Source organism: Lynx canadensis, chromosome C1 (genome assembly GCF_007474595.2).
Source record: "Lynx canadensis isolate LIC74 chromosome C1, mLynCan4.pri.v2, whole genome shotgun sequence".
NCBI classification, from domain to species: Eukaryota; Metazoa; Chordata; class Mammalia; order Carnivora; family Felidae; genus Lynx; species Lynx canadensis.
Window position 1 is genome coordinate 139,994,631 of NC_044310.1, and position 144,179 is coordinate 140,138,809.

Genomic DNA, 144,179 nt, shown 5'->3' on the forward strand with positions numbered 1-144,179 from the left:
CCTGTGACTGTGCTATATGATTTCATTATCAGCACAAGAAAGGCTATCCATTAGGCCCCTTGAACACACAAGTTTAGGAGTGTCCTAGTGATTCAAGTATCTGGTACTTTTTGTAGGCACATATATATGAGAAGGCATCCTTCTGGAATTATGTCATAAGGGAAAGGTTGCCATTTCTCATAAACTCTGGCTCCCCAGAGCTGAGGAGATTGAGGGTGAGGGTGCAGGCAGCTGTAATCTTGCACTCAAAATTAATCCAAGGGCTATAAGGTCTCATTTGATGCTGCTTTATCTCCCTAGAGGTCCCAGCAGCCGTGGGGAGCAAAATTGAAATCTATGGAGATTGCTAGAGAGTCTTCTCTCCAGGACCAAATGAAAATCTAAATTTATAGTAATCCTTTAAGATGAAATATAATCCGAAGGGACTTTGATCTCTCACTTACAATTGTAACCACCTTGAAATGTAAAAATCTCAAATATTTCTTGAGTATTAAGAATTTAGTAACCACAAATTTAGCTGATGTTCACAGCTAACACTGAGTTTAGTCAAGATAACCAAACCTTAGGGGGAAAAAAGGCCTCTGCACAAATGCCCTCAAAAAAGGTGCTGATCCCACTTTTTTTTTTTCCCAGAAAAGAAGCCAGAAGTGATTGAAACTATCATCTAACTATTAACATTTCATCATGAGCTTTGTCTTCCTGACATATGGGAAATATCATTTATGAAAAGACACCAGTCTCTAAGGTATAGAATAGACTGTGGAATATTAAAGATGATAAGACTATGTCTGATAGTAATTGAAACATTTTTGAGATATATCTCATCTCAAGAGAAGTAATTTCTTTCTGTCACTTCTAGAGTTGCAGCTCACTTTTATTACACTTATGGATACACACACGTACACTATACTTATTTAAGTGGTGGAAATGGAAAACTCAGTACCTGGGGTGTTTGAAAGATGTTTCCAATGAAAATTTTAAATATCTTAGATATTTCTTGGTATTTGGGGGAAAAATCAATCACATGATAGAGTGTTTCATACTGTAATAATATAATGGTTGTCAACTTGCAACTACTTCTGTCAGAAATTAAATGATAAAACTTTTCCATTGGAATTTTTCTGTTGCCATAAGGGATTCCCCATTTTCTATTTGTGAAGAGCAGCTCTTTTGGAAATCTAAAGTAAAATTCAGAATAAAGCCCTTCTGAGAGTGAACAAGCTAAATGTTATTTAGGATAAATATAGTTGCTGTTCTTGTTCAAACATGAAATATTAAAACATACGTTTGTCCAATATTTCTAGGCTCCTAAATTGTGAGTTTTACTCAGATTATGAGCCCATCATCATCATCATCATCATCATCATCAATTAAGCAATAAAAGAGGAAAAAATAGAGGGGGACACTGAGGGAGCTGGTTATTTTTTGTGTTCTTAACTTTAGCAGAATTGACTCCTCTGGCTTCTTAAAAAATTTTTTTTTAACGTTTATTCATTTTGGAGAAACAGAGAGACAGAGCATGAATGGGGGGAGGGGCAGAGAGAGAGGGAGACACAGAATCTGAAGCAGGTTCCAGGCTCTGAGCTGTCAGCACAGAGCTCAACACATAGCTCGAACTCACGAACCGTGAGATCTTGACCTGAGCCGCAGTTGGCTGCTTAACTGACTGAGCCACCCAGGCTCCCCAACTCCTCTGGCTTCTTGAATGGTTTCCCATTTTTGGAAGTACTCACTTTATTAGTTTAAGCTTATTTATAAAATTTTGTTACTTAGCTTTTAGAAAGTTGTTTGCTATAACTATTCTTCTTATTAGATGAGTATTTTTCGTACCTCTTTAGAAGATAATTCATAGAGAAATAATTCTGATATATTCTATGGTGTATGTGTGTGTGTATATATGTGTGTGTGTGTGTATATATGTGTGTGTGTGTGTGTGTGTATACATATATATGTGTGTATATATACACACACATATATATATATACACACACATATATATATGTATATATATATAGTGTGTGTGTGTGTGTGTATCATATGTATGGGTAGTTCCCAAGGGCTATAACCTAGAAGTGGAAAATTTAACTTTTATTTGTTGATGTTTGATGTCTGCTAGGTGGATAGCCAAATCTTCTGAATTATTAACTTTTCTATGTAAGTTAAAAACACTTACCAAACATTATAGAGCTTTTTCTCAAATGTTCAAATATGCAGGCTTTCTGCTTAGCTGGTTAGTCATTTGAAAATATAGTTGGGAAGGTCATCTGTCATAACCTCTGCTGGTGGGCCTGAATATGAGAATTGTGTCTCTATCTGGCACTGTCTTGCCCTCATATTCAGATGAGATTATCCATTTCCCTCTTGAAGGAGTAGTGGGGCCTGGACATAATGCTGAAGACTTGGTTTTGAGAATTGTATCAATGTTTTTATTATTTGTATATTTTAGAAAAATCATTTGTTATCTTAATTTTTTTGTCACTTAATCTCTTTTTAATCTCATAAATCATAGATAATGATAAACCACTTTTATCAGGAATGAATGAAAATAATGGTGGTAAAACTACTTTCTTATTAAGTACTCAAGAGATGCTAGGTGTCATTTTTTTTGTTTGTTTTGGAATTTAAACTCACATATTCCATCTTTCCTGTTCTTCAGTTCCTATTTATTCACTCAGCAGAGATATGATGAATCTCTACTAAGTGTCAAATCCTGGACAGATATTGGGATGTGGTGGTTACTTTCTACTTGGAGCTATTAGTCCAACAGGAGATATGACTTTAAAGAAATATATTAACAAGTATGTAATCATGCCTGGTCATAGAAGCTGGAGTAGAAGAGTACTTGCTTTTAGGAGAGGGTGTAGTGGAGATTCAATTTGGATTGTAGGCCAGGGAAACACCTGTTCGAAGAATTGATAAACCATCTGATATTAGATTATAAGGAAAAGCTGGGCAGGTGAGGAGCAAGTTAGTATGTCTTCGAGCAGAGGGAATAGCATTTGCTATTACTGTAGGATGGAAAGCAAATCTAGTGTCCTGAAGAAATTGAGTGATGGCCAGTATGGCTGAAGGGTAGTGCATTAGGGGGTGTGGTAGGGGTGAATGATGGAGAATAAGGCTGGAAGGGCAGGCATGGGCTAGACCACAGTAAAGTTTTGGGATTTATTTTAAATTTGGTTGGTAGGTCATTAAATTGTCTGGAGTAGGTGAGTGGTATGAGCTGATTTGATTAAAGAGTATAAACCCAAAACAATAAGCCATATCATCAGCCATACCTGGACTACTTTTTTCCAATGATTCTTGTAATAATGGAGGTACTCATCATAAACATTTAACAATTTACAAAAATACACAAAGGAGGGCAGAATTCTTTGTACATCTCATCATCCAGAGATTACTCTTAACATTTAGGCAAACTTTCTTTCTCATTGTGTGCACATATGCACACATGCTTACAGTTTAATATCCAGATAATCAAAACTATTATTTTTTCCTCTATTGATCTTAATAAACACTCGACATATTGTGGTCATTTTTCCATATCAACAGTAATTACATCAGTATGCTTGATGGATGCTGTCCATTTTGGTGTATTATACTAATTGGTGGAATCAATTCCCTGTTGATGAGTTTCAATTGTTTCTGATATTTTTTGGTAACATACCAATGTGATGGAGTAGTCCTTTTGCATATTTGTACATAGATAAATTTCACATATGTGATAGCCTCATTAAAGTAAATGTTGAAAGGGAAAATGCTAGATTAAATAACTTGTACATTTTATGTTTTCATGCATATTGCCACTCATCTGGAATTTGCTTTAGAGAATCATGTGAAGAAGAATCAGAATGTTTTTCTCTAAATCAATAGCCAGTTGTCTCATTCACTGAAAAAATAGGATGGGCTCTTAAAGCAACACAAATACCAGTTTTACTCTTTGCAGATTTAAGACTGGCTTCTCTCACTCCATTTTATCTGTGTACCTGTCCTTTTCTCTCTGGATAATAAAGTCCTTTTAATGGTAGTAATGTCTGCATTGGGGCACCCCAAGTTCCTGTGCCAGTTTGCCTACTTACCACTGCAGGACCAAAGACAATAAACTGTGGAAGTGACTGTAATTTGTCTTTAAAATACTTTAGCAAGGACAATAAATGAATGTGTGAGAGTGTAAATTAGTTTTAATCCATGCCTGGTTAGCATTTGAAGTTTTCTAATCCCAACTGCATACCTGAAGGGGGCTTAGTTAACATTTGAAAGACTCTAATCAGGACTTCATTTTCTGAAGGCCAGAGGGTACAAGCCATCAACTACCACTATCTCAGTAGTCATCTGAGGGTTTTCAATAAACATAAGAACTGCTGGAAATTATATTTCATTGGTGAAATGTGTAGTGTACCAGATACAGGATTTCTTCGGATCATACAGTAACCTGGAATGAGATTGTGGGGGAGGAGGCCCACAGACTTTCCGATATTTACTAGGGAGAATCTGCTAGTTGTGCAGGCCAGTTCACAACACTAGGAATGTCTTGTAGGTCACTTTTTTCCCCCATTCTTTTTATAAAAATGTTCAGCCAGGGGACTTCTAGTGACGCATAACTGCTGGGCCCCTTTGGGCAGCCTCTGGGCTGCATTGAAGTTAATCACAAACCTTTCCCCATGCCCCCACCCTTCTCAAAATACAAAGCCCACACCAAAAGTAATAGCAGGTAATATAAATATTACTATGGTTTTTTTGCGGGGAGATGCAGAAATTGCCGAATCACAAAGCTTAAGAAAACTTCCCTTTCCGCTTCTTTGTTCTCTCTCTGCAGTCTTCCCTCAGGTTTTCCATTTACTGTTTCTTTTCTTTCAATTCTCCCACTTTTATAAGGCTTTTGAAATCTCATTTATTTATAGTCTACACCCTTGCAGCACAACAAAATTACTGCTCCTATATGCCCCTTGGCACTATAGAGCTTCCCTTGTTATAAAGGAGGAGGTTGGATCCATTCCATTTATAAACTCTCAGGCAAGATGTTTCAGAAGGATGGTGCATTCCTCACCCAGTGTGTGTTTTCCCTAGAATTCTGCTTCCTGGCTGCTTGGCCCACCACATTGCTCTCATGTTGCCTCCACACATCTTTGAGCAACTAAAGCCTTTGAGCAGTGTTGAAACAGAGTAAGGCTGTTTACCCCAGTACTGCAGGGGTGAGTCCCAGGGAGAGGAAGTGTTTCCCAGAGCATATCTGAGTCTGCATTTCATTTCCTTCAGAGTGGTGTCAGCAAAGAATACCAAGTGTGAAAAAGACATTTTGGATTGTGTTTACAGGGCCCTTGGATGCACTTACTGTTTTAGAGGTATGAGTTTAACTATTGTTAAAACCTTTTGATTAGCACACAGAGGCCATGCCGTTACGTCTGCCCTAGTGCAGGTCTATAAAGAGCTGACCGAGAGCTATGAAAGAATGCTCCCTCCGTGACTCCTGTGGTATGCTTCAACATGCCAACTTGCACACTTCACATGCGCACTGTTCCTGGGAAGTTCTTAATGCTTCTTATGCACTGTGTTATGGTTTGCATTTTAATTATGGTCCTTTTTTTTTTTTTTTTTTTTTTTTTTTTGGCCACTTAGGTTATTGCAGGGTGGTAAGTATGTAACATGGAGAGGCAGTATTGTTCAGTGGTAAGCGTATAGGAGATAAGTGATTTTGTCAATAGCCAACACTATACCTTTTAGTAATTATAAACTCCTAGATCTTAGTTGCCTCATTTGTAAAATGAGTACAATAACAATAGTTATAGGATGGTTCTGAAATAAAATTAGGTCATATATATAAATGGTAAGTGATTTAAGTAAATATTAGTTATCCTTCTCATCATCTAAGACTACAGAGTTTGAAAGTGGAACACCTAGGATTCAAACCTAGACTTAACTTTAAAACTTATGAATGATTGTTTTTTTTTAAAGTTTATTTATTTATTTGGAGAGAGAGAGCAAGGGAGGGGCAGAGAGAGTGGGAGAGAGAATCCCAATCAGGCTCCATGCCCAGCATAGAGCCCAATGCAGGGCTCAATCCCACGACCACAAGATCATGACCTGAGCTGAAACCAAGAGTCGGCCACTCAGCCGACCGAGCCACCCGGGCTAAATGATTATGTTTCAAAACACATGATAACAGGTATCAGGTGTTGGGCACTGCTCTAAGCGCTTATACGTATCAACTGCTTTCTTCTTTCACGTACAAGTCATCTTTTATCAGGTGTTAATTTTCAAGTAGGATATGAAAGGGTTCGAGGGTGCCAGGCAAAGGTCATGGTCAGCATGTGCCTCCACTCAGGCTCCTCTTCAGGGTGCTTGTAACTGTGATACTAGCTGAAAAGCACAGAATGTGCCAGCACCACAGAAATCCCAACAACGCCTCCCTTCTCCACATGGACATACTTGTAATACTGGTAGTAACTGCTTTGAAACACTCCAGAAGTGCCTTGAGGGGTGACATCCCACATCAGTATCCAGCTTGGCAGCTCTCCTAGTTTGACATCCAGGAGTTTCTTCTCTTTCACCAGTATAGGTGAAGCCATCTTGGAGTCCTGGGTCTTCGATATTAACTTCTTTTACAGTCATGCCAAGCCTATGGGATTATTACCATTATCCACATTTGAAGATAGAGAAACTGAGGACCAGAGAGGTTAAGTAACTTGCTCAAGATTCCTGGTGACAGTAGTGAACCCACCGTCTGCAGGTTCTTAGCCACTGTGCGGTGCTCTCAATTACTATGTGCATCCCATTCTATGCCCTGACACTGTATTTTTCTGAAGTCTTTCCTAAGTATTTATGGCTTCAATTCAGTGCGGTAAAGGTTCCAGTGTGAGAGCCTAAGCCATATAAGCAAAACTGATAGGGAGGGTGTGCCAGCATCCTCTGTGTAAACAGAAGGACTTCATCCTCCTGTTGAAAGAAGGAATGATGGAAAATTCATGGAACGTGAGTTTGCTCCAAAGCCGATGACCGTCAAGGAAGGACAATTTTGAGTACAGATATTGGGTCAGACAATCAGATTGCTCTTTGACATGGCTTAAGAGCTAATGCCTAACTGGGAAGCAGGGTCCATATAAAACAATGATAATAATTCTCATTTATTATGGCTCTGTATGAACTATTTATTTTATTTGAAGTATTATGTTTATACCCACTTTTCAGATGAGAAGTCTGAAGTACAGAGAAAGTTATGTGCTCATTACCATCACAAAGCTGGTAATGATGGAGTGAGGGTACAAATATCTGGCCACACAGACTCTAGGGCCCACTCCATTTCTGTGGATGTGATCTTGGTCCAGTGAAGCTATGCCAACCGACCATCATGGCAGGAGACATTGAAGTAGCCACGCCTCAAGGGATGATGCTTTTCCAAGCAGCATCCCAGGGAATTTTCTGAAAGAGCCAGGATTTGACCTGGAAGTGGGAAAGTTTTGTACACTCTAAGGTTTTATCAGTAAGAGAAGTAACTAGGTATAAAAAGTGATCTCATTGCTCCTCTTCTTTCCCAAGATGGTGTGGCATGAGGAAACACTCACTGGAGAAGAAATGATGGCGTCAGAGTCTCTGAGTGGAGGATGATATGTTTGTTTCTCTGTATGGCCGAGAAGGCCATGGCATCAGTGAGTGAAGCACTTTGAGGAAGGCATGTTCTGTAATTTGCTCGAATTCGAGTGAGAATAATTTTCCGAGGGCATAAAAGCCATAACAGAAGTTCTGCCATCCTTTGTAAGTGGGAAATAGCAAGAATTCAGTTTTGTGGCTGGAGGATGATGTCCTTTTCTCAGGACTTCATTTTGGCTTAAGTGAGGGTAGTGCTTAATTATTAAGATAATGCCAAACCAACAAGTCAGCTAGCCCTAGCATGGCCATTAATAATTCTATCAGACTTGAAATCATTTGCTTCTTGTGATTTCATGTCAATGAAACCTTTACCCACCAGGTGTTTTAAATAATATAGTTTAGCTCCAAGACCTACATACAATGTTTTCTTTATGCTAAATTAGTTTGCTTTAAAAAGGTCTCCAAGATAGGTAAAGTGAAAAGCATTGCTCCTAAGAATCAAACCAACACAACCATTTAAAACCTAATAAAAGTGTATTTGGCTAAGAGAGTGAATGGGATCTCATTATTCTAGTTAAAATTTAGTTTGGGTTTTTATTTTGCTTAGCTTTGTCTTTCTGTGAGTCATAAATAAGAAGTGCCAGGTAATAAATACACTATACAAAATGCATTTTAATAATCCTGAAGGGTTTCATTACTCTGGCTATAATCTGGAAATTTAAATTGTGGCTGATACAATAGCCTTCATTTATCGACTTCAGAGGTTCAGGTTTTGCTGATGTAAATACTATAGGATTATGCCAACTATTTACAGAATAAATTAACTTGGTGTAGTTTAATGGAACTCCCTTACTTTTGAATATCTAAAAGATAATATCAGAATCTTCAAGGAATATATCATGAAAGATAATGTTGTATGGTTTTGAATTTTTTTTTTTGAAAATGAAAACAATCCATACTTCAAGGTAATAAGTTGGAAAGTTACCCAAGAGAAACCAAACAGCTGTTTTCAATAATGCAGGTAAATTCCAGTCATGGGAAAATCTCTACGACTGCCTGAACTGTTGAAAAGTCTTATGCATGGAATAGGCCTTGGGACTAGCAGGAAAAAAAAAAACAAAAAAAACAAAAAACCTTATATAATCTGTGCCCAATCCATTTTTCTTTTTTTGTTTTGTTTTCTCTTATCCATATTTACCTTCCATTCCAATGAGTCCAGAATTTTGGATAGTTAGTTCTCTGGGGATAAACTGTGTACCCCTGTGTATTTTTACTAATGCCTTACTGTTGATTTGAAATGCTCTTTCTAAAATGCCATATAGCCATATCCTCCTTCAAGTCCTGGACCAGAGGCCACCTTTTCCATGCAGCACTTTACCTGTGATTGGCCCCTTCTCTGAAAGTCCTTCCTAAATGGTTTACTTACATTCACATGGAACAGAGATTATATAAATCTTTTACTTTTACTTCACATAATTCTTACCTTTTGGACTGTAATTTCTGTCAGAACAAGGATCTTGTCTTAAACTTGTATGTCTTTACCAAATTGCTTAGTAAAGTACTTTACATGCATTTGGGATTCAACGAATATTTGAATAATTGAACACTGAATAAGATGAGTGGGTTTCTAACGAATTGGTTTAGTCTAGCAGATCATTTGTTCACATCTGAACAGCTTCTGGTTTTGCTACTGTAAATGTCCTAGGATTATAGCAGCTAGTAATGGGATGAATTAATGTAGGAAATAGGTTGCTGTGCTCTTGAAAGGGGATCATACAGTATTCTTGGAATTGCTTAATAATGATTGTGCCTTATATTTTTAGTATATGTTTCACTCCTATTCTAAAAAGATTATATATGTGTGTGCATGAGTGCTCCCCCCCACCCCCCGCCAGGACAGATCAGTAACTTTTATTATTCCTTATCTCATGCCAGAGTATTCTGCTTCAGCCCAAGAGGACTAGAGCCTAGTTTGCCTCTCCATGGGAAGAGAGTGGAGATTGTTATAAATACAGAGCTACATCCATGTGTCATGGTGGTCACTGCTTTTTACAGTGATGCTATTCTTTTCTTTTAGAACACTGTTCATGAACCACATTGATCTCAGTTCGCCATTTTATTTATGAACCAGCTCAAAAGTTACCTCTGCCTAAATGCCTTGCCTGATCAATTCCAATTCAGCCTGATTACCTGTGTATACAAGGCTCCTTCAGGATTTATGTAGATCATGTATACTATATTATTTCAACATTCATAAATCTGCTTATTCATTTAGCAAATATTTACTACATTTAAGCCCTCTGCTAGGTAACGTGAAGTTGCAAATATGCCTCAGACAAATCATGTCCTCAAGAAATGTTCAATTTTGAAGGAGAAATTACAAAGTAGTAAGCAATGAGTACCACAGGTAGTAGTGATAAGTGCTACAAAAGAGGTAGAGATGAAATAATACAGGAGCTCTGAGGATACAGAACCTACTTTAAATTGAGGTTTCTTGAATTAGGTTGTAATTTGAATGGAGCCTTAGTGGGCTGATAGAATTCAAACACCTGCCAACTTACTGCTTTGTGGTACTTCCATTGTAAACTGGATATCAGATACACATAAGTAGCATTAGTTTTGTTCTCACTCAACTATACCATGAGGAATAAGCATGTCTTTGCAATTCCTCCCAAGAAAATCCACTCCACGATGTCTAGGAAATGAAGATTATAACCAATAGTCACATAGGGAAGAAGATGGGTTTTACATCATGCATTGAAAGAGCATCTTTAAATTTTTTTTGATATTTATTATTTTTAAGAGAGAGAGAGAGAGAGAGAGAGAGAGAGAGAGAGAGAGAGAGAGAAACAGAGTGCAAGTGGGGAAAGGGCAGAGAGAGAGGGAGACATAGAATCTGAAGCAGGTTCCAGGCTCTGAGCTGTCAGCACAGAGCCCAACTCAGGGTTTGAACCCATGAACCACGAGATCGTGACTCAAGATGAAGTTGGATGCTTCAGGGACACCTGAGCCACCCAGCTGTCCCTGGGAGAATATCTTTTAACCCTTCCATTCCACCCCCTCCATTTATCTATTTCCCCTTTCTGTCTCCTCAATCTGGAAGCAGGAGGCTCCTTTCTAGGAAGTACTCCCGTTTCATGATGTGAGAGCCTTGCCTTCGTAGTTCAGGCTTTCTGCCTTCCATCTGCTGGGTGCTTTTTCCTACTGCTTTCCCCCATCTCCCCTTCTCACAAAGCATCACTGATCCCCTTGAATGCTCCCACTCACTGCTTAATGCTGAATTTTTCCAAGGCCATTATTGTGAGTCAGGATTTTACTGTACTCAACTATGACTAGCATCCATCCTCCTTTGAATTCAGTGAGAGATTATAAATAACAAAATTTTGGATCATCTCATAGTTATTTTATGTGTGCGTGTTCTACCTCTCATTTGCATTCTAACTCCCTCAGGGGATGGACCACATTTTCTGATTCTTCAGTTGTCCCATTTTCTTCTTTCCTGGCACCTGGCATGGTGGGCTGTGTGGAAGAAGAAAAGCTAAGCTTCTTACTTCACCTTCAGGGTCACGGTGCTCAGCACCACTCTGCCAGGTGAAGAAGCAGCTGCAACTAAGTGGTATTTCTGCCAATGACTGGATGATTGGGGCTGAGGTTCCCAGGAATAGGGTTTGCTTCTGCTGACCTAGGAGACTCTTCTGGAATCAGAAGCTTCTTCTGGCATCTGAGTGAGAAGTGTGAGTGAGAAGTGTCTCTTTGCATCCCTGGGAATTATTATGAAAGAGTTGGAAACTAAGGAAGGTGAGATAAGGACATGTTCATCTCTGTCCCTAAGATGTCATCCAGTATTAGCCATGGCTAATATTTATTAAGACAATTTGTCCCTTCCAGATCCAAAAAGAAAACCTGTTGTGACAGGACTGTGTGACAAATCCTATTCATTAATTCCAGTGGTGCATGCTGACATGTGACATGCAAATAGTCCCACCATCACTGTCAGAATTTATTGCCATATGTTATATTTTATGGACATAATAAATGTACATATGGCTTGTTTCTCTCTTTACGGTCTAATTGCTATAAATAGCCTAGAGCTCTTTTAACTCTATTGAACCATCATGTATTACAAGATTGTTTATTCTTGTCTTCTGACGAAACACATGGCATTTAAAAAATTCTGAAAATGAGAATTCAGCATTCAATGAAAAGAATATTGTAAATATATCCTCTGCATAACATCAGCAATGTGTAAAGCACATATATCTTGGTCTCTAGCCACATAGGGAAAAGAAAGTGTTTACTAGTTGATATTCATTCCTTGATTAAAATGTATTTGAATGTTAAAGGCAAAATTAAACCATTGAAGCTAGGTCTACCACTCATAATCAGAAGAAACTGTAGGAGATACTCTTCAACAACCATTTATTTTCACATTTGTTGGGATGCAGATATGGGAGAGCTGAGGGCAGCTCTAGGGCCTTAGCTCCCAGAAACAAACCAGCAAACAAAAGTTGAAAAAAATTTTAAGAAGAACAAATGAACAAGGAGACAGTGGCTTAAAGGTAGAATTATTTACAAGGCTAATTAAAAAAAAACACACACACAAATAAAAACATGCCCCATTAGTTAAAAGTCTCTGAGCTGTGTGACAGCCATGTTTCAGATGCACAGCAATACAATACAGAGCCGAAGGGTTCTTGATGGTCAACAAGTACAAGTACCAAAACCCAGAGATACAACATGAAAGCAATTATTGGCAAAGCTGAGTCTAATATTTTTCCATTCTTACTACTAACCCAGTGTTCTATTGGTCTTTGCTTTCCAACATCCATTTTATTATCTCTAAAGGAAGTAATTTTTGGGACAGTGATTTTTGGAAAGTTTTGCCTTGTTTCTAGTAGATTTTATCTGCTTATAAGAACTCCAAATTATCTTTCTGTTAAATCATTATACTCTATTTTCTCCCCCTTTTACACAACTGGCATTCATACATTTGTGTGGAAGGCAATGTCAGGGTTGAGGTATAACTAGCTGGACTGTGGCTTGAGGACTCAGGAGTACTCAAATCCAGCCCTGGACCGGTCAGTTCTCTTCCCTGTGGAATTTCTGAAGAGATATACAGGAAATTAGAACACAGAACAACCTAATTCTTAGCTTGTTTTCTTCCCCAAACACCCTCATAAAGCCCAAATAATATGGTCCAAAAGCAAAAGGAGAACCTTACTCTGTCCCATGTCCCAAATCCAAATCTTACTAGTGACCCGGAGATAGAGGAGATGAGAGTGCCAGAGCATGAGCAGGGAAGAATGGGAGTGGGCATCAGGATAGGGCTGGTGGTTTTTACCACTGATGCTGGGAATACCATCCTAGAATCGAAAGAAAGGAATCCGGACTGGTTTTCTTGCATCTGCTCCTGGGGAATTTACTGCATTGATGGCATGGAGGCATGAAGAGCAAAAAGCCACACATAAGTAGTAACCTTTAAAACCTCAGTGTTACTGCTTTCTAGCAAATAAGCCCCAATCATGGTTGTATCCTGTTACTAGTCAGGCTAGTATTGCCTTTTATGAATAATAAGGACAGAGAGACATGTGGTAGAAGAACTGAGAACTATCTCTGCCTTTACTTTGAAGGTAGCCATTATTGTCTTCCCGGTGTTTTGCTTTCTTGGCTTAAATGCCCACAGTTACCTGATACGATTTCCACATCTTTCCCTATCCTGGCCATCTTCTTCACAGTGTGCTTCCTTTGTCAACGTCCCCAGAACGGTGTGAGAATCAACAGACTGGTGCACATGAAATGAAACTATTCTTACCGTATTCTAGACCTGGTAGGAGAAGAATATATTAAAACTTCTATTTATATTTATTTTATTCTTTATATTTTTATCTCACATTTCTAATTTCTAATTTTTGTACTCTTAATAAGATCCATAAATATATCAGTTTAGTTGTTCATGTACATTTATAAGTGGAAAAATATACATATATGAGGATATATTCAAAACTGTTTTATAGATAGCATGAATGATTAGACAAATATTAAATACCATTCATCTAAATTCTACTTTTTTAATAAATAGTGCACTGTCAAGGGTGGTATTAGATGTGTTAGCAGCTTATATTTATTGGAAGCCCAGAATTAAACTTGATTCTTTCCTCCCCATGATCAACATTCTTTAGGCATAGAAGTTCCTTTGATATTGTTTTGTGTGTTCTCTTCTCAGTCTTGATTCCCATAGTGTTAGTTTAGGCCTCCATCTTAAACTTTCAAGACTATTACCATAGTCTCCTAAACGCTCTCTGTCTCTAGTTTTCTCCCTTTAAATATATCCTCCATGGGCCATTGCCTTGCTCAGAATCCTTCAGTAACTTCCCAGTACTTATCAAGAAAAGTTCAGATTCTTTAGTAAGTTCCTAACCATATTTTCTGCCTCCCCATCATTTCTACCTCAGAAATTCCATGCTCTGGGAAACACTGTGTTACTGGTAGTATGTCTAAGTTGTGTCATTCTCCTTGCCCATTCTGTTCCCTCTGCCTGGAATACAATCCTCATCTTTCTTTACCTGCCCAACATAGGCTTGTCCTTTAAGATCAAGTTCAGGTATCCTCTCCCTCAGGAACTCTTCCTTGAAACCTTAGATTGAAGTAACTGCTATACCTTCATCTCTAGTATTATCTTTTTTTTTTTTTGTACTCAAAGTTAAGAAATTTCTACATGTATAAACTGTATCTACTTATGTATTTTTTAAATAGACCATAATAAAGAAAGAAAGAAAGAAAGAAAGAAAGAAAGAAAGAAAGAAAGAAAGCGTAAGTTCCTTGAAAGTGGGGACCATACCTTATTCATCTGTGTCTGTCTAGCATGGTATTTAGCAGCTAGCCTGGACCTAATTGTGAGATAATAATGAAAATACTCAGCTATGAAAATTTTCATACCTTTTTCACATACCACTGTTAAGTTGGTTCCCATAAATTTATGGGCGCTAAAATGTAGAAATTTATATTTACTCTACTTTCTTTGTATCATTCAAGCTTTTTAAAAAGAATCCTATCATTATTCCTTCAGTTATGAGATAAGCAAGTTGAGAAAGCATAGCTTGATTATATATAAGCTATTATAGAAATATCAATAAGTACAGTGTCAGGAATGGATAGAGGCCAGTTATTTGCTATTGGATCTCTCCTCATATTAGTGTGGATTCATTTATGAACAGCCTTTGGATATACCTAACTGTACCATCTCCTCATTCACATTTACTATTTTGTTTATAAGGATTTTATTCATTCTTTTATTTATTCATTCAACAATCATTTACTAAGCATCTCCGACTCATGTGCCAGGCGCTATTCTAGGCTCTATAGCTATAGCAAGGAACAAAATCAAGTCACTACTTCCAAGGTGTTATATTCTAGGAACAAAAACTAATTAATGCATTTTGTTAAATATGAAAAATTAAGCAAGATAATTGGAATAATGAGGGAGGGAGAGGTGAGTGAGTGCTCTTTTATATAGGGCAGTCAGGGAAAACTTCTCTTATGTAAAGATGTGAATGAGATGAGGAGCCAGCCATCTGAATTTCTCCAGAGAGCATTTTCTGTGTGGTGACTGTGGGAAGATAATGTGTTGGTGTATTCAAGGACTCACAAGAAGGCTTTGAGACTTTGTCAGAATAAGACTTTCTCATATGTAAGGACAATCTATTAATACCCATTTAATTATATATTAGTATATAATTGTTATACAGAATGTTTTCTTAACAGCACAGTGATCTTTTTCCTTCTCAACTTGTGTGTTTCCTTGAACAAAGAACTTCCAACTAATGTGGAAACCTCATTCGTCTGAATCTATGGGGAAGTAATATCCACTTGATTCTTGACGTCATGCTCTACCCCTATTAAAAAAAAACAATATTTGTGTTCACATGTGCATTCCCTTTTTTATGCCTTACACTATGTGCATAGATTTATGAGTATTGTATGTCATGTGCATTATTCTGGATTCTTTTCCCTGTTGTTTCCTCGAGAGAATAACTAGCTTCCTTCTCCATGATCAATTTTTCTTTATGTGACCAACTGATTTTTCTTACACAGTGCTTAGTTTTACTGTTTTTATCTGAACTTTTTCTTCTTTGTTCTCTCGAAATTTCACTGGAAAGCTTTCTTGAACAGTTCCATTGAAATATTTTACTTATTTTCATGGTTGCTTTTGTTGTTATTGTTCAAATATCAGCATTTTAAGGAAAGAAATATAATTTAGGTGAATGTTTTAAAGGATAAGTGTAAAGAGAAGACCATAGACACATTTCATTGTGTCAATACTAATTGGAGTAAGAATATTTAAGAAGATCTACATCACCATAAAAACATTCTTGGGGTTCGTCAGTCAGTTGGGCGTCTGACTTCAGTTCAGGTCGTGATCTCGCGGTCATTGAGTTCAAGCCCTGCATTGGCTGATGGCTGATTGCTCAGAGCCTGGAGCCTGCTTCACATTCTGTGTCTCCCTCTCTCTGCTCCTCCCCTCCTCACGCTCTGTCTCTCTCTGTCTCTCAAAATGAATAAGTGTCAAAAAATAAATAAAAAAAAAAACATTCTTACCAGTGTGCAAATGGAAACATGTCCATTAATAAAGGAAATATCAGAAGAAGAAATGACTCATCATTTGCCACACGCTGAGATATTTATAGCAGTTATATTCATAATTTCTCAAATTCAGAAGCAACCAGGATGTCCTCCAACACGTGAATGGATAAATAAACTGTGGCACATCCAGACAATGGAATGGGCTATCAGGCTATGGAAAGAGATTGCAGAAACTTAAATCATGTTACTAAATGAGAAGCCAATCTGAAAATACTACATTCTGTATGATTCCAACTATATGACATTCTGGAAAAGGCAAAACTATGGAGATAATAAAAGATCAGTGGTTGTTAGGGGTTAGGGGGAGGGGGGATGAAATGTCAGAGCACAGATAATTCTTAGGGCAGTGAAAATACTTTGTATGATATTGTAATGATCGATCTATGTCATTATATGTTTGTCCACACCCATAGAATTTACAACACCAAGCATGAACCTAAGACCAACTTTGGACTTTGGGTAATTATTATGTGTCAATATAAGCTCATCCTTTGTAAAAAAAAAATGCCATTTTGATAAGTGATGTTGATAATGGGGGAGGCCATGTGTGGAGGCAGGGGGTATATGGAAAATCTCTGTATTTCCTCTTAATTTTGTTGTAAACTTAAACCACTCTAAAAAATAAAGTCTCTTAAAAAAGACATTTGAAAGCTCTACATGTATATACTGAGAGTTATATTTTTCATTGGGATTATGTGGCTATCCATGTTGTTTATGGAAATGGTTTACAGCTGGATGGGTGCAGGGTTATTGGTCTAAGAGCCTGGACTCTGTGTCCAGGGTGCTTGGGTCAAGTCTCCATTCCCCCTCTTATTATTAATATGGTATGACCTTGGACAAGTGATTTTACCTGTCCATGTCTCAGTTTTCTCATCAGTAAAGTGCACTTAATAACAGTAACAGATTTCTGATCATTCAATGAGTTACATACAAAAGTGGTTAGAGTAGTGTCTGCCATGAGGAAGCATTATCACTACTGTTAGTATTCTTATTGCTATGTAAGTATGTAATAGGCAATAGGCTGGTCTTTGAAAGTAAGGCCATCTATGACTTGATGAGGAACATGCAAGGTAGAATTTTAATGAATGATGAATCAGTTTAGGAAAAACCAGTAAACTCAACAAACAAACCCAACAGGCGCTATAGAAGGAATTTTGGAATAAAAATGATACTGTTTCTTTAAAGACTTTAGAAACTGAGCTTGTTTTACATTGCTAAATAATAAACTGTAAAATTTTATAACTGGCTGCTTGTCCTAATCAAAGATTTGGAAAAGTGAGGGAAGGACAGCTGGTTGATTGTTACACAAAACTATTTGCAAGTGCCTTTCTTTTTTAATGAACACACATATGTGTGTATTACCTGGCATAAACTCTGAGGTAATCCTCCTTGTTTTGATTCAGTGTAGAAACCAATCCAAAGTGTTAGTAGAGCAGAGAGAGAGAAATAGAATGCCAGTTACCCAAATGATGTCAAAATGTAAAGAGTAATAACGCTATAGAATTTAAAGAATCTGAAGTATTCAGTCAGTTTAGGAGGACCTGGTGAGAGACTAATTTAGGATTTCCTTGCAATGGAACTTTGTGTAGTAGGAGTTGTTTCATTGGCTGGGTTCAAATACATCTGAAGTCTATTCATAATGCAGCCTGGAAACATGGGCAGCCAGGCTGTAAGGGCACTTCCATGGCATGGAAGGGACTCACAGATTGTTCTGTGTGCTCTTGGAAAGGTCTGCGACTCCAGGCTCTTGGCTGGGTTAGGCAACTTGTCCATGGGCCCATAGACAGGACAGGCCCACACTGTGTTCTCCTGAAAGCCAAGAAAATTATGAAAACAGGAAGTTTTTTCATAACTCATTTTTGAGTAGAATCTGACTTGAACTGACATAAGGTTATTCATTATCTTACTTGGTGTGTGTATTAGTTTGATTAGGCTGCCATAACAAAGTACCACAGGCTTTAACAACAGAAATTTTTTTCCTTACAATTCTAGAAGCTGGAGGTCTGAGATCAAAGTGTCAGGTTGGTTTCTTTTAAGACCTCTGTTCTTGTCTTGTCGATGGTCTTCTCTTTCCTGTCTTTGCATGTTCTTCCCTTTATGCCTGTGTCCTAATTTCTTCTTCTTGTAAGGACACCAGTCATATTGGATTAGGCCCACCCTGATGATCTCATTTTAACTGAATTTCCTCTTTAAAGACTGTCTCCAACTACAATTACATTCTGAGTTACTGGGTATTAGGACTTCAACATGTGATGGGGGATATTAGAGACCTGGTTCAGTCCACTACAGTGTGAATATTAGTGTATTTCTTGCAGAAATATTATTGTGTTTGATTGTGAACTGCTACCTTAGATTCCACCAGGAGTGTGATGTGTTATGTGATATGTACTCTGTCACCTTTGTAACATGCCCTGAATTCTGAACCTCAGAACACATCTTGCCACAAGGGTTTCAGAAAAGATGTAGATCTCTAATAGTTGGAACTAAGTTTCCAATCAAGGCCAGACCCCTCCTTGCTCTTACCCACAGTGCTAGACCATAAAATGAGAGAATGAAGTCAATTTTCAAATGTCTATACACTCTTAAAATGTCACTGATTTTGACGATGAGCAAAGATGATTTTTAAATAAATCTTACATCCTCAAAATTACTAGCCTACTTTGATTCTAATGGTGCCTATCTCATGGGAAGATTCTCAAGACAGGGCTGTATCAAATGGCCACAGAAACAGATTTGGACTATCTGGGCAGGGAATTCTGGAATCCTAAGTGCTAGGGACATCTAAAAGTGTGGAGTTGATGGGGGGGATGCTGGCACTTCTCTTGCTCTGTTAGGAGGGATGTGGCTGGAGGAGGGCCAGCATTGGGCCTCCTGGAGCATAGGTCAAAGGTTGTATTTATTGTCTGACAGCTAGGCAAGGCTTTATTTGAGGGGTTAAATGAGGAAGGCCTAAGAAATCCCACTGGCTAAGAAATAGGTTCACTTGTAAAGCCTGTGAGGCATGGAGTGTTGTTTCTCTGTTTTCCATTTTTGCTGAAGGAGCGCTCCCTGCCCTTGAGAAGCAATCCTCAGGAGGTATGAGGAGGGCAAAAATGCTCTGCTGTTTCCAAGTCAACCAAGAGTTCTAAATAGTACATACAAAGCTCTTGAGATTTATTTTAGTAAACTTTGAAGAGCTGGGTAATGCCATGTGAGTCTGAAGCTTTTAGATTTTTGAGGGGAAGAGCTTTGCCTCTTAAAATTGCCAATACATGGTATAACACTTTTTAAGTATGTTTTGATACAAAATGTTTCATTACAAATAAAATCTGAGAAGAAATACCTAAGAGAATGGTGCTTATTTGTGTTTATGTGTTTGATAGGTTTTTTTGTTGTTGTTGTTTCGTTTTTGGCAAGCTGAGATAAAAGAAATGTTTCACCCGGTTTCTAAAAGATTTCTGTTTTACAAGAATTCTGGTGGTTTCATTATGTTAGAATTTTTAAGTACTCTCCAAACACATGGTCAGGTAGCTTAGAGAAGGGTCACATGTGAAAGACTTAGAGTCTTAGAACAAAATGTAGTGCTGTCCAGACCGATGTTTTATCTTCTCTAGGCTTGAGTTTCTGATTATTGGGCAGCACTTAGCAATTGAAAATGAGACCATCAAATTTCCAGGATCAAGGCTGAAAACCATGGAGGGTCAGAACAAATGAACTTACCGGGTCTCAAGAGTGGGCATGTCCCCTTTCAGTGAGTGAAAGCCATGAATCCAGTTTCATAGATTGTAGTAGATGATGACCAGGACTTGATTGAGGTTACTTTTGATTCTGTTTACTGTGGATTAAAGCACATGAGCAGTATGTGTATGAATGAGGACATGAGTGGACAATGCCTTTAGTTGCTCATGAAGAGTTACTCAGGATTCAGCGGTCAATGCAAGAGGAATCTTGCATGGGAGGAAAATCCCAGAACAAAGGGTTGGCTGCAGTTTATACATTAGCTCTCAGGAATCTACCCAGTTTCCTCAGTCGGTTAAATGTCCTACTCTTTATTTCGGCTAAGATTGTTATCTCCCAGTGTTGGGCTTGCACTGACAGTGTGGAGGCTGCTTGAGATTCTGTCTCTCTCTCTCTCTCTCTGTCTCCCCTGCATATGTGTGCTCACCCTCTCTCAAAATAAACAAACAAACATTATAAAAAGAATCTACCCAGTTTCTAGTAAGAAAACCTTTGCTGAACCACACTTTTGTATTCTGTTCCTCACAAAGGCATCAGTCCAGCCACAGGTTTGGGCACATCACCTCTGTGGCCAAGCCCATTCTCCATGCTTCTTTTTTGTCATGGCAGCACCGTGATAGTGCTGCTAAGACAGAGTAGACCTTTGGCAAGTGTGAATTTTATTCACAGATGACCCCAGAGATGCCCAGGTCTCTATGTCTGACTTCATGGAGGCCTCCTTCTAGGTCCTGCTGTGTTCAGAGCTGAGTTTGATTTGTTTATCTAGGACAACCTAATTCAAACATTTAAAAAAGGGCAATACTCTTCTGCTGTCCTTTATTTTCTTTTTAAAAATTTTTTTTTTTCAACGTTTATTTATTTTTGGGACAGAGAGAGACAGAGCATGAACGGGGGAGGGGCAGAGAGAGAGGGAGACACAGAATTGGAAACAGGCTCCAGGCTCTGAGCCGTCAGCCCAGAGCCTGACGCGGGGCTCAAACTCACGGACCGCGAGATTGTGACCTGGCTGAAGTCGGACGCTTAACCGACTGCGCCACCCAGGCGCCCCTACTGTCCTTTATTTTCTATTGCACTGGATTGGAGGCTGGATTGATTCACCCATGTACCAAAGAGGGTACTCTTTGGACTGTGGGAATTTATGTAAGTATGCCTCATAACCCAAAGGAATTTTAGTTCTAAGTGACTTTAAATGTAGCATTTCTGGAGGTGGAGCTAAAGTCTATGATACTGAACAACCACAATGCAATTAAGCAGTCAAGACATACATACAAAAACTGACATTATGGTGCCTTGTGAAATAAATATGGGACATGTGAGTGGCATACACTAGGTGTATGGGGGTGAGTGGAGAGCACTAGGAATGGGGAAGAGCCCCTCAAGAGAACAGCATGGATCAAGGTGGGAAGTTAAACTGAATAGCGCTTATTGGCAACCAATGATTGACCAGTCATACTATGGAAGACTTTATCGTTAGAACTCTGTGATATAGTCAGTTCCCCTTCAGATACAGTGAGGTACTGTTGGTTTAGTTTTTGAAGTATTTTCAAGTAATTTTCCTTCTCCAAAAGTTTTATAAACAGAAAAGTGCCATCAGCAGGTTCTGGGCTAGAGCTACCTCCTCTGACCTCAGGATCAGTCAAAATTCATGCCTGCAGAGCAGAAGGATGGATCCCAGTGACTCTTGTGTTGTTTACACAATTTGTGCTATAGCCTCTGATCCATGCCATGCCCTGAGGGCTGCCTTTGGAAGGCAGCCATCCTCTTGCCCCTTGAGAAAGAACTCAGCCAGCGGCCAGTCCCATATTCCATATGGTAGGGAGGGAGGAAGGAGAGAAGGAAGGGAAGGGGGGCAGAGAGAGAGACTTGTTCTGATTTCATTCTTTCATATAGCATTCTTTACATGAAATAACTTTTTCTATGAAATAGGTTATTTTCCCTAAAAAACATATTTCTTTGGTTATCTAAGTGGGAAATTGGATTTATTTGAAGGCTTTGTAGTTCAGAGTGATAAGTACAGTAACACTTTATCTGATCCCTGATGTCTAATTATGTGGGGGCAGCAATGTCTGCTTGTGGAGAATAACTTTGTAGTTTCCCTTGGGAAGAAATGCATCCCTAAATGGGTTAATTCAGCTCAGCTACATTGTCTTTTTAATGTTAGAGTAAACAGCTTTGGCTTCTGTGTCCTAAAAAGCTTCTTTCAAGTGCACCATGCATCTAAATAGCCTCTTGGATTTATTGTTTATTCAGCTGAAAATCAAAATGTTATTGGCAACTGAATGAACTCCAATCTAATGAAACAAGGTATTTCTTTATTGGTGAAAGCTTTATCTAATTGGTGTATGTGCCCTCATAATTAAAGGAGTATTGTAGAAAATCACATGTGGAGAGAGAACAGGGGAAGGTCCTATGGGGTCAAAAATCCTATTCATGTTGTATATCTAGATGCTTCACAAAGAGTTACTCTCACTAGTGTTTTCTGCTATTCCCAGTGACTATGGAGTTTTGCCTCATAAGTAACCACACAGTTATTGTCTATGTCTGAGCTGTCTTAGTGAGGCAAAGATCAGTGTTTAGTGTGGAAAGTTCTGCCAGGACAACTTAACAGCCAGCCCACCTAGGTATATCCTCCTGAGCTGTATAGGAGGATGGGGCAGTGTTCCTCAGGTTAATTTGGATAACAAGGGCTGGTCTACCTCAGAAGGAATGAGAAATTTCCCCATTCCTGTTACCCATATTTCTAGAAGGATGAAGTGCAGAAACTTGACCTTATGTGCACTTACCTCTCCCATTACCATTCAGATCATTATCTCAGTCTCATTGACCTTCCTATCGAGAATAGACCTCAATGCTAAGAATATCAGCATTCACTTGCCTTCACTCTTGATCTCCTTGACCTCTTGATCTTCTGCTATTCCCACCAGCTACAAAGGACACTGGGAAACAGCAGCACATACAGCTAATAGTTCTGCCTTGTCACTTTGGTGTATTTTTTTTTTTTTCCTTCTTGTTCATGGGCTGCTGGAAACATACAGTGTATGTCACAAAACTCATCCTAGAGCTTTAAGTGAAATGTATTTAGCTACTTCAGTGGAACCTTCCAGGCAGTGCTTTTGCTTTCTCTTTTTAGTTCCCCTCTCACATTGTGCTGAGTCCTGGTTCCCAACTGTCTTGCTTTCCGCATGCTCTGTGAGCCTGGCCATCATCCTCTGACTGTAGAGTTATCTTGAGCCTACTTTACTGTTGTGAGTAAGGGAACCTTCTCTTCCTGAATATTCTTAGCATCTTCAACCATTTTCCACTCTTGTCTTCTAATCCCTAGGAAAGAGGCATCATTCTGCTTTATCACTAGTCTCAATCTCATTGCCTCCTGCTTCTGCTGGGATCTCACTCTGCTGGTTATTCCCTTTGAATTTTACTTTAATATGTACTCCAGAGCTACTGGACATCTCCCTCCATTTGACAAACATTCTCAAGTTGCTATTACCTAAAAGCAAACACACAAACTGAACAAGTGGTCAAAATAACAAACTCCCCTGGACTCTTTGACTCTGAGACCACCTCTTCCCTTTGCTTTTGCTAACAAGCCTCTTAGTCTGCACCTGCCATCTTCACCTCTTTGACACTCACAAATGCCTTGAGATCTGGCTTCCAACCTCAGTATTCTCCTCAAAATGGTCTCTTTTTGATCACAGACGTCTATTAGTCTGTAACTCAAATTATTTCCCCTGAGTTCTTAACCTCCCTACTCTCTCTGCACTCTGAGGCACCTTGGCCATCCACATTGCTATAAGCTAAATGTTTGTGTCTCCCCCCCCCCCACCACACAAATTCAAATGTTGAGGCCCTAATCCCCAGTGTGATGGTATTTGGAAGAGGGGCCTTTGGGAGGTAAATAGATCAAGAGGGTGGAGCCCTCATGAAGAGGATTAGTGCCCTTAAGAGAAGAACCATGAGAGAGGTGATGGCTCCTTCCCCATGTGAGAATATAGCAAGAAGGCAGCCATCTGCAAACTGGAAAGAGTCCTCACCAAGACCACAACCATACAGGCACCTTGATCCTAGACTTCCAGACTCTAGATCTATGAGAAATATATGTTTGTTGCTATGGCATTTGGTGACAGCAGCCCAAACAGACTAAGATACAAATCTTAAAATTTCAGTGATGCTGCATGTTCCTATGCTTCTTTGACTTTTTCATTACTACTATTAAGATCTGCCCTTTGGTCCTCTTCCTTCTTCCTAAATGAGGATGCTCTTTCTTCTTGGTCTTTCTCATTTCTCTCTCTGACTATAATCTTTCTCTAAGTGATCACATTACTCACATGAGAAAAACATACTTCTTAAAAAATGCCTCCACACTTTCTGTCACAGTAGTGACCTTTCTCGGGCCTGCATCTCTAGTTGTTTGCTACATATTTTCACCTGCAAGGTGACCCATTGACTCAGACTCAAAGTCAACGTGATGAAAACTGAGCTCACTAGTTTTCTCCCTATTGCTACTTTAGTTCATACTTTTATCACTGGTTTTCAAGAATATAATACCTTCTTAATTGGTTGCTCTGATTCCCAGGTCCCCAGCTCATAATTCATACATACGTGAATACATTTTTAATGAGATTAGTTTTTGAACTTTGTCCTGTTTAAAAATTTTCTGTAGCAGCTATTACCTACTGAAGTAAACCTAGCCAGAACCTTCTTTTAAGACACTCTGTAATGTGGATATATCATATCTCTTCAAGCTTCTTCTTCTAAAACACTCTACAAATTCCCTACGCTACAGATAAAACTGACAACTAAAGTTTCCATGAGTATGCTTTGTACATTCTCTTCTTCATTTCAATAAACTGATATACAAAAATTATTAATAGTTTATTTTTAAAATGGATACCAGTGGATTCACCCTTATGATTTGAAATCATGAACTCAGAGATGATATCTATCCCTAAACTGTCTCTCAACATAGTTAAGATAAAGGGTGATGTTGTAAGTTATTTGCCTTTGGTCATAACTAGATTTTTTTTCTATATATGTCTTCTCCCCTAAGGATTGCAAGCTCCTTGCAGACAGTATATGACTTAATCTTCCTTATATCTTCCAAAATATGAAGAATCCACAATACATATTCCATATGTATTTGTTGAAAGAATGAGTGGATAGTTAAAGAATAGATATTGTATATACTGTCCTTTGAAACAATGTATCTATTATTTATCATGCAAGCCTGGTTTCCCACTCCCAAATGAAAACTCTGTGGTAAACATTGGGAAACCTAGATAAATGGAAATTAAGCTGCTCCCAAGTATATCTGATGATTACAAGGCACTGTGTGATGCTTTTCCCATTTTACCTTCCAGCTTAATTTTCATCTGGAAAGCAATATCCCATGAATGACTCTAGCAGGTTAGATGCCAGCTGGGGGAATTTTGCCATTTATAGCATGAGCCATTAAGCTTTTTTACAAAAATTTCAGGGTTTTTTTTGAGGCCGGTGATAACCACAAGGATAATGTGCGTTCTGTGTGCCAAAAAAATGTGAATTAATGAGGTAAAGGAAGCGTTTATCTCTTGAAAATGACCAGAGAAGTTTTGCCAAATCTCTTCAAGTTGTCTCTTCTCTCTTGGCATTTTCTTGGAAAGATTAAGGCCTGGTAATGAGAATCGCATGTGATTAAAGAGACCTTTATGAACTGATACAGGCCTTACATGGCCTCAATTAAGGGGTTTGGGGTATACTGGAAGTTGACACAATCTTTGAGACACATCCAGAATATATATTAAAATGCAATCAATGAAAAATATCCAACCCCTAAAGCAGGTCTACACAACCAATGCAAAGTCATGTGGTGTGTATGTGTGTGCAGCCAGGCACCTGGAAATGATAACCCTGAATGGTATCACAATCCTCTGCTTTTCATTCACTAGACCCCCCCCCTTCTCTTTCTGTGTGTGTGTGTGTGTGTGTGTGTGTGTGAGAGAGAGAGAGAGAGAGAGAGAGAGAGGGAGAGAGAGAGAGAGAGAGAGAGAGAGAGAGAGAGAGAGAGAGAGAAAGGGCAATTAAAATGCTGAAAATAAGAAAACATTCTAGAGAAAAGCCTACCCTGGTAAAAACTGACAAAGGCTGATATATTTAAAGTAAAGATCCTGGATGACTGAGGATGTGGTCAGTCCTCTGGGTGATTCTTACTCTTAGAATAAGAAAGAGTTTCAGGGCTTTGTGCTCTCTGCTCTGGATGGTTTATATCCATATAACTAGATAATAGACTCTGTACTTGGGGTCCACATACAATTTTTCTTATGCTCACTGTCTTCAACTTTTAACACATGCATGACAAAATGCAGATACTTTTTGCTCTGATTTCCTAGGCCAAATAGTCCCTCATCCATGTCAACAAATTGACTTCTGCCCAAAAGGACATGGGACAAGTGGAACTCTTTAGGTAGTTTTGTTTGTTTTGTGGTCTTTTGGAAACCATCACTCCCAGGTAGCTAGGACATACTCTTTCATTCTCTTTAGGACTTGATTTTGCTTTATCTCTTTTTTCCCCCTCTGTATCAGACTTTCTCTTATCTCAACTCTTTACCTTTCCTGTTCTTTCTTCTGCTTCCTTTGTTTTCAGCTATATAATTCCAGATGCCTGGAAGTTAATGTGGCTTGTTAAATATTCTCTGCACAGAGCCTGGAGAAAAGTGCTATATATGTCATGAAAATAATGATGAGGAATCAAATTCCTGTCTGTGCTTTTGCTACTTACTGGTAATAAGTTATGTAATAATGTACTAAATGATCAATTGGCAGCCTGGTGGGGTGAATGCACTTCTCTAAGTGCCCTGTGAACACTCTGGGAGAGCCTTAGGTATGAGGAAGAATAAAAACCAATAATACATGTCAGCTGTGATCCACTCGAGAATTCACGTCCTAAGAAATTTCAATGGAAAAATGTAATTTCTCATCCAAGATGGCATTTGATTTGCATTCAAAGAGGGATACTTTTCTGGTCTGGTTGCTCTAGGAGGGAGTTCAAAGCTCAGGAAACCTTTTACATCCTTAATTTTGGTTCATTTCCCATTGCCTGTGAATGCTTACTAAATTGATGGCACTCCCTGAAAGGAGAAATGAGTTAAGAGCAAAACTGATCTGGCTGGTGCCTCTGAGAGCTTCCATAGCCCAGCATCACCCAAAGTGTCCCCTACCTGGAACTCAGCTCAGAGTTCCTTCAAATAGTGAATATCCTGATCTTCCAACCTATGTGTACAAAAAAGAAAAGCCTGTTACCTGTCACACATTGATAATCCCAAGCCCCAGAGAGATACAAAAGCACAACTCCTGCCCACAAGTTGTCTACAATTTTGTTGAAAAAATATGTATTCACACTTAAAAACAATGTCAATCTATAACAAAATTAAGGAAATATGCACCCAAAGACTAGGAAAATTAAGACCCGTACAGGCTGCAACTCTTAGAGGGAAACTTCAGGGGAGTGGTATGACTTTAGGTTGGTTTTGAAATAAAAAAAAAGGGCTGTGGCTACACTGGCCAATATGGTGTAGTGGGGAGAGAAGGGACTTTGGGAACAATTTGTCCTGGTTTGAATTCTGGTGGCCACATCCAGGCCGTGTGACCTCAGACTTGTTGCTAAACCACTCTGCCTCTCAGTTTTCTCCTGCCAAAACTGTGCTGAGATGCATCATCGGTGCTTTTTTAAGTCACAGATTGAATCGATGGGAAGAATGTGGAAGGAAGGCACTTGAGGCAACTGGAGGAGTTGAGCAAAGGTGGGGAGCATAAGGAAACAACACTGAGGGGGGTGGAGAAAAGGCTACTGATTGGCTAGTGCAAAAGTTTATCTGGACAGGAGTTAAAATAAGGTTAGATTACGGAAGAAAATAGAAAACGTGTAGGTCAAATGTTCTTGAGTTATTTTGGTTAACCAGAATGTAGTTAACCAGAGCACTCAGTTCTCTGCCGTGAGGGGCTTTATTGTATGAATTGGCATGCTCTTGATAATGCTCCAGGTCTCAGTGTTCCTGTCACCTCCTGGAAAAGCCTTCTCTGATCTTCCAAGTCTGGGTCGTGTGTGTGCACTCCTGTTATGCTGCATTTCAAGTGCACTTCCTATGCTGCCTCTCACTCAACATGGGTGTGTTTCTTGAAGACGGTTCAGATGTGCCTGTCATTTATTCATATGTGACTTATTAAACACAGCGTAGGTGCTTCGTAAATATTGGTGGATGGAGAAAAGAAAGGAGAAAGAAAGAAAAAGGGAAGGGAGAGGGGGAAGGAAGAGGTAACTAATCCAGAAGGTGGAAGTAAGGCACTTCTGGCATGATGAGGACAAGTGCTTTCAAAGCTGGGTGGTCAGCAGGGAGTGGGAGTTGACCTTTGGCGAATCCCTGACTTTGGCTTTTGTTTAAAACAGGCAAGGAGTTTAACTTTCCAATGCCTAATTGATTCAGAGACACTCTACAAATGCCAGGCAGAAGTGCATTTTCCTTAAAAGCCCTGCTCCTCTCTTTTCTGCAGCTATTTTCAATAGCTTAAGTGCAGCTGCGGAGAGAAGGGAAGTCAACAATTCACATAGTCATTTCTTAAAAAGAGTGAGCAACCAGAGCAGACCACTTTCAGAAATAACTATTTTGCCAAACCTCCACCCCTCAATTATACCATTTATCGCTAATTCTAAAATATTTTTTTTTCATATTTTAACATCTCTGCAATCAGGATGCATTTTTTAATCAATGGCATATTACAGTTATAAATGGTTGTGGTTTTTCTTTCTTGGTCATAAATAAAATACTTTTGCTTCTTTTTTTTTAAATTTTTTTAACGTTTATTCATTTTTTTAATTTTTATTTTTTTAACGTTTATTTATTTTTGAGACAGAGAGAGACAGAGCATGAACGGGGGAGGGTCAGAGAGAGAGGGAGACACAGAATCTGAAACAGGCTCCAGGCTCTGAGCTGTCAGCACAGAGCCCCACGCGGGGCTCGAACTCACGGACCGCGAGAGCATGACCTGAGCCGAAGTCGGACGCCCAACCGACCAAGCCATTCAGGCGCCCCAAACGTTTATTCATTTTTGAGAGACAGAGCATGAGTGGGGGAGGGTCAGAGAGAGAGGGAGACACAGAATCTGAAGCAAGCTCCAGGCTCTGAGCTGTCAGCACAGACCCCAACGCGGGGCTTGAACTCACAGAGTGAGAGATCGTGACCTGAGCCAAAGTCGGGCACTCAACTGACTGAGCCATCCAAGCGCCCGTACTTTTGCTTCTTTAAATCAGTAATATCTTAGATAAGATGAAGAAAGTGAGGGCTCAGCTAATTTAGAATTTTCTGAAGGCGATCCTGTGATTTGGTAATGGAGCGAGGATAAGAACCCTGGTCTTATTCTCCATGTGTGACGCTGCTCCTGATTGTGCTCCCTCCTCTCCCTTAATAATGCCACATGTCAAAAACTGCACAAACCTCCTGGTAAAATTGCTTTTCTCTCTCAGCTACAATAAGCAACTCCATTCCAGGATTGGAAAAAGATCACTTAGGAAACCTGAAGAATAGGAGTTTATGATGATCAGTGTGGGACATTCACTGTTGATCTGGTTCTGTGAAGATGCTTGCCACCAAATTGGTTCAAAGAGACTCAGTTCCACCCCTGTGAACCCAAGGGACGCAGCAGGGACACCATGGCAACGTAGATTTCCATCATTGTTCTCCTGCCTCTTCTCAGCCCTGAGGGCCTGTATAATGAGACCTTGACTGGCCTGGACTGGATCAAATTGTAGTGCGTTTTGTTGTTCAGTGACTGTTTGGATTTTAATGCCATCATGCCCTGGATGGCCTCGTCTGACAATCTGGAAGCCTGAGGGAAATAAGTCTCTTTATATTATGCATGATTTGAGGGTCCCAGAGTCCGTCATCTCTGCTCCAAATAATGAATGGGCAAATACAAGTCTCTGTAAGGAAGGAAGATTTGGAACCCTGAGGTTTTGGTCACTATTCACAGTGAGTATCTTGCTTCAGAACACTCATTTGGTTACATTTAGCTGGTTCCTGCATGTATATATTATCATGGTTTCACAAAAAATAGTTTATTTCTCATTCCAGAATTTTCTACACTCAAAGAACATTGGGTCTTGTGTGCTTGTCATTTTGTTTCCAGGCTACTTTGTGGAATTTGTTCTGTTAAATATGTGGTTGAAGAAAAATTCCTAGAATTTGCCTGGACTTGATCATTAGATTGTTGGGGTATTTTCATGGGGCTCTTGTACAACTTTTAGTTCATGGGGCCTTGAAAATATCACGGTTGTTCTGTTACACCACGATAGCAGTCTATGAACCTTGCTCTGTGGCTGCATCTACACCACTACAATTCTCCAATTCTCTAGAGAATTTAGTAATTCTCTCAGGATTAGACTTTATCTTTATGGTTCTACAAGAGAATTAAATTATCCCTCAAGCAATCAACTAATTTCAAAAGGCAAAAAAGGGAATTGAATTAGAAGTGGGATTTAGAGACAGTTAAATTAATTAAATAAAAATGTTGAGACCTAAAATAAATGAATAAAATGTTGAGACATGAGTCAAAGATAAAAAAACCAAACTTATGATCATTCATATGGTGGTCATCACCTGTACACATTTACTAAGTAGTTACTTCTTCTAAATAATAATATAGCTAACATGGGAGCACATCTATGTGTAAGAGTTAAGTTGTTGGGACTTTATTTTCTGAGTTGGGATTTAGAGAACCTGACTAACTGGTTATATAGACATAGAAATTAGAGTAGATTCCCACTAATTTTTTTTTTTTTCTGACTAGGTCTGATTTTTTTTCTTTTACCTGGGAAATCTCTCTTACCAGCTTCTCTCCTCATTAGAATGGACATAATCAAGATTTTGCATGATCCCATTTTTCTGGTCATAGTCCAGAGATTGACAAAAGATTCAAGTTGGGCCTATCAGGTTCCCTTCCTTAGGAAATTTGGAATTGGGCCAAAAAAACTCATTGGGTATACCTGCGGCATGTAAACTCGGTACCTGCTGGCTGCCTTGATTTCCTTCGTATGGTTATCTGAAAGAGAGAGAGAAATATGGAGCTGGAATTGACTAAATGATATATGTAAAGGGGAGCAGAGATGAAAGACTGGAGGTCTTTCTGATTGATGGTGTCAGAGGCCCTGTCCTAAAGCTCAGTTTATTTCCTGTCCTTGTAGCCTCCTGCTATTTTTCATTTTATTTTTCTTACTTAATCATGAGTGGGTTTCTGTAATTGGCAACCAAAAAGTCCAAAGTAACAGGGAGAGATGTTTAATGTGAATTGACATCCTAGGATGTGAGATAAAACACCTCAAGTCCAAACTCAGTTTTGAATTCTGTTCTAATTAGTTTAGAAAAGCTTTGGGGAATAGGTGGGGTGCTCAACTAAATGAAGAAAAAGGACTTCCAAATGTACTTTCTGACTATTTATTATACTTTTCAATTTTTGGATTGTCTATTCAACAACTTTACTGAGCATCCACTGTATGAAAACCAGTGGAGAGAGTCATAAATACAAAGATACTTCATACTCATACACTCCCTATATTTGAGGATCTTGTAATCTAGTTGAGAGAGAAAATGCATAGAGGAAAAATTCTTAAGTATGCTACCAAAGCGCCAACTGTATAAATACAAATTAAACAGAGCAAACTAATTGCATAAATGCCAAGGGGTGACACAGTTAATGAGCAAGTTCAGGGGAATGATCTCTAAGGTCTGTTTCAGCTGCAAAATGCCACAAGGTTGCATACGGCTGATAATTGGATAAGACAGCATTTAGCAGTACCCCTCACCCTTAGGGAGCTTGAAGAAATCAGGCCAAAGACAAGCAAAGATTTGAATAAAGCTTGAACATGGGGAATGCATGCTTTCCCAGGTTGCAACAGATACTTCCTTCTCTGATGGCAGCAACGGGACTTCTGATGGGGATTTGGAAGATGCCTGAAAGACAGGAAGGCAAGAGAGGAAAAACTCCACGTCCTCTTCCAGGAGGCTTTGGCCAGGAGAGAAAAGGGACGGCTGCTCTTGCCACACTATCTTTATGACTTTATAACTGTTTCCTAGGTTTGCCAAGGCACCGTAGGTGTGCTGGCCTTCTGGGTTATTCCAGTTTGAATTCCAAGCCAGCATATGTACTTTAAATTTCTGATTTTCTGGCATTCATTTAGAATATTTTTTTCTGAAGATCCTTGTTTTAAATAAATACTATAGAGAGGAGAATCGTTGGCTTCGTGAATTAAAGATTTTGATAGGAGCTATAGCAACATAAACAACTACATTTCTGGGATTATCAGACTCAATATTAATGTGATGCTTGTTTATCATTTTCCCTCCCCAAACTGTAAATTCCTTGACTGCAAGGAATATGTATAGCTATGGGATGGGGGGCACCTCATTCTCCCTTGTTCTTAGCACAATAGCTTGATACCTACACTGCACTCACTAGAGGCAGAATAGCTGAAAAGTTAAGAGTATAGGCTCTGAAGTCAGAGATTTGGTTTCAAGTATTGACTATGTAAATTTGGGTATGGACCCTTGGGCAGGTGCACGTCACTTAGTCTTCCTCTCCATTAATGGCGTGATAATAGTATATACCTGATATGGTTGTTATGAAGAGTCAAAGTGGTAAGGTGAAGCACCCATCACAGTACATGATACATAGTAAAATCTTAATAAATGGTTGCTGTTTATTTTATGTATTAATATCTGCTTGTTGAATAGATGAATAAATGAATGGTTTGATAGCATTTTATGAGAGGTCTTACCATAAATATTTTGACCTAGAAAAAGATATTTAAATGATCAGAAATTAAAAAATAAAAAACTCACTATAATTAGAGGCTATAAGACTGGTTTCATTTGCTATTACATTTTCATCAGTAGTATTAGAAAGGATGGGAACAGGGCTCTGTATCTTTAATTCACTTAGATTTGTGTGTAGCTGGGAATGCTGACATGCCTACAGGCACAGGGCTTATAATGTGGAGATGAATTTTACTGCTGCTGGAAGCATCCCTGAAGCCTAGAGATATCCTTAGCCCTCCTCTGGATGTAATGACAAGCAGATCGGCAGATGCAAGATGGTACTGGCAGAGGCTGATTTGTCAAGCAAATAATGATAAGTCTTTTGTCATTTAAACTCTGGTTCATTCGGAGGGTGGGGGAGGGAGAATCACTTTTTTGTGCTAAGGCTACAATACCCAGCAAGGCATTGTAGGAGTCAGACTCTGTGGATCCTATCACTTAACTTCCTTAGGTCCTACAACATGAAGTGAGGATCTCTTTTAATAGTGGAACTCTTTACAGCTTCATTTGCAGCAGCAATGGAATTAAGATTAAATTCTATCTGTGAGGCCAAGAAAAGATAATGTACTAAAAGTGAAAGTCAGAACAGCCCTTCAGCTCCTGCTAGTCAAACTCACAAAATAACAATGGGGAGCAGAAAAGGAAACCGGAAAAAGTTTTGGTTAATGTATTAGTTTCCTAGGGTTGCTGTAACAAAGTAACACAAACTGGGTAACTTAAAAACAACAGAAACTTAATTGTCTCACAGTTCTGGAAGCTAGAATCCTGCAATCAAGGTGTCCCAGGGTCTTGCTGCCTCTGAAACCTGTAGAAGAATCCCTTCTTGCCTCTTCCTAGCCTCCGGTGGTTTGCCAGCAATCTTCATTTGCCATTCTTCACCTTCGTGTGGCTCTCTGTGACTTCACACCATCTTTCCACTGTGTTTGTCTCTATGTCCAAATTTCCTCTTTCTTTGAGGACTCACCCTAATGACCTGGCATTAACTTGGTTACCTCTATAAAGACCCTCTTTCTAAATAAAGTCATATTCTGCAGTACTGTGTGTTAGGACTTCCAACATACTGTTTTGGGGGGGCGGGTACCTAATTCAACGCACAAGAGCTTTGTTAATAAAACAAAGCTAAGTCTTTACATATTTCTAAGGGGTCATGCTTACGGCATTAAGTACACTTTGTTTAAGCTGAGGAATTTTTCTCTCTAATTAAGTGTTGTGGAATGACCAACTGTAAAAGAAATCAACTTGAATGAACTCTGGGATGCTAGGATATGAAGGGAAAAAAAAAAAAACCTGGGCATAGAAACACCAGTGTTTGCCTTACCAGCACGGAGGACAAGAAGGGTAATTGTAGCAAGTAAGTTAGCAGTTACTTAGGGCTTCAGTGCCTGAGCCTGGGGGACCATCTGGGGGGTGTCACAGCTGCTCTGACCACACAGCCTGCTGTGAGGAGCTTCTGGGCATCTCTGTGGGGGCAGCTCCCCCCCACCTCAGGACCACCCACCACTTCACATTGTAGTCCTTGCTTTCCATGGCAATGTGTGGCATGGTGGATGCTGAGGGTCTTCTGGGGGTGCTTCTCAGATGACTCAGTATGCAGATAGACCGATCTCATTGCTTTTACATTTAAGTGAGGACACCATCTAGCAAATATGCTTAAAATCAATTTGAGGTGACTTTTTAAATATAATCAGCTATGAAAATAACCAAACTAGACTGAATTTTAAAAATTGAAGGATTTTTTTTTTTAGTCAACACTTTAAAAATGATAACCATAGTGTTTAAGGAGAACTGTTTAGGGTAGGCCAAGTGGTCTTACATCCCAAGTAGATTCTAATCTTAAAAAATAAGAGATCATTGCACAACATTTCTTAATACCTGTATTTAAATATGAAAACTTGCAAAACGAATGTAGGGAGGTGATTTGAAGAAGCAGTTACTGATTGATATACATTGAATTTTAAAACTGAAAGTGACCATTATTCATTTCATTAACTACATAAATTTAATGAGGAGGAAAATAGTGCTTCCCATTTTATAAAAAAAGTGTGGGAAATGGAAGTTTTTCAGAAAGAAACGTTAATATCAAAATGATTTATTCTTAGGTACAGCAACAAAATTTCTGTCTTGACAGGCTCTCTGAATTTTGGTTAATTACAGCTTTAGGGATTGAGGGTTTTTGTTTTGTTTTGTTTCAGATGGAAAGTTAAATCTGTATCACTATTTACAGACAAATACGACTTTTAAATATTTAAACTAATTTATATGCATATGACTTACCTCCACATGGATTGATTGTTAAAGAATGTCCATAAGATACAGGAAATGAGAAATGAAGAGAGAACAATAAGAATGAGAAAGATAAATATAGGGAGTGGGCTCAGGGAAATTCTCTCTCATTTTAAACTTCCTGGATAAATGCTCTACAATTTCCTGGCCCCAGGGAATGTGCTTTTATCTCTACAGTTCTGTTTTCTGTAATTTGACTTATCATTCGTTCAGCAGATTATAAAGCATTGTTTCCTCTGGTTTACGGCACTGGGGCTGTCACCTTCCTCCACCTGAGGAATCCTGCCCATAAATCAGTGTGTCCTGTCACCCTCTGAGATGGGGGCTAGCTTCATGTGTACAGTTGCCTCACCTTTTATGGGAGCATGAAAACTTTCCAGTAACATTTACTCCTTCTTTCTGAAGAACCAACTTGAGATAAAATTTTAACTTCTTGGGCCATAACTAAAGAAAGTGTCCTTTTCTCTCTCTCTAGCTAATTTCAGTGCTGCATATCAACAAATGAGTGCTTGGCAATGGCAGGACAGAGGTTTGGATTATGCACTGAAGGGTGCTGGAAGGCAATATAAAAGTGGGGACTCTTGGTAGTAGAAGTCTTTAAATTTTTTTTTTTTTAACGTTTATTTATTTTTGAGACAGAGAGAGACACAGCATGAACGGGGGAGGGGCAGAGAGAGAGGGAAACACAGAATCGGAAGCAGGCTCCAGGCTCTGAGCCATCAGCCCAGAGCCCGACGCGGGGCTCGAACTCGGCGGACCGCGAGATCGTGACCTGAGCCGAAGTTGGACGCTTAACCGACTGAGCCACCCAGGCACCCCGGTAGTAGAAGTCTTTAAAGCCAACTGTAAAATCCCTTGTCTTTGCTCCTTCTCCTGGAATCCCTGTCCTAACCCCACTTCCCATAATTCTGCCATCTGTTGCACCTCAAATTGCAGTCAACATAGCAGACCATAATCCCTCTTTCATGCCTTGGCTTACATTTTCATGTAAAAATGAAAATGCAGCATCCTGCTCTTGGAGCCCCCACACAATGCATCTTTCCCATTCCCGTGTCTCTCATAGTGGGCTTCTTAAACAAAAAGCTGTGTTGTGTCAGCTTTGGATTTTAATGTGCACCTGCAGCTTGGGGAATAGCCCAGGACTAGTGTCTCAGTGAGAGGAGAGAAGCCTTGAGGGACCTGGGGCAGCAGAGCAAATGACTGTGCTGGGGTGTAACAGGTCACTGAACCAGTTACACAGTTTTATTCATGCCTCCTATTGATTCAGATTTTTTATTCCGAAACAACCCTGCTCCTGGGTGAAAACATACACAGTCCTTTGATGGTCACTCTTACTGACCAGATATAAAACACATCCTCAGATAAGTAAGTATAATGTCCAGTCTCATAATTATCAAAACTCCCACCTTGATTTTAAGGTGAGGCATCTCTTCTCTCTCCAATTTGGGATTGTTGCATATTGCAGGTGGGAATTCCCTGACTGAGGAAGGTGGTGCCTTCAGCTGCTTTTCTAAATTGGCAGTTCTAATCTTCCCCCTCCATATTCCTATGGAGTCTGGAATGTGGGAGACGGAGAGGAGAAGGAGGGAGCACTGCTTTTACCAGTGCATACTTCCGTGATGGCTGTCAGTGTGCCACAGACTTGGCAGGTGTTTAAAGGGGACTCTGGTTCCTATGGTCCCGTGAAGGCACTTCAGAGACCCTTACCCCTGCCACCAGCCACTGAATATCTCTTGCCTGCAACTCTCTGAAGAAGGGTAAGGGTTAAGTGTATCTTTCCTTAGGCTGGATTCTTGCTCCTTCTCAGGCATTTAGCAGTAGATCCAAACTGTTTTCTGTTACACTCTTTTATTACTTTCTTTTATACCTTTTTTCTTGTTATTTACATATCATAAAATGGAATTCGAAAAAAAAATACTCAACGTTAACTATAGAAAAATAAGTCACATCTTGGGCACAGTCCAGAAAGTTTCTTAGAACATGTCTCGTGTTCTCACAGAAACAGATGGTGTCATTGTCCTGAAGACTCTACACTCAAATATGTGGAGAGTAAACACTGCATCAAAAGTGACTCTTCAGCACTTTTGATTCTATTACAAGTTAATGTGGATCAGAGCACAGTCAGCTCAATGAGTTGTGTCCTTTAAGACAGTTGGAAAGTTTATCATAAAAAAATAGACATAAACCAGTGTCCACGTGAACGTAGTCTTTCGTAACTCTTAATGATAATCGGCCTGTGAGTGAGGTGTCGTCAATTCTGTTTGATAGACAATGAAATCAGGTTCAGAGAGGGTAATGACTTGGGCGAGATCACTGAGCAATATAGTGGGACGGAATCAGAATCCACATTCAGATCTTTCTAACTCCAAATTCTGTAGTATCTACACGACACCTTGTAATGTCCTGGAATATACCAAAATAAGAGAAACTTTTAAGTTAGTGAAATCTGGTCAATGATGTCAAATATTCAGGCAAAGATGCAGAGGGAGGGATACTAAGAAAATGGCTTTGAGTGAGATGCCCATATGAAGGTCGCCAGTTCATTCCACCTGGCTGAGCAGGCAGGTGGCAGCTTCCTCCCTTCACCTTGTCTGATTTTCCTGGGTAGAGGAGGACCATTCTTTGATTAAAGGGCTGGGATCCTTGTTCAAGCATCTAATTAAGCTCCCACTAACATTTTGTAGGGGAATATAGAGATTAGCATATTTGGAATGGCACTGCCACCAGGAATCTTTCAGAGCCGTTTCAATGGTGTGCTAGGTGGAGAAGGAAAGAGGTAAGGGCTTCCTTTTAAAGACTTTCCAAAATAAAATAAAAGGGGAAAGAAATTCAAAGAGAGGTTGGTCTCAAAAAAATTTTTTTTATTTTAGATTTTTCAAGACCTAGATATGTTTATAGGCAGGGAATGAAGGCACTTAAGGAGAGGGAGACATTAATTTTGCAAGGAAGGAAGATCATGACATAAATGTGTCATAGCCAGAATGATCTCACATACAGATGACAGGGCTCCTCATGAAGATAGATAGGTAGACAGAGAGAGAAAGAGAGAGAGAGAGAGAGAGAGAGAGAGAGAGAGAGAGAGGAGGGGGGCGGGGGGAGAGATAGGGAAGTAGATAGATGTTTTAAGTCAGGGGAAGAAAGAAAAAGGGAGAGAGATAGGGTAAGATGGAGAAGTTGAAAAATTTAAACATTTTCTGTATAATTAAGATGATCATAAAGTTTATCATGTAAACCAGATCACTTTGAGGGTGCAAGGGGCTCCTTCTGAAGAGATGCTGAGATAACAAACAGAATCTACAGCTAAAGGTGATGTACGGTTGCCTCCAGTGCCTTCCAACTTCTTTCTAAAATTAAAGCCATCCCCCTTTCTTTTTCTTATTCTATGAAGTATATACTTCATGCCTATTTGGTATTTATTCATTTAAAATTTTTTTCAAGAACTTTTTATATACCACTACACTCTGATGCATGGTGTAGCAACCAGCAAAATGTTTTTGATAATGTATCCTATTTGACTTTTTGAACATGAATCCTCAATAAAAATAAATTCAGGGGTACCTAGGTGCCCCTGTTGGTTAAGCATCTGACATCGGCTCAGGTCATGCTCTCACAGTCTGTGAGTTCGAGCCCCGTGACAGGCTCTGTGCTGATGGCCCAGGCCTGGAGCCTGTACTACTTGATCTGGACTAAAATGGTCCTACTGACAAGCACAGGTCAAAGTGAAATAGAAGTAGGAATTTTAAAGTCTTCTTTCTGCACCCTGGAAGGTTGACTTGGGGGGGTTCAGGCATGGACTTTGATGTCATATAGATCTTGATTCAAAATTTTGCTTTAACATTTAGAAGCTATGTGATCCTGAACAAGTTACTTCATTTTCTGAAATTTAGCTAGCTATTTGCTATAAAGTGGTGATAATAATACTTGACTCAGGTTTTCTTTCTTTTTTCCATTTTCTTCCTTCCTTCCTTCCTGTCTTGTTTTTGTTTTTGTTTTTGTTTTTTTTTGTTTGTTTTGTTTGTTTGTTTGTTTGTTTGTTTGTTTTTTTGTGGCAATGGCCATGAAAGAAATCCTACCAAGAGCCTAATGCATGAATGCATGGCAGGTGCTCACTGACCCATAAATTGCCTCTTTCCCTCCCTACTTCTCTTCTCCCATCTTCCTTTCTGGCCTTCCATGATCCCTTCACCTTTCATGCTTTGCTCCTAAGTTTGAAAAATGAAGGAAAAAGAGAAACTTCATATATTTCACCAGCTACTCTAAGACCTCAGATTTATTCTTCTAGAATGGTGGTTTGCAAACCTCTCTTCTCTAACAGGAAACAGGCAAGGTGACCTCTCCCCAGATTTATATATGCCACATACTTCTCCTAGGACTCATCAACCAGAACATATGAGGTTACATTAATAGTAATAACTCAAAGTCCACTAGCATTGCTGGCTCTCCCCACTTGTTGGCAAAGGACTTTGAGCACCCCTGCCAGCCCACCCGCTGGTATTTCTGGAACTTTCTAAGGGGTGTCTTAAATATGCTTAGAGGCAGTGTCAGCCTATATAAATCCAGCAACACTGGGCAGTTTGGCCCTCCTGTTGCTCTTCTGTGCACAGTATCTCCCTGACCCAGTTCCAAGTACCCTCTTATGGCCTTGGGGTCCTCCTTCTCCATGCTCCTTCCCTGGCCATTTTAGTCCCTCCTGTGGCTCTACTCAGCATAGTTAGTACCTGGACAGACTCACCGAGGAAGACCTGAGCTCCAATCTGCCCAGTCTGCCTGGAGTCTATGTCAGGGGACTGAGGAGGAGTCAGAGGTGAGGGAGGGGACAGAGTACCCTTCTGGCAGGGTAGGATCACAGCAGATATATTATACAATTTGGTAGAAATATTTTAATTGATAATTATAGCTCTATCTCCCTCTCTTGGGGCTTGTACATGTATCTAAGAGGATGGGATAGGGACAGTTCTGGAAGGATATATCCTGCTCCATCCTGCTAACTAAGCCTTTGTCACAGGCTCAGCTCATCATCTTTGGTTCTTCCCTTAGCATAAATTCCCTATGAACACACTTCCAGCCTCCATCCAAAAAACCTTTTGGCCATCAAATTATCAAGCTATACGCAGATATGCCTAAGTCTTAGAAGAAAGTATCACTTGAATTCTGGTTCAAGGGATTTGGCATCAAGCTGAGAATATATGGTGAGTACTGTCTCTTCAGTTCACTAGAAAGGAACAGCATCAACCTCATTCTGATCTTCATCCTTGTCATAATTATAATCATCATCATCATAATAGCTACCATTTAAGTGCTTCTTATCAGCTGGATGCATTTAATTAAATAGTGCATGATGTAATTTTTTTTACGTAAGACTTGCTCAGGCATGACTGAAGTAGGGGAACATAGCCCAAGTCCAAGATGAATTTCTACTATGTCAGGATCTCTTTGTCATCCCAGATATTACCAAAATCTGCCATACTAGTGAGAGGAGGTGTGTGGTCAGGAACTAGAGGCATAGACCAGAGAGGTACAGATTGGAGAAACTATAATATAATTTGTATAGATCTGAGCTACCAAAAGCATTTAAGAAAAAAGGCTGAAAATGTTCTTTGGGCTCCAAAACATGAAGCCTTCAGTTCCATTATAATTTTCACAAGTTTGTTCTACACAATTCATTTAAAGGGCAAAAGTAACTTATTTTTGCTTCATTGTGCATTTTAACGAAATGCCCTGGAAGCATCAGCATCTCCTTATCTTTCTCTCCCTTGGAAAGAGCAATGTATAATGAACACGCTGACATTGAAATGAGTAATTAATATGCAGCTTCTTTAGTCAGTATGAATCAGTGTTTCGATGATGTTTTCCAAGGATAGGATTATACTTGGCAGTATTTCTGCCTTAAGGTTGATAAGTTTAGATTCTAGAAGGAACAAATGCATTAAATAGTACTGTTAATTTGTCCTATAAAGTGTACAGCTTTACAAGAGACAAGTAAAGCTTATAGAAGAGACAAATTAATGAAAACTAATTAAATATGTATTAGTTTTTAAATATTCAGGTCATTAAAATTTTGTGGCAACTCTTGAATTATTTAGAACAATAATTTTAAAAACCAACTTAGGAAAAACAGATCTGTGATATGTTGTCTATAAGATTAGTAGATTCTTCAAGATTTACCAGCTATCCTTTCATTGATGTTATAATAATTATAATTCAAAGTGTTAGTTGACTTTTTCAGTTACCTGATTTGCTAGGGCTTCTATAGTGTTCCTAGAGAAAGCTCACTCAACCAAACCTAGTTTAGAATCCATGTTTCTTCCATGGGACGCCTGGGTGGCTCAGTCGATTGAGCGTCTAGCTTCGGCTCAGGTCATGATCTCACAGTTTGCTGGTTCAGGCTCCGCATCGGGCTGTGTGCTGACAGCTTAAAGCCTGGAGCCTGCTTCGAATTCTGTGTCTCCCTCTCTCTCTGCTCCTTCCCTGCTCATTCTCTGTCTCTGTCTTTCCTTCAAAAATAAATAAAAACATTAAAAAAAATTTAAAAAAATCTATGTTTCTTCCACAAATGCGGATTGTTCTTTCCCTTGGCCAGCAAGTTCAGCCTCTGAGCCATTATTTCAGCCTTCCTATTCCTTCTCCATCAAGTTATTTACCTCTCTAGAAACTCTGCTCCAACTATCACAACGTTATTCCTGATTCATCCTATGTGACCCTAATCTCTACTAGGAAGAATTAAGCAAGTGTATTTTTTGGAGCACAACTCTTCTGTGATGCTTTGGGTAAAAGGGTTTCATAAATAAAGAATGGAGTGACATGTTTCTTTTATTATATCCCTCTGAGAGACTAACATCATGTCTTGAAAGTTTTTCTGTAAGAGCTTATCTTGATTAACTGATTTGATCACATATTTACATCCCTAAGAACTTTTCTGTGGAATGGGCTCTAGGAACCAACTACTACAGTTGTGATATTTGGATTAAGTTTGCTGATGTCATTTTTAGAGTATTTAGTCATTCTTCCTCCATTTGATAGAAAGTTCTTCAGCTTTGTTGTCCCATCTCCCCTAGCATCCACATGTCCTCTGTTCAAAGTGGGTTTTTATTCACAGCTACCAAATGAAAATGGATGGTTATTGTGGCAGACCTGAAAGTTGCCATTCCTATCTAGATTTGAAAATATTCCTCACATTTTTACAATAGGACCTATATAAGTCTGTTTTATATGACCTTGTCTGTCCCTTCTTTAAATTCTCTAGTCACCACCTTAGTCACAAATGCTGCTAATAACCACATTCAACTTCAAAGCCTTGTCATGGGCCTTGTATTTTAGTTCCTATTGCTGAAGTCTGGCCTTTCCTGGGTATACAAGTCACAGCTGGTAATGATGGAGACCAGATGATGCCCCAGCAGCACATTAAAGGTTTTCACCAGGATGTGGTTTGATGGTTTTGCTTGGGTATTTTGTTGTTGTTATTTTTGCCTTTGGAATGCAAGTTGTGGCCAAGAATTATTTCCCTGATTACATTTTTGCTATCCCTCTGCATTTGGAGAGTTGGAAAACATACAGAGACATAAGGAACATGCTTGTAAACTACTTCTCAGGCTAACTAATAAGCTTTTGTAGGGTGATTTTTAGCTGTGATCTTTTATGTATCCAATAAATATGCTTCTATTAAGTCCACAGTACCAGGCTGACATCTTGGTCTTATCACTTTTACGAAAGTATCATTATTCTAAGTTTTTTAAAAACTTAAATATTTATAGGCATCATTCTTTGAATACTGTAGGAGCAGGGTCCAACCTTACAATGTGCTTTCACATCATAATGTGGTGGAATGTGCATAGGTTTAGGATCGCTGGTTGAAATGCACTGTGCACAATATATAGGCTATTACTATTTAAAATATTTATTACATTTTTCTCATTATAGAATTGTCACATGTGCCTTGTAAAGAATTTGAACAATATGGAAAAGGACAAGGAAGAAATTTAAAATGATTATCTTGCCGCCATATACATCTCATGCTTTATTTCATGGTTGGGGGAAAAAAAACAATGGGATAAGTAAAATTGATACTCCAGCCACTAATTTCAGCATTATAACTAGACAGCTTGCCTATTAGTAATATTTCCAGATGCAGAACCTGTTAATGATCTCATATTCAGAGGCACTTAATGTTGGAGTCCTCCAGTCCTGAGATGCCTTTCTTCTCCCCTTCCCCCAGGCCATACTGATTCATTCTTTAGGAAAGTCTCCAGACTTTGAATTGCATATCTCTCCCAAATGTGTATCTCTAACCTTGGCCACTCCCTGGTATCTTAACTCATATACGCAATTGCCATCTTAACATCTCCATTTAGATGTCCAAGAGACCTCTCAACCTGAAAACTAAAGCTGAACCCCTGATGTTCCTTTCTTCAGACTTTTTCACATCTTAATAAGGAACATCACATTCATACAGGTGCTCAGGTCAAAACCTGAGTTGTCCCTGATTGCTCTTTTTTTCTTCCCCTTTTCCCCTCATCTAGCATCTGTGAGGCTGGAAAGAGAAAGATTTATTTCTTCTCGGACTTTTGGCTAAGATCAAGTGTGGAGAGAGAAAAATTTGGGGTAATGCCAGATTTCCCTGGGCCAAGTCATTATTAAAGAATGTAATTTATAGGGGTCAGTTCTCCCCCTGCTAGAAGCAAATGGAATCCTGTCAACTCCCATGCTGGGGGTAGGCATGGCTTTGGCAGAACAAATGTTTTCCATATTGGAAAAAAGGAAGAACCCTTATGGATGACCCAGCAATATGTAGCTGACTTCAACAACTGCTGTTTTTGGCAGCAAAAATGAACCCCAAGGGCTAAAATATTCAAGCAGTGGCCTTGTGAGTAGCTGCCAATAAGGAGTGTTCACCAGGTTGGACAAAAAACAGACTTCCCATCAAACCAAGAAATTAGGGGAACCTGGGTCAGAGAGGTCAGAACCAAGAACAGTAGGTTTTCTTTTTGGGGTAATATGCCAATCCATTTCCCCTCTTCTTCCACAAGGCACTTGGTAGAGTGAGCTGTTGGGTGGGAGTTGGGAGAGGGAATTGGGAAAGGAGCGGAAAGGAAGGCAGGTAAGGAGACTCTGGTACAGTGCTTCTCCATGGGGACTGTTGACCTCTGGGAGGGAAGATTTGTGTTGGTGCAGACTGCCCTGCATGCCGGAAGACATTTAGCATGTCTGATCCTGAATGCCAGAAGTAAATGCTAGCAAAGGCCAGAAGTACCCATCAGTCATTGGGATAAACAAAAGTGTCTACATTTTTATGAATATGAAGCAGTCCCAACTTCCTTGGAGTCTCTTGGAATCTATTAGGAAGGAAAGAACTCTTAAGAGAGATTTGAAAGAATAATGTATGTATGTATGTATGTGCCTGTGTGAGGGAGAGATTGGTTAGAGAATGCTGTTTTACCTCCAGGGGTGGTCAGACTTAGGAGGATGTGGAGACTTATTAGGTCAAGAGCAACGCCTGCTTCAGGATCCTCAAGGATTCCTAAGACAGGGTAGAGTGTCCATTGCCAGGGTCCTATGGGAAAACAACTTCATCCTCAACTGACAGGGAGTTCTGAGGCCCAGCCAAGATTAGATTTGTTTTGCCATATGCATCTAAAATCCTGTTGGAGTAGGATTCTTTTACAAACCCTTAAATAACTAGAGTGTGTGACACATATGAACATCTGTGATGTCATTTTCTTTGTGGTAACATTCCACTGGCCTGAATAATACTACCTAAAAACATATGCTGTAGTTCCCTGCAGCCTGTGCTTGCGACCAAGAATCACTTTGTCGATCACACTTACATAGAAAGATGGGTACAGGAGATAATCTTAGACAGCTTAGACTCAAATCCGCCAACAGCATTTAATTTTATAAATACACCAATATGCAGCATCCCCTTTGGCTGGTTATTTTATTTCTCTGAACCTCAGTTTTCCTGTTAAACGGGGCTATTGACACTTACTTTACAATGCTGTAGCAAAGAATGGATAAAATAATTGTGTAAAGGATCTGATACACATTTCATGACTCAATAAACTCTAATGTCCTAACTGGCCAGATAGTCCAGATAATTACCTGGAGTAAGGAAACTACTTTGGACTAGATGGTCTTCTGTAGTTTTATAGAAGTCTGTGTCCTTCGGGTACTTTCCAGCCTTCCTCTTGACCTGCTCATGATTTTGCACAGCCAGCACTAGACAACGTAGAAGAATGAATCTTACCCTCATCCGGGTTGATTATACATCACACTACAATTGAAGTGGGAACATCAAATGTATGGGGATGTAAGCAGGAGCAGAGCCAGAGAAAGGGTATGGTGTACATGTCTATCTGGGTATCAGATGCCAGTTTTGTCCTAACAAGTTGGTGGAAACAAAGAGGAAGGGAAAAAATTTTCCACTGAACTGATTTGTGCTTCTGGCAGCACCAGCGTTCAGACTCCTCACTGCATGAGTAAACATTTGTTTGCTGTCATGTCAGATGATGTTGTTGCCGAAGACTTCCAAATATCTGTGAAAAACTCAAATAATTGGAGAGATTTCTTAAGAGGCATGCAGAAGTTACAGAAGTCAGGAATGCCGGTCGCCATATAAACATGAAGATGATTAAACTGAAGTTGGGATTCATGTAGTCAAACATGAAAATGGAACAAGCTGTTAAAGGTGTTTTTGCTGTTGCTCTTTCTTTCACACAGCCTTTATCATTTAGACAGCTCCACCTTCTTTCCCCTAACCCCTGTCTCTTCGGTTTCTTTCTCATCTTGTAGCAACACAGCCTCTATACCCTCCCTATTTAGATGGCCCTTACATCACTACAAATATCGCTGTATCACAGAATAGATATTAAGACATGTCTTTATAAGTTGTGTAGAACATGAACCTAAAAAATAATAATTACAAGAGAGGTGCCTGGGTGGCTCAGTGGGTTGGACTCAGTCGGCTCAGGTAGTGATCTCACGGTTTGTGGGTTTGAGCCCTGCGTCGGACTCTGTGCTGATAGCTCAGAGCTTGGAGCTTGCTTTGGGTTCTGCGTCTCCCTCTGTCTCTGCTCCTCCTCCACTCACTCTCTCTCTCTCTCTCTCTCTCTCTCTCTCTCAAAAATAAATAAACATTAAAAAAATTAAAAAAAATAACTACAAGAATTGTTGAAGCAAAAAATGTAGTAAAGTCCTGATGTTCTCACCTACTAATTAACCCAGACTAAGGGACACTTTCCAAAACTGCTTTCACTTCAGGTAAGAGTGCCAAAATGAATGAACTATTTAACTAATTTACCTTAGCTGGAGTCTCAAAAACGTGGTACCTAGTTCTTAGGAGAAGCACTTTTATTTTTTTAATATAAGCAGAAAAACTGGGAAATGAGCCAATGGCTTCTGACTCTCTTGCAATATCTCTCTCTTGTCCCCGAGGTTAAATATACTCATCACAGACACAGGCACAGACATAGGTGACCTCATAGGGGCTGAAAAAGAAATTAGAAACAGCAAGAAAAGCAAAAATAAACACAGGATCATTGCTGAGATTTGTGTCATACTTGAGCAAAGTAATAATAGCTGAGCATGAATTGGACACTTACTATATATGTGTTGAGCCCCGGTGATGAGTGCTTTATAGATGTTATTTATCTGCTCCTCACACAGCTCTAAAAGGTACAAAATGATGATAATAGCAAACATCTAAATGGCATTTATTATGTGTTAGGTGGAGGTATAAGCACTTTGTAAATATTAACTCATTCAATCTTTGCAAAAATCATTTGAGATAAGTACTGTTAGTATTCCTGCTTTACATATAAAGAAATTGAGGCATAGAGGATTTCAGCATTTTGACAAAGATCATAGTTAATACATAGTGGACCTAGAATTTGAACCCAGAGAGAGTAGGTACCAAAAGTGCAGTAAACGCCAAGCAATAGTGATATTAGCCTAAATCTCCCCTGGGTTAAAAGGATCATCGGCATTTTATGCCCAAAATTTTTGACAACTTTGTACCCAAAGTTAATGTCTTCTGGGTTGCTGGGATTAATACTGCTATAAAGAGAGACTAGAGTGACCCCAGCTAGGGAGGGAATGAAGAGTGATATGTGGACAAGATGGGTAAGGATGTGATCTGTGAAGGCAAAAACCATGGAAGGTGAGGGAAACCCCGTAAACAGACACCTCACTGTTGATACATGATGGCGGACTTTAGGTGGGAAAGCATTTCATGCCTTTACAGTTTCTTTAGCCTTGGTCCCTCCAGGATGCATTCCAGAGTTGCTTGGTGTCAGCAACTGTGTGCAAATAGCCATCATCTTTTATCTGGACTGAATTCTAACTGCCACTTATGTCCTTCTATCAACTTTTCCCTACCTAACAGCTAAGAGGGAGCGTTTAAAAGTATAAATCAGATCATGAGGCTCCCTTGTTGGGAATCATCCAAAGCCTTTCATCTTATTTGGAATAAAATGCAGACTCCCCACCCTGCCGTTCAGGGTCCTGTGTGACCTGCCCTTTGCCTAACTAGGTGGAACATTTTAATATCCATTTTGAAAAGGATATTACTCAATGGGTATACATTACTTAGCTGAAAGTTCTTCCTTAGTATAATATTCTGCACTACCACACATGATGGGGAAATTTACATTTGCATGGTCAATATTTTTTGAAGATTTAATTGAAAAATCGCTCCGTTTTTTTTTTCTCAGATAATTATTTAATTCTAATGTTTGCCCCTGTGCCCCACAACTGTAAAGCTCATAGTTATAAAATTACTGCTTGGTTTCAGGGTACTAAGCCAAAAATACATAGCACAATGCACACACTATATTTGAAATGCCTTTTAGAGTAGCCCCTGGACAAATTATACGTTGATTGGGAAGGAGATCAGAATATGCTACCCCGGGGGCGTCTGGGTGGCTCAGTTGGTTGAACGGCCGACTTCAGCTCAGGTCATGATCTCGCGGTTCGTGAGTTCGAGCCCTGCTTCGGGCTCTGTGCTGACAGCTCAGAGCCTGGAGCCTGCTTCGGTTCTGTGTCTCCTTCTCTCTCTGCCCCACCCCTGCTTGTGCTGTGTCTCTCTCTGTCTTTCAAAAATGAATAGACATTAAAAAATAAAAAATAAAAAAAAGAATTTGCTACCCCAAAATATGACTTTGGCAAGAGGGTCTTGAGCTGAAGGCAATTGAAAATCAACAGATGCAGGAAGAGTTCTTGCTCTCCTCTTAGCTGCCTAAAAGCAAGGCATTGATTTCCCTTTGAGAAAGGAATTCCCCTCCACCTCCCCCCACCCCCATATCAAAAGGGAAGAGTGATGTTTTATCATTGAAGTTGAGGAGTCCATATCAAGATGAGTTTGTGCAAACAGACCTTACTAAAATAGACCCTATCTTTTTAGTTTCCTCATATATTTCCTAGTTACTTCCCCATAATTTATCATCCCTTGAAGCCCAAACCTTCTTTCCTTTGTTACAAGGGGATATAAACCCCTGATTCTAACTGCTTGAGTTTCACTTTTTTCTGTGAACTTTCTGCATATGAATATTAATAAAAATTGTGTACGATTTTTCCTGTTAATCTGTCTTTTGTTCGTTTAATTTGCAGGCCACCAACCATAACCTGTAAGGGTAGAGGAAAAGCTTTTCCTCCTTGATAAATACATTTATACTTGTAACAGGGTTTTTAGATGAAACCAAGGGACATTAGATGCCATATGCCAAAGGAAGTGCTAGACTATAGTCAGAATTAACAAAGTGATGTCATCAAAACTTAACCTGCTGCCCACGTGGAAGGCATAACTGGCGGGTTTTTCAGGGAGGTAGAGGTGTTGGTGAGCTTTGGGTCTTTTCCTTTTGCTAAAAGAGGAGAAGGAGTGGGATTACAGGAATATTTGCACCTTTGCCTTCATTCAAGGGAGATTAAAAGTTGTCAAAAACAAATTCAGACTTAAGTAAGTAGAGACTTCATTTAGAAACTTGCAATGGAGAGAACGTTCTGACCTCGGCATTTCCAAGGGTCTGAAAATTAAATAGAAAAAGGATTTTCTTTTAAATGGAAGAGTAAACAGGACTAGCAGAAACTGGGGAGCAGGACAAGTGGGAGGTGTAAGCGTACAGGATGGTCAGGGAAGTTTAACAGGTTCTGTTTCTCTAGGGAATCAACTGATGCATAGAATAAACCATAAAAGGGGGATGTTTCACACGTGAGTGCTTTAGTGCTTGCTCAGACTTGGGGACAAGACTGAGTTCAGGGATCTGTAGAGAGGAGAGAAGTCTGACTAAAGTTTGGTGAAACCAGTTATGAGCAGTTGTAATGAACAATTGTAAGCCCTTCATCAAAGGATGTTACTATAAGAGCTTAATGCATTTTTTGAAGAGACACAGTGGACAGGGGTCTCCTTTCTGTGTGAGAAACACGTAGAGTGAGAGGCTGGCTTAAATTGGCCTGTGGCAGCGAAAGAAAGGGCTACTGTTTATAGAAAATAATTATACTTACAAAGTTGGTTGAGGTAGAGAATGTGGGAGTTTCCCCTAGCCTTCTTGTGAGAGAGGTCTTAGCTAAGAGGACCATCGGGAAGAATGAATGGACTGTGGCAGAGAAGCTGCTGCTGCTGCTGGGTCTTAAGAGGCTGAGTCAGAAGGGTAAAGATATGTTTCTCTTTAGCAGAGGAATAGCAGGCAAGAGATCCTCAGAGATTGGGGTCTACAAAGAACTCCTAACTGAACTTCATAAGAGAATGAATTAGTTTTCAATTCTTTTTTTTAAATTTACTTTAATTTTTAAAAAAAATTTTTGCTTGCAAATATTCTGTTTTATTTTCTAATGTAATTTATTGTCAATTTGGCTTCCATACATCAATTCTTTTTTTTTAAAGAATTAAAAAAATTTGTTTAATGTTTGTTTCTTTTTGAGAGAGAGAGAGAGAGAGAGAGAGAGAGAGACAAAGACAGAGTGTGAGGGAGACACAGAATCCAAAGCAGGCTCCAGTCTGTGAGCTGTCAGCATGGAGCCTGACTCGGGGCTCAATCCCCTGAACCGTGAGATCATGACCTGAGCTGAAGTCAGATGCTTAACCAACTGAGCCACCCAAGCACCCCTTAGTTTTCGATTCTTACCAGGCTCAAAAAGCTCAGATGCTAGGTCCACACAACAGAACCAGTCAGACATGAACTTTCCTGTGCCCCTTTGCTTTCCTTGTATTCCCCTGCTCCTTCCCCAGATGTCATAAATCGATTAACAAAATGTATAAGGAAGAAAAACTTGGCTGTTGAAACCTGGCTGTTGAAAAGTTTTAAATTAAAAGCAATAATGAGGAGCAGTGGGGTGGCTTAGTTGCTTGAGCATCTGACTCTTAATTTCAGCTCAGGTCATGATCCCAGGGTCATTGGATGGAGCCCCGCATCAGGCTCTGTGTTGAGTGTGGAGCCTGCTTGAGATTCTCTCTCTCTCTCTCTCTCTCTCTCTCTCTCTCTCACTCTCTGCCCATCTCCCCCACTCTCATGTTCTCTCTCTCTCTAAAAAAAATAATAAAAAATAAAAATAAATAAAAGCAATAATAATTCCAAATAACCAAACAAGGAAGGCAATAGCTTGGGGCAAGAAAGGTTTGTATGCCCAACTTCGGAAATACTCAAGCCACAAAGTAAAATTACCTAATCTTGTAAATTATTTATCTAAAAGTCGCTATCAAAATAAAAGATAAAGTTTCAACATGTGTGTAACATTTTTATTTATTAAAGGACATTGTCAAAAATATTAAGTGTTCTTTAATCACTGGTAAGCCCTTGCCACTTACTCATTTCTTCATGCCACAATGGGAATAATTATTTTCCTTTTCTTTGGAGAATATTTTTGTGAACATTTGGTTGATAAATCGTTCAGACTATTTAGAAAACTGTAGAGAAGTGTGGAAACCAAAGCAATCAAATGGCTGAGTCATCCATTAGGATCCTCAAACCTTTTTGAATACCTTTGGCTGAGTTCCAATTAACAGAGTATGATGACTAATCTGCCACAACATTACCCCTAGGATTGCATCTCATAGAAGCTTCCTGTAGCTCTCTTCTACAATATTTTGAAGTCTCAATAATGCTTTCTTTCAGAGGGGCTCCCTTGAGATATCTTGCTAACCTCATCCAATGCCAACACCCAGCTCACTTGAGGACAATCGATGATCTATTCTGGACCTGATCAAATTGCTTGGTGTTTCTGTGATTATGCAGCCTCCTGGACTGAGAGCAATCAGGCAGAGAATTATCAGGACATTGACAGATTAGTCTCATCAGTTACCTGCTGTGACCACAAGCTTTCTGTATATTAATAAGGAAAAAATAGCCTGCTGATTGTCATTTAAATTACATGAGGATATATTTGTCTTTTGGAACTCCAAGGCATTTAAATGTGATGTAAGATAAAAATTCATTAAAGAAGGCAAGGAGATGTTCCAGCAAACATTTCCCAGGAGGCTGAAGTATCTTCTCTACTTGCACAGTAGAGAAGATAAGTACATTTTGTGCTTAATCATTTTCAATATGAAACACAGTTTAATCCAAGAAATGTTTATTGAACTCTTGACTATGGGCAAGGTGCTGTGTTGGGCCCTGCAATAAAACGGTGTCCTGTGGACACATACCTTTCAGTGAACACTGGCGGCTTCTCACAGCCAGGTCTGCAACTCTCCTGAGAGCTTTCTTTGGCCATGGGGCATGCTCAGGGAGCATGCAGAGCAGGCTGGAAAAACCCGGGGAGTTGATGCCCTTGGGAACAGCCATAGTCAGTGACAAATAGGGGCTTTTTTGCCCCTCAGGTGGGACAACTCCTGAATGTATTCTCTACTGTCTCCTAGAGATACCCAGCAGGACTGCCCTCAGTTACCCAGAGTGCTTGGTGCTCATTAACTTACCCTACATTGACTTTCTTCCCTTTCCTGCCTCACTTGTCCACTCTCCTGATGGGTGCTTCCTGGAATCACTTTCCAGATTAACTACTTGCACCCAAATGCTTGTAACAGATTGTACTTCTGAGACGTTCACCCAGAGACAGCAGACAAACACAAGGCGAGTGAAATAACTAGCAAACCATCCAGCATGTTTAAAGAGAGCAGAACGTATAAGGTAAGTAATAGTGGAGGCAGTAAAGTTTTCGGCTTTTTACTCTGTGCTGGGAATTACGTAAAGCACTTTTACCCATTCTATTACATTTAGTAATCAGAAAACCCCTCTAAGGTAGGCACCATTGTAACTTAGAAGTACAGAGAGGTTATGTTGCTCAAGATCACACATCTATCTAGTGGGGAAAGAAGAATTCAATCGCAGCACTCAGAGATGCAAAAACTATTTTGAAACAGTGCTCCTTGCCTCCCTGGTGTTGTGTGGTTATTGAATGACAATCTGCAGAGTTTCTACCTACCTGGAGGGGCACTGAGTAGCCAAGGAAGTTCCTGAGACGACTGAGGAAGAGCAGAGGGGCTGCCTCAGGTTGGGTGGTGACTCTGACAAGAAAGAAGAGTGTTAACACTTAGCAAAAGCCAAGGTCTGGAAACATCAGAGGATATCCAGTCATTCAGGGCCCTACCCAGACACCTCCAGGACATCTGTAGTCCATGTGTGGCCACTATTTGGGGAGTAAAAATTGAAATCTATGTTCTGATTCCATAGACAAACCTCAATCAGAGTCCTGGCCCCATCATTACGGTTTCTGAGATTTTGAGTGAGGTGAGTTATCTCCATTCTTTGAATTTCAGGCATATTATTGGTAACAATATAAATTATTCCATGAGGTTGTTGTGAGAATTAGCAAAATCAATGTGTTTCAAGAACTTTGCCTTTTGCTTGGCATGTTCAATTTTTGTTAGCTGTTATTGAAGCATTGTTAAAGCCAGGAACTATGTCTTATGCATGTAGGCTGACCCTTTTCACATCTCACAAAATTTAGCCTCTTCACAAAATTCAAGTACACAAAACATAATATTGCTTTATTGAAGATTTGTGGGACTAACATACAGAATGAATAAATAGTTGAATTCTTGACAAGTTGTCCTAATACGACCTGTTTCTCTGATCCTTTATTACTTAGCTGTCCGGGTCTTGTAAGACTGCCGGGTGGTGAGCGAAGAGATGCAGGTCATACTGGGAATATACCCTGGCCTGGGAGAAGGCCCACTTTCCTCCTACCCTGGAAGAAGCTCTAGTGGGAGTCCTTCTGAAGGCCACGTTAGTGGGTACTGCTGTATATTTTGGCAGGTGCAGGAATATAAAGAAGTCAGAAAGGACATGCTTAGCCACTAAAAGGCGCACAAGTGGAGTAACCCACAAGTTTGGTGCTAACTCCAGATGGCTTGGATTTTAACCTGTTATAAAACGTTCTTCTATAAAACCCTTTATATTCATATAATACCATTTTTTTTTTTGGCCTTAAGTGGAATTTGGAACACAGTTTTTCTGCAAATTGTCGTCCATACACTTGGGGATATTTTACATTGCAGTGCAATTTAGTTAGGTGTAAAGGGTGTTTTGCACTTAATCCCAAATTTGTGCTTGGTCTTATAGAGGAATCCAGAGAAATGCAAGCCACATTTCCTTCCTACAAAGCCTATAATTTCACCAGGGGGAGGAAAAGAGGGAACTAGCATGTGTTTAATGCAAGGGAAGACGGAAATGGCTGTGAGTGGGAATATTCTAAGGAAGAGGGAAATGGAATGTGAGTTTGGGTGTGTAATATGGTTGTGATTTAGGTGAAAGCTTAAGGTGATATTCACAAAGAAAGGAACAGCATGGGCAAAGATAGAAGAAGGAATAGGAAAGATTTGTGTATGTGACAGTGAGCATAGTGTCCTGGCAGGGGTGGGCATCACTGAAGGTAGATTTGGGAAAGAGAAGTGGACTGTTACTGGGTGGGGCTTTTGCTGTCAAAGGGAGGCAGTGTCCTCCAAACATTGTTCCAGACTACCATCTTTTCACTTCTATTTGGTGCAACAGGATCTCAGCTGTCTTCTGGAATCCAATCTGTACTGCTTACATTCGATGAAGTGATATTTTATTTTATTTTATTTTATTATTATTATTTTTTAAAATATTTTATTTTATTTTCAACGTTTTTTATTTATTTTTGGGACAGAGAGAGACAGAGCATGAACGGGGAAGGGGCAGAGAGAGAGGGAGACACAGAATCGGAAACAGGCTCCAGGCTCCGAGCCATCAGCCCAGAGCCTGACGCGGGGCTCGAACTCATGGACCGCGAGATCGTGACCTGGCTGAAGTCAGATGCTTAACCGACTGCGCCACCCAGGCGCCCCAATGAAGTGATATTTTAAAAAAATACCAGACTAACTGTGTCACCCCCCTGCTGAATCCTTTTCCTAGCTTCCCTTTGCTTGTGGGAGAAAGGCAAAACCTTTAACATGACCTACAAAGGCTCTTGTTCTTGCCAACCTCCCAGCTTCATCCACCCCTTTCACACTCTCTTCACTCTCCCTCTTTCACACTCATCCTCAGGCTCTTTGTTCAGCCATTCTGGCCTTGATTCAGTTTCCCAGTGATCCCTTCCACCCCACCGGAAGCCTTTGTCTGTGCTACTTCCTCTAACCAGAAGGCTTTCCCCCTCCACTTATCTCTTTGACTTAGTTAGCCAGCCTCTATCTTACACAGTGCAACTCACATAAAGCTTTCTAGGGGATGCTTTCCCTAACTCCCCAGAATATATCCCGTGTTGTATGTTCATAAAACACCCTGTGCCTCTGTCTCATAAGACAGGATCTCAATTTGTGCTTACCAGTTTATTTACTTACCTGTTTTTATGCCACCTTCTTCTACTGGACTGTAAACACTAAGAGGAAAGAACACTTCAGTTTGGTCTCCGTTGTTTCTCCTGCATGTAGCACAGTGCTTGGCAAAGAGTTAACAATGATCTCCTGGATTAATGGATAGTTGAATGAATGGAATAGTGAGCAAATAATAAATTGACTCACGAGAGTTTGGTTCAAATTTGATATCTATTTTCTCTTTATTATCAAGTTTATTTGAGGAATATTAGTTGCTTGTTTTAAGAGCTTCCTATGTCTGTCTTCAGCCAGTTAGTTATTTCTAGAACTGCTGTTTATGAGTTGTGAAACCAATTCTACCCCCACCCTTATCTTTCATTCCTCTGAGTCTTGCTTGTTTTAAAAATGAACAGAGAAAAGTAAACACTCCAATTTTGTGGTTCAGTTCACATTTCACTTTCTCTCTTATTCTGAACATCTATTGATGTTTGAAAAACCAAACTTTTGCATTTATATTGCTATTTTCATTGACAGATATTTAAGAGCTTTAAAAACATGTATTAATTCTTACAATAGCATTCCAAACTAGAAAAATATATCCACATTAAAGCTCCTTTTAGATACAGAGGCTGTTAACAGGTTCCCAATACAGTAGCAACAATTTCAAATCCAGAACGGATTTTTTTTTTTTATTAAACCCACGATATTGACTGATGTTGAATTCCTCCAAGAGGCACCTGTCATTCTAAACCCAACAACAATGATGTCTGTTCAGAGAATACATGGATTTATGAAATTCTGGCTTGAAAACTAAAGGGTTTGAAACATTTACAAAGAAGAAAGCACAAGATAACATTACTTAATTACTGACTTCTTGAGAAATATAATTGGATCTTTAGCTCTATAGTTTTTTCCTAATGTATACATATAAAACTATATATTTTCCTTAAAGCACAAGCTTTTGCTGCACCCTGTGAGTTTTGATATGCCATATTTTAGTCATTTTCATTTCAAAATATTTTCTAATTTCCATTGGAATTTCTCTCTTTGACCATGTGTTCTTACAAATGTATTGCTTACTTTTCAAGCATGTGACCACTTTCTAATTATGTTTTTAAAAAATTTACTATTGATTTCAGCTTTAATTCCACTGTTGTAAAAAAAACATTGTCTGTATGATTTCAGTCCTTTGCAATTTGTTAAGACTAACTGCATGATCTAAATACAGAAATTTACAATTTTTGTAAATGTTCTGTGGGCATTAAAACACGTATTCTTAAATGTGTGTAGTCTTACACATATGTCAACTAGATCAAGTTTGTTGTGTTATTCAAATCTTTTACCTCCTTCCTGATTTATATTAGGCTGTTTTGTCAATTACTGAGAAATGCTTACTAAAATCCCCAACTGTACTTGTGGATTTGTCAACCTTTTCTATTAATTCTGCCAGTTTTTACTTACTATATTTTGATGTTATGCCATTAGTGCGTACATGTTAAGAATTCTTACATCTTCTGGGAAGGTTGGTACTTTCATCAGGAAATGTCTCTCTTTATCACCTTTCTCTAACCTCTTTTTTTTGTGATTTTAACATAGCTATATTAGGGTTTCTTATTTGGTGGGAAGGTCATTCTGTGTGGTTTTCTACTTCCATCCTTTTATTTTCAACTTGTCTCCTTATGTTAAATGTGTGATTTCTAGACAGCATATAGTTTTTTCTATCTATTATTACAGTGTTTGTCTTTTTATTAGAATTTTTGGATTGTTTACATTTAATGTATTTGTTGATGTACAACAAATTTGTGGAGTTTTCTCATTGTCCCACCTGATATTCATTCCCAGTGTCTCCTTTCTAGTCATCTTTTGGGTTAATGTAGCATTTTCTTTTATTTTCCTTCTCTCTATTGGCTTGTTAACACATATTGTTTCATTATTCATTTAGTGGTTACACTATAGATAATAATATCCATCTTATTCTGTTCGTGTCATCTGTAATTTAGTACTTCTAAATTTACTGACAGTGCAAGGATGTTAAAACACTTGAACTCTATTTAACTTCTTCCATCTTTTTATGCTATTCTTGATGTGCCTTTCAATTCTATCTATATTTTAAATCTAACATGTCATTTTTATTGTATTATAAAGTCAATAGCAACTTAGATTGTCCATATATATATATATATATATATATATATATATACCCTTTTCAGTGTTCTTCATTTCCTACAAGTGCATATCTCCGACTGAAATAATTTTTCTTCTACTTGAAGGAACATCCTTGGTATTTCTTTTAGTGTAGGTCTTCTGGCAGTGGCGATTATTTTTTGATATAAAATATATTTATATTGCCTTTATTTTTTATTCTGTGCATTTTACAAGTTTTTTATTTTGCCATAATTACAAATTCGCAAGAAGTTTCAAAACTGGCATAGAGTTCCCATGTAACCTCTATCCAGTTTCCTCTAATGGTTGCATTATGCATAATTGTGATAGAATTTTAAAGCTATCTCCCCAAGATTCCCATCCTGTAACTATTAAAACACTAATTGAGATAGTGCTGTGAAAGAATTGTGCAGATGTCACAAAATTTATGGATCTTAAAATAGCGACATTATCCTGGATTGTCTAACTGGACATAATCTAATCACTTGAGCCCTTAAAGGCATCTTGAAGTTTCTCCAACTGGAGTCAAGAGAGATGTGGTGGAAGAAGAACATGGGAGAAATGAAGTAAGAGCAGAGGTCAGAAAATTCAGAACGAGAAGGACGTGGTCTGCCACTGCTTCTTTGAAGATGAAGGAAGGAGTCCATTAGCCAGGAAATCCAGGCAGCTTCTGGAAGCTAACAATGACTGCAGCCAATAGCCAGCAGGAAAACAGATCTCCATCCTACCAACACAGAAATTCTGTCAATAACCTGAAGGAGCTTGACAGTGGGTTTAACCCAGAACCTCTAGAAAGGAGTTCAACTTTGCCAACATCTTCATTTTGGCTCCGTGAAACCAAGAGCAGAGAATCAACTAAGTCATACTGTGCCCTGACTTCTGACCTGACAGAAAAACTGTGAGATAATAAATTTACATTATTTAAGGTCACTAAATTTATGGGATTTGTTACTGAAACGATAAAGAAATGAAAACAATATCCATCATACAATATCAAATCTAGGAAATTGATATTGGTACAGTATGTGTGTAGAGTTCTATGTCATTTTAACATATGGAAATTTATGGAACCACCAACGCAAGAAAGATACAGAACTGTCATCATTACAAAGATCTCCCTCACGTTACCCTTTTATAGTCACGCTTCCTTTCCCCCCTCCATTCCTAGTGCCTGGCAACTACTAATCTCTTCTTCAGCTCTATAATTTTTAAAATTTTGAAAATGTTATATAAATGGAATTACAGGGTATGTGACTGAGGATAGTTTTGTTTTGTTTTTTCCCACTCAGCATTTTGCCCTTGAGATCCATGTGAGTTGCTGCATGTGTCAGTATTTTGCTTTTCTTTTTCTTTTTTTCTTGTGGTATAAAACACACAACATAAACATAACCATCATAACTGTTTTTAAGTGTACAGTTCAGTATGTTAAATATATTCTCATTGTTGTGAGACAGATTCATTAGACTTTTTCATCTTGTGATTCCCATTAAGCCTCAATTCCCTTTTCTCCCTCCTCATAGCCCCTGGTAACTACCATTCTACTTTCTGTTTCTATGAATTTGACTACTTTAGGTACCTCATATAAGTGGAATCATGCAGTACTTGCCCTTTTGTGATTGGCTTAGCTCAGCATCATGTCTTCAAGGCCCCTCCATGTTGTAAGTTTTCTTTTTATTGCTGAGCAGTATTCCATGGTATGGATATACCAGTTTGTTTAGCCATTCACCATCAAAGGTCATTTTGGATGTTGTCAGCTTTTGGCTATCACAAATATAACTGATACAAACATTTGTGTACAGGTTTTTGTGTAGACATACGTTTTTATTTCTCTGGGATAAATGCCCAACTGTGCAATTGCTAGGTCAGATGGTAAATTAATGTTTAGTTTTAAAGAAACAATTAAACTTTTTCCAGAGTCGTTTACATCTTACATTCCAATTAGCAATGTGTGAGAGTTCCAGTATCTCCACATAATTTAGTATTGTCACTTAAAAAAAAATCAGCTATTCTCAGATGTGTAGTGATGATTCATTGTGCTCTTATTTGCACTCCCCTAAAGGCTAGTGATATTGGAAATATTTTCATGTGCTTATTTGCCATTTGTACCTCCTCTTTGGTAAAATACTTTATCATATCTTTTCCCATTTTCTAATTTGATTTTGCTTTTTTGTTGTTGTCTGCCATCAAGTTTTTAATAGTTCTTTAAATGTTCTAGATACAGTTCTTTGTGAGATATGTGGTTTGCACAAATTTTTTCCTAGTCTTTAGTTTGCCATTTCATACACTTTTTAAATTAAAAAAATTTTTTTTATTAGTTTATTTTTGAGAGGCAGAGAGAGAGTGCGTGTGGAGTAGGGGCAGAGAGAGGAGGAGACAGAATCAGAAGCAGGCCCCAGTCTCTGAGCTGTCAGCACAGAGCCCGATGCGGGCCGGAACTCACGAACCTCATGATCACAACCTGAGCTGAAGTTGGACACTCAACTGACTGAGTCACCCAGGCGCCCCTTTTTAAAAATTTTTAATGTTTATTTTTGAGAGAGAGAGAGAGAGAGAGGGAGAGAGAGAAAGAGTATGAGTGGGGGAGGATACCTCATTACTGATTGTGGGGGGGGCAGACAGAATTACAGGATCTTCCCTTCCCCCATGATTTCTACTAACACCACAGCTTGAGAAGACTTGTTATCAGTTGGTGGAAATGAAAGTCACGTTTACCACTTGGTCTCCTCAGACACCACCATGCTGGAAGTTGATGGCACACCTAGTTACGGCTACTGAGGTGAAAGTCCTATCTCCCAATTGGCCTGTATTGGTAGAGATAGGGCTGGGATCAGTTTTCTGTGATGTTTGCTTTGAGTAGGGTGATTCTTTTATAAGGTTTTCTGTATTGATAGGCTGTCCTTTTTCTGGTCATTTGGTTAGAAAGCAGTTTCCTTGAGACTTTGTTGCCTATACCTACTGGTGTTCTGTGATGCTTCTTTAGGTTGTTTGATTTTTTTCCCCCTGATTCACATCTTAAATGTTTGCAACATAGATTGCCAGAAATTGAAAATAAAAAGCTTTATACCAGTGTCATTATGTAAGGCTAGGGTGAATTTTTTTTAAAACTGTGAATACTTAGCTACCTCAAAGCCAAAATTTTACTAGAATCAGATGTTTCTATCTTATGTTCACAATGGATAAATATCTTTTCTTTTAAATCCATGAATAATTAGAATGTATTCAAATAAAATATTTGTTTGCTTAACGGTTTTTATCATTAGCATATAATACTATATAAAGTATAATATCAATTTTCTTGATGTGTATTAGAAATCACAAGGGAATTGAAGACAAAAAGCTTCTTGGATTCAGTATTTAGAGCTGAATAAAATATATTCTTTCTTTCATTTAATATTTACAAAGCAGTCTAGTATCCTGTGGGTGATAGTGGAGAGCATATGAGGGTAGAAATATAATGGCATTCACTCCACGTCATCTGCATGAATATCCTTTTGGCAAAATATTCTCAAGTATGGATTGCACATTTTTCAGGCATTTGTTTGTACTTGATTTTCAGATAGGAAAGTTTTTGGAATAAAGTACCTAATCTTAACATTTTCCAAATAACCACCATCCAGAATTTGTTCAAACAAGAGACAGTGCATAATTACCTCAGAGGTTGTTGCTCTTTGAAGTAGGAAGAAAAGGCAGTAGATGCCAGATTCAGCCATCAAGTACCCTTCTCTCTCCCAAGAATCTCCCAGAGATCTCATCCTGTAGGGTCATAGTTGGCTGTAAAGTGAATGACTTTATGTTGTTAAATCTTTACAGATTAGTGATTAGAAGTGTGGGCTTTGGAATCAGACAGAACTTGTTTTAAGTCTGAGTTCTGCCACTTACTAGATGCTTGACTTCAACAACCTATTTAGCATTTCAGAACCCATTTGCTCATCTAAAATGGGCAGTAGATGTTCTAATAATAATTTAATTGGATGTAATAATTAGAGTATGAAAGTGTTCCTCTTAGCATAATATGTGATCTATACACTTTATCTTTTGGTTTATGATTATAAGGAAAGAAAGAGAAACAGCTATATAATTTAGAACATATCTCTTTTTCTGGAACTTCTTAAATATCAGATAAAAGAAAAATGGACCCTTCAGGGTTGTGTCTGGGGATTTTCACTGATACTGGGCCCTCTATCTTAGGAAACTCCTATGTTAGCACTATGCCTCTGGTTAGCACTATGCACATGGGCTTTGAGTTGGGTTAGCACATGACTCTGCAAAGACAAAAAAATAGATAGCAGAAATGTAGACCTTGAATGTCAGGTCAAAGCCTTGCCCATTTGACAAATGATAATGCCGTATATTGTGATGGTTAAAAATGTGGAAACTGGAGACAGATTACCTAAGTTTGAATCCCTCTACCAATAGCCAGCTATAAACTCCAGTTATTTTACTTCACCTCTTTGTTTGCCACTTTATCATATGTAAAATAGTGATAGTAACAAAATCTATTTTCTATGGTTGTTGTGCATATAAAAATATTAGCGAATGTGAAGCACACAGAACATTGCCTGGTATAGAGTAAGCATTTCATTAATATTAATTACTAACTGATTAATTAATTAATATTAATTACTAACTCATTAATATTAATTATTAACTCTGATCCACACAGACTAGCACAATATAGCAAGGCCTAGTCTGTTCCATTCCTACTGGATAATTTATTTAAGTTTTAACTAGGAAAGAGATGAAAGAATGAGGTTTTCTAGTGTTTATATTTTGTACTATGTGAAGATCATTTTTGTATGCTTACTACTTTGTAATATTTTTTAGAGAACTTGAGAAACTTGTTTCCCAGTGTCCCAATTGATAAACAAAAAATTTATAACTAAACATCATTATTATTAATTATTTTGTTTTTGTTAACAAAAGAAGCAATGATTTTATGGGGAGAGTGAGGATGAGTGTCCAGAGTTGACTAGGGATGCATGAGGGTGGTTCACCTTTCTACAATAGGAAGTGGGGCTGGTATTTAGTGCTGCCCAATATTTTCAATAGTTTGAGGAAAGAGGACTCCCCAGCAGAAGGCTGAGAAACTAATGTGTGTAATATCTGATTATCATTTAATAATATCTTTAGTAGAAAATGAAGGACAGTTTCTGACTGATAACTGGGTCTTTCATTCCTTGTTTTACAAAAGAACTATTCATCTACGTAGAGCTTAGCAGAGAGAAAGGAGTTTTTCCTTTACTTTTGGATTAAAAAAATCCACTTAACACAACATTCCACTAGTTTTACACAACTCATAGTTTGAGTACATCTGTATTTTTTACTTATTTTTACTGGTATGTGAATAGACTCTAAAGAGAATACTCAAGTTTTAGGCTTGATTTTTTTTTTTTTCTGAGTCGAATACATTGCATTAAAACAAAACAAAACACTTTATGGAGATATAATTTTCCTACAAATAAATATATATTTTTGAAATGTGAAATCTTCAATGGGTTTTGACAAATATATATACTTTTATAACTACCACTACAATCAATATAAATTACATTTCTATCAGCCCCCCAGATTCCCTCAAGTCCCTTTATAACTAATGACAACCCCATCCCCCTAAACCTTAGTCCCAGGAAGCCACTGATATCTTTCTCTCATTATAAATTTGGTCTTTTTCTTTTTTTTTTAAATTTCATGTAAATGATATCTCATTTGTACTCTTTTGTGTTTGGCTCTTTTCCCTCAGTATATTGATTTTGAGATTCATCCTTATCATTGCATATATCAGTTAACGGTAGTTGGATCTCTCTCTTTTTTGCCATGTAGTATTCCATTACTTGAATGTACTATAATGTGTTTATCCATTTACCTGTTGAAGGACATATGGGTTAGTTTCAGTTTGGGCATATTATGAATAAAGCTGCTATGAACATTTGTTTATAAGTCCTTTTGCTATTGCATTTTCCCCCACTGATTTTATATAAATTTTATATATGTATGAAATACTCCACAGAAATATGAGAGGATATATGCAGGATATAGTTACATATATATCCTGCCTTGCTCTTGTTATTAAAAATTTTTGTTCTCTGTTTCCAAAGATGATGTGATGTTAGCCTTTGGGTATCAGGAATGTGGCAGTGTGCAATTTGTTTGGTGGTTACTATGTTGTTAGTTACCCAGAACACATGGGAGTGACTATTTTTGGTGGTTGTTTCTGCTTTAGTTTTACACTTGTGACACTTGTGACACCACTTGTGACATGGTTGGTAATGTCACACCTGAGAGGAGGTAGTGTGGAGTGTATTGAATACTTCCCTGAAGACCAGACTGTAGTATTTCTTGCTGGGAGATTTTCTCTTCTTCCTCTGTTTTGTATTCAGCTTTAGTTGTTTTTGTTTTTTTTTTTTTTTTTTTTTTTTTTTTTAAGCTCTTATTCACTGACCCCCTCGTGTTTCCCTAGCCATTAGCCTCAGCACTGAAGCTATTGGGAAAAGAGCCAGGAAGAACCAGCTGGAACGGTAGAGTCACATATTTCAAACCTTCCTTGCTTTTACCTTAACCCATGCAATATGTGAGATAAGCCTATAGTCCACATGAGAAATGGCTTAATTCCAAGAATCAGGGTCAATGATGTACTTGTTCTCTAGATTACAGGGAAATTTCAACTTCTCAAATTTGGTGTTTCCTTTCATTTAGTTGCTGCATGTTTTTACACTCACTCAAATTCATATATTTGGGTTCTATCACGAATATCATCTTGAAATGCCTTCATACTCAGGAATCAAACCTCAAATACATCAGCATTCTTGGAAGCTAGTCAAACCCTCAAACCTTCAATAATATAAACCCTGAGAATCAAAGGCAAGTAGATATAGCAGCATCATGACCTTCAGCTCTATTTGGGAAAGATTCGGAGCATTCAAAGGAGAAGTATATCACTCAAGGTAGTAATTACTGAGCTCAACAGCCTATTGTTAGGATATTAAATTAAGGCCAAATAAGATACCTAACCAAACTGCCTCTTAAATATAGTGACTCATAGCCTAATTGATGTGAGAATCAAATAAATATTATAGAACTCCTTTAGGGTGAAGGAATTCCTTTGAATTTAAGTTTCATTTAATGGAATTCATTGAACCTCTTCAAAATTTTCTATAAATTGTCCAATAAAAAGCTTGAAGTCTTGAAAGAGTTTAAATCATCTTTTAAAAAAGGATGGTGAAACTCTTTCCCTTTTCCTCCCACCACATGAGAGGAGGAATGTAGTGCTGTAAATTCCCCTGTAATTTTAACCATGAGACCTAGATCTGGAGAAGAATGTCTAGTTAAAGAGTGCAAGCTGGCACTAAGCTGCCCAAAGCATATAAGAAGGTGGCCTTTAAAGAGTTCTTCCTGGGGTGTAGTTGAATGGAGGGACTTTACATGTTAAAAAAATCAGTCCCAGAGTAAATGTTCATTTAGTCAGCATGTGGTTTGCTTCCCTTATGACAGAGTGTTGGCTTGGTAAGTTTTTCTTCTAATTTGCTCTTCAGGTTTTATTTTACTTATAGGTTGCTTTTTGTTACATATTGGCAGTTTACAAGGATTTTTACCCGTTAGGCAATCCTGATGACTTTTGCCACTACAACTAGATCCCTTCCAGTTATGTTGAGAGAGGATTACAGGAGGTCTGAATGGGAAGCAGAACATACAGAGTATTTGGCATCACAGAACAGAATTTTAATTCCATCTCTGCTGTATCTAGAGGTGTGTTTTTCACAGAATTGTTAGCATTTTGATTCTCTGTTTTCTTACTTTGAAAGAGAGGGTAAGAATAATTCACTTAGAGGGGTGTTGTATAATTAAAAGAAATAATGTATGCAAAGAACCAAAGTTCTCAAAAAAGTTTACTTTGATATTTTATATTTGAGAGAACTATTTTTTAGCCTTCTCTTTGAAAATTGTTGCTTTCAGATTGAATGTGCCTCTAGGCACCTGTTAGAGGCAAGTTTTTGTTTGTTTGAAAAGGTAAATTCATTATAGGTCTATTATGTTTACAACTGTTTATCTGTAATGCATAGCCCTCAATTAAAACTACAAGTCATATGAAGTAATAAGACAATAAGAAAGAAAATTTTTTAAAAATATCAGACAACAGAGACACATTTGGCCTCCAAAAAATGGAGCAATCAGACATAACATTTAAAATAACTATTCTTAATGTATTTAAGAAGTTAGAAGACGAGACTGGGGATTTTAGGAGAACCTAGTAACTCTTTAAATTCCAAAAGAGATTATAAAATTGAGAAATAGGATATCTGATATTGAGAAAACATGTGGAGGGTAATAGTAGATTAGATAAAGCTAAAGAAAAAAAAAAAACAAAAAAACAAAAACAGTAATAGGAGGACAGACCAGAATAAAATATCTGGAATGAAACCCAGAGAACCAAAAGAGTGTGGAAAATATTACAAAACCTGGTAGAAAACATCTCTGTAAATTACATTAGATTTAAACTATTATATTTGTGATTATACTATATGTAAATGGGCTCAATCCTCCAATTAAAACACAAAGATTGTTAGTTGGATAAAACAAAAGCACCTCCAACTATAGCTGTTTGTAAGAAATGCCTCTCAAATACAAACATACAGATAAATTAAAACTATTGAAAAATAGCTACCAAAAAACATTAAACAAATGAAAAATAGTATCATTACATCATCAGACCATATGGATTAAGAATATTTTCACAGAGAAAGAATGCCATGATAAATGGTGATAAAAGATTGACCTCATCAAAAGATGTAACAATTATAGTATACAGTTAATCCTTGAACCATAAGGGGGTTGGTGCATTGACCCCCACCCACCCACCAATCAAAAATCCACGTATATGGGGGCACCTTGGCAACTCAGCCAGTTGAGCATCTGATTCTTGATTTCAGTTCAGGTCATGATCCCAGGGTTGTGGGATCAAGCCCCACGTTGGGCTCCACATTGAGGATGGAGCCTGCTTAAGATTCTCTCTTTTTATCTTTCCCTCTGCCCCACTCCCCTACTTGCACACATGATCTCTCTCTCTCTCTCTCTCTCTCTCTCTCTCTCTCAAATTTAAAAATAAATTCATGTATAATTTTTGACTTCCCCAAAACTTTACTACTAATAGCTTCCTGTGACCCAAAGCCTTACTGACAACATAAACAGTCAATTAATACATATTCTGTATGCTATATGTATGTATTATATACTATATTCTTTAAGTAAGTTAGGGAAAAGAAAATGTTATTAAGAATATCATAAGAAAGAGAAAATACCTTTACAGTACTATATTGTAAAAAAATCTTACATCAGTGGACGTGTACAGTTCAAACTTGTATTGTTCAGAGGTCAACTGTACATTTAAAAAATATCCTCAAATATATAAAATAAATGCTGACAGAATTAAAGAGAGGTTTGTCCAAATGTATAATCATAGTGGTATATTTTAAGATACTGCTCTCAACAATTAACAAATCAAGCAGATAAAAATTAGTATGTTGTTTATAAGTATTTTTTTTTTAATTTTTTAATGTTTATTTTTGACAGAGAGAGAGAGAGAGAGAGAGACAGAGCATGAGCGGGGGAGGGGCAGAGAGAGAGGGAGACACGGAATCCCAAGCAGGCTCCAGGCTCTGAGCTGTCAGCACAGAGCCTGATGCGGGGCTCGAACTCACAGACTGTGAGATCATGACCTGAGCTGAAGTCGGACGCTCAACCGACTGAGCCACCCAGGCGCTCCTAGTATGTTGTTTAAATAACTCATGGATCAAGAAAATATTCCAAATGGGAATTATGAATCTTTTGAATTGTGAACATAAAAGACCTAATCTAAATATTATGAGATGCAGATATAGCATATTTAAAGAGAAATCTATAGCCTCAAGTGGGTATAAAAAATCCTGCAAATCAATGAGCTAAGCATCTATTTCTAAAAGTAAATGACTAACAAATTAAATCTAAAGAAATATGAAGGAAAAAATAATAAAGGGCAGAAATTAGTTAACAGAAACAAACATACATTAGAGAGAATTTACAATGAAAAAAATTAGCTCTTTGAGAAGATTAATAAAATTAATACCCTGATTAAAATAATGTGTATAGAAAAAAGCATAGGAAAAAAGGAGAGAAAAGGTACACAAAATTATAGACAAATAATAGGCACAAATAACCAATACCAGGAATGAAAAATGGACATTACCATATATTCCATATGTATTAAAAATGAAATGAGAAACTTAAGAACAATTAGATGCCAACCCATTGATAAATAAAGATGCAATGCACATATTCCTGGAAAGTCATAACTTACTGAAACTGACAGAAAAGAAAGAGAAAATATGTGTAAGTGTGTGTAAATGCTATAAATATTGAATACATTGGCTCTTTAAATAAAAATCTTTCCACACGTAAAATGCTAGACCAAGAAGTCTGCACTACTTAATTCTACCAAATATTTTAAATAAGAAATTAAGATAGCTAATACAAACATCTTCAAGAATAATGAAAAAGAAACATTTTGAAGCCAGCTTAACTCTGACAACAAGTCTGGCAATGGTACAATGACGAAGAAAATTACAGATCATTCTCACTTCTGAACATAGATAAAAAATCCTGACTAAAACAATAGCAAACCATATATATACAGCAAACTATGAAAAGAGAGAATTTACCAACTTGAGTTTTTTCTTAATGTTTATTTTTGAGAGAGAGAGAGAGGCGAGAGCTGGGGAGGGACAGAGAGAAGTGAGGACAGAGGATCTGAAGTGGGCTCTGAGCTGACAGCAGACAGCCTGATGTGGGGCTCAGATTCAAAAACCACGAGATCATGACCTGAGCCAAAGTTGGAAGCTTAACTGAACCACCCAGGGGCCCCATCAAGCTGGATTTTTTAACTTTTCAAAATTAACCAATATAAATCACCACATTAATATAAGAAAGAAAAATAATGTGAGCACATAAATCATGCTAAAAAGTTTCTGATAAAACTCATGATAAAAAGTTTAGCAAGTTGGGATCAGAAGAACTCATCTTTAATTTAGTAAATGATGTCTACATAAAACCTGCAAGTATGATATTTAACGGTGTAGTTAAAACTTTCCCTCTGTTATCAGGAGTTACAGAAAAATGACTCCTATCACCCTTGATGTTCAAGCATGTTGGAATCCTATTCAATGAATAAGTGAACAAAATGAGTAAAATACGTAAGTATTAGAAAATTAGAAATAAAGCTGTTATTATTTTGAGATCACATGCTTGCATATATAGAAATTAAAAATTCTACAAACAAGTTATTATAATTAATGAGCTTAGTTACATGCCAAATGTAAGTTAAATATGAAAATTTAATTGTATTTCTCAATATCATTAATGGACAATTAGAAAATACATTTTGGGGCACCTGGATGGCTCAGTCGGTTAAGTGTCCGACTTCGGCTCAGGTCATGATCTCGCAGTTCGTGAGTTTCAGTCCCGCGTTGGGCTTCGTACTGGCAACTCAGAGGCTGGGGCCTGTTTCAGATTCTGTTTCCCTCTGTCTCTGCCGCTCCCCGCCCTCTCTCTCTCTCTCTCTCTCTCTCTCTCTCTCAAAAAGACAGATTTAAAAAAATTAAAAAAAAGAAAATACATTTTAAGAAGGATACCATTTACGATAAAAATACTATCTCCTTAGACATAAATTGAATTAAAGATGTGCAGTATCACTTCAAAGAAAACCATAAAACATCATTTATAGAAATGAAAGAAGACCTAAATAAACCTAGTGATATACCATTGTAAGGACTTGGTACTGTAAAAATGCCATTTCTTCTCAAAATTATCTATAGTTTCTATGCATTATTGTGAAATACCTTAAGAAATTGTATATGTTTATATGTAGGTGTGTGTATGGCCCCTGACATGCTGATTCTAAATGTTTTTGGAAACACATAGAACTAAGATTAGCCTACACACTTATAAAGAATAACAGGCTGGAAGTTATTTTCTTGATAGGATATCAAAAATTAATAAACAGGTTTACAAATTAGGTTAATGCGTTAATTCAAATTGACTAATAGAAGAAAATGGAGAGCTTGGAAATGGACTGACCACAACACATAAGGATACTTAATCCATGGTAAATTCTCCAGCACAGTGCACTGCAGGGAAGTTTTTCTATCAGTGGTGCTGAGTAAAGTGAATATGATATAGAAAAGATAAATTTGACCTCTACCATACACCATACACCAACATCAATTCCACAGGGTTAGTAAATTTAAATGTACAAAACAAAATAAATAAGCTTCTAGAAGAGAGTAGAGGAGAAAGTATTTATTCTCTTTGGCAGAAAAAGATAACCACAAAGGAAGGATTTATGCATTTCAAATATTAGAAGTGTTTATCAAAATATAGAATGTAAAGGCAAACTACAGAAGACATTTGCTGCACGTATAACTGATAAGGGGCTTTTGTATCCTGAGTATATAAATAGTACAAATTGGTAAGCAATGTATGGATAATGATGAAAACACTGGAAAGACTTGCACAGGTATTTTACAAAACAAGATGAACAAATGACCAGTAATCCTAAGAAATGTTCATTAAGTCTAAAAAATACATGGAGCGCCTGGGTGGGTCAGTCAGTTAAGCGTTGACTTCAGCTCGGGTCATGATCTCGTAAGTTCAAGCTCCACATCGGGCTCTATGCTGTCAACTCAGAGCCTGGAGCCTGCTTCAGGTTCTGTGTCTCCCTCTGTCTGCCCCTTGCCTGCTTACACTCTGTTTCTCTCTCTCTCTCTCTCTCTCTCTCTCTCAAAAGTAAATAAGCATTAAAATTTTTTTCCTCTTAAAACTGTAAATTAACACCAAATGATATACAACTGCATATCTGTTAGAGTAAATAAAAATCAGGTTCTCAACAATACCAAATGTTGGCAAGGATGTGGAGCTACTGGAACTCTTTGTGAGTGGGAGTTTAAATCGGTACAGCCACTTGGATGACTACTGTTTGATATTATCTACTGTGCCCTATGGCCCATCAGTTTGATTATTAGATCAATACACAACAATAACAGGAATGCAAGAGGGTTTATAGTAGCATACTCTTAAAACCTCCAAATAACTGGAAATAACTCAAATATCAATCAACAGTTGACTAGATCAATAAACTATCAAATCTTAATACAAGAGAATATTATGCAGCAATGAAAATAAGTGAACTATAGCTACATACAGTAACATGCATAAATTTCCTGAACACAATGTTGATGGAAAAATACCAGTTATAAAGGAATATATACTGGATGGTTCCATTTATTTTATTTTTTTTTTCAATGTTTATTTATTTTTGGGACAGAGAGAGACAGAGCATGAACGGGGGAGGGGCAGAGAGAGAGGGAGACACAGAATCGGAAACAGGCTCCAGGCTCTGAGCCATCAGCCCAGAGCCCGACGTGGGGCTCGAACTCACAGACCGCGAGATCGTGACCTGGCTGAAGTCGGACGCTTAACCGACTGCGCCACCCAGGCGCCCCTGGATGGTTCCATTTATAATCAAATACAAGCAAAATTGAATTATAATGTTAGAATTCAGGATATTGATTACTTTTGAGGAAGAAGAAAGAATAAAGATTGATGTGAGGCCATGAAGAAAACTTTTTTGTGGTGCTTAAAATTTCCTGTTTCTTTGGCCAGGTTGGTGTTGACATTAATGTGTATTTTATGAAAATTTACTGAGTGGTACATTTATTTTTGTGTAATTTTCTATATATGTATTATAATTCACAATGAAATACTTAAAGTATTGCACTGAAAAGAGTTTCAGGTGTATTTCATAACATGCAAAGGATAATTTTCATTTCCTTACGGTTTTTATGGTTTTTTTTTTTTTTATTTGTTTTGTTTGTTGCTTGTAGTTTTAATGGAAAGCAAAGGTGACCATAGATATCTTTGTTAGGACTACTGATCCACAACTTACAGACTATTTCTAATTCTCACAATGTGCCTTTGGGTCAGTGTTACCACCATTTCCTACGTGAAGAAAGTGAGGCTCAGAAAAAGTTAAGTGATTTTCTCAGAGCATTCTACAATACAAGGTGGGATCTGAGAAGGTTATGGAAAATTGAAGAGACAAATGTACACTCATCATGAAGCAGAAAGCAATAATACTTTTCCTTCAGTTCACTATTTATGCCCTGTTGCCCAAATGTACAATATTTTTAAAATATGTATATTATTTTATCTCTAGAAGTTCAATTTAGGTCTGTTTTTAAAAATACCTCACAAGTCTGTAATCTCAAGCTTTACTCTGCTTTCTTGAACTTATGGGATACAGTTATAATAAATGTTTTAATGTCCTTAACTACTGGTTTCATCATCTGTGTGGGTGCTTCACCAGTTTCAATTGCTTGGTCTTTCTCTTCATTATGGGTGCTGTTTCTCTGCTTCTTTGCATGCCTGGTCACTTTTTTACTGAACATCAGACATTGTAAATGTTTCCTTTTGGGGAACTAGATATTTTTATACTCTTAAGCTTTGTTCTAGGACGCAGATCAGTTGCTGGGAGGCATTTGGTCCTTTCAAGACTTGCTTTTAAGCTTTGTTAGACAGGACCAAAGTAGCCTGCAACTACTGAGGCAGAATCCTTTGGAGGACTCTTCTTCCATGGATTGTGAGGTTTCCCTACTCTGACTGAGGGGAATACAAACTAGGATACAAATAAGTCCCATCACTGGGAGAGCTTCAGTGATTTCCTCCCTTCTTTTGGGTGGCTCCTTCCCTGGCTGTGATAGGATTTGCTTACATGCATCCACTGATCAACACTCAGTTCAAGACTCAAGGGGGAGCCCTCTCCAGATATCTGGAACTTTCTCTCTATATAGCTTTTCCGTTTCCAATATTCTTCTCTGTACTGTAAATTATAGTTTCTAGGTCTCTGTCGACTCGCAGCCCTGTCATCTCAATGAAGGGAGACTATGTGGGTCTCCCCTGTCTCCACTGCAGCCTGGAAAGTCTTTCCAGGCAATAAGTGAGGGTAATTGTGGGGCTCACTTCTTATGTCTCCCCTCTCAAGGATACTGATTTTGTGCAGCTTGAGGTCCAGTGTCTGAAAACCATTCTTTATATGTTTTGTTGTTTCTTTTGTTGTTTGCTTTTGTTTATTTCAGGCTGGCACTTAAAGCCAGTCCCTGTTACTCCATTTTGGCTGGAAAAAGACATCAAATGTGTTTAATTTGATTGCACCCTGTCTTGTTTTCCACAAGTGAAATGTATCTACCATATGTGTCACATTACACTAATTGGAAATCATCTGTCCACCTATTAATGGCAAGTATTCTGAGTGAATTCATAGTACTTTGTGGGTACCAAGGTCTTCATATAATTGAGCTGTAACACATTTTTTATATTAAGAGCAGATATTCCCCTTCCTTTCTCCTCAAAGCTCCTCCAAAATATTCACCTTTTACTGTTTGGTGACTACACAAAACTTGAGCTTCATTTGATTCTTAGTGAACCACATGATCCATCTAAACTATAACATGGGTCCAGACTCCAGCCATAAAACAAGCAAAACTAACAAAATATGTTTTAGAAAGAAAACTAATGTTTATTCAATACCTACCGTCTGGTAGGGACTATACTGGGAGCTCTTACGTTCATCATCTGTGGGAATCTCATGGCACTCCCATTGATGGGCAGCATTATCCTTATTTTATTTTCATTGATATTCATGCCAAATTTCCAAATAAATCATAAGTGTTCCAAATGCAGCAGTTATTACTTCAATTCTTGGTATCTAACTAATGCTAGATAAACAGGTTAGACTAAGTCTTCCCATACCTTGATTTTCAATATCAGAAAAGTGAGTGTGATGATATCATCATTACCTCAAGGAGAATCTGAAGTGACAAATCATATGGTTAAAATTTAGCATGCATTCATGATGCACTATTTGGGTCCCAACGAACTATTCCCTGCTGCTGCCTTGCAGGAAAGCTAGTCCTAGGAAAGAGTTCCTCTTTCTTCTAAGACATAGCTTATTCCATTCTCAACATTCTTTTTCTTTTCACTTTAGAAACAGGCCTATTAATCATCATTTTGAATCATGGTTATGCAAGGCTAAACAATTCCAACTTACAAACTGATGGAGTTTGGCAAACCTACTCCAATTTCCAGGACAGCATCTAAGCACAGTGCACCTGCCTACAACTTCACCTGAACTCCTACCTTGCCAAGTGCACTTTCTCAAACTTTGCAGGGCCGCGAGCCAGGACCGGGATGCTGTCAAACCCAAAACAGATCTCATTGCTTATAGAATTCCCTACATGCAAACTTATGGGCATTACAATATAGACGTTACAATTACATTATGGGTCCTTGAGTGAGACTGATAAGTGAATCCATATTTTTTTCTTTGTTTCTCCCCCCAGCTTTAGCATGCATTCTACCCCCTCCTTCAGAGTCCAGTTCTTTCTCCTGCCACTTGACTACCACAGTTTTTAGTTCAGTTAGGTTGTAGAAAGTGGGGGTGGATTCATTATGAAGAAAAACCTAGCCCCTATTTGTATATTACCTAATTAATAGATCACCTTTATCAGGGGACACAGTGACTGAACCAGACTAAAGGGAACATTTCTTAAGGAGGCCAGGAGGCAAGATAAAATCTTTCTCACATCCCACTTTACCAAAATAGCTGCTAACTTTACTCTTTCTACATGGAAGACCTGTCAGTCTTCTTTGCAGTCTCTAGAGTATGATTTGTCTCATATGCATTCTTTTTTTTGTAGATCATATTTTAAAATTAATTAGCACTTATTGTGGTCTTATTATTGGTTTGGCATCAGTAAGAAGTTTCACAATTTCTTTATACCTCACCAAGCCTCAAAGACAACTTGTGAAGTAAATATTTTAATCCTTACTTTATAGATAAGAAAACTGACACTCAAAGAGGTTAAGTGACTGTTGAAGTTCTCCCAGTAAGCTGCAAAGCTAAGACTGTAATCTCCATCCAGTTATTTCCACTACACACAGTTTGGGAGCAAAAGTAATTAATATCAAGATTCATAGGCTGTGTGCATTAAGCTGCCCACTTATGCCCAGCGGGTCTATTATAAGATCATTATATTTATAAAGCACAGGATTATATACACAGTTTGCAGTCAGATACATATAAAGATAAAACTACTTAGTTCATAGTGCTTTGATCTAGCAAGGGAAAGATCTTTCCTGAATTTACAGAGCAGATTGTGAGGCATGCTCCCTGGAGGTAAATAAGGAAAGAGAAGTGATATTAGTAAACTTTTTAAAACTAGCTGTGTAAAGAGAATATCTGGTGATGATGCACAAAGCTTTATTACGTTAAAAGTATAGTCTGACTTATGTAAAAATATTACAACAGGATTACTTCCTGGTTGTTCATGAATGCATTCAGCTTCCTTATTGAGCATATACTATTTTTTACTGTATGAAGAAATTTTGGTGCTATTTTAACCAGCTGAAGTTCCACCTGCCTTTTTATATCCATTATTTCAGGAGTTAATGTTTGCTGAAGATAAAATCAGAGGGAAAAATTGTATTTATTTTTATGGTTTTAGTTGTTTAATCTGTATAGAATCTCAAGAAAGTTCCTGTAGCATATATAAGTAAAATGTTGTAGGAAAATGTTAGGTTTATTGAGAAGGCCATGCTATATTTTTCTTAAGTTGAAATAGGAAAGTAGGAAGACTTACAAGTGTTTTCCTCTTCATTATTACTTCCCAAAAATTTACAAAAGAAATATGTTATAAAATAATTCAAATAAATTAGAGGTATATCTCAGAAAGAAGATGCCACCTTATCTTCCTATCCCTTCCACTTCTGTCAGCTTTATTCCCTTCCCCAGAAGCCACCATTATTAACAGTGTGGAGTATAACATTTCAGGAATAATTTTTCCTAGTAACTCATAAACCACACACACACACACACACACACACACACACACACACACTGGACAACATATTTAATCTGACCTCATTATTCATTAATAAGGCATCAGCACAGTGTTGATACATTCCTATCTTTTACTATCAAATCTAATTAACCATCTGTCTCATGGAGAAAACTGGTGAGTTCTGATGACAAAATCTCCTGAGAGATTGTCAGACAGTTCAGGCTGGGATTATTTGGTCCATTTGCTTTTGTGACTCAACAGATGAGTTAATAGGTCACAGTATCTTATTCAATTTTGGCATTTGTTTTGTCCTTATATCTTGGTTTGAGTAATTTTCAGACCTTCTTGTTGCTGATGCCTTTGTTGTAGATTTGGGGAATTAGAAAATATAATTGTATGTGTCATATCTTATTGTGTTTGTTTTTCTAGAGAGATAGATCCAAAAGATAAATCTGTCTTTTGGATATTTTCCAACAGTATGGACCATTTCTAGAGAGTGGCTGTGATGAAACAGTTACCACCTCAGCCTCTGTTGTCAGAGTCTTTAGCCCCTCTACCTTCTGGCTGCAGGATCCAATTCTTTCCCTTGCTTATGCCCAAAACCTTTGATTCATTCCTGACCTCTCTCTTCTCTCACTCCACACCCTATATATCTGGCTATCCCTTTGTCTTTACTTTTCATATATAAACCTACCATTTGACCACTTATCACTACCGCCATTCTTACCATTCTATTCTGAAGCACCATCATCTCTTGGCTGAATTTCTACACCAGCTGTCTAACTAGTCTCCCTGCTTCTCCCTTAACTCCCAGACTGTCTATTCGTAACCTGGTTCTGGAGGGATCCTTTTTTTTTTTTAAGTTTATTTAATTTATTTTGAGAGAGAGAGAATGCGAGCAGGGAAGGGGCAGAGAGAGAAGGCGACATAGAATCCCAACCAGGGTCCACACTATCAGCACAGAGCCTGACACGGGTCTCAATCTCATGAACCATGAGATCATGACCTGAGAGTCTGACACTTAACGGACTGAGCCACTCAGGCACCCCTAGACAGAAGACACTTTATTATCAAAGATAAACAAAAGCAGTTACTAAAGAAAGGACCACTAGGCATGTTAGAAGAATAATGAATGATCCACATTCGTTGAAGTACAGAGTTCATGCAGGGAAATGGTGCTGGAAAAGCCAACAGCAGGCTGGAGCTGGGTTATGGAGGACCTTAAAGATTTATTTAAATGGGAAGCCACAGATTGTTTTTAAATAGGTGAGTGACTTCAAAATGGAGCTTTAAAATGTTAACCTGGAAAAATTTCTTTTTATGTATCTTGAGATCATGACCTGAGCCAAAATCAAGAGTAAGATGCTTAACCACCTGAGCCACCCAGGCACTGGATTGCTTCTTAAACCTGCTACTCCCTGCATTAAAAGCATCAGCAGAACCTGAGAGTTCATTAAGACCCTACCCTAGACCAATCTGCATTTAAAATTTTTTTTGAGTGTTTATTTCTTTTTGAGAGACACAGAGTGTGAGCTGGGGAAGGGACAGAGAAAGAGGGAGAGAGACACAGAATCCGAGGCAGGATCCAGGGTCTGAGCTGTGACCACAGAGCCCGACACGGGGCTCGAACTTACGAACCGCGAGACTGCGACCTGAGCCGAAGTTGGACACTCAACCCACTGAGCCACCCAGGCACCCCCGACCAATCTGCATTTTAACAGGATCTCCATGTACTATAAGACTATCTGTGGTAAAAGGTCATTAGTCTGTTCTCTGTATTTATGGGTCTGTTTCTACTTTTTGTTTGTTTAGTTTGTTTTGTTTTTTAGGTTCTATATATAAGGGAAATTGTATGGTATTTTTCTTTCTCTGTATGACTTATTTCACTCAGCATAATTCTCTCTGGGTATATCCATATTGTTGCAAATGGCATGATCTCATTGTTTATAGTCGAGTAATATTCCATTGTGTGTTTGTGTGTGTGTGTGTGTGTGTGTGTGTATGTATATATGTATACCACATCTTCTTTATCTATTCATCTATGGATGGACACATGGGTTGCTTCTATATTTTGGCTTTTGTAAATAATGCTTCAGTGAACATAGGGGCACTATGTCTTTTTGAACTAGTGTTTTCATTTTCTTTGAATGGAATACCCAGAAGTGGAATTAATGGATCATACTTAATTCTATTTTTAATTTTTTTGAGCAGACTCCATCCTGTTTTCCACAACAGCTGGACCAATTTATATTCCCACCAACAATGTGCAAGAATTCCTTTCTTTCCACATCCTCACCAACATTTGTTGTTTCTTGTCTTTATGATTCTAGCCATTCTTATAGGTGTAAGGTGATATCTCATTTCGGTTTCAATTTGTACTTCCCCAATGATTAGTGATAGTGAGCATCTTTTCAGGTGTCTGTTGGTCATCTGTATGTCTTCTTTGGAAAAAAATGTCTATTCAGGTGATCTGCCCATTTTTAATTGGCTTTGGTTTTCATGGTGTTGAGTTGTAAAAGTTATTTATATATCTTGGGTATTAAGCCCTTACTGGATATACCATTTGCTAATATCTTCTCCCATTTAGTAGGTTGTCTTTTTGATTTGTTGATAATTTCTTTTGCTGTGAAAAAGCTTTTTATTTTGATGTAGTCCCAATAGTTTTTGTTTTTGTTTCCCAATTGCCTTTAGGAGACATGTAGAAAAATGTTGCCATGGCCGATGTCAGAGAAATTACTGCCTACATTTTCTGAAAAAACACCTAACCAACCAACCAACCAACCAACCAACCAACCATTCATCCAGCAAAACAAAAACAACAAACCTTTGCATCCATCATGGACCAAAACTTTTGTAAAATGCAAAAAAAGTAAAAAATTGTTTTACCAAACATATAATTAAAAACTTGAAAAACATATAAAAATGTAAGCCCTACCTCTGTATTATTTGATTTAGCAGACCTAAAGTTCCCCTCTCAAACCGTTATAGAGTTTCTAGCTAGATACTTCCTCCCAGTGTCTGCACTAAGGTTTTTGCAGATGAGTTTATGGACTGGCATCTGCCCAAGGGCCACTCTCTCTGCTCTCAGCTCTAGCTGTGCTCCCCAGACGTCACAGGTGTACTCTCTACTCGGGCCTGTGTTCTCACTGTTCCCTCTGCCTGCAGCACTCTTTCCTAATTACCCACCTGGCCAAACCCATCACTTTCTCAGTTCTTTGCTCAGTTGCCACCTTCTCATGGCCTTTGTACCTGCTCTTCCTGCTGTTTCAAATGTTCTTGTATTTCTCTTTCCTCTTGTCCCTGGGTCTTTCTTTAAATGTTGATGACTCAGTTTCTTTATCTATTAAGTGAGGATAATAATAAAACCAAAAATATAGGGTTGTTTTGAGGATGAAATAAAATTCTATTTGTAAGGAACTTACAGCAGTGCCTAATAACATATTGGTATTATAAAATATTTAATATTATTAATAATTAATATAACTTAAATACAGAGATGAAGGCCTGCTAGCTGTGGTTACTTCTGGGAAGGGGACTGGGATTAATGGTGTGAAAGAAAAGATTTCATGTGTTTCACTGAATACATTTCTACCTAATTTCAAATTTTGACGATGGGTATTGTGACCTTAACAATTAATGAAACAAAATAAAGAAGATGAAAGAAAAGCTTTTTGCTGTTTGTCTACCTTTTCTATCCTAGTCCCCAAAAGGGACATGCATCTGAAATTAAATTGTCATAATTATAACCATCATGACAGCAATAACAGTTTATGCAGTATTTACAATATGCTTGGTCTTGTGCCAAGTGCTTTACATGCATTATCTCATTTACTTTTTTATTCTAGATTTCATTAATTTTTATTATTTTTATGATAAATACTGTGTCAGTTAATTAATTTATTGCCTCTCTACTTCCAATTGATTCTTCGATACCTGTCCTGTGATATTGGATGGAGCTTCTTCAACCAATTCTGCTTTAAAGGGAGCATGATGTTAAGTATTCTTAGCAGAGGTCACTAGAGGGACATTATAGGAGGGAAGGTATCTCCGTGTTTCCAGCTGTGGAATGGTGGGTTGGTGGTGTGGGTGTGAGGGCTTCTGGTGGCCTTTTGCCCAGCCATATGCTCAGAATATATACAGTCCCTTGATAGATCTCACAGCACCAGTGTTGCTGGTAATCTTCTTCATGTGGTCTTTTCAATAATGATCATTCTGCTCCTCAGTCCTCTTGCCTACCCTGGTGCCCTGATCCTCTCTTTCCACTTACCACCCTCCAGTGTGTTTCTTGCAGTCTTCCCAGCAGGGATATTTTATGCGTTAAGCCACCTCCCCACTGGTGGTCCATTCGTGCCTCATGCCACATGCTGGCCACCAGCTGTGGCTCACATACCTGCCTGGGCTCCAGAAGGTTGTTTTCTGCTTGTTCATGACTGTAGACCAGCTTAACCTGGCATATCAGTCAACTTCTTTGCCATCCAGTGGGCTCAACTATACTCTCTCCAATGATGTCATCAAAACCCAGCCTTGGAGAGAGTGTCCCCTTCCAAGGTTGTCCGTCTTTGGGTAATGTCCCTCAGACCTAGTGTATCATATAGTTTTCTTATATCCTATAGCTACTCTTTGATCATACTATAACAATTTTTCATATTAAACGGCCTTGTTTAGATTACTGAGGGTTTTCTATCTCTTGATTAGATATAAACATTTTAATTTTTAATTTTTTAATCTTTTTACTATAACCTACATGAAGCATACATATCTGAAGTGTATAACTTAATGAATTTAAACACACACACATACACACACGACTGTTCCCAGGTCAATATATAGAATATTCTATTTACCCGAGAAAGGTTCCTCTTAGCCCTTTCTAATCCATAAAATGCTCTTCTCCCAAAGGTAAGAAATATTATGATTTCTATTACCATAGCTTAATTTTTCTTATTCTTGAGTTTCATATAAATTCAATAATAGAATATGTATATTTTTATGTATAACTTCTTTCTCTCAACATGTCTTCAAGGTTCATTCACATTTGTATGTATCAGTAGTTGTTTTTTTTCCTTTAGTTGTCTTGGGTATTCTAGTATATGAATAAGTCATATTTATTTATCCATTCTTCTTTTGATTGATATTGGGTTGTTTCCCATCTGGGGTTACTATGAATAAAGCTACTTTAAACAGTACAGTAAAAGTTCTTGGTTAACATATACAATCCCTTCTCTTGGGAATATAGGTAGGAATGACACTTCACAGTCATAAATAGGCTTATGTTTAGGTCTAGTAGTTACTGCCAGAGAGTTTTCCAAACTGAGTGAACCAATTTACAATCTAATCACTATGTTTGATAATTCCAATATCCCTGTCATGTTTGGTTCTGATGCTTGCTCTGTCCCTTCAAATTGTCTTTTTGCCTGTTGGTATGCCTTGTCATTTTTTCTTGATAGCCAGACATGATCTACTGGTACAAGGAATAGCTGTAAACAGGCCTTTAATAATGTGGGGGTGAGATGTTAGGTGAGGTGAAGCACTCGGTAGCCTTATGAGGAGGCTCCAGTGAGGAGCCTTATGAGGAGGCTCTTTGGTGAGCCTTTGCCTCTGGGCTGGTAACTTCACAAGTGTTCCTCAGTTGTTGTTTTCCTTTCCCCTTTTAGGTGGAAGAGGGTGGCTAGAGTGGGCCAGAGTTGGCTATTTTCTTTCCTCCAAATTCAGTTAGGCTTTAATAATACCCCAGCAGATTGGGCTCTGCTTGGCCAGTTGCCCCTGAGGGCATACCTTGTTTAGAGTAGCAGCATGCCCTGGTGTATTTCAGAATGATTCCTTTTCCTATCCTCTGCCAGAAGCACAAGGGCATTCCACCTCCCCGCCTCCCCCCCGACCCAATATTTACTCCTGGAAATGAAACTCACAAAAGTGTGAACTTTTGTCACAAAAGTGTGGCCTTTGATGACTGGATTCTCTTGAAGTTTTTAATTCTCAGATTTGTCCACTCTGAGCCTCCAGCAATTTACAATCACAGTTCAGATTACTAGAGTGGTTTCTTTTGAGTCTCTGCTTTAGTAAGACACTGTCCCCCACATTTGCCTGTCTCTCCTGTCATGGGAACAGTGCTTTGCCAGATGTCTTCACCTCACTTACAATCCTTCAAGAATTGCTAATTTTTCAGTCTGTTCCGCTTTTTACTTGTTAGGACAGTGTGTCAGTTTCCAAAGTCCTTACTTATGGAACCAGAATCTCCATTAATATTTGACAGTTCCAGTTGCTTCATGTTCTTGCTAACACTTGGTGCTATCAGTTCATTTTTTTGTTAACAAAAGGTATTTTTAGAGTGGTTTTGATTTATATAAAAATTGCGAATTTGTTACTATTAATAAACCAATATTGATACATTATTATTAACTGAAGTCTATATTTATTCACACTCCATTAGTTTTTACCCAGTGCCCTTTTTCTGTTCCAGGATTTCATTCAGGATTTCACATTACATTTAACTGTCAGACTCCTCTTGGCAGTAATGGTTTCTTAGATCTATCTTGTTTTTGAGAATCTTGTCAGTTTTGAAGAATACTGCTTATTTTGCTAAATACCCTTCTATTGGGGTTCAACTGCTCGTTTTCTCATGATTAAAGTGAGATTATAGATTTGGGGGTGGAAGACAACAGAGGTAAAAATGTCATTTTTTTACATTATATCTAGGGCAGCATGACTGGTTGTTGTCAGCATGACTGATCACTATTGATGTTAACCTCGATCTCCTGAGACCGTGTTTGTCACGTTCTTCTACTGTGAAGTGACGCTTCACCCCTTTTCCATATTGTACTCTTTGAAAGGAAGTCATTATTTGTGACCATACTTAAGGGGTAAGTTGTGCTTCACCTCTTTGAGAATGAAGTATCTACATAAATTATTTGGAAATTCTTACACATGGGAGATTTGTCTCTTCGCCCCATTTATTTGTTTATTCACTCATTTGTTTATATCAGTATTGACTCATAGATATTTTATACTTTGAAGTATAATCTATTACTACTTTATTTTGTTGCTCAAATTTTTCTAGCTTTTGGCCATTGGGAGCTCATTCAATCAGTATGTGTCGTCCCTTTGACATTACCATAATTATGGGGTTTTTGTTTTTGGCTTTTGGTGTTATTTTTGTTGTGAGCAGTTCCTTATTTTCTGACACTGCAAGATGCTTCAGTCTCATTTTGTATATTTCCTACTCAAACCCTAAAATCAGCCATTGCTCTAAGGAGACCTGGTTTCTTTTAATGGAGAATAGTATTAGAAAGCAAGATCTGGGTGCTAGGTGTGCTTGTTGCTACTGGGTGCTGTCAGTCTTTTTAATTTAGGCATTATTTGGGGTTTGTTGTTATTGGGATTTCAGATTTCTTTGGTGAGTAGTTAAGTGCCTTTTTATATGCTTTTTAACTATTGTATATCTTTATTTATGAAGTGTCTATTCAAATCTTTTGCCCATTTTAATGCATTTCATATTGCTTTCCATTGCTTTTTATTGTTTTTAAAATTGAATTGTAGGTATCCTTTCTACAGTCTAAACGTGATCAATATGAATCTTTTTAAATATATACACATCAGTATGCTTCAGATATCTTCTCTAAATCTGGCTTGCCTGTTCACTTTTTAATCAATTTATTTGAAATTTACGTATAGTGAAATTGACTTAATGTATATATAATTATAGATACGTTAGGACTTAAATGCATAATTTTATTATTTGTTTTCTGTTTATTTCTTCTGTCTTTTGTTCTCTGTTTCTTTCTTATTGCCTTTCTGGGAGTTCCATGAACATTTATTGGATTCTTGCTTTATTTGTCGTGTTTTTAAGTTTTTCTTCCTTTTTGAAGTTCCAAGTCTTCTTTTATCATTCAGTTTGTGTTTATAGAAACTCCATTAGCCATTCTTCAAGGATAGATTTACTAGTGTCAAATTCTCTTAGTTTTCCTTTACATAAGAATGTCTTTAGTTCTCTTTCGTCCTGGAAGAATGTATTTGCCAGATATGAAATTCATGATTAACAGTTCTTGAAAAAATATTGTGCCACTTTGTTCTGGCCTGTTGGTTTCAGATGAGAAATCATTCAAATTGGCATTCCTTTATAAGTAATGTGTCATTTTTTAAAGATCTTTTTCTTTGTCTTTAGTTTTCAGAAGTTTAATTGTGATATGTCTTAGAATTAATTTCTTTGGGTTTATCCTACATGAGATTTTTCTCAGCCTCTTGAATATGTGATTTTATATCTTTTCTCAATTGGGGCCGTTTTCAGTCATTATTTTACCTGAATACTTTTTCTGAGTTCCATTCTTTCTTTTTTCCCTTTCTGGGGCTCTGATGATATGAATGGTAGCTTCTTTGTCATTGTCACTGAGACTTTGTTAATTTTTCTCAGTTTATTTTCTCACTGTTGTTCACATTGGGTAAATTCTGTGGATCTGTCCTCAAGGTCACTGCTTCTATCCTTTGTCATCTGCCCTCTACTATTGAGCCCATTTAACAAGTTAAAAATGTTTTTTTCAGTTATTATATTTTATAATTCTATAATTTTCATTTGGTTCTTTTTTATAACTTGTTGTTGTTGAGATTTTCTAGTTCTTCATTTGTTTCAGAAGAACCTGTAAATGCTTTCTGAGGTATTTTTATGATGGGGCTTTAAAATTCTTGTCACATGATTCCAATGTCTGATTCATCTCATCTTGGCATCTGTTGGTTGTCTTTTCTCATTCTGGTTGTGATTTTTCTGCTTCTTGGTACGATGAGTGACACTTGGGTATCCTAGGCACTTTGGATATTATGTAACGAAACTCTAGGTTCTATTTAATACTTTTTGGCATACTTCCCTGTGTTGAGGTGTAGCACGAAGGCTGGATGGATATGTATATTCCACTTCCCACTGTGCAACTGTGGGCCACTGATTCATACTGCTTTGTGGCTAATCGGTGGCACTGCAATTCAGTCCCTCTCTTGGTTCCCCTGATACCTTGCCAGTGCAAGTGGGGCATTGGCTGAGGCTGACTTTTGCTCTGAGTGAGCCCAGCTGATGCCAGGGGAGGGAAGGAGGGAAGCCAAATGCCAGCTAGTGCCACCTTCTTCTCATCCCCTCCTTTTATCTCTTGATGCCAGCTCTCTGTTGGGCCCCATTGACACTGCAGTGGGGGTGTGAAGCAGAGTGGTGATGAGCCCCACTTCTCATTGGCTTATTAAATCTCTGCTGCCAGGTGGGAGTGGAGGCTTAGCATATTTCTGGACCCACTACTACCAGCTGGGCAGGGCAATCGAAACACCCCCTGCTTTCACTGGGCAGGAAGTGGAAGATCAATATTCCACTCAGCCATGCTGATACTGCCGTGGCAGGGAAATCAGAATCTTGTCTGCTCTAGGCAGGAGGTGGAGAGACAGGTAGAAGAATCCCTCTCTGCTTGGCCCTGATGGCACCATTGGGTGGGGAGATTGAAGCACCAGTGTTTGATGTCCCTGTGCAGGGGGTGTGGGAGCTAAAGTGGTGGGGGGGATGGAGGGTTAAGGACCAGCTCTCTTCTTGGCCCAAATGTCTCAGTGGGAGACATGTTTGTATGGGGGTGGATTTCCCATTGGTGCTTGGTTTGAATAGGGTAGATGTTGCCAAAAATGTTTTCTGTTAGGCCACCCTTTTCCTGGTATTTTGGCTGGGAGGAATAAGCTTTCCTTGGAGACTTTTTGGGGGGTCTACACCTGTTAGAAGTTCTGAGTTGGAGGCTTCCGCAGGGCCCTGTCTGAGACCTACAGGAGGCAATAAAGAAACACAGAATTCACCTCAAGTCTCAGGGTCCCTAGACAGTAAGACCTCTTCTTTCTACCTTTCAAAGACCATCTGTGATTGTTTTGTGTTATATGAATGGTGAGAGGGAAGTTCTGGGAGGAAAGGGCTAATTTATCTTGGTCAGAACTGGAAGTCACCAACAATATGCTTTTTCCTTTCCTTTTTTTTTTAAATTTGTTTTATTTTTATTTTACCAACAGTATCTTTTGAAGAGCCTAAGTTTTTTTCATTTTATGAGATCCAAGTTATCATTTTTTTTTTCATGGATAAGATGCCCCCATTAAATAAAATGTTGGCTGTTGTTTTTTCATAAATGCCCTGTATCAGGTTAAGGAAGTTCTTTTCTACTCCTAATTTGTTGGGAGTTTTTGTTTGTTTGTTTTGTTTTGTTTTAATCAGTCATGTATGTTAAATTTTGTCACATGTTTTTCTATATCTGTTGTGATGATTATGTTTTTTCTTAGTTTGTTAATCTGCTGAAGTACTTTGATTAAATTTTGAATGTTCAACTAACTTTGTATTTCTGGCACAAACCCCCCTTAGTTATGATGTGTTATACTTTTTAATTTGTGGGATTTAATTTGCTAAAATTTTGTTTACAAAATTTTTCATGCATCTTCATTAGGGATTTGGCTTGTGGTTTGTTTTTTATTATTATTTCTTTGTTACGTTTTGGTATCAGAGTTTTCCTTAGATATTACTTGGTTATACTTTTTAGGCCTCCTTAGTGCCCATAAACCTCATTTCTATTTCTTGTTACAGCAGGTCTTCTTTTGATATATTCCCACCTTGCCAACAATAATTAAAGCCTCTGATGGTTAGTAATTAACTTCAAGGTCAAGAATAAATTAGTATACATTTGAATTACAATCTTTTGATTTATAGTGGCCCCAAAATGAAGGTAATTAAATGTTACAGCATTAAACTATGATCAAATCTTTAAGGATGAATATTCAAGTAGTTCATTTAAATAAAAAGCTTAAAATAAAAAACTAAAATTTTTGCAGGAATTCTTCTAACTACCGTTTCTGCATCAGTGTTTTTTAGTTGTTTTTCCTAGTGAAATACTTTAGTGGCCATAAAAAAATACAAATACAGAACATACAAACTTGTTTTTATTTTTTCCCCATTGGTTGAACTTTACTAAACTATTGTAAACCAATTATGCAAATTGGTGATAATTAATTTGCATCTTTAGGCAAGTGAAAGCTTTTTACAAAGGATGGTTATTAAATGTTTTGTATCTCTAAGGAGAATGGAAGAAAAAAAAATACTTATTACTGGAAGAAATATGGGGTTTGCAGAACAAAAGATTGCGAATAGGGATTCTTGGTTCTCTTCCTTGTACTAGTTCTACATGGTGAAATTCCCTCCATCTCTAATGACAATAATGCCTTAAATTTGATATTTAAATTGGGTGATCATTAGACAATTCTTATGAAAAAAATTAAACTGGGTATAAGATTATCTGATAAATAGAACATGAATCTTCAATATGTTTTAAATTGTTTTCCTTTGCTTATAAAAAGCTTAATGCAAAATTTCAGATTTTCAGGTAGTTTTAATAGCATTAACGCTTTCAGGACTACTCTTTTCTGATATAACCTTATTTGAAATGTTTCCATCTTTCAGTAACTGTGTTTTCCATTTCCATTCTGTGCTTGAAATGTGTCAGAAATAATGGGATCTAAAATGCTCTTGTGCAAGTTTATGTGACTATACAGTATAACTTGAATGACAGCATTATCCAAAGTAAGCTGCTACTGAAACTTGGCACTTTATCAACCTTCTCAAGTATTTCACAGTGCAGCAGGGGAGAGGGACTTTTCTTCAGGACTTTCTTTATCCCTTCTATCTATTAACTCTGAATGAGAGAACTCTTGGTATTCCCTCAGTCTAGATTTTCAAGATAATTGACCCCTGAAAGCTTTTGGTTTTTCAAGGGTTGTTCAAAATTTTGAATTTACCAATTAAACTCTGTTTCTAAATTATTTTTGGATTTTTATAGTATGTATTTTCTGCCTTTATATGGTATTATATGAGATGAGGTATTATATATGCTATCTTTATCAGGTACATGCTTTATTTAATATTGAAAATAACTGGATGGTAAGTAATATTTTATGTACCTTTTTTTTTATGGTAAGCAGAGGATGAGGCTCCAGGTTGAAGAGACTAAGTGACATATTCAAGATCACACGGCTAATCGATAGTAGAGCACATCCAAAGTCCTAGACATACTTGAACCTACAATGCATGATTTTGTCTTGAACTACAGTCAAGTAGCATTTTAGAAGAATATCCAGGAGAGGTGGAGATTCATAAAAACATTTAAGATACCATGAAGGCTTATTCTAAAACTCTTTGCAACATTATCTAAAATCATAAATGTTCAAATATGGCAGACACACAAGTGACTATAAAATGAATGAGCATTGTTTTGCTATTTCCATGAGTTAGCTGATCTGCTTATCAAAACTTGAGAGAGGTAAGTAATATCCCATCTTTCTTCTTCCACCCAATTAAAATTCCGTAAATTGCATAAATCCCAAAATTTCATAAAAGCCAATATTTTGATTTGTAAAATTTGTAAAATAAAAGACAGTAATGGAATTACAATATCCTGAAATCTTTGGGAAAGATTAAGAGCTTCCCCAAATATCATCTACTACTTAAAAATCATTTTCTTGGCCAAAAGTATGGCTGTATGGCTATTATTGATGGATAGAATTTTGTATTTCTTTTATTAAAGAAGATTTTATTTTATATTCTTTATTAAAAGAAGTCCTCTATTGTTTAACCAGCTGAAAGACTGATTTTGTTATCCATTGTCTTGTAGAAAAATGGGATTGTAGACAGGATGGGGAGAATAGTTAAGAAAATTACAATTTATTTTTTATCTCTATGCATGTCTTCATTGCCTAAAGGATCTCATCAGCCTTTAAGTTTGCTAGGCAGTCACAAAACTTTGATATTTGATTGAACATTGGCTGATTCTCAACAAATGCCCCAAAAGTATCACATAGTGTGGCAGATTCTGTGGACATTTCTCTTAGAATCCGGGAGAGGGGCACCTGGGTGGCTCAGTCGGTTAAGCGTCCGACTTCGGCTCAGGTCATGATCTCGTGGTCTGTGAGTTAGAGCCTTGTGTCAGGCTCTGTGCTGACAGCTCAGAGCCTGGAGCCTGTTTCAGATTCTGTGTCTCCCTCTCTCTCTGACCCTCCCCTGTTCATACCCTGTCTCACAAATGAATAAACGTTAAAAAAAAAAAAGAACCTGGGAGAGCCCTTTGGAGGGCTATAGTTGCTGCTGATAATGACTCACACTTGAAACCTACTGGGCAGATGTCATCCAGAGACATCTGAGAGTCCCAAGGTCATTTCTTGACTGGCAGAAGTTCCAAGTACTCACTGCCTTGCCTCCATATGGGAGATAGCAGCCTGGTAAAATCCTAGAGTCAGACTTAGGCTAGGTGTACCAGAAATCAATTCCTTGCTTACCTTCTTTGACTTTTTATCTTGCTTCCTTCCCTTCTGCTCTCTCCTGAGAGCACTCTCTTAAAAAATAACTTGCAGAATTCTGGTGTCAGAATCTGCTGTTAAAGAGCTAGACTTAAGACATGTGGCAATTTAACTATCAGAAATTATCTTCCTTGCCTATATTTCAAGAGTGTGTGCCTGGTTCACTTTTGAACTACATAGATGGCTATATAGCCATGAAGATTGCTGGCTGTGTTACTTGATTGCATTTTGCCTTTTCTCTATGCCCTTCTCCCATCGATGGAAGAATACAAAGGTTATGTATTATAAACATTAGAAAGAATTTCATAAGCTGTTGGATATGGAAAGAAAATGCTTATACTCTTGGTATTTTTGAGGAAATTACTAAGAGTATGACACATAACAAAGTCACAATCAGTGGTGATCACCTCCTTTCTTCCTGTATGCTTTTAGAAATAATTTTATAATTGCCCTTCTGTCTGTTCCAGATTTTATTGTGTCCCACCCATTTCTCCTGCTGGAAGCTTCTCTCTGTGTTTTATGTATTTATCAGTTTTACATGATTGGAAATATAACAGATTTGAAACAGAAGCTGATTTTTACCCCCATCTGATGTGGACACCATTAATTTATAACAAAGCTGTTTTGCTTTTACTGAGAAAAGAAAAAAAAAAAAAGCAAACAGCTGGCTTGATGGAAAATCTGCCCTAATCCCTGGAGAATAAGGAGTTCAGACGTGATATAAGCTGACAGAGGGTGAAAAAATAATCTTCAGATGGATGAGTTAGTGCAGCTAGAATAGGCAGGGAAGGGTGGCATACTGAAGAAGAGAACACAGGGGATCCTGGGGCCACACAGTTCACTGAGAAAAGGTGATATCAGGGAATGAAAATAATCAGCTTACTAGTGTTAACAGTAATGAAAGAGTTCTAAAAATATAGAAATGAAGTTTTGTATATAGCATATATAAAGGAGGTTCATCTGCTTAAAATCCTTTTACCATTATTGTTCTATCTCAGTTGATATTTTCCTAAACACCAGTAGAGGCCTCCAGACACTTCATTAAGTAAACAACCACATCATCCACACATGGGGAAAGGATGATACCTATTGTGTCCTCTGACATGGAGAGGAATCAAATGGAATCTTTGATGAAGGTGATTTCAGTGAGAGTCAACAATGATTAGAAGAGGTGCTAAACTTTGTTGTATAACCTGCTCAAATGCCCCTTAAAAAACATACGGTCTAGAATAGAAAGTCATGATACATGTAATTACTGTTATTTTAGATCACGTTTAACTAATTATCACAATGTGGGCGTTTCTCTTTCAACAATTTATCATGTCAGTATGACCATTCTCTCAAGCCACCTAACTTGCCCAGGATTCTTGGAATCAAAACACTGTAGTTGGAGAGGATGGAAGCAAGGTAATTGGTGGCCCCCAACCTGAGTTATTTGGTGAGTCCTATTTTTCTGTCTCAAGTTTTGAACTGAGCATATTTTTAAAGGAAAAGCTTGTGAAATAGTAGCCATGAAAACTTTACAGAAAATACAACCAGCTCACTACAGAGCGTACTAATGAGCAGTGTAAAGTTCCTCTTTTATTCTCAAGTGTATGTGCATTTGTATATGTGATTGCAAATAAGCAACAAGATCTACTTGCCCATTATTGATTAACCACATATTTCTCCCCCTCAGTTTTAATGAATAATCCCAGTTAGACATCACCTAGGTCCTGTAACACCCTAGGAAGTCTGCTGCTTCAGAGGTAAAGCCATCAGATTTTGCATATCACTGGTAAACTCCCCTCAGCCCCAAACCCTTATTAACTGCTTTAAGAAGTTCCAGCAGCTTTGTTATATATTAGACACTTCTTCGACTGTACCTTTAGCTGACAGTATAAATACATTCATTTTGCTGTCACATTAATTGATTTTAGCTAATTAGGAGCATTTTTTTTGGCCTTAATTTGATAAAGAAGTGTGAATGCATTTTTCCCCCACAGCAGGCTTGTTATTTGCTGGGGTATTAGGAGAGTGTTAATTAGGCACAGTTCTTCTGTCAGGTTGATGGTTCTAAACAGCATTCACCACACAGACTAAAATGGGCAGAGCAGAATCTGGGTTTTGGCCACCAGTGTGATTTGTCAGAGTAGGTTAGCTACCTCTGGAATGGAACTATGATGTAGGTGAGTCTGTGTATGCCAAGGGAGCACCAAATCTGTTCTTTTCTTTCACAAATATTCCTCATAGCTGAGCCTCCTTTTCCTCCATTTGAAAACCTCTCAGGAAGCCATCTCTCCTCAGTCACTGTCATTCTCTCCCAAACCCTCCAGCCATCAGTTTTGTGTTCATCCTCCTTCTTCATTTTAAGTCAAAATCACAGGTTTTGAAAATTCACTGGCCCTGAAGTATTTGCAGAAGATCTGTTGAATGGTTTGGGCCCAAGGATTTCTTTGTTCGGTTTCTTCTGCTGAAGGCATAACTGGGCTGACTGTCTGCTGTCCCCGAAGCAGTGAAGCAAAGGGAAACAGACAACAGAGCAGTTGAGACTCTTGCTAGGAGCTTGTTTGTAGATGGAGCCCATTCAAGGTCTTTTGTTTATTTGTGAGGCTTTTCTTAGGGAATGCATAAAAAAATGTGAAAGAAGTAACTGTTTAGGGAAGGAGGAGAAGGGATGTTTGACAACTGCATTTTCAATTTTGTGAGAAATGCTCATTTATATAATGTGAATTTTCTGTGAAGATACAGTTGTTCTCTAAGGCATGTGCTTTGTATTTCCTTTGTTTTCCTTTGAAGCTCTATACTAATCCTGTACACATTTGTACCCCATCCTGCTTCTGACCAATCTGTAAATAATAGGAACAAATAAAATAATCTCTGAGGGGGTACCTGGGTGGCTCAGTCGGTGAAGCGTCCGACTTTGGCTCAGGTCATGATCTCACAGTTCGTGGGTTCGAGCCCCGCATCAGGCTCTGTGCTGACAGCTCAGAGCCTGGAGTCTGCTTCAGATTCTGTGTCCCCCTCTCTCTCTGTCCCTCCCTGGGTCACACTCTGTCTCTCTGTCTCTGTCTCTCTCTCAAAAATAAATAAAGACTAAAAAAAAAAATTAAAAAAAGTCATCTCTGAACATCCTCCAGTTATTACATTCAAGCATTTTGATTCTGCAAATCAAACCTCAAATGTTAATCTCACTACCAGAATTTTCAAAACCTTCACTGGAAATGTCTGCTCTTGTCTGCTGTTTATACCTGCCTTTGAGTCATAGAATATATGTGTGTGTAAAAGAGGATGGAAGGAGGAATCCCTGCACAGAATGCCTAGTTCTCTGACAGAAGTATTGATAGAGTGGAAAGAATATGATGTTTGGAGATTCCATCCATCCATTAGTTATAAACTTGTTTACTTGGTCTTTGTGAGTCTTACTTGTCTTCTTTGTAAAATGCAAATAATAATGCCTATTCTAGCATAGTTGTCAATATTAAATATGTATTTTTCTTTCGTCATCCTGGTGGTCATCCTGGTCCTTCTTAACTTTAAAACAAAAGTCACAATCTTTTAACAATGGTTAGAAAATAAAAGGTGTTTGTTTATGTGATTGCTACCTGTAGTCCTCCATTAATATGAGCTCCATGAAGATGGCATATGCGTCTCATTTCGACACTGTCGCCAGCTTCTGGCATGTGGCAGACATTCAATAAACATTTGTTGTATAGCTCAGTGAAGTGTCAGCTATTAGGGCACCTGATATTGATATGATTGTTATTTTTTGTAGTTAAAATTTACTAGCTAAAATTCAACATAAAAACAAAAGCAGTATTTATATTTGTATTTGAAAGTAAGTTTGAAAATGAATTATGTAGACTTTCAACTCAAGAACACAGGAAAAGCAAATCAAAGCCAAAGAAAGTAGAAAGAAGGAAATCCTAAAAATAAGATCAGAAATGAGTGAAATAAGAAATAAATATGAAATTGAGAAAATCAACAAACCAAATGTGCTATTACTAATAAAATTCGTAAATCTTTAATAAGAGAAAAGAGAGAAAATAAAACATTACCAATGTGATAGATTTAGAAAGTGGTTATTAACATGGATATTAAAAAGGTTTAAAAGCAATATTGAAAAAATGTTAGACATCTACATGTAGGTGAAATTTTAAAATTTTATGAAACATAATTGACCAAAAGTGATAGTTTAATCATCTGTTTTTTGGGGAAATTGAAAATATTATTACAAACTTCCAACAAGACAACTTCAAGACCAAATGGCTTCCTCATGAATGCTTCTTAATATTTATAATGAGTGATCTTATAAAAACCATTCCAGATTATAGAAAAAGAGGAGCACCTCTTAACACATTTTATGAGGCCCATGTAACCTTGATACCAAAATCTGACCAAGACAGTACCAACAAAGGAAAATTAATAACCAAATATCGATGTGAATAATCTTTAAAAATTTGCAAATATATTCTATAACAATATGTAAATCCCCATGATTTATATATATAAACATCATTTTTAACAGGGCGAGTTAATAAGGAGATCAGTCAAAGTCACAATTATGTTTATAGCAGCACTATGTTTTAAAAGTCATATACTCACCTTTTGGGATGAGTACTGGGTGTTGTATGGAAACCAATTTGACAATAAATTTCATATATTGAAAAAAAAAAAGTCATACTGGAAACAACCCAAATGTCCTTTAACAGAATAGGTATATAAATTGTGGTATGTTTAGAAAATAAAATATGCTACAGCTATGAGAATAAATGAACTATAACTAAATTCAAACAAGTGAATATCACAAATATAGTATTGAGCAAAAGAAGCCAGGCAAAGTATTATAAATCAGATGTTGGTTCGGCTTGGATGGCGGTGGTAGTGACTGGGAGGATGCAGGGATAAGGTTGGAAATTGTTTTTTCTTACATAGGTGAGTGTTACTTAGATGTGTTCAACAGTGAAAAATCATTAACATATTCAGTTATGATTAGTGCACCGAGATGAATGTTTATAGTACTTCCAAAAGAAGTTCAGATGCAGCACACACACACACACTCACACAAATGTAACAATGTAGCCTAATATTTGGCCTACAAAGCTTAGTTAGCATTTCTGTCCATGGTCTGTAGCTTCAGATTCCCATTGTGACCATTATAGTGTCTAATGAATAATATTTGCTATAAAGTAAGGGGAAAAATTAAGTAAATGAAGTAAGAACTAAGTTGCTTCGTCTGGACAGCAGGTGCTCTTATAAATGTATAAATAGATGTGTCCATAATATGCATATTGCTTTTTTTACTTATTTTTTTTAAAAATAGTAAATAAAAATATATATTATCATTTTTAATGTCCAAAGAGCATTTGATTACATAGATATATTAAAATCCATTTAAAAATCACCTTCCTCTGAATATTTTAGATGGTTTTCAAATTACTGCCATTCTAACTAGTGCCTAACTAGGCTCCCTCTACAATGACTAGAGGGCTCTGCTTCTGGCAATCTGTCATATACATTCCATTTCATCATTGTTCACTGCCAGGTGCTCACAATTCACATGGCAGAGAGAACGGCCATCTCAGTACATCCAAGAATCTTAATCATCCCTGAATTCTTCTTTCCCAAAATGGGAAACTTATTTTAACATAATGTTCCTTGAGACACTCCTGTTTAGAGATCTAAGACGGTCTAGGTAAAGGAACAATTCAAAACTTACTACCTTAAACTCTGCTGTATTTGCTGAGAAGACTGGGATGTTATAGAGCAAGTGTTCTGAAACTTTGCAATAATTTACATTTTGCGTATTTTTAACCTGAAAGTGAAATGCTAATTTTGTGAACATATTTTAAATTCCTACTAATGCCTCAGCTTTTCAGCATTTCTTATTCCAGTAGAACCAAATTCTGGTTAAAAGAAAATTAAAGAAAGGAAGAGAAATAGAAGAATAGCTCTGAAAACATACTGGTTCCTCACTTTTCTTGACACCATATTTCCATCTAAAAGAATGCACATTACACTTTCAAAGTGGTAAATAGATGTTCATAATTCATTAATTTGTAGTTCAAAAGTGAGGACAAATGTACTTCTGTGTCACCATATATTTAAAGAAGAGTAAGAGAATGTGATTCTGACCTCATTGCAGTGAGATTATTCACAAAAGGAAAACAAAATGACCCTTCTTTGCATCACATACACCATCTACACTACTGAACACAACTGACTCTTTGCCATAGCTCTCTAGGACAGAGAGAATAAAGGAGATAAATTGATTGAGAGAGTTGCACAAAGCAGACCTGGCCAGACACTCAAATTCTGTAAAACTTGATTCGAGTCGAGTCAGGAGGGAAGTTTCCTTTTCGAAACACATAGTAGATGGCATCTCCTTCCTTTAAAATGTTTAGATAAGATAAGCGAGTTCATAGCAATATATAGTGTCACTTTCCCAGGAAAATATGTCTTGGAGAATGACTGATTCAGTTGTTTTTTGATAAATAAAACTTTAAGTCATCTTGCATCAATTCTTTTCCCTTCAATCTGTCACTTTACTCTGGTTTATAATGAACCCAATCTGTTTGGATGTGTAAGTAAAAGTTCATAAAAACAAAACTAGAAGAATACGGAAATGTGCTATCATGTATTTTTAGTTTTTTATGCCTTTGAAAAAACTTCTTATTGATTTTGTACTCTAATACTAAGGTAGCTTGGAGTAGCCGTCATTCAGGGGTAATTTGCTCTGAAGTCCTTGTGAACTGACCTATTTGCTAAAGAGTGTTTTTTTCCTCCCTTTAGAATTGTTGACCATATTAGGCTTTCCACAAGATAGAGATAGAGCTGCTTCGAAATCCATAGAAAGGTGACAACATAGTAGGATAAATGAACTAATTGTTCCTCAAATAAAATCTCTGAAAAGATTTAAATGAACATCTGTTTGAAGAATAGAGCTATTAAAGGGAATGTTCTGCACAAACAATATGTCACGCAAAATAGTTGTACAATAATGCTGTGAAATTGTTTAATTAACTCATAAAAGAGGGAATCTAGTAAAGGAAATGTATGCAGTGCACTCTGGAGATATTTGACAGTCTTTAAGAGCAGATGTGATTATGATTGTAATTATTTTAGTAAATTGGACCATAATTTCTCTTTCTATTGTAAAATAAGACACAGTATATTATGACTCCTAAGTACAAAAAAACCCTTTAAACATAAGTAATTCATGCAAATCCTGACTTTTGTTGAAGCTACGGTATTGCTATCATTACCTGTTTTTCCTTGAGGTGTACCTTTGTAAATACAACAGAGAAGAGTAAGTTTTCAACAGGTAACCAGGTTGGATTTTTTTGCATACTTTGTGGAAATTGGTTTCAATATTTTGTAGATATGACTTTCACCATAGATTTGGATCGTAAAACATATTTTTATCTCTAGGAAGTTCTAATTATTTATAAGATCATGGTGTGTAGTGAATATGGAGTAATTTTATTTTATTATCAGAGAAACTCCATCAGAGACCCTATAGTACTGAACATGACAGCTACAATGTTTTGTGGGTTTTTGTTTTTTTTTTTTAAATGTGCGAGGTCAACCAGTTTGACTTGAAGTGGATTCGTTGACTACCATGATATATATTAAGTTTGTTTGATATTAATATGCAGATTTATCATATCTGTGCCCTTCTATTATTTTTCAACCTTATTCATTTTGGAAATTGCATATTTTTATATTCATAACTTCAGTCAGTAATTATGGGAATGTTACATTTTCTGTGTATTGCCTTTATCACTCTTATTAACTAAAATTACTGCTAGAAGGAAATTAATCAGACAAATTAGTATTCTTATTCATGAAACGTAGATTATAGTAAACCCCAAGATTAAGACTAATGAAACAATTACTTATTTAATCATTATTAAAAATGGGAACATTGCTCAGATATCTCACAGTAACTGCAGCAAGCTTTGGAAGTAGACAAATGAATGTGTTTTTCTTGACTGCTCTTTCATGAAAGCAAGATTGTTATCACTTGCTTGGAGTTTTTCTTTCATATTTGATATTTTCCCTAGGGAAAAAAGTCTCTCTTACTAGAAAAAGATAAAATTTAATTTCTTCAGTAGAAGAAACTTAAGCTATTCTCACTATGACTTTTCCAAATTTAAGATGTATGTGGAAGTGTTCTAAAGTCAAGGCCATAGACACTTATAGGCAGGCTATTTTTGCTACTTTATAATAATAGACACCATATTAGAAGCATAAATATTTACTTAAGGTATTTCTTAAAACAATTGAAAAAATTAACTTAAGGTAAACATATATTAAAAAGCAAAAAGTGTTATAGGAGTAATAGTAAAATTCCATAATTCTCTGCAGGTTATGTCAGTGGCTTCCTGTTGCCCATTGACAGCCATATTTAATCATTCCTCTATTTAGGTCTTCTGGTGAATGCCTTAATATTATACTGCTTTTCTTATTTCTCAATTTAGACATTAGCAGAAAATTAGTGATTTTTTGCTATGATAGTGAAGATTTTATTCACACTACTTCCCATATTTTTTTCCCTCTTTGTCTAAAAAAATTCTGGAATAGTAACTTTATTGGGAACTTTTGCTAATCTAAATATTATATTAAAAATATATTTCTTTTTGTATCAAATCCAGACATTCTTTGATTCCTGATATTGTAAGGTGAAAATTTCAGCATTCTTAACACTTCCTTACTCTACTTTCTACTATACTTGGGTAGTTGGACAAAATAGTGGATGAAATTGGAATTTTAAATTTGAATTTTAAATAAACAACTAATTTTTTAGTGTAAGTATGTCCCAACTTTGTATAAATTCATTTGTCGGTAGATAAAGTAACATTTAATTAATTAGACATGAGAAAGATGAATATATTGGGGGATTCAAAAATAAGATAACCAGGGGCTCCTGGGTGGCGCAGTCGGTTGGGCGTCCAACTTCAGCCAGGTCATGATCTCGCGGTCCGTGAGTTCGAGCCCCGCGTCGGGCTCTGGGCTGATGGCTCAGAGCCTGGAGCCTGTTTCCGATTCTGTGTCTCCCTCTCTCTCTGCCCCTCGCCCGTTCATGCTCTGTCTCTCTCTGTTCCAAAAATAAATAAACGTTGAAAAAAAAATTAAAAAAAAAAAACAAATTAAAAATAACCAATTTACCTGTATAACCCCCAAAGTCTTAGGAGTTTGGGGTGCCAGATACTTCTATATTGGGTTTAGGAGATAAAGCTAAAATCAGAAAGATTGGTGGAAATTATGTTTAATCTAAGGAGTAGCTAGACTCCCAGATCACCTCCCTAAGTCATCATGGCCAGACTAACTCCCAAGTCAGAATAGTTTCCCAGCAGAAGAAATGAAGTTTCCATTTCTGGCACAGTTGATCTAAAAACAGTTAATTTAGGGATAGCAAGCAAAACTAAGCATAGGGTGTGGCCCTGAATTCGATACAAGAAGATTGAATAAAAATCTATGTTCTGTAGTGGGAGTCTAACAGCAGCTTTTTCCCTTTTGACTCAGAATGCTGATGGCAGCACCACTAAGAAGTAGCCTAGAGAGTTCCTATCCTGTGCTCAAAAGACTGGCTCAAAACAGAAGGTTTACAAAACTATCACATGTCAAGTGAAAGAGCATGGTCCCCTCTTTATTGCTCATGGTAAGAGCTATCAATCCGCAATTTTTTTTCCTCCCCCAAACAGAGTTGTAGGACCTCACTTGTCAATATAAATTGTTGGCCAGGGAAAATCAAACTTTGGAATTTCCTAATGCAGAAGGCAAAGACCAAAATGAACAGGTAGAAAAGGGGGACTCAGAGGAAATAAAGTTGATAAGGAAAGAGAATAAAACTTAAAAAGCAAAAAACCTTTCTGCACTACCTGGGGTGGGGTTCATATGACATTGTTTTGCATTCCCGTTGTAACTTAAAGGGAAACTTTCAGATGTTTTCACAATGTTCTAGAGCCCCTGATGTCCTGAAAATGAAGCACAAGGATGTCCTCAAATTCCTTGCAGCAGGAACCCACTTAGGTGGCACTGACCTTGACTTCAAAATGGTACCGTACATCTACAGGAAAAAAAAAGTGATAGTATCTACATCATAAATCTGAAGAGAACCTGGGAGAAGCTTCTGCTGGCAGCTTGTGCCATTGTTGCATTGAAAATCTGGCTGATGTCACTGTCATTTCATCCAGGAATACTGGCCAGTGAGTTGTGCTGAAGTTTGCTTCTACTACTGGAGCCACTTCTGTTGCTGGCCATTTCACTCCTGCAAACTTCACTAACCAAATCCAGGCAGCCTGCTGGGAGCCAAGACTCCTGGTGGTTACTGATCCCAGAGCTGACTACCAGCCTCTCACAGAGGCATCTTATGCTAACTGGCCTGCCATTGTTCTGTGTAACACAGACTCTCCTCTGCGCTATGTGTACCTTGCTATCCCTTGCAAAAACAAGGGATCTCACTCAGTGGCTTTGATGTAGATGCTGGCCTGGGAAGTTCTGCATATGTGTGGCACCATTTCCCATGAACAACCGTGGGATGTCATGCTTGTTCTCTACTTCTTCAGAGGTCCTGAAGAGATTGAAAAGGAAGAGCAGGCTGTGACTAAAAAGGCTGTGACCAAGGAGGAATTTCTGGGTGAATGGACCACTCCAGCTCCTGAGTTTACTGCTACTCAGTCTGAAGTTGCAGACTGGTCTGAAGGCATACAGGTGCCCTCTGTGCCTAGTCAGCAGTTCCCTCCTGAAGACTGAAGTGCTCAGCCTGCCACTGAAGACTGGTCTGCAGCTCCCACTGCTCAGGCCACTGAATGGGTAAAGAACAACCACTGAGTGGTCTTAAGCTGCTCTTCAACAAAGGCAAATAATGTGGAAATAAGGTTAACAAAAAATAAACAGTTTCTAAATGAGAAGAAGAAGAGGAAGAAGAAGGAGAAGAAGAAAGAAGGAGAAGAGGAAAAGTAAGGAGAAGAAGAAGAGGAAGAGGAAGAAGCTACAAGTAAAATTTTCAGTAAGATAAGACATTGCATTTGAAACAAGAACAAGATATTTTTCAAGGGAGCATCTCTTGAACAAGAAAGAACTCTTTCAAAATACAAACAGGATAAGGATAAACCTTAAAATCAGTAAAATGTTTGGAATATGTACTTGAGGCAGTCTTCCCAGAGGTAACATCAAAAGACAAAAGTATGAAAACTTGGAAGAAAAGTTAGGAAAATAAAAGGTACAACTAATGAATAATATGAATCTGTTCCAAAAGGTAAAGCTAATGAATAATCTGAATTCCAAAAAAGAGAATAGAACAAAGTGTAAAAAATTACGAGGTAATAAATTTCCTAAATCTAATGGGCATGTTTTCAGATTGAAAGATCTCACAAGGAACCCAGAAAAAAAAATCCACAAAAAAAACAAAAAGCAGAAAACAAAAAAACCCACACTAACACTGGAGAAATGGGTCATGAAATTTCAGAACATCAGTGATGAAGAAAATTAAGGTCTGGGGCATCCCAAGAGCCTGCTTGGGATTCTCTCTCTCTCTCCCTCTCTCTGCCCCTCCCTCTTTCTACCTGCCCCTCTTCCTCTCTCTCTGCCCCCCCAATTAAATAAACTTAAAAAAATAAAATAAAATCTCTTAAAAAAAGAAAGAAAAAGTAAAGAAAGGTCTGAAAAAGTGAGAGAGTAAAAGAAAGAAAGGAAGAAAACAGAGGAAAAAGAGGGAAGAGAAAATCATACCATTATAGTTCAAATATCAACCTCTTTTCAGCTTTTCAACAGAAACATCAAAACCTAGAAAACAGTAGAGTACTGAATTAGAGTCATAAGGAAAAATAATTTCCAACCTAGAATACTATACTCAGCTAAACCATCAATCAAATGTGAAGGCAGAAAGAAAATAAAAATATTTTCAGACATGCAATGTCTCAAAAACTTACTTCCCATAAAACTTTTCTCAGGAAGTCACTAAAAAAATGTGCTAGTAACAAAGGGGGGGGTAAACTAAGGAAGAGTAAAACATGGGATCTGAGTCACAGGGAATAAACAGAAGGATGATGAAGAGAATTTCAAGATAATGGTGAAGAAAAGTCAAGAAAACAGTTTCTCAGCAAGTCCAAATTGGAGAGGAGACAATCTCCCAGAAAAACCAAATGTTTTCAATGAAGGGAACATAATTATATTATCTGGGTGAGCTCTAATGTAGTTATAATGATATATGTATTAAATATTAATTTGATAAAAATTATAACATAATTAGATTGAGAAGATGGCAATAAGTTAAGAGAGGGAAAGAGAAAAGAGGAAGCTTGTAGAAAGACTCAAATTCTCTTCTTGTATCATTGGAATGCATTAGATAATACAAAAAATGGAAAAGTCAAGACATAGATATGTAATATTTTGTTTATAAGTAAAAAGTGAGTAGCAGAAAAAACAAAAAGAGATGAAAATGATTACTTGTGATGATCAGGACTTTGGCATAGGGAAAAATGCAGCAAAAAAACAGCTTTTTTTTTCTTTTGTTACCTATAAAGGTATTTGTCTTTAAAATTATGTGTATGGGGCGCCTGGGTGGCGCAGTCGGTTAAGCGTCCGACTTCAGCCAGGTCACGATCTCACGGTCCGTGAGTTCGAGCCCCGTGTCAGGCTCCGGGCTGATGGCTCGGAGCCTGGAGCCTGTTTCCGATTCTGTGTCTCCCTCTCTCTCTGCCCCTCCCCCGTTCATGCTCTGTCTCTCTCTGTCCCAAAAATAAATAAACATTGAAAAAAAAAATAAAAAAAAAAATAAATAAAATTATGTGTATGTATTACTTTAATAAATGAATATAATATATAATAAATGAACAAATAACAATGTAGTGAATAAACAGATAAGGTGTTAATATTCATTTTCTTACAGACAGGAAGAAAAGAAAGAATGAAATAAAGCCAAATGAATACAGTAAAAGAAAGCATCAGATTACCTGCAAGTATGGGAACATGGACATTTGACAGCTTAGTGGAAAGGTGATAATATTTTTCTGGAGCACGTCACATAGTGCAGTTTGTAAACTAATGAGAAACAGATAGTAAACTGAATGTGTCAGCGTTCCTTTTTTAGTGCTCACAGTACTAAGGCCTTTGTGGAGAATACTAATAGCCTTGTGTATTGGATTCTTATTGGAAGTGGAAAGGCAGAGACACCACCAGGATACCTCTCTGCTTGTAGGAGCCATAGACACAGATACTCAGACTTGCTGCATTGTATCCTTCTCTAACATGGTTTTTAAAAGCCTAGAAAATAGGTCACCACTGAAATGAAAACTTCATCAATGCCCTTTGCAGACTAACACAATTCTTCAGGACTCTACAATTTGGAGTGATCATCAAGCATCACAAAAAGACTTGGCTTTGTTTGCTGGAGTCTTGAGATAAATGAAAATAATCAGAAGGAAGAGGGGAAAAAAAAGCTGTGTGTATAGATAGATAGATAGATAGATAGATAGATAGATACATATATATATATATATATATATACACACACATATATACATATATATGTTTTTATTTATTTATTTTTATTTATTTATTTTGAGAGAGAGAGAGAGCATCCACAGGAGGGGCAGAGAGAGAGAGAGAGAGAGAGAGAGAGAGAGAGAGAGAGAAACTCCAAGCAGGCTGCTCACTATCAGCACAGAGTCCTACACGGGGCTCGATCTCATAAATAACAATATCATGACCTGAGACGAAATCAAGTTGGACACTTAACGGATTGAGCCACCCAGGTGCCCAAAACCTATATATTTTTTTATGCCTGTTATGGGATAGGCCTTAAGACACTTCCATGTACCTTATATCATACAATCTTCCCCAAGGCAATGGGAATTAAATATAGTACTGATACACATATGGCAAAGAAAAGTAACTCTTAGATTTCCAGGAGATATCACAGCTTTATTAAGCAGGTGCTGAGCTCAGTAGAATTCAACATTTCATAGGGTTAGTAGGATACTACTAGCAATGTAAAGTTAAGCTACACTAATAAAATTATGGAATCCAGATCAAGGAAGATACTGGTTTCACTTTATTTTGTCTGGGTCATACCACATTTGGAGTGTTATGGGGTTTAACACAAACCCCAACTTGTTAAGTTGGGACACAAGCTGAATAAAGAAACAATGACTGTGAGGAGAATCAAAACCAAATTGTGAGGATAAATCAGCATTCATATGTTACATATGTTATGTTCAGATGAGAAACATTTAGAAGAACCAAGGAGTTAAGCCTGGAAGAAGGAAGACTTATTGGAGCACATTATGACTACCTTTTAAGTATTCTTGTTTAGAAGGAATATATTTTATTCTGAATTGCTTCTAAGACTGGATAGATAGACACACAGAAGTTATAGGAAGAGCCTGATGGAGTAATTTCTAATAAATGGTGAGTGAGAGACAAATTACAAATTCTCACAAATTACTTACTGACCCTTTGTTGGAAATGTTTAAGTAACAACTAGATGATCATCAGTTAAACACTTTGAGAGAGGATCCCCACACTGGAATAGAGATTGTGCCAATTGCAATGTAAAATCAGATCTAGGTCTAATATTCTAGGTACTTAGATATGTCAGTTTTAATATTCGGTCTCCAAATACTGATTATTCAATAAATAAACATTGGCTGTATCCTGTATGTCAGAAAACAAAATGGACATTGTCTTACCTACTGCAATGTTAAATCCAGCAGAAGGGCTAATAATTAAGCAGATAATTGTAGAAATAATTAATTTTAATTGTAATGAACATTATGAAGAAGTAAAGAATATTATGGCAATATATAATGCACACTCTATTTTAGTTAGGAGGGACAGGGAAGATTTCATTAAGGAAGTGATGTTTAAGCAGAGACCCAAAGGTTAAGTTAGACTACTTAGGAAACGACTCCAGATTCAGGGTTGAGGTTCATTAAAGTGTCATGGATTAGGAAACTATATATACTGAAACAAAAGATTCTAACTTAACACTCAACCAATCTTACAAATGTCCTTTAGCATCTCCCTTGTTGATTGGTGTGTGATTGATATTGTCTGAAGGTTGCTTTTCTGCTTTATGGGAAGTCCTCTGCTCAGAACCTAGTTGTTTTGCTTTGCGTTCATACTTTGGGAACTTTTAGTTTGATTGATTTTGTTGTTGTTGTTGACTCTGACTAACACTAGGACCTACTACTCTATATTTGTAGGAACTCAGATAAGTCAGATTCTGGATTATATGCCACAGAGGCAAGTGGGTTTGCATTCCTGCCCTTGATTTTAGAGCTAAAAATACTGTGGTTTAAATGCCACCTGCAAAACAAAGAAGTGAGTGAAAAATGGCTCTAGGAATAAATGAACTCATCCTTCTCTGGAGTGTATTTCAGAAACCTACAGAGTAAAATCTTTCATCTAAATTAAAGATGGACCCTCACAAAACTTCAAAGAGTTTGATGGTATGAAAGGAGTAGCCAGGGCCTATGAAGTGCTGGTGAATAATTACAATCTGAGATTTATTGGTGACTACTCTTGTGTCCTTAAAAGGTTGGCTGACCAGATAAAACCAGCATTGGCTAGAGGGAGGACTCTTGAGCCTCTCTATCTTTTGAAGTTTCTAAGGAGTCTTCCAAGGGGAAAATCAGCATTCACATGCCATATAGGAAGATCTTTACATAGACCTAATGGATTCAACTGCCTCAGGATTCTTCATTTGACAATGTCCGATTCAGTGGCTGAGAAATGTCATTATGCTTTAGATCTTAGGGTTATCCATCATGCCTGCTAAGAGTTGAATGGAACATTCTTATGTTTGTGAGATATGTTATTGAATCTACAGTGTTGGTTAGTTTTAGGTCAGTTCAACAAAAAAATCATTTTACAATGGCATTTGACACAGACCTTATCAGGGATTGTGTAATCAAAGAGTGTCACCTATAACATGAATATGTGGAAATTCTTGAGTGAGTTTTCATAGCTTTGAGCAGTTCTCATAGTGTGACTCAAGGTAAGACACTCAGGTAGTGGCTTTTATTTAATACCTAGGATGGTGAGGTTTCTAAATGCTATGAGCATAGAGTCCTTTCAATAATAGAGCTTACACATGTGGTCTTCAAGTTATATACTAAGTATCAAATTGTCACACTAAAATTGAAAGCTGAGCATTTTGTCAGTGACACCTTTTGTCTTCACTCCAAAATCTTGACTTTAATTTTTGAAAGAATTGCTTGTTTGCATACTACTACCCTAGAAAAGATAGTTTATGAATGAAACAAACTGGTCACTTCAATTTATCTTGAATAATATTGATAAACAAGATAAAACAGGAAATGTGGAGAAGAAAAATTTGAAGACTTATTTATCTCAGTCAGTTATTCCAGGTCAATTTTTGGGTTTTGAGCAATTCAAGCATAATCTATAAAGACCACAAGACATATGGAATAACAGATCCCAAGATGGCAGAATAAAACACCTTCAAATTAAGAGAAACAAAATTTAGAGAAAACAATAATAAACTCTCAAATAATTTATTATAGAAAATATGTAACATCTGTGCATAAGGTACAGTTTATAGACTGTCTAAAGATTATTCCCACTTCTAATCACTTATCGTACATTATAGACATGTATTTTCCAATATATACTAAATATATTCTCAATATATTATTGGAAAATAATAGCTTATACTTATTGAGAGTTTACTATGCTCTTGGCACAGCTAAACTGTTTACATATATCATCTCATTTACATTCACAACACCTTTATGAGGTAGGCACTATTGTGATTTCCATTACGTATGAAGAAACTGCTTCTTAGAGGGGGAGGAAATAATCCAAGGTTTATACAGCTAGCAAGTGTTAAAGACAGAATTTGGAATAAGGCTTTCTGAGTTCAGAGGCTGGCTCTTAATCTCAAAATGTACTGCTGGCTACATAGCAACACAGCTGACTAAAAAACAATGAATTCGAACAACTTGTCTCCTTTGCACACACTTAAACAGCTAGTTTGCTTTTGAAGTGATTTCTCTGGCTCCTCCCCACAAACTGAGGGTTGATGGGGGGTGGGAGGGAGGGGAGGGTGGGTGATGGGTATTGAGGAGGGCACCTTTTGGGATGAGCACTGGGTGTTGTATGGAAACCAATTTGACAATAAATTTCATATATTGAAAAAAAAAGTGATTTCTCATTTTTTTGAACTGTCTCTGAACTGAGTATTTTGAAATTTTGCAGACATTGTTACAAATCATACCCCGATTCACGTGAAGTAAGATCACAGGTGGTGTTCCTGTATGAGTCAGGGGATGTTGAGAATTCTGGAGGTAATATCTGGACTTTAGTGTGACATTGGTAGGTTAATTGTGACTGGAGGCTATGATTCCTTTTATTAATTGCTTTATCGTCTGGTTTACATTAGACCTGAAGACCAGGTGGATGGTGACTTGTAACAGGTAAATGAAGAATTTAGGGGGAGAAATCATGAGCATACTTTTAGGAACAATTGGGTAATCAAGTTAGAGTTTTTAGCATGGAGACTTTCCTTTTTCAACAGTCTCTTCCCTGAAATGTACCATTCCTCTGGCACCTTATAGCTTTCAGAAACATGGTATAATTTATTTTCAAAGACCTGCTTGCTAGGTTAGAGGAGGTCAAGAGCCTTGAGAGTGAAGAGGACAGCCAGGTAGAGAGAGAGAAGACGATCTGGCAGGCAAAGTTAGCCCCAGCAATTCAAAGGAGAAATCAGAGCAATAATGTGATGTTTGAACAAGTTACATAAATTATTCAAGTTCCTCATTTTCTGGATATGTTTTTATTTTCCACTGCATGATTTTAACTTTTTAAATATATTTTTACCCAAGTGGTTTTGATTGGAAGTTTATTTACACAGACAGGTCTAATGTCGAGTACTTGCATTCTTCTGCAGTTTTCAAGTTTGATTACCCATTGACAGAATCTTGACACCTAAATGAATGGTTGAAGGAATAAGGTAAAGTTGTTGGTTTTCCCCTCAGATACTCTTTTCATTGTGGTAATATGTAGTATGATGTCCTTGGGCAAGGAAACAATTTGCCTTGATATTCCATGGGAGTAAAATTATTTTTGATTGGGCATTGTTAATTTCTCAAATCTATAAGAAATTTAAACCTCACTCTTGAATTAAGTGGTGAATGACAAAAATATTTTGACACATATGAATGAGGTTTTTGATTCAAAGACTAGGTTCATGCAAGGGTCATTATTTTCTTAATTTTTCATTAGAGTGTCCAACTTAATGGTTATGTGTCAATGTAACATAGGATCCAAAGGCAAAAATAAAAGTCCATATGCCCAATTCTAGTATAACACACACCAGTAGTACAATGTCTGCTGTGTGGAAAGATTGAGAAAGTTTCTTAATCAAATTTCTTACAAATCTTTGATGTCTGCTTATTTATTTTCTGAGAGCAGCAGCTTCTTCATGTTTGATGTCCCAATAGCAAGAGCCTGTTTCTGTTGAGTTGGATTATAGAAAGAGAGGTATGCTTACAGGGAAGCCCAGCTGGATGTATCCAGCTTTGCTGCCTTCGTTTCTTTCATCCTAGAAGAGAAAAGAAGACGAAGAGCAGTCATAGAATTGGTAATTGTATATTGGCAGAGTCTCAAATGATATTTATTCTATTATACTCACTTGCAACCAGAGGATTCATTTTTGCAGCAGAAGGAAGGTGGATAGCATGCAAATGCTTGGATTAAACATGCTGTAATGCTTCGAAACCCTGACCATCGGTCTCTGTGTTGTTTGTAGACATATTTTGCAGCTGTTACATTGGTGCTTATTTAGAACAATTAGTAAGAAAAACTAAAGTGATTTGCTTGATTGTAGTTTCCTACCAGATATTTGAATAGGTATCAGGTGACTATTAGGATGGAAGGAAAAAGTGCAAAAGTTTAGAATTTGGCCATGTTTCCACAACTGTTAAGTTTAAACAATCTTGGTACTGTGTTCAGTCTCTTAAATCTTATGGGTCTGATATTTCTTCACTTTTTATGAGAAGAGAATTAGATTAATTGTTAGGGGATGTCACTGGAGGACCTTAGGTTAAGGGTTATTTTTTAATTTTTTCTTGGAAAGGAATGGAACTGGCAGGGACAAGGTCAGTTTTATATTATGTCTGATGACAATTTCCAGGAAATTTGGTTAGTCAAACCATATGAATTCTTGGTCTCTATTGTAATTTGCCAAAAGGGATGCCCCCCCATGGAAATTGTTACATTTGTTTTTATAATATTGGCATCTGTAAGTTCTTCATGGTACAAGGAATAAAATCTTGAGAAGGAGGCTGAAAAGATCTAAATCCTGAGATCCAGCAAATGGGAAACATTCTTTTCCACAATTGGAAAATCTAATTGCCCTTGTTATATATACTGGATGGTGAGAAAAATCATTCCAGTAGTGAGAGAGGATTTATGAATTCAACCTACTTAATGGACTCTGATGAGACTGGACTTGATTTTAATTCACATATTGTAATTTAAAATGGTATTCTTAGGAAATCAGCAATTTATCATAAACATCAAAAACCTGAGACATTCAAATTAGAATAAGGAGGGTATTCACTCATGCAGCAAATATTTATTGAGCACCTTATAAAGGCCAGACACAAAGTATTTGTAAGACAAATTGAGCACGATAAACATATTCTCATTTTCATGGAACTTTCACCTTAATGCAAAATAATGGGAAACTAGTTTGGAAAACTTATGGATAACTCTCAGCAGGCCATGCAATCAAGATATTTTCCTGTTGTTTGTTATGTGCGCATTTAGATCCATGAAAATTCTGTGTTTCTGATTTACTTGTGGTAACATTAGCTTTTTAGTCAGACGTTGTTTGATGTTGGGTCTTGAACTAAGATTACTTATGAAAGAATAAATTTATAATAGTGACTTTATTTGTTCTAACACCTAGGCTAATTAATTGCAAGTATTAATTGAATTTCTTTCCTGTCTTTGTAGAATTTAGCATATAACTAGATATTCATGATTATACAAAGGTATATCAGTCTGCCCTTTTTAAATTTACTTTGCTCCTTTTAAGGACATACAATCTGATTTTGAGCCCATTAATTGTGCAAGATCTTACTAATAAATTTGGAACTGACTAGTCATACATAATGTTTAGCAAACATACAGATTATGCCTATGTGTTCAAAGTGAGGTAACAACTCTGACAGTTATATTGTTCCTGCAATTAGTGCAAACCAGAAATTCTCCATGGAGTGATGAGTCATTGGTTAGTTGTTAGCTCTGCTACAACTAATTATTTTACAAAAATAAAATATCAAAAGTTGTGAATGGTTTAATTTCTAAGATAAATTAGAAGAGTCAAGATTAGCCTTATAGCAATTCCATTAATTATTATGCATTATGATATACTTTCCTGAGAGGAAGAAAAAGATACAGAATTGCATATAAATCCGGATGTGCCCATTGGGAGGGGTTTGTATATGTGACTTGAATTTGTCCCACGTTTCTGATAGAAGCATGTGTGATAGACTTTGGCTCAGGCAGGACTAGAATACTAGTACTAGAAAATCTGCTTTTCTGACTGCCGTATAGCCCCTACCTCCACCAATATGCTCTCTTTCACATTGTTCTGAAAAATTTCTCTGAATAGTTTTCAGAGAATATTCACTATTCAGACTCAGCAGGTAAAATGGCTGATAGAAAAATTCCCATTGCAAACAGAAAATGTTTTTTTCTTTTCCTTTTTTTAAATTGAAGTATAATGATCATGCAGTGTTATATTAGTTTTAAGTGCATAATATAATAATTCAACAATTCTATACACTAATTGGTGCTCATAATGGTAAGTATACTTTTAATCCCCTTCAGTTACTTCACCCATTCCCCGACCTGCCTCCCCTCTGGTAACTATCAGTTTATTCTTTATAGTTAAGAGTCTGTTTTTTTTTGTTTTTTGTTCTTTATTTGTTCATTCATTTTGTTTCTTAAATTGCACATGAGTGAAATAATATATTATTTGACTTTCTCTGACTGATTTCACTTAGCATTATACTTTCTAGATCCATCCATGTTGTTGCAAATGGCAAATTCTCATTCTTTTTTTATTACTAATATTCCATTGTGTGTATGTATTTAGTTATACATTTTATAAATTTATATTATATATTTATATTATATTTACAAATTTATATATAATATATATATTACTAATATTCCATTGTGTATGTATATATGTGTGTATATATCTCACATCTCTATCCATTCATCTATGGAAGGGCACTCAGGTTTCTTCCATACCTTGGCTGTTATAAATAATGCTGCAATAAATGTAGGGGTGCATTTATCTTTTCAAATTAGTATGTTTGTTTATTTTAGGTAAATAACCCAGTAGTGGAATTACTGGATCATATGGTAATTCTATTTTTAACTTTTTTGAGGAACCTCTGTACTGTTTTCTTCTATAGTGGCTACGACAATTTACATTCCCACCAACAGTGCAAGGGTTCCTTTTTCTCCACATCCTTTCCATCACTTGTTATTTCTTGTCTTTATTATTCTAGTCATTCTTAAAGGTGTAAGGTGATATCTCATTTTGGTTTCAATTTGTATTTCCCCAATGATTAGTGATATTGAGCATCTTTTCATGTGTCGGTTGGCCATCTGTATGTCTTCTTTGGAAAAATGTCTATTCAGGTCCTCTGCCCATTTGTTAATCAGATTATTTTTTTGATGTTGAGTTATATTTCTTTTATATTTTGCACCCCTTAATGGGTATATCATTGGCAAATATTTTTTTTCCTTTTCAGTAGGTTGCCTTTTTGTTTTGTTGATGGTTTTGTTTGTTCAAGATGATGAAAATGGCTGACAGAAGAATCCCATTGCACACAGTAGACGTTTTAATTAATACATTTCAAAACTTCTATTTAACCACCATATTTACCTCTTGATTTAGATAGATTTCAATTTTTTTTTCTTTTTTTGGTCTGGTGGTCCTTTGTCTTTATTGTAAGCTGTCTCAAATCCTTTTTGGGAACAGGTTACTGGTTGTTGTAACAGTCAGAATTTAGTCAGCAAGACAGAAACTACTCTAAGTTTCAAATAGAGGGCATTTACTACAGATAATTAATAACATAGGTGACAGAAGAACTAAAAACCCAACAGAGAAAGGAGGAAACAGCAAAATCAGCAGCAGCAGGAAACTGCTACCATACCTGGGTTTAAAAGAATAGGATGAATGGAGGGGAGGTAGCTCACCAGACCTTAGATGCCAAGGGCATCTAACGTTAACTATCTAGTAGAAGCGGCAGCAATTCATGCCACTGGAATTACTACTTTGGAAAAAAGAGCGCAAAATATCCTATTTCTTCTATTTTTCCCACCATGCCCTCACCCCTAGTCTCCTGACGGTATCTCCTTTGTCAAGACCAGAAGCCTGCACACTCAGGGCTGGGAAACACAGTCTGCAGGGTCAATATCCTAGTGACATAGGACAAAAGAAGGATGAAAACTGGATTTGTAAGCAAACAAAGCCAAAGAAGTTTTGAGTCAATCAATCCATCCCAACAATCTTTTATTTATATGTGAATTTTCCTCCAGAGAAAATAAAGTGATTGGTGCTAATTTAAAAATTAGCATGATAGGGGCGCCTGGGTGGCTCAGTGGTTGAGGGTCAGACTTTGGCTCAGGTCATGATCTCCTGGTTCATGAGTTCAAGCCCCACATTGGGCTTGCTGCTGTCAGTGCAGAGCCCGCTTCAGATCCTCTGTCTCCCTCTCTGCCCCTCCCCTGCTCTCTCTCTATATATCAAAAATAAACATTTAAAAAATTAGCATTGTATACTTTGATTAGCTTTCAAAACTCTTGAAATATCAAAAAAATATATCTTCAAAGTATCCAGTTATCAAGAGGTAAACTGCAAGTTTTATTCACCTACTCTTTACCATAGCATTTTGTTAGCTGAATGTAAAACCCAGAGAAGGGGTTACTGGGAGAACTTGTGTTAACTTCTTTTTCCCCTGAGAATGGTTAGAGAAAAGTTAGAGGTATCAGGTTAAGTTAGTCTAAATGCAATTCTTCTTGGAATCTGATGTTTCTTTACAGATGACCATTCTAGCACTATAAATTCATAAGTGATATATATTAAATTTATAATTCTTTCATTATTAGATATTTATTTCCAGATAGAAATCAATCAGTTGGACTTAAAGGACTTAGAAGGTGCTCTGGAAAATAGAGAAGTATATACAAAACCTGGCTGGATTTGCAACCTTCTTAGTACGATGTAACAAAGCAATAAGTAGGTGTTCATATCTAGAGATTTCCAGAATGCAAAGCAGGTTAGAATGACCCTCAGAGCTTATTTATATGGAGAAAAAATACTTCTTATTACTGTAACAAGAAAAGACATACCCTACAAAGCAAAATATCATCAAATTCAATGTGATGCTTTGGACACCCATACAACTCCAATTTTTCTCTGTTCAGATAATTACCTTGCTTAGGAATTTGGTTATATTCAGAAAAAAATCCTCAGATCTTCTTCATTTACTGAGAAAAGACTTTGGTCACATGTCTTCAAAAATGGAATAAAGCATGAATACGTTTTCCAGCAAGAATGATCTTATTTTATTAGAATCAACTTATTTTACTAGAATTTTATTTAAAACAAAATTCTAACCACAGTTGATATATAAAATGGTTTTATTCTCTCTCCTTACCTTTTTATCATCTTCCTTTTTGCAACCTATGTATACTCTAGAAAACTTGATTTACTTAATCATCACCATTATTATATTTATATATAATATATAATTTTCTTATTATTGTCTGGTTTCCAGGTAGTGGGCAGTGACTTTGGTATTTCTCTATAGGTTTCTTTGTAAAGAAAAATTATTCTAGACATTTAGCATTTTTCTGTCAAATATTGATCCCATAGTCATTCACTAGAGAGTATAGGAATTCTTCCACTCTGGTCAGCTTGAAGTGAGAATGATATCAGTGCCTATCTCATAGTGATGCTATGATAGTTAACATTTGAAAAGAACTCAGAATAGTGCTTGACACATGGTAAATGCTGAAGTTCTTGGTGAATAAATAAATCCATAAATAAGTAAATCTCTATTCTATCCATGCATATTAATTTCCATCTTCATTGTAGAGCTATGATATTCTCTCTGTTTGAATCCCCACCCCTCTTTCTATTTATCTAAGTCCTGTGGTTCTTTAAGAACTTGTTCAGATTCTGCCTATTCACACTTTTGTAACAACTCCTGCATCTGCTGACTTCATCTTTCTCTTACACCTTACTGCACTTACACACAAATACAGTATGTGTTTTTATTTAGCCCTTACCTTTGGTTGTTATCCAGGAGAGAGCATTGGAGTTCCTGGACAGCTTTTCTAAAATATATATCTCCAGAGTTTTTAGATTCAGTAAGTACTGGCTGGCACTAAAAACATATACATTTTGATTAAAGCTCTCCAGTAAAACTGAAAGAAGCCCCTAGTTAAATGCAATGATAAAAAAAAAATTATCTCTTGGAATATGTGCATTTCTTTTCTCAATGAGACTATAAATTTCTTGAGGACATGGACCATGCTTTGTTTTTCTTGTGTGTCTTCCCACAGTGCTGGAAACATGACCACTACTGAATAACACTCTTCTTTCTTGTTTGACAGAAAGATGTCTGAGTGCGGGACCTAGGATATGAATTGTCAAGGGATGTGGAGGAACAAAGAGATCCACAGATGGATCATTCAACTCCTGCCACAATTATGCTGTGTAATGAAGAGCCATAAAACCTCGGTGACATACAGTAAGTGTTTATTTATATTTCTGGAATCAACAGGAATAGACTAGGGTCTTTGCTGAGCTTACCTGGGCTTACTCACACGCTTGGGTGTTTGGGAGGTCAGCTTGCTGCTGACTGGGCCCACTTTATTGTCTGCAGTTCAATAGCTGACCTATGCATCTATGAATTGGCTCTTTCCACATAACTTTGATGCTCCTTCTGGGACCATTAGGCTAGTCAAGGCAAATTTATCATGGAAAAGAGGACAAGAGAGCAAGCCCAGATGTGTAAGCCCATTTAAAGCCTCTATTCGCAATGCATTGGCCAAAGCAAGTCACGTGCTAAAAAGTCCATTCATGGAAGGAGGGTACAGCAGTTATATGGCAAAAATTATAGACGGGATGAAGTGGGAAGAACTGATGGCATTTTTCCCCAACCACCACAATGGGGCTTTTGTTAATGTGTCTTCTGAGCAAAACCTACTCTAATGCCTTACTGAAGGTCAATTTTTGTTGTATATAATCACAGTCAGGATGTTTTTAAAGCAATCTTACCACCCCTGAGTAAGCAGGCAAGTAATCTTATTCAGAGAAAAAAAATTGCAAATAAAGGATCATGCTAATGCCACATCATTTGCCATTAAATAGAGAAATATCACCTTGTATTTCACAGACTTGACACCACCTGGGTAATATGTCACACTTCATTAAACAAGAACATCAAATGCAGAAAACAAAATATTTGTTGTTCAATATGATTATTTATTACTTGAACAAGGTTTGAGAGATTGTCCACACGATGTGTTTGAATTCAGGAAATTAAACCAAGAACTGTGACTGGAAAAATCTTAAAAACACCACAAATTTATTTTTAAATGATTCAGCATCTTTTTGTCACTTGTGATTTGAACACTGGTTCCATCTTTATCACCTACGGTGCTGTTTAGTGCACTGTTGCAAAACAACCAGGCAGTCTATCATGGAAGTTCAATTTAGTGTTGCCAGTGACTCATCTGGGGTCTGAGAGTTTGTGCTAAGTTCCTCAGCTTTCCGTAAGGCCACACCATCTCTTTGTGTGAAGGGCCTCATCTCTCAAAGAGCCAGAAAATTGTAACATTGCAAAGCAATTACGTATAATTCATCACCCAAATAATAGCTAAATTACTATGACCATTTTCTAAATTAATGTGCTGATTTTCCATTTTTGATTCTTGCTCTCAAGGTAGGTACTTCAATAACTCTTAGAAGCAGGATTGGTCAGCAATACAAACATTATATAACTGTAGTAAGGGAAATTGTTTTCCATTCCTTCTTTGTTCTTACTCTGTCATGGGATTTTAGGTAAATCACTTAACTGATCAATGTTCTTATCTATAAAAGCAGACAATTTGGGTAAATGAAGAGCAAGGATCCTTGCCTATGTAGCCAAATAATAGAGAGTCTGAAGTAAACTCTGAGTCAGATAAACATCTTTGTTCATATAAGAGAACACTGTGTAGCAGCATCCTGCTTATATTAAAGGTGTTAGGCTAAGTTTTGCTCGGTTTTCCTTTCTAGGAAGGAAAGACATTATCTTGTATGATAAAGAAAATAAAAGAGCACACAGACACATACTAAGATGTGGGCTTATGCAATATACCTAGTAGAGTTCATTGTTATCACCTTGTACTGATGGAGATTTTGTGATGGCTACAGAAATAAATGAGACAAATTGGGATTTTGATGTAACCAAAAGGTTTCTTCTGAACCCTTCTGATTGCTAGAGAAGAAAAAACCAGAGAGGCCTAATAAGCTCTTTCTCTGCCAAGTGGAGATATTTTAGAATCTTACGTGAGTGTGATTGTAATGGAGCTAGAGAACAGGCCCCTTTTCCTGGAAAGTCAAGAGGGACAGCATTCCACAGCACTGAGGACCTCCTCTCTCTTGCACACATACAAATATAATCACCCAGTCTAACTCTGAGTAACACAGCAGCAGTGGGAGCAGGCTGGTTGCAAAGGGAGGCCTTCAAGAAAGTGGAGGTTAAAGGCTCAGTTTTACTTTCTTAAATAGTTCTAACATTGTAGCCTCCCTTTTAGTCACAAAAAGGGAGTAGTTGCTTTGGAATTTGGAGAAAAGCTTAAGTTCCTCTACATACTTTTTGATAGACCTTTGTAGCTGCTGCTACTTGCAGCAAAGAAAACTTAGCAAGCACTTGGTCAAGCTAAGCTGGGCCTAGATACCATATGATCAAGTGAAGTTGTCAGGATGGTTCTACAAGAGCATGAGGAACACCACCAGGCCCTGAACTTGGGACCAGCCTATATTAACCTTGGGGGAAGTGAAGGTTGTAATGGGAATGAAGCCAGTGGCAGATAATTAATTATTTCAAAATGTTTATTTTCAACAGAGTTTGAATCTTGGTGTCTTGTATATGGATAAACAGGCAATACTTGGAAAAGCACAGTGCCATGAATGTTTAATAGCCAAATGATATCTTGATGTCAAAGCTTCTTATATGTACATGCATTTTTAACTTTATTTGACTGCCACAGTGAGACAAGCTAAAATTGAAGCACAGTTATTTTCAGGACTTAGGAATCTAAAAATTCAAACTGCATGGTATTGTCTTAGGATGGGACAAAGTCATTCCTGTAACAGTAAAATGGAGAAAGCATGTAAAAAATGGATAATTGATGCCTAGATTTATAATTTGGTGTTTATGTATTACAAAGATCATCAAGATATTCAAAAAGAAAAGGGAATAACGTACTTTTTACGAGATATACTGTCTATGAAGATTAGTGTTCTAATTTGCATAGAAAAATTGGGGTCCTGTTTTCATAAAAAGAAAATTATGACCAAACACAGCAAGAACATTTGATTGTGTGACTAATGCTTTGGACTACAGTTTCCCTATCAGAAAACTAGCCTGAGACCCATCTATTGCTGGGAATATATTTAATTACATGACAGGTTTTAATTAGATAGGACCATTCAGCCTTCTTACTCTCCATCTTTATCTCTCCATGAGCCGTTTCTCCATTAGAAGGATGCAATAGCCATAATTATTCCAGTTATCCTAAAGAGAATGTTTTAAAATACAGTAGTTAGCTGTCAAAAAGAGAAGGCTAATTTCCAGTTATGAGGGCATTTTCCCAATGGAAATCTTCCTTTCATTCTGGGGAGGCATTTTTGTGTCTGTTTCTGGCTTTATTTTGCTCAGTTTTCTCCTTCTTCAAGAGCTAAGTTCTTCCCTGTAATTGTTTAGAATTAAACAAATTCCTCAATTCCAAAAAATTTTCTAGCTGTTTTTAGCTGTAGCCAAACTCTCTATATTACCTAAATTAGTACCTAAAATATGACACATGTAATAAAAATGCTGAGCCAGAGACATAATGGAACCAAATAATTTAAAAGTATTTCCCATAATGTGGGGAATTTTAATAAGTGTAAAGTTTAAAAAAATCAGTGTTCAAATATTTGGGCAATTATGGGCTAAATGAATAGATTTCTTTAGGAATTATCAGATTGTTTACTCTACTGATAGGCATAAGCTCATTGGCAGCAGACTTCCAGACCTTTTTACTTCTATTGTACTTTCATGACAGGGGGAAGCATAGGGGAGAGTCTTTACATTTGGATAATTAGTAATATCACACTTTTGTTTTCTCTGAAGCCAGCACATGACAATATATTCCCTCTATGTCCATGATTAAAAAGTTTAAAAATGTTCCTCAGGTTCCCATTGTAAAGGAGAAAGGAGACCTTATTTTGTATGAATGCCAGCATATGTTGGGTTTTAAGCTTGTGAAAATGAGCCAGATACATGCAGATGCACAATGTCTAGGTTTTGGCCTCTCAGCCTTTACTTTTTAGATAGAAATGTCATAGCCCAGTAGGCAAAGAACTGTTGATAAAATTTTAGCATTAAAAAATTATATTTGAGGGGCACCTGGGTGGCTCAGTCGGTTAAGTGTCTGACTTCAGCTCAGGTCACGATCGCGGGGTCTGTGAGTCCGAGCCCGGCGTTGGCCTCTGTGCTGACAGCTCAGAACCTGGAGCTTGCTTCAGATTGTGTCTCCCTCTCTCTGCCCCTCCCCCCTTTCTCTCTCTCTCTCTCTCTCTCTCTCTCAAAAATCAATGAAAACATTAGAAAAAAATTTTAAAAATTAAAAAAAATTTATACTTGAAAATTAGTTGCTTATTTGACATCGTGCTAAGATTAGAACATATATTATTGAACTGATTATTTGGTAGGTATATCCTAGAAATGGTAATCTATATAATATTTGGTTTTAATTCATGTTATTATCTTACTTGTTAACCCTTAACTCAAGATACCATCATCTCTTTCCTGGGCAATTGCAATCACCTTCTGCTGGTCTCCCCGCTTCTATCCATGTCCCACCGCAGACTATTCCTTACCCAGTAGCCAGTGTGATTCATTTAACAACATAAGACAGATAGTATCCCTCTGCTGCTCTAAATCATCAGATGGCTCCCTGTGGTAGACAGAATTGTAAGATGGCCCCAGAGTTTCCCACCCCTTCGTGTACATACTCTGTGTGATTATTTGCAATAATATTTCCTTGAATATGAAAGACAGGATTTCACTCTCAAAATGTTATATGGCAAAATGGATTTTTTAGATGCAATTAAGGTACCAAATTGGTTGACCTGAGTTAAAAGGGAGATTTTCCTAGGTAGGCTTGACGTAATGGTGTGAGACCTTTAGAGGAGTCTAGGTCTTCCCAGAGGTCAAAGAGATTTGATGTCAGTGCAACACCTTCCTGCTGTGCTGAAAGAGAGCAATCATGTTGTGAGTTGGAGGGGCAGCGGGGGAGAGGGTGTGCATTTGGCCAAGATCTGTGGGTAGCTTCCAATTGCTCTGACTGATGTTTGGCTGACATGCAGCAAGAAAATAGGGACCTCAGTACTACAACTACAGGGAGATGAATTTTGCCAACATCCTGAATGAGATGGGAAGAGGATCACAATCCTCAGATGAGATCATAGCCCCTGCCAATATCTTCCTTTCAGCCTAAGAAGGCTGTGAGCAGGGAACCCAGCTATGGCATGCCCAGACTCCCGACCCACAGAAATTGTTAAGATATTGAATTTGTGTTGTTTTAAGATTATAGCAATTTGTTATGTAGGAAACAAATATACTTTCCAGCTGTCGCTGAAGAAAAAATAAAATGAGTAAGGATTGAGTAAAGATTTCGCTTTCTGCTGCCACACTAGGCTCTTAACTGTTCCTGGAACACTCCAGCATGCTCCTGCCTTAGGGCCTCTGTTCTTATCCCCCCTTCCTGGAGGTTCCTGCCCCAGCGTATCCACAGATCTGTCACTCATCATTCAGGTGCCTATCAGAGAGCTCCTTCCTGGTTACCTAGATTAGTCAGGATAGGCTAGGTTTTGCTGTGCCAAAAAACAATCCTCATATTCAATGACTTAAAATGAAAAAAAAGTTTGCTTTTCATTTCCCTCTATGTCTAATTTGGATCAGGAAGAGTTTTGCTCATCATGGGCATGAGGGACCCAGACAGATGGAGATTCCAACATTTTGTAATGACATTATTTCAGCTTTCTTTTGATGAGTATTAGAATAATATGTATTTCTCTATTCCTTTACTCCCCCCATCCCTTTACTTTTAATATGTTTGTGTCTTTATATTTAAAGTGGCTTTCTTGTAGATAATATATAGTTGGGTCTTGTGGGATTTTTTTTTATCTGATATGTCAGTCTCTGTTTTTTAATTGGTATATTTAGATCATTGATAGCTGAAGTGATTATTGATATAGTTGGATCAATACATCCCATATTTGTTACTATTTTCTATTTTCTATGCACTGTCCTTGTTCCTCATTTTATTCTTTTATTCTGTTTTGTTTTGGTTTTGGTCTTCCTTTTTTTTCTGCCTTCTCTGGTTTTACTATGTATTCCTCTTTTAACATATCAATTGAATTATTTTTAACATGTTTTAGTACTCAAGTTTGCAATATACATTTACAACAAATACAAATCCACTTTCAAATAACTGTATATCATTTCAAGTACAAGTACCTTATAATAGAATATTTTCAGTTCCTTCCCTATCTTATGAAATTGCTGTCATTCACTTCACTTATCCATAAGCTATATTACCAAACACATTGTTGCTATTATTATTTTGAAAAAACTGTTATCTGTTAGATAAATTAAGAATAAGAAAAATAAAAGATACTGTTTTACCTTCATTTATTCCTTCTCCAATTCTATTTCTTTCTTTATGTAGATCTGAGTTTCTGACATCTCATTTTCCTCCTTTCTGAAGAATTTCTGTTTTACATGTGTTGGAAAGCAGGTTTACTGGTGACAAATGTCCTCAATTTTTGTTTGTCTAAGGAAGTCTTACTTCTCCTTCACTTTTGAACGGAAATTTTGCTAGATACAGGTTGGATCTAGGTTGATGGTTGGGTTTTTGTTTTTTAACATTTTAAATATTTCACTTCACTGTCTTCTTGCGTGCCTGGTTTCTGAAGAAGTCTGATGTAATTTTTATTCTTGCTCCCCTATAGGTAAGGTGTTTTATTCTTTGGCTTCTTTCAATATTTTTTCTTTCTTTGTCTTTGATTTTCTGCAATTTGAATATGATATGCTTAGGTTTTTATTTTTTATCACATATTTATTCTGCTTAGTATTCTCTGAGATTTCTTGACCTTTGGTTTAGCGTCTATTATTAATTTTGGAAAATTCTCAGTCATTATTGCTTGAAGTATTTCTCCTGTTTCTTTCTTCTCCTTCCAGTATTCCTATCATTAATATGTTACACCTTTTGTAATTGTCCCACAGTTTTTGGGTAGTCTGTTCTATCTTTTTATTACTTTTTCTCATTGCATTTCTCATTGCATTTTTCATTGCATTTTGGAAGTTTCTGTTGACATTCATTCATGTTTACTGATCCTTTCCTTGGAAATATCCAGTCATTGATGAGCATATCAAAGGCATTTTTCATTTCTGTTAGTTTGGATTTCTAGCATTTCCTGTTGATTCTTTCTTAGGGTTTTTATCTCTGCTTACATTACCTATGTTTTCTTGCGTGATGTACATTTTTCCCAGTATAACTCTTAGCATATTAATCATAGTTGCTTTAAATTCTAGTCTAATATTCCCACATCTCTGCTATGTCTGTATCTGTTCTGATGCTTACTCTGTCTCTTCAAACTGTGTTTCTTTTTCTTTTAGTATGCCTGTAATAGACCTTTATTTAGTGTGAGGTTTTATATTTATTTGGTTACAAGTTAGGTGGTGATTATTGTTTGCTGTAGCTGTAGGTATCAGAGGCTAAAATTTCCTCCTTGGTGTCCTTGTTTTTGTCTCCCCTTTTGTCTTCAGTTTTCCCTAAAGACTTCCTAAATGTAGTCTGAGGCATGCAATTCTTTCCATAGTATCCACTTATATTATACAGGAGCCGTCCTGATGCTATGATAGGATGTGGGAGGAAGGAAAGCATTCCATAATTCTGTACTTTGGTTTCGGTCATTAATGAGCCTGTGCTGTGCCCCTGGGATGCGATCTTTACAAGTGCTTCTCAGTCCTTCAACTTGCTAGTTAGTTGAAGTGGGAAAGCTAAAGGGGGATGGAGTTGGGTATTCTCCTGCTTCCAGGTCAGTTAAGTCCTGGTAAAACTCAAGTCAATTAGGCTCTGGTAAAATAGTTCCTCTTGAGGGCATGCCTTGTGAATAAAAACAGGTTGCTCTGGGTATATTTCAAAATGGCTCATTTTCCTTCTCCCTTTTAGAAAATATCAGGGAAGTTTTCCCTGATCATCACTGTGAGAACCTGGTAGAGTTCCTATCGGTAAAACTCACTGAAGTGCAGTAGTTCTCTAAAAACTGAGCATCCTGGGTTTTTGTTTTTGTTGTTGTTGTTTTTTTTAAACTCTCTCACTTGTCCGTATTGATGCTCCAGCGATTCTATCAATTACCATTTAGGTTTCCTACCTTGATATCGGTTCTGATGGAGGTTCCTACTTGGAGGTTTCTGCTCCGGTAAGTGGCAATTCTCTATATCCACCTGTCTCTTCCATTTTGGGGACAGTTCTTTGCCCTGTGACCTCAATTCTCTGTAGAATCTAAGAAGAGTTGTTGATTTTTGGTTCAGTTTTTTTTCTTATTGTGTGGACGAAAGTGATGGCTTCTAAGATTTTTACTTGCCAGACTAGAAACTAGAAGTTGCTACTTTTTCAACATGAGACTTAAAGCTTTGCCACAGCAGAAGGAAACACCTTAGAGAATTGCGTGGTGGCTCCTAAATTCTCCAGCTTGACAGTGACATGTCATTTCTATTCATATTTCACTGGCTAAAGCAAGTCAATGATTTTAAAATGTGAGTAAATATAACCCTCCAGTGTTCCTAGAAGATGAGCATTAGGAATACTGGAGAAACATTATTAATGGTGAACAGAGCATTCTATAGAAGATAGTATTTCCAACTCCATTTACCACTTTATGTCTTCTTTCTAGCACTTTATAATACTATATTATGTCATACATAAGGTATTATAAAGAAACCTATTATGGTAAATACTCTGTTTATTATTTGTCTCTCCTTTCCTACCCCCACCGAGTGAGGATCACGGGAACAGGAACTTTGTCTGTTCTAGTCACTTTTTATCCCCTAAACCCAGAATATTTAGTACTCAATAGATATTTGGTAAATGAATTAATGAGTGCATATTGTTTTAACCTTGGGAGCCCAGAAAAATGAACCCTTGCTTGAACTCTTTATCTCGGCCAAATCTGGCCCAGAGGCTATCTTTCCAATAGGAATGTAGCTGCAAAAACCTTGTGCAGAGTGCTTGTCAGGCTAACTGGGCATAGCCTTTGCTATTAGGCAACAAAGAAAGAATGAAAGAGGCTCAGAAGTTCCCAGGAACATGGTGATTGCTATTTGAAGGTGAGAGTATACACAATCTGAGGGAAAATGAGGTTTGAAAATGAATTTAGGCTTTTAAACAATGCAGGCAAAAAGTGTTGATAACTTGAAAAACAGGTAAATTCTCAATTGAAAAATCTTCTTATCTCAGGTTTATATTCATAATCAGGGATATGCAGCTTTCATTCCTCACTGGAAACCAAAAAGCTAAATCACCTTTTAAATATGAAATTTAGATACAATGCTTGGAACATCCTCCTCAAAGAGCGGACCTGCCAGATTCTGTGCTGGTTGAAATGTGGGCTTCTTGCTGGTTCAGGCACACTGTCTTTGTGCTTTTTTAGGCTTATTGTTCACTCTGAGCTTAATGAGTTCATTCAGGCATGTAATGAAGAACAACACTATCACACAAACAATTCACTGAAGTCCAAAGATATGGTGATTTTATCAATTATATTATTCAGTTAGAGTAAATTTGCAATTTATTAGAAATACATAGATTGAGTGGCATCTGGAGTACTGTTGTGTTGACACCCGTGGTTTTCACAGCTATGCTATAAAACAAAATCTGGAATTGATGGCGTTTGATGTAGTCAGTGTAAAGCTTTTGTCTCTCTACTTGCTAGAGGAAATAGATGAGAGCAATGCAGTTGTGGATCACAGGCCCTCTGGTGTGAAATTCACCCTAACTAAGCTGAGAACATTTGATGGCCAAAGGCATGGACTCCCATGGCAAATGATTTTCATTTTCACCTCCACTAGCTTTGGCTAATGGGAAGAACACAAGGCTAGAAGGCAGGTGAACTCCACTGGTTATTCAAGAGTTACTTGATCTAAGCAAATCACTTGCTTTTATTTTTCTCTTTTCTTCTGTTTTATACTAAAGTCTTTTATGGAATTTTCAGAGTGTGTATGTGTGTGTGTGTGTGTGTGTATATATATATATATATATATATATAATCTTATTTAATCTTACAGCAGCTCAGTGAGGTTAGCTGGTCAAGTATTCTCACTTGCATTTCTACATAAGAGACACTGTTACTTGGAGATTTGAGTGGGAAAGAGTTCAGAGATTTTGACCCTGAGGCCAATGTTTTTTGTTTTTGTTTTTACCATTATACAGCAATGATGCTCTGGACCTCAGTTTCCTCATTTCAAACCAAGGATAAATACACTTAGTTTGTTAACTTAAGTTGTGATGATGACAAGAGATAGTTGAATTTTTAAATGTTGTGACTATGCAAAGCTTTATGTAGTTGGAAAATTATCATCTTCCTTGTGTTAAGTCCAAGGGCTCTTCCTTAGACCATAAAACCTTCTTCTCCACATTCTTCTCCAAAAAATGTTCCACAGTGATAACATGTGTATAGACCCCTGGAATTTACCATTGAAAACATTTAAATTGTTTTAATGTTTATTTATTTTTAGAGACAGAGCACAAGCAGGGGAGGGGAAGGGAGAGAGGGAGACACAGAATCTGAAGCAGGCTCCAGGCTCTGAGCTGTCAGCACAGAGCCCAATGTGGGACTCAAACTCAGAACCGTGAGATCATGACCTGAGCTGAAGTCGGACGCTTAACCTACTGAGCTTGAGCTAAGCTACCAGGTGCCCTGATCTGGGGCTCTCTTAAAGGAAGAGTGGAAAGTCATTAAAAAGCAGCCAAATAGGGGCGCCTGGGTGGCTCAGTCGGTTAAGCGTCCGACTTCAGCTCAGGTCACGATCTCGCGGTCCGTGAGTTCGAGCCCCGCGTCGGGCTCTGGGCTGATGGCTCAGAGCCTGGAGCCTGTTTCCGATTCTGTGTCTCCCTCTCTCTCTGCCCCTCCCCTGTTCATGTTCTGTCTCTCTCTGTCTCAAAAATAAATAAAACGTTAAAAAAATTTTAAAAAAAGCAGCCAAATAGAACTCAGATTTGGCTGTCTGTAGTGACAGATATCAATTTTTAAAAATTATGTTAACTTGTTGATTTGCTTCAATGCTATTCTGTTTATTTTCTAGCTCATTGATAAACATCATCCTCTTACTTTTGACTAAGCTTTGCTACATGTAGCCATGATTTTCAAGGACAGAAGTACAAAAATAAATAACTTTTATATTTCAAAATATGTTATCACTGATTCATTTTTCTTTTTTAACTTTATTTATTTTTGAGAAAGAGAGAGCACAAGCAAGGGAGGGACAGAGATGGGGGGAAGAGGATCTGAAACAGGCTCCATGCTGAGAGCAGAGAGCCTGATGCAGGGCTCAAACTCATGAACCGTGGATCATGACCTGAGCTAAAGTCGGACACTTAACTGACTGAGCCACCCAGGTGCCCATGACTGATTATTTTTTCAAGTATATAGAGCAGGATTTGGAAAACTTTTTCTGCAAAGGACCAGCATTTGCAGGACATGTGTTTTTGTCACTAATACTGTTTTTTTTTTCACTAATACTGTTTTAATGTACAAAAATAACCATAAATAGTATGTAAGTGGATGAGCATGTCCCAATAAAACTTTATTTATGGACACTGAAATGTGAGTTTCATATAATTTTTTCATGTTATGAAAATTATTCTTCTCTTGATTTTTTCCCAACCATTCAAAAATGGAAAAACCATTCTTAGCTCATCAGCTATACAAAAACAGGTGATTTGGTCCATGAGTCATGTTGACTGAAAACTGATCTAAAGCACAGGACATTCACTTCTACTATAGACACTACTCTATTCAAATAATTCTTTGAGTTGGAAAAGCATTTCTAGAGAGTCTGTTCTCACAATGCAAACTTCTAGCTCTGACAACAAAAATAATACCAGCAGGGTTCTAGAAGTTAGGTGGTCATCTCTGCATAGGAAAAGTAGAAGGACTTTCTCATCAAAGAAGGGAAATTAATTAGCACAATTTGGTATATAACTTACAAAATCTTGGGGCAAAGGCAATTTCACAGGGCTAAGTACATCACCACTCTCAATTTGGTGCTCAATAAATATCTGTTGAGTTAATTGAAACTCTTATGAAGTCCCTAAGTTCTTTCTCGTGTAGGAAGAAATGAACATAGAATATAATTGTCTAGCAGACAAAGGGTTAATGAAATGAACCTTTTAGTAGCACTCTTTGCTGCTACTTTATGAAGGGTGATTATGAAAGACTTAAATGACAGTGAGATTTTACAAAAGTGCTAGGCATTAGGGCAAGGTGTGAACAATATCTAAATGATTAGCCATTATGAGCTTGATAATACCCGTGACTAAGCTAATCTATGGCTATAAATTGGATATCTATGGAAACTGCTAAATTCTTCCAGCTCTCCAGTGTGTAATTTAATCATAATGAAGCAGCTAATTACTGCTGTGACCTATTATCTTGGAAGTTCACACATATTCTAAACACCTTTGCCTCATAGTCAATGCCAAGATATGTTAGTACTGAACCGTTAGTTGGTTAAGAGCAAGACTGTGAATTTAGATGGCTGAGGTTCAAATTCTGCTTTGACATTTACTCAGTATAAAACTTGGGATACATTATATAGTCTCTCTTTGCTCTTGGTTTACTCCTTTGTAAAAAATGATGGTGGTGATGATGATGATGATGATGATGATGATGATGATAGTAGTAGTGTTAGCAGTAGTAGTATTTACCAGGTTGGACTGGATTGCTGTGTGAACTAAATGAATCAAGGCATGTGAAGCTCTCAGAACAACTGCTGAAAGGAAGGCTTCAGTAAGTGCCAGCTAAAAATACACCTTTGGGTCCTAGTCTGATGCTATCAAATCCTATTTATAGGCTGATGACTGCTCTAGTTCCTATCCCTGTGTTGAACTCCACATGTTTTTCACTTGAAGTATTTGTGCATCTCTGCTTTGAAATAGAATATTCATCTCAAAATTATCATGCCCACAAAACACACTTGACCTCTTTCCCACCTCAAATCTGTTCTCCCCAAATCAAAAGAACTTTATTCTTCCAATACAGTTGGCTAAAAAGCAGATACAATCCTGAAGTAATTTTTGGCTTCTTTCTTTTTCTCACATTCCACATTCTATCCACTAGCATATTCTGTGAGTTCTAACAAAATATATCTAAATCCAACGAACTCATGACTTTACCTGTTATCCTAGTCCATGTCACAAATACCTTTTGCTTAGACTATTCTTGTAATGGTGTCCTAGCGAGTCTCTCTGCTTCTGTCCATGATCCCCTACCATCTGTTCTCCACGCACCACGTGTGCTGCTGTATCCACAGCTTCTACACGGTTCCTGGCACATGGTCAGTATTCAATAAGTCAATTAAATGAATGTTTGATTTGAATATTTTAAAGCTACTCGGCTTATCACTTTATGATAGGCACCGAGAGGATTTCATTCAGAGTGATGTAAAATTCTAAATAGTCTCTGTTTTTTTAAATTGTCATCATAAATAAGAAACTCTTAAAAACTGAGAACAAACTGAGGGTTGATGGGGGGTGGGAGGGAGGGGAGGGTGGGTGATGGGTATTGAGGAGGGCACCTTTTGGGATGAGCACTGGGTGTTGTATGGAAACCAATTTGTCAATAAATTTCATATATATAAATAATAAATAATAAATAATAAATAAATAAATAAACGTTGAAAAAAAAATTAAAAAAAAATAAATTGTCATCATAAGTAATTCTTTTAGAAGTGAGTATAGGATGATAAGGTAGGACTGCATAATTTTGAAATATCCATCAGACTAAAATTCTGTGATTCTATAACTTAGTAAAAGCCATAAGGCCAAGAATAAGGCAGGCAAAGAAGCCTAGATGGACCCTTTGTAATATTCCTGAAAGATGTGAGTTCTGTGAACCCCGAGTTTGTACCTAAAAGGCTGATTTGTGAGTCCTGCATTTGTACCAGATGTGTATATTTTATATTCACATCCAGTTAGTCAGGACCTACTTATTGTGTGAAAAAGAAAACAAATCACTCTGTTAAATTGATTTTTAACTAGAGAGAAAAAGTAGAAGAATACTTTGTGTCAAATTATGAATCTCTAAATACTTCTTTGGCAGTACTGTTCATCTATGAAACTTTTACTTTAGGATCTTAAATTAATGTGTAATTTCTTCAAACTGCAAAGCTGTTGTTGTTATTGTTGTTTTTGTTAATAAGGTTATGTTTAACTGTTGGGATCCTTAGGTTCAGGATGCTTTTAACATTAAGGGCTGTTTTCTCTGACTTCTCTGTAGTGATTGTGTCCAGACCAAGAGATGCTGCAAAGGGCATTTGCCAGCAGCAACATTTTCATTCTTTTGGGCCACAGCCTGTTGCTGTAAGTTGGTATGTCTGCTCTCATTCTTGGCCACTTCCATTCTATAGCACCTCTCCTATCTATCCTTATTTTTTTCTTGAATAAATTAGAGGCGTACATGATTTCTGTGTCTGGACAATTCAGAGACTCATTTGATTAGAAGCAAGAAGACATGGGAAAATATAAAGAAGGAAGAAAAAGAAAGGGAGAAAGATAAAGAGAGAAAGGTAGCTAGAAGAGACAAGGCAAAAAGAAAAGAAGATAGGAAATAAAATTAAGAAAGAGAATTCATTCACGCTCCACTTTTGAATAATGGAGAAGAAACTAATTGTGTGTGTGGAAGGGGTGGTGTATATGCACACATGTACATACCTCTGTCTGCTGAGATGCCTTGAAGCAAAGCTGCACTGAAGCTAAGAGCACACTAGGAGCCAGGATTAGGGATTCTTGGAGAAATGACTGATTCTAGGACTGGAACAGGAAAGCACAAGATGGACCTGGAACGTCTCTTTATAGCAGGAAGTAAGCAAGTGCCCAAAGAATGGCAGAGGCATGTCAAAATGACATGGGAGCAGTCTGAATGGACTTCTGCTGGGCAGATATGGAAACAATTTGAGCATCAAAATATAATAACAACAATAACAATAATAATCATTGCAACCATATTATATAGAATAAGAATTCGTGAGTCTATTCTTATTTAAAATTTAAAAACCAGGCAAATAAAGAGAGAGGACAAAGCCACTCTTCTTTACAGTAGAATCATAACCAACAAATGTAGAAGGAATGGTACAGTTAGAAAAGCATCAATGGATGCTAAACCTGGTGAGTAAAATTTTGAAGAACCAGGATATTCACATCGATAAGTATCTCTAAATAAATTCTGTATTAATTACAGAGAGACAAATAGCACCTTTTCACTGGAGAAGCCTGGTGGATACCAAAGTAAACACCAATACTGGGACCACCAATCTCAAATACCTGCAGATATGATGCAGAGAATGACAAGCCATCACATCCATGCCAGAGCAAAAAACTTGAATTTAACTGTGAGAAAACATCAGACATTCTTTGAAATTATTGCCAGGTACTCTCCAACAACGTCAAGGTCATGAAAGTCAGAGAAAGTCAGAGGAAAGATTCCAGATAAAGATTAAAGCAACATGACAACTAAATATAATGTATGACCGATCCTAGGTTGGATCCTGAACTGAGGAAACGAAACAGCCATACAAAACATTACTGGAACAATTAACGAAATGTGAATATAGACTGGGGATTAGTGTCTTAGTCTGTATGGGCAGTCATAACAAAATACCATAGACTGACTGGTAGCTTAAACAACAGAAATTTATTTTCCTACAGTTCTAGAGCCTGGAAGTCCAAGATTAGGGTGCCATCATGGTCAGTTTCTTGCAAGAACTCCCCTTTTGTGTGTAGACAGCTGCCTTCCACCATGTCCTCATATAATCTCTTATTTGTGCACAAGGTGAGAGGGAAGGTAGAGAAAAGGCTTTCTGGTGTCTCTTAAAGGGTACTAATCCCATTGGGCGAGTACCCTATTTGCATGACCTTATCTAACCTTAATTAAATCCCAAGGGCCCCATCTCCAGTATCATCACATTGGAGAGTTGAGGCTTCAACATATAAATTTGGGGTGAGGCGACACAAACATTCACTCCATAACATTCTGGTATCAATGTTAAGTTTCCTGACTGTGATAACTATGCAGGGGTTATATGAGAGAATGTTCTTACTCTTGGGCAGTATACCCTAAAACTTTTAGGGGCAAAGGAACACACTATCAAGTTTTTGTCAAATGGATTCAGAAAAAAATGTATAGATACATGTACAAATAGACCTACAGAATAAATTAAATGGGGCAAAATGTAAACAATTGGAGAATCTGGGTAATGGGTATAATAAAAATTCCTTGTACATCAAAGTAAAACAATTTTATGCAAAAGAATCCTTGGAGTTATATGGTAGACCTTTATTATCCTTCACCAATCAACCTATAACTACTCACCCCAGGGGTTAGCAAGCTTCCTCCATTGTATTTATTCTTTCTTGAAGAGTTGATTAGTTCTCTAACTTTCAGAGAAGAAACATAAATCTAATAGTCATCAGGTAAACAAGGCAAAAAAAAAATTCTCAGCATTCATAATATCAGGTTAACATGAGTTAATGTGACATTTCTATACAATGCAATTTAATTGGGAAAATACAAAGTACCAATTTGAATTTAAAAAATTAATCATTTGGAACAAAATTAAAGAAATTTAATTTAACAGTCGCTTACATGAAAATTGGAATCAATAAGTAAGTACAATATAAACTTAAGATCAAGAAAAACTAAAATAGGGGCGCCTGGGTGGCTCAGTCGGTTAAGCGTCCAACTTCAGCTCAGGTCACGATCTCGCGGTCCGTGAGTTCGAGCCCCGCGTCGGGCTCTGGGCTGATGGCTCAGAGCCTGGAGCCTGTTTCCGATTCTGTGTCTCCCTCTCTCTCTGCCCCTCCCCCGTTCATGCTCTGTCTCTCTCTGTCCCCCAAAAAATAAATAAACGTTGAAGAAAAACTAAAATTTCTAGCTTCTCTCTTAAAGCTGTCAGTAAGTAACTGATTTTTTTCCTCATGGCAATTGTTCTTTAACTTTATGTGATTATTCGCTTATAATCTATTCCTCATTGAAAACATAATTCTTAATGAGGATCTTTTATTCAAAGATAATAACATTTTTTCTGTTTCTGCAGAAAGCAATAATTTACAAAAATATGAACTGACATTCATTGTTTTAAAAATCATAACTTCCTTTTTTTATCATATAGAGTTGATTTTCTCTGCCTTTCCAAAATACATGAACTTGAAATAGCAAGAATATATCCATTCTCATTTCCCATTTAAGGGACATGTGTCACATCTTAAAAACTTGCAATATATAGGGGTGCCCAGGTGGCTCAGTTGAGTTGATTTCCACTCAGGTCATGATCTGTGAGATTGAGCCCCACATTGAGGCCCAACAGTCAGGCTCTACACTGGGCATAGAGCTGCTTAAGATTCTGTCTCTCCCCCTCCCCCACGCATGCTCTGTCTCTTTCTCAAAAACAAACACACAAACACTTGCAATATATAAAACAAAAAGTATTTATGAGTTACAGATATCACTTTTATGCACACATATGGCAGACTACTTGAAAAGTCTTATTCTTACCTAGGAGGAGGTAGGATCTCTGTTTTTAGATTTTTGCCTTCAGTCAATAATTTCCAAGTAGGTTCCCCGTATATTCTTCTGAGGCCTTGAAAGCTGTGTGCTCGATGCATGTTTAGCACTTTGAGCAGGTAAATAGTGGTAAAAATGATTATAGTTACTCCAGATATGGGCCTATAATTACACTGCTCTCCCTATCACCTTACAGAATAGAGAACTGTATTCCATGGGGTGGAGACCTTGGAGACCTTGGAGAAGAGGTAGCAAAAATTGGAAACAGGAGTATATCCAGGAATGGCATGATGGGTGGATCTGACAATGGTGTGAATTGTGTGGGCAACAGGAGGGCAAAAGGTGCCTCCAATCTGTCCGGGGTGGTAAGGAGAAACCCAATGCAGAGAGAGAGCTGTATGTACAACTTATAGAAGGGTTTATACAACAAAGAGAAGCCCCACATCCAGCTCCCTTTGTGCTGTAAGGAATCATATGGTCAGATGCTACTACCGATGATGTGTTGGCACCTCATCATAGTAAGTTTATTGCCCATTTTGCCTGATTCTTTACTAAAACAACATGTGTCTCACAGAAGGAATACTTTATCTTTCAAATGCCTGTCATGGCGACTTTCTCTCCCAAAGCTTCCTCTCCTTCTGTAAACCATTCGCTTCACTTTTTGCAGAGTCCCCTTCCCTGGACCCATACGGAGGCTCCGTGTGAGTCTTCAGGATCTCCCTGCTGTCCTGTGTCATGCGAGGTTTGTCACAGGCACGCGCAGGGAGCCCGCGGGGCTGCTCCGCCTTCCTTTCTGAGCACCCAGCGCAGGCTGCAGTTATCAGTGTGCCGGCTTGCTTTCACGCCTGCTCTGTACATTCCCTCTAGCACATAGATTAATTTTTCCTCAGAGAGCCAAGAAGAGACATAAGCATTTTCCTTTTCAAAACTCTGCCGGGAATTGCAAAACAATCTAAAAGGGTTAAAGGATATATGCAGGAAGCTTCTAGCTTCTTCCTTTTGCAGAACCTTGCACCTCAGCTGAGGGACATTTTCTCACCACTTCTCCTGCTCACATCCCCATGCACACACTATTGGGCATTACTATATCCATGCACTTCTTCCTGACAGCTATCTTTAGTCCGTCCTACATTTTTAGGGTCATGGGTAGAAAGTTTTTCTCAGGAGCATTTGTGTGGAAGCTAGGAGAGGACAGTTGTATAGGGAGGGTGACATTCTATTATACTTGTGTTTTCTTGGACACGAGGGATCAAGGCCACATAGAAATGTAAAAAAAAATAAGCAAGTCTATGTTAACACAGCTGTGTACAAGGGTATTCTGAAAGACCTGAGGTGATCCAGGAAAAGGTTGGGATGTTTTCTTTTCTTCTTCCACTGACAACAAAATCTATCATTTCCTTATGAAATTTTTGGGAAAGATATGGCAGGTGAGGATGTTAGAGCATAGATGTGTGAATACTGCAACTTTTAACCCAAAAAGCACAATCGATTTGCCACTATTGACCTAAAAATAAAATGAGAATGATCCAAATGATGCTGCATATGGGCTACAGTCTGGTTTCCCTCTTTTATGCCAGTCTTCGGCTACTAGTGATCCTTCTGTCCTTCCCTTAGGGAATACGAAAAAGAGAGAAGGGACAAGATTCGCTAGAACCTTTAAACAGCAGTGCTGTCGTGCTTGTGATAGCCATCTCAACATGATGTCGTAAGTAGCTGGCGTTGCCTTGGCAACACTGCAGTGGTAAACAAAGATATTTTCTGGATGGCTAGAGGAAGTGTGACTTGTATGCTGTCTCACAGCCTCCTGACCCCAAACCCCTGCCATGGGTAGAAAAGATTTTCTTTCCTTTTGCTATGAATTTTCCACCTTGGGATAGAATAAGTGATGTGAGACACTGTTTTCTTCTTCTGTTTATTTTTATGTTCCACAATTTTACAATGCTGGAAATTTTGTTGAAACAACACTCAAGGTAGAGGATATGATATTGCATATTGAATTCTAAAATCCCCTGTTGTGTGGCATTGCTACGAATGCACGAGGGGACACTCCGTTATGTGAAATCTCAGGGTTATGACAAGTTTGACAAGATGAGCGTGATTGACCTTACCTCATGTGGCCGCACCGCCAAGTCTACTATCGAGGTTCTCAGAAACAGATAAGGCAGATGAGGAATGGCTCTCATGAGACAAACACGGAGCTGCTATAACCAGAGTAGAAAACATAAATCTAGGATATTTTAAAGCATTGTTTAACGAGTAAAATAATGTGATGTGGAGAAGGATAGTGGACAGGCAAACGTGGGTTTTTACTCTACAGGCTTCACAATAAAGATTACAAATCATTATTGTTTTGTAAAAGCAAATATACATTTTAAAATTCAACTGGGAAAGGAGAATGGAAGGAAATAAAATGTGCCCAAAAAAGCATTCATTAAAGTGTTTATTGGTGAACTGTGGCTGTTTTTCATGAGCCACTGATACCTACTTTATTATATAGAAAGACCAAGACAATCCCCAAAGGCAGTGTTCCTTGAGATCTTTGCAATATTTCTCACTTAGAAGGGCTAGCTCCTATGAAGGGAAGTTTTTTTTTTTTTTTTTAATATAAGGTTAAAAAGAAAAAAAGATATATAAAGAATGTCCTTATCAGGCACATTAGTATGAATAGCTTTCTTATTTCCTATTTCCTGGGGAAAAGCAGATGCTTGGTGGGACACAGAAGCAGAGGGGGCACATTTTGACTGGGGTCCAGATTGGGAAGATGGTTGGGACCTAGAATTTGGGTGGAGATGAGCCCGAGTGATTGTCACCTAACATGCTTGGGTCAAAGCCTGTGATGTGGAGAGGAAACATCCAAGGGGTAAGGAACTGGGGACCAGGGTTGTTACAGAAGCACTTCTGTTCAGGACAAAGCAAATTTCTCTGCTTGCTGAACCATCACCTAAAAAAGTGAAGTTTCGTATTTACAAGCTCTGTTTCTCAAACTACGGAGAACACGTGCATGACTATAACGAGAAGAAGAAAAAAAGAGATTGACTTTTGGCATTTAAAAACACATGTCCCTCACTGAGTCTCTGTCTATGGCAACTAAGAGGTTGTAGGAAAAATAATGCAGTGATGGGTAGCAGAGGATAGGGGAGGCGGTCCATGGAGATGAGAAGAGAGAAGGGAAAAGAGAGACAAGAAATAAGTGGTTTCAGATTTGATTTTTTCCTTTATCTTGTCTCCACCTACTACTTCATGATTGCTGTAGGTATATAGAGTGCCTTAATTTGTGAGCATCTGTTCATCTGATTTGAATTCCATATTCTCTAGGGGAAATTCTGTGATGCAATTGAACATAAAACGCATTGCAGAACTATTAGTCACAGCAGAGGAGGGAAGGGGGTCTCTTACCTGAGGTGCTGCTTTGAAAATGTCCTCTGATACTCCTGGCTTTCCTAATTAAGTGCTATCAACCCTGCAGATGGTAAAACGATGTATATATTTTGCTGAATTCCCTCAGCAAGGAAGCTGTCAAGAATGCAGTAAGAATGATACTCTTTGAAAAAAGAGAGGGCCCCACTGGAATCTGTAAACTTAAACCAAAGTAAATAACACCTGAAAACTATTTTACAAGACACTATGAATCTTTGAACTACACTAAAAGACTGAGAATCATAAAAAAAGCTTGTTTTAGGGAGATTAAAAGGAGGAAAAGGTTTTAGTTCAACCGTAAAGTCTCACTCTTCTCCATCATCAGTGAATTTAGCAAAAGCCAGAAAAGTACATAGTTCCTAAAGAATTTCAAGAAAAAATTAAAAATCAAACTACAGTTTTGATGAAATTTATCATCCAAAATGGGACATTTTCAAAATTTTAAGGAGGCATTTAAAAAAATTATTAAGACAGCATGCATAACCCAGGAGTGTCCTATGCAAACTAGACAACTAGTAGTATTTGCCACCCTTTCTGCACCTCCATCTTCCAGAAGTGGTTGGTCCTGGAACCACTGCTATAGATCTTCCTACAGATTGGAGGAGAAGCCACTGTGACATCTCTCATTGTGTCCCCACATTGTCAGGCCAGAAAGCTAAGGCTCAAGAAAGTTAAGTAGCTTGCTCATGATTTTGTAGTAATCTGTGCACCATTCTTCTCTTGTCTCTTAGAAGTAGCCTTCCTATAGTTTCCAGATTCTCAGGAATATTTCTTATTGCCTACCTGAGACTAATTAACAACCATAACCATAACAGCCCCAAGAACAACAGTGTGCTTTCTTTTCCTCAGTACCCGGAACTTATAAATTATACTAATTTTTCTAGGCCTCAGTGCATGATTGAGTGCTTTCATATTCAGAATGATGTTCAGTTATGAAATTATAATATTCATTTCTTGATAACAGGAGATTAAATATACCTTTGAATATACTCATGGAGCTGAAGTCTTTGAACAAGCCTAAGTTAAAGGATTTGTGGTTGTAAGCTCATCATTGTTTCTGGATGGTGTGTTCTTTTTCTACTTCTTCTTGAATGGAATTTAATTCTGTTCATGTGGAGAGAGAAAAAGGAATGTCTAACACTTAGGTCTCTTTGCACTGCTAAGCCTTCTCCCCTTAGAAGCAGATACCAGGAATGAACTCTGCAGAACAGAAGCAAAGTAGCAGTAGAAGCACAAGGAAGGGTAAATCCTTACACTGAGCCTTGAGGTATAGATTGACATCAACAAGGTCTTTGGGACACTATATATACAGACCAAAGCATTCGGGAGAATATTGAAAATCAGGAGTTTTTGCAGGGTGCGTAGAGTATTGGTGGGAAATGGCACTAAAGGACTCTGCATAATGTGCTAAGGAACTCGAGTTTATTCTGTGTCCAGTGGGCAATGACTGAAGGATTGTAAGTAGGAGAGAGATGTATGGTATGCACCTTTTAAAAAGAAACTTAGGTGACTTTGGAAATGCTAGATTGTAGGGGAATGTGACACAATGCAACATAATGCCCAAGGACCAGCTAGGAAGACTCTGGCAAAAGTTTGAATAAGAGAGGGCATATCTGAGCTATGAACTTGCCTGAGAAGATTGATAAAAATGGATGGTTCAGCAAAAGATTTGGGAATTAAAAACTGATGGGACTACATTTTCAAAAAATAAAAATATGTAGTGAAAAGATGTTGAATCACTTAAGGGAGGACTATATTATGAAACATGGAAGAGGAGAGAATATCCAACAGATTTCTAGCTAGGGAAACAGGACGGTTGGTGGCATCCTAAACTGAAGTTATTACTGGAGAAAGAGGGAGAATTAGTTGGGTGTCGGTAGAATAGTGAGTTACATCTAGGTATGTTACTTTTATGTGTACATGGGACATCAGATTCAGATGTCTAGAAACATAAGTATTATCAAGTCCAGCTCCCTTTTCTTTATGAGGATGCTAAGATTCAGAGTAATGAAGTAAATTTAGGAAAAGTAAAGTCTTACAGAGGTGGGATTAAAACACCAAGTTCCTGAGATTCGGTGCAGAGTTTTCCTGTGCTTCTTTCTCTGAACTAAAGTCACCATGTCATGTCATTATTTATTTGGTTAGTTTAAAGGAAAGTTGGTTGAGTTCACATTTTAATTTCTGGAAAGATTTTGCCTGAGTATTGCCTTTTTCCTAAGTTATTGCTTTGCACCCTAGCTTTATTTTGGCATTAATTGTCTGCATTAAGAAATTGCATAGGGGTGCCTGAGTGGCTCAGTCGGTTGCGTGTCGGACTTCGGCTCAGGTCATGATAGTTTGTGGGGTTCGAGACCCACATCAGGCTCTGTGTTGACTGCTTGCTCAGAGCCTGGAGCCTCCTTTGGATTATGTGTCTCCTTCTCTCTCTGCCCCTCCCCCGCTCACACTTTGTCTCACTCTGTTTCTCAAAAATAAATAAATGTAAAAAAAAATTAAAAAGAAAAAGAAATTGCGTAGATCTGCTTGTGAAGCAAAGTTCTGTAAGGAAGATGACACATCTATGTGATGTCAGGGGTTCCTAAGAGGGCTTTCTGAAAGTTTTTGCTGAAGGCAATAATATTCTCTGGGTGTCCCCATTTCCTCTTTTTGTTTTATTCTGTGCAGCTGTGTTGGAAGCAAGCAGAGGAAGTGGAACTGGATTAGAATGATTCTTGAACTTCCCTTTCCAGCATCTGTCTTGCTATGGGGCATTTCAAACAGGAGGCGAGGGGCGCCTGGGTGGCGCAGTCGGTTAAGCGTCCGACTTCAGCTCAGGTCACGATCTCGCGGTCCGTGAGTTCGAGCCCCGCGTCGGGCTCTGGGCTGATGGCTCAGAGCCTGGAGCCTGTTTCCGATTCTGTGTCTCCCTCTCTCTCTGCCCCTCCCCCGTTCATGCTCTGTCTCTCTCTGTCCCAAAAATAAATAAACGTTGAAAAAAAAAAAATTAAAAAAAAAAAATAAATAAAAAAATAAAAAAAAAAAACAGGAGGCGACCTCACAAACAGGCCTTTGTCAGAGCTAACAGCATGTTTTCCTTCTGAGAAATGCCCTGTGCCTAATGTGGGTTTTAAAAACTATTGGTCATCAAAAGTGGAAGTGTTTGACCCTCATTGGGAGCACTGGGATTGGCAATGTCACTGGTTCCTCAAAGTGAAGGCAGATGTTTATAGGAGGGGATTGATACTGAGAGAAAGTTTTTTTTAGGCTCACATAAAAAAAAGATTAATATTTTTTAAAAGAAACAAGAAACTTATGGCTTGTTTTTCAGGCTTCAGTGAGAGTTGTCTATAAGACACCACTGGATATTTTTCACAGGCTGTTTCCATCTCTGTGATTCCAAAAGATATTTATTTAAAGTTATGGTGACTCAGAGAAGTTTCTTTGGTTATTTTGTTGTCCAAAGATTAGTAGAAAATAACGAATTTTAGTCAATGACCTAAATTTTCACAATCCCATTTTTTTTTGTAAATATCACAGCATTTTCCAGATATTTCTAGATATGTTGATTTCTTGTAGTGGTTTTGTTCAAGTGGGATTAGCCAGGCGTGACTCCCACATTGTAAATGCTCATTGTGACTTTTACTTTCTAGGTCTTATCACCTCTGGCTTCTTTTCTGAATTACTGCTTAGGCAGGAAAAATTGTGTATTTGTTGTTGTTGTTGTTGTTGTTGTTTGGTTTTGCTCTGGTTTTTTGGCTGTAGTTAAGGCAGAGCTAGATATTTATGTTTATTTAATCCATGGCCTTGTTGTCTTAGGACAAATTCTGTAGCTGAACCACTCACCACCAAACAATATATACCTGAGTATACCCTGGGGCATGTCTCTACTTCAGGGGGATACAGTCTTAAGCTGTGACAAGTCCTCCAACTTGTGACACCCAGGTTATTAGTCCCATAGTCACTTTAGTCAGGAAGTTTCCCACGATCTGTTTCAGAGCCTAGTGGTTAAGATTGGATCCATGTATTAGCCCCACTGTGAATGACATACTTGCTAAAATGTGCGCCAGTGGCTTTGAACTCCTTGATCACATGGAAGAGGGGAAGGAAGGAGAGAGAGGAGTTAAGCTCTGTGACTATCTGATTCCCACGAATGATTTGCTTGTTTTGTTGCTGGAGCACTGTAAGACAAATGCTACTCACTTCTTTCAAGAAATCCCAGCTGCAGAAGGAGTTGCTGACCACAACAGAGGTTGTTGCCAAAATGCTCTATTGAAGTGCTGTTGTGGCCCAGAAATAGTTGCAAATAAGCAAAAGTTCTCAGGAAAAAAAAAAAAAAGGAAAATTAAAGCTCATGGCTTATGGAAGCAAGATAAAAAAGCTTTATCTATGGTTATGTCTATATAAACATATTTTGTGGGTTCAGGGACTTGAACTGACTATTATTTGTATTATTCAGGCCCTTTTGTCCAAGAAGAGTTAGAGAAATATTTCCCTTGGCTTAGATGAAATCAGGTGTCAATTGGTGGCTTTGTAATATGTTATTTTAAAATCCTACATCCTGTGAAAAAATAAGATATAGTTAATAATTTGGCTACTTTGCTTAGAAAAGGTAAATTTTGATATTATAGCTGTCGACAGAGTGTGCAGGTTGTTTACTTGCCTTTGAATGAATTATAATAAGAGGGAAGTTTTTGACCATTTGGAGACTTTTAGGAGTCAATAAATAACACCCCTTTTTTTCTTTCCTAAGCTTGGAACCTACTGAAAGATAAGACAAAGGCCAAACAAAGAGAGACCAAAATAAGAGTTTTATTATGAGTAAAAGCTGCATCAGAGAATATAATTTAATATGTGGACAAATGGACATCTGATATCTTTCTTTACTCTCCAAAATGGATTTGAACTAGCACTCAAAACCGCAAGCATCCCACTTACTGGGGTGGGGATTGGCCACATGGTTGAAAGCAGAACATGGTGCCCTCTCTGTATAAGCAACCATCTCTCCATGTAAGGGAGCACAGCCCTCAAGAGGCTTTCCCCAAATTCATACCACATTGACTTATTCTCCCTTAGGGAATTATGGGAAAAGAATGAGGAGAAAGGCCAAGGAAAAAGCAGGAAGTCCCTCACAGAAATATAAGGTAAGAGAAGTTGAGCCTCCTCTTAACATCCATAAGCAGAATAAAGAGAGAAGAGACAATGAATTATAATTGGTAATAAAGAGAAAGGTCAGCATGATAGAAGTTCTAGGAGTGAGGTAGACAAGACAATGAACCTACTGGGTTAAGGGAGTTAAAAATAGGGGAGGACAAGAGCAAATGGAGATAGAGACCAGTGTTTATTACCACTTTTGCTGGTTCAGATGGACAGGTGAAAGACTGAATGGTATATTTGACAGGTTTAAAGGACTGAGAGTACAAAGTCCCCAGTTCTGTCAAGAAGGAAATTCTGGTGGACCTTGCTTTCTTGAGATTTGGAACCCCAAAGGGCTGCACCCTAGCGGAAAGATAAACTGAAAGTAAACAGGTTCTCACAGAAAGAGAAGCTCATTTTAGGATCCTCTTAATCCCTATAATTGAATTGAGCTTATCCCAGATAGCAGGTACTCATAGGCACCCAATAGAAATGAACAAAAAGACTTCCTGATGGAGTATCCTATCCTAGTCCTCAATTTATTTCTATAAACAATATTATAAATAAAATGCCTGGCACATAATTTTTTAAATCCACACACATGAAAGGACAAGATAAGATGAATAGAAATAAATGGAAACACCAGACAGTAGAAATAGATAATCAGGGTTTCAGGTATTGGTGTTTTCAGACATAGACCTCTAAAGTAACTATTCTTTCTACTGTTCAAAGAGAAAAGAGACAAAATGAGAATTCTGGTAGAAAAAAACTAGAAACTTTAAAATCTAACCATACTGAACTTCTAAATTTAGGACTACAGTAACCCAAAGTAAGAACTCAGTGGGTGGGTTAGTTGCATATTAGATAGAACTAAAGGAAGAATTGGCAAAATGAAATATAGGTCGGAAGATGATATATCAAATGGAATGGAGAGACTAAAGGGATGAAATATACAGAAAAGAGCATAAAAGTAGATACAATGAGGAAGTGGAACACATTGAAATCCCAAAAGAAAAGGAGAGAAAATACAGGGCAAAAGCAATCTTTGAAAAGAGACTAGATGAGAACTTTTGAAAACTGATGAAAGTTACATAAAAGAGCCTGAAAATCTTACACATAATACATTTTTTCCAAAAGCATATCTACATATGTAAAAGTAAAATCCTAAAATAAAACAGGCAAATAAAAAAATGTTTTAATGTTTATTTACTTTTGAGAGAGAGAGAGGCAGAGTTCAAGTAGGGGAGGGGCAGACACACACACACACACACACACACACACACACACACACACACACAACTGGAAGCAGGCTCCAGGCTCTGAGCTGTCAGCACAGAGCCCAACGCCGGGCTGGAACTCACGGACCACGAGATCATGACCTGAGCGGAAGTTGGACGCTTAACTGGCTGAGCCCCCGAGGCGCCCCAAGGCAAAGAAAATTTTTAAAAATCATCTGTGGATAGGACCGTTGTTGATGAGAAGACAAAGTAAATGTAAAGAATCAACAATAGGGCTGAGAGCTGACTTCTTAACAAAAACAGTGGTAGCCAGGAGAAACACTACATTACAAATCATGATGTCTGATTGGGAAAAAGAAAAAAACAAACAAAAAACTACCAACCAATAAATCAATACTTCATGGAAAATGCTTAGAAAATGAAGATGAAATAAAAACATTTTCAGTCAAAACAGAACAAAACAAAAAAACCAAAAAACCCCAGATGTTTGTTTCTTCATGAGCAGATACACAACGAAATCAATATTAGTTAGCAATCTTTAGGCAGAAGGAACATGATTCCATGTGGAAGCTCAGAGATGCTTCCAAGAGAAACAAGAAAGATAAATATATCCTTAATAAATTAGTATTGTCTGTACAAAATAATAAAATTTTATATTATTTGATATATAGAGAATTAAAAAATTATAACAATTGTGTAGAAGTTGGGAAAATAAAGTAAGATTATTACTTTGTCTATGAAGAGAGTAAAATAACAATCAATATAATTTTTTTATAAGTCTCTAGGGGAGCACTGAAAAATTAGTAAAAAAGCATATACCTCCCAAGGTAAGGGGGTAGGTGTTAAAGTAATAGAAAATAATTCCAAAAGAAGAAAATAAAGAAGCAAATAAACAAAACAAAACAAATACATAGAACAGGTGGGATAAATAATTTAAAAAAGAAAGAAAAGAATAATATAGTAGATTTAAATTTTACATGGAAATGTAAAGTTGAATAGCTAAAACAATTTGAAAAGGAATAAAGGGAATCATTTTATCTGATTTAAAGACTCATTATAGTGCTATAATAAAGACTGTGATATTGACAGAGGAATGGACAATTTAGATCGATGGAATAGAATTGCAAACCCAGAAATAGCTCCACACAAGTACCACCAGCTGATTTTTGCCAAAGGTCAAAAGCACTTGAATGGGTGAAAGATAATCTTTTTAACAAATGGTGGTAGTCTATCAGATATCCATATCCCACACCATAAAATACTAATGTAAACCTTATGAAAAAAATGTCCAAAATTGGATCATATATTTAAATGTAAAACATAAAACTATAAAGCTGATAGGAAATAACATAGAATAAGATCTTGAGGATGTAGGGCTTGGTGAAGAGTTCCTAGACATGACACCAAAAACAAAAAGGAAAAATAGATAAATATCACTTCATCACAATTAAAAATTTTGCTATGCAGAAAACCATATGAAGAGGATAAAAAGATAAGCTATGGACTGGGAGAAAATATTTGCAAACCGTACATTTTACAAAGAATTCGTATCTAGAATATAGAAGAACTCTCAAAATTCAACAGTAAAACACTCCAATTAGAGAACAGGAGAAAGATATGAAGAGGCATTTCATCAAAGAGGATATATGAATGGCAAATAAACACATGAAAAGATGTTCAGCATGACTGGCCATTAGGGAAGTGCAAATTACGACCAAAATTAGACATTTACTACATACCTATTTAGAATTACTAAAATAAAAAGTAACACTATCAAGTGCTGGCAAGTATGTAGAGAAATGGAGTCTCTCATACATGGGAGTGTAATATGGTACAGTCACTCTGGACAATCATTTGGCAATTTAAAAATTAAACATATGCTTGACATACCTGGTATCAGTTGCATTGCTGGGCATTTATCCCATAGAAATGAAAATGTGTTTCCACACAAAAATCTACACTTGATTTTTCATAGCAGTTTTGTTTGTAATAATCCCAAACCAGAAACAACGAAAATATCTTTCAATAGGTTAAACAAACTGTGGTACATCCATACGATGGATACTGCTCAGCAGTAAAAAGCAAGGAACTATTGATACATGCAGCAACTTGCATGGACCAAGGGCATTATTCTTACTGTGGAAAAAAGTCTCATGTTACATAATGTATGATTCCGCTTATATAACATTCTCAAAATGGCAAAATTATAAGGATAGAAAACAGATTAGTGGTTACCACGGGTTAGAGCCAGTGGGGTGAGGGGTGGCTGTGACTATAAAGAGGTAGCATGAGAGAATACTTTGTGGTGATGAAATAGTTCTGTTTTGATTGCAGTTGTGGTTGCACAAACCTACACATGTAATAAAATTACATACTATGCACACACATTGTAATCATGTCAAATTCTTGGTTTGGATATTATACTATAATCATATAAGATATAAAGTGAATGAAGGGTACAGGGGTCCTATCTGTACTATCCTCACAACCTCTTGTAAATGTATAATTATTTCAAAATGTAACGTTAAAGAAACTGCAAATTTATCAGTAATTATATTAAATGTAAATGGATTAAATGTTCCAAGTATAAGACAAATATTACTAGACTAGATTTTTGTTTTTTTAAAGCCAAATCCTGTTTCCAAAGGATATTTTTAAAACATAAGGATAAAGTTTGACTATAAAAGGATGGAATCACTAACCAAAGAAAGGTGGTATAACCATATTTATATCAAAGTAGGTTGAAACAAATACTGCTTATTGAATAATCACGTGTTTTTGAAAATCTGTGTTTTGAGTATTTGTCTGGTATCATGGGTTAGCCAGAACACAATTATACTATGACTGAGATTAAAAAACAAAACAAAAATTTATGCCTCACTAATGATGGAACAGAACCATCTCTCTCTCTCTCTCTCTCTCTCTCTCTCTCTCTCTCACACACACACACACACACACACACACACACACACACACACACCCCATATTGTAATAGCTTACTTTAACATCAACTTAATTTTTAAGTAACAAAAAATTCGTAGTGTATTGTTATGGTTCATCTGATGACTATTTCAAAACTTTCTAACCAAGTTATTCTACACACATGGTTTTGTTTTGTTTTGTTTTGTTTCTTTTTTCATTGTCTGGTTCTAACTGCTGAATGAGCTGACTGTTCAGGACCTTTTGGGAATAGTGTATATTCTACTGTTTTAAGTTTGCTTGTTTATTCTCCCATTTTAGTAGTAGCCATGTCTGGATTTCATAAATATATCTATTGATTTTGTACTTTAACTTTCCAGTATCATAAAACTGTTCAGAAAACAGCATTGTTATTAAAATGAAGAAAGTAAATGGATCTCTCTGGGAAGAGGAATATATAGTGAGCCTCTAGAAAAGGAACTAAAATGAGTCCTTATAACCATGTGTAATAATAGCCATTTTGCATGTTATAATCGCCTTATTCCATTTCAATTTCTCCTGTGGATTATGTTTTCTTTCTAATCTCAGACTTTTCAGTAATGATCCATCATGAAGAAACCCTGTTTGAAAATGAAAGCACAATGTGTTCTTCTAAGAGTTAGATGCCATTTAAATTTATTTTTATGCTTATCCTGCCCAAATCCTAATAGCTGTTTGCCCAACTCAGGAACAAAGTATTTGTTATTATTGTTATTATTAATATTATTGCAAGATAATGATTAATTAGACCATTTTATGTTCATGTTAAGTTTTATATTACACAAGGCACTTCTCACAAACACTTTTATATTTCACCTTTACGACTGTGCTAATTTTATTCATGGCAATCGTTATTATTCACATTTTTAGAAAAGGATACTGAGGTTTAAGGGGTTACATGCTTTATCCAAACCACACAACTATTCAATGGCAGAGCATGGTCTCAAACCCACGCTTCATAACTTCAGTCCCAGTGCTATTTTTACCTTGTCACACCGCCTTCTTTTACTGATGGAAGTGCAGTAGATCCTGCTTTTGGGAAACGGGTGTCTCAGGAAGAGTGTACATTCCTCATTC

At 37.5% G+C, this 144,179-nt stretch overlaps 1 pseudogene; it reads left to right on the plus strand.

The window, feature by feature from the left end:
• The first annotated feature begins 52,141 nt into the window (after positions 1 to 52,141).
• Positions 52,142 to 99,057, plus strand: LOC115519848 (annotated as a pseudogene).
• The last annotated feature ends 45,122 nt before the right edge of the window (positions 99,058 to 144,179 follow it).